This window comes from Schistocerca cancellata, chromosome 2, assembly GCF_023864275.1.
Source record: "Schistocerca cancellata isolate TAMUIC-IGC-003103 chromosome 2, iqSchCanc2.1, whole genome shotgun sequence".
NCBI lineage: Eukaryota > Metazoa > Arthropoda > Insecta > Orthoptera > Acrididae > Schistocerca > Schistocerca cancellata.
This window is the reverse complement of record NC_064627.1, coordinates 382,768,376-382,912,554: the sequence shown is the minus strand read 5'-3', so window position 1 is coordinate 382,912,554 and position 144,179 is coordinate 382,768,376. Positions and strand designations below refer to the sequence as shown.

The 144,179-nt window shown below is 39.3% G+C and overlaps 2 protein-coding genes across 2 annotated transcripts; both read right to left on the bottom strand.

The window, feature by feature from the left end:
* Nucleotides 1-3,225: 3,225 nt before the first annotated feature.
* LOC126154226 (uncharacterized) lies at nucleotides 3,226-4,332 on the bottom strand. The gene has a single exon (XM_049916123.1). The coding sequence runs from the start codon at nucleotides 4,330-4,332 to the stop codon at nucleotides 3,226-3,228; it is 1,107 nt and encodes a 368-aa protein (XP_049772080.1).
* A 50,749-nt stretch (nucleotides 4,333-55,081) lies between these two features.
* Nucleotides 55,082-134,567, bottom strand: LOC126154210 (uncharacterized). The gene is made up of 11 exons (XM_049916122.1): nucleotides 134,444-134,567; nucleotides 124,858-124,985; nucleotides 123,702-124,775; nucleotides 123,537-123,668; nucleotides 105,514-106,995; nucleotides 101,416-101,984; nucleotides 100,009-100,093; nucleotides 88,050-88,212; nucleotides 70,372-70,510; nucleotides 69,783-69,894; nucleotides 55,082-59,119 (listed from the first exon to the last, which is right to left on the bottom strand). Exons 1-11 carry the CDS (start codon nucleotides 134,565-134,567, stop codon nucleotides 55,898-55,900), a joined length of 7,230 nt encoding a protein of 2,409 aa, XP_049772079.1. The 3' UTR covers nucleotides 55,082-55,897.
* Nucleotides 134,568-144,179: the final 9,612 nt, after the last annotated feature.

Here is a 144,179-nt window from a genome sequence, read left to right as displayed (position 1 = left end):
TGCTAATTGCCTCTTTAATGTTCTATTTGTATTATCTCATCCAATGGTTTATCTAAGTGTATAAATACTTTAGGCTGCTGTAGTATTAGACTTTGGCACTAAATTAAGTGAGAGTAGTTCTACATCAATCCAATATAGTAAAATGAAAGCAGGTTTAAAGAACCAGGGAAACATGAGTCACTGACCATGCCTAGTCCAGACCAGGCTTGGTCACTTTCTGTTGACCAGGGCCTAACCCATACTAAAAAACAGCAAATAAATAGTTCAGCAGGCAGTATCTCCAAATCTAATAACATTATACATAACTATACTGTTAAGATTATGTTTCTTAACATACAGGGCTTATTAGATAAAACAGATGCATTGCATGTTCTGATCGAGGAAAAGCAAATAGAAGTCCTTGGTTTAGCTGAACATTGGATGAACCCTGATGGCATCAACTTGACCAGCATTCCAGATTTTAAAGTAGCCTCTTACTTTTGCCGTAAAGATAAGAAACGAGGTGGCTCTGCCATTTTAATTAAGAACCACCTTGTTTTTGAGCCACTACCTAGTGTAACAAATCTATCTGTGTAGGAAACATTTGAAATATCTACCTGTTACATTGTGACTTATGGAACAGCCTTTATCTTTATTTACAGAAACCCAGTATTGGAAAATAAGAGAGAATTTTTTGAAAGGTTGGACATCTTATTAAACACATTGTTTTTAATGAAAGTTAATGTAATTCTAATGGCTGATTTTAATATTAATTTCAACTCCAGTACTTCTGACAACTTGGAAATAAATAGCTTAGTTAAAAGCTATGGGATGAATATCATGATGTGGGTACTTGTATAGACAATAATGTTACAACTTTTCATTCTTCAAAATATGATACAAATGTGATTGACACTCTCCTTTCTGATCATCGTGGAATTATTATTCATGTAAACATGGATGCAATGATATTTAACGTCACCAAGCCTTCTGTGATTTATAAGACACAACGTACAATTAGTGACTGTAATATATCTGTTTTTTCTAAATGTCTCAGAGAAATTAATCAGTTGTGTGTGTATGGTAACACCAGAGCAGAAAACCAGTTCAACAACATTCTTGAATTATTCATGTGGGCAGTTAACATTGGCCTGCCAATAAAGAACAAATGTGTTAAAATGAGCAGGGTATCAACTATCAATAAAAATAAGTGGTACACACAGGAACTACGAAAATGTAAAGATCAATGAAACAATTTCTACTACGTAGCAAAGAATTCATCTTGTCTGTATGCCAAAGTATGATATAAAGAATGCAAATATCAGTACAGAATGGGTATTAAGAAAGCTAAATTAGAATATAATTGCAAATTGGTTGCACAAGCTATTAATAAACCAAAAGAAATGTGGAAAATCATTAATGAGAATCTAGCATTGGGTAGCACAGAATTTGTATCTAGATCCAAAATTAGTGCTGATAGTTTTAATAATTATTTGGCAGTCCGACTTGTGGCCTTGAACAGCAATGGCCAGGCCGCATCGTTGTTGTATATAGGTGTCAGTCACACAGAGCGCGACTCTGGCCAGCTCGCCACACTGGCTGACGTCGAATTTCAACACAGACAGATTCGCAGCAGCCCGGAGCGGCTGTTTGCATTTGCTGGTGCATTTGACAGCAACGGCATGAGGCAGATCTTTGATACCACGCTACACGTGCAGGCTGCTATGTGATGAGGTTCCATCCATTTCCACGGTATGACAGCTGACGCAACAGCAACCGCTTTTGCCTGTGCGGCGTTCCTTGCCCCGGTCATCCGCCGTGCCTGACCCGCACAGGCAGACTGCGGTGTTCTGTCTGATCAGGCCTTCAAGACGCTGAAAATCAGTTTTTATCTTTCCTGTATGTTTGGAAACTGGCATATCCAGAATATATTATAGGAACAAAGTCTAGAAATACATGTGGCCCTTGTGACTCATAAGGGATTGCGACCACTCATTTATAAGTCATTATCAAACTATCACCAACAAGCCATCGTTGTCTCATTAATCATCAGTCACTTATTAGTTACCATCTCTCTACAATATGCCATATCGATCAAATGCCTGGATGGTTAATGGCGTACCCTCGCTTGCAATACTGAAGTAAATGGCAACTGGCAAATGTTTCCAACTTGGTCCCAGTGTGGCGACTCCACATAGTCATAGAGAAGAGACAAATAAAACTGGAAAAGCATTTCCAAATAAAATTTGGCAGCTCTGCAAAGTTTAGATTCGTATGCTATGCTCTGTTCTTACAGGCAGATGCCCTAGTGTCAGACACATCGGTTTTAGATGAATTCGCTGTTTCTCACACATTTGCTGTTAAGGTGTCTTATTTTAAGAGTTAATGTTGTGGGAATATTCTGAATTGCTCTTGTAAATGCACATTTTGAGGCACAATGCCATGTCAGTAAGTGCACCACTGCTGAGAGATGTTAATAGGTGCTTAAAATAAACAATAACAATTTCAGATTGTTAAATAGGTAAAAATAAATTATTTTCTCTTTTTAAGTAAGAATAAATCGTTCATTTTCGCCTGCCTTAATACATTTTCTTGCTATTTACACTTTTCTCTGTAAGTCCCCTGAAAAGTGAAAAAAAAAAAAAAACAGGGCTTTACTTTCTATTTTGTAAAGTAGAAACTAAAGGTACACAATAATTTCCACAACCCATAACAGATTCATGTCTCAACAAATTTTGTGAACTTTGGTTGTAAGGATGGTGTGACTGTTTTATTGTTACCAACATATTAATGTAGTTTGAAATAATGTTGTAAATTTAATATAAAGAACAAAAGAAGGCATACGATTGTGGAAATCGGTTCTTTCACTGATAATGTGCAAAACTTGACTACTCACATACTTGCATTACTTAACCAGAAATTGAATTTGTCTCGGGTCCTTCCCATAACTATTTACCACTTTTTCGATACAGGACTCCTCCTCTGATTTTATCGTATCACGATGAACTGACACCATACACAAACAACTGAGTCAATTATCTGCCATGGTAGTTCTTAGCCACATTTTCACTTGCCTGAGAGTGCTGCAAATAAACATGACGTAGGCCTATACTAATTCATATAGTGTAAGCTTCTTCAATTCCTCTATTGTGATAATATTTCAAACAAGATTTAAAAATAATTAGAAGAAATGTTTCATCTGACTTAAGAAATTGTTTCAGAGTCTTTCTAATTAAGTAATTACAATCATAAAAATGTTACTGTGGTAATTAAGTACCTGAACGATCTTTCCACAGAGCAGGTGGTTGCCGGTAAGCTAAGGGCTATCTTCAAGGCTGAAGCTACGGCGGGCAAGAATTTGGCTTTGTCCAGTAGATCAGTCAGGCTTAATTCAGCAATATCTCCTTCAGTTACTTTATCGCGTTTCCACATACTGATCCATGTCCGTGCTTCTTCAGTGAAGTTATCTAAAAGATCGCCATAAAATCTTTTGATATTTTCAATTATCCTTTTCATATCTAGGTCGCTTTGGGATTTCATTACCTTTGGGTGCAAGCAGAAAATCTCAAAAGATGCCTTGTTTTCTTCTGTGAACCGTTCTTGCAAGGACTGGACTAGGGAATCCAAATATGGAATAAAGAGAGATTTTCTGTAGTACTCAGTGACAGAAACTGATGGATGATTTGAACGATGCATTTGTTGTGCAACAACTCGCAGTTGTCGAATACCAGTGACATCTATTCTAAGTGCACTATAGCTGCTTTCAGCACTTTTCATTAGCATTTCAAATTCGGCTTCCGCATTTTCTCTGTCATCCAATAACATTTTTACAATTCCTTGAATGTGTTCTGAATCTTCTAACAAGTTAATGTTTACTGATTGTAGGATGTTGGTGACAGGTTCTAGTTTGGCTGAATATTTTGCTATGACTTTTAATGTAACAATAAATGTTGGAGAAGTAAGTGTGCAGTAAAGTTGCCAGGCTTTCTGCCTAGTTTCACAATCTCCTTCTTTATGTAAAATTGCTAATGCTTCAACAATTTCTAAAAACATATCATTAAATTTCCGTATAAACTTATGCTTCTCAGACCAGCATGACTCACACAGTTTTTGAAGGTTCCCAACTAGGACTTTCCTTTGCGTGCTCCCCTGGAAAAAAGAAATTCCTTCTTTGGTAGTACCAAAAGCATTTATAACCTCTGATAAGGTGTTCAAATCATTCACAACTAAATTACGTCCATGGCTAGCACAATGATAGAAGTGAGCCTTGGGATATTTCTCAGCAATTATCTTATGTACACCGCCAATTTTACCGGCCATCGTACTGCACACGTCATAGCCTTGTCCTACCATTTTATCTAGATTTAAGCCCCAAGTAGATAAAGTAGATATTATTGTGTTGGAGATATGTTTTGCACCTAACCTTGCTAATGGTGTAAATCTAAGGAAGTCTTCTCTGACAACATTAGTTGCCACACAAAACTTGCAGAGGGCACCTTTAACTGCTTCAGAATAGACCAGCCACAGATATAATGACAGCCAGTCTGGTCAAAATGTTCTTTTTGTGCTGTCTATGTCATTCTTAAAATTACAACTTTTTTCAGGTTGCCACGGATTCAATAAAATCTTATACATTAAGCAATTGTCAATATCCTTTTTCTTTTTTCAGTGTAATTTCCAACATCAGGAATACTGACCAGGATACTACTACCCTTTTCATCAATGCACTCGAAGCCAGCAGAGGTACTTGCTTCGTCTTTATTTTCTCCATCAGCACAACTACTGGAATTTTTAACAGTGATGGTTGCGTTTGACTCGCCCTTTTCCTGTGATACCTCATCATAGACAGTATCTTCTTCGACACCTCCACTTTCATTTGTAGTTTTAATTCGCTTATGAGGTACAAAAAACTTAAGTATATCAGTCATTTTGCCACTGTATACACTGCGCTTTTACATTCACAATGCACAAACGTCCATGCAAACAAAAATCATGCACCACTGTCCACTTACAACTCACAATGAATTTACACAACCCTTAACGCGATATGATGCTGAACCGAGCTGAGCAATGACTAAGGAACAGAAGCTGAAATCGTTTTTGCGCAATCGTTTGGAGCGGTTTCTTGCGATGGATGTGGAAATATTTATGCGATATGTTCCTATTAGAACATAGCAAGACTCATCTATAACGTTCCGGAAATGAAGGTAGCTCACACCACACCCTGCTAGATCACGTTCGTTAACAGTAGTTCCAATGACGAATATTGCCTACTTCTACAGACAAGTAGCGATATTAGTGGCCACACAGTACCCTCAAACACTTCTACAACAAACGAAAAGGAACATAATACAATATGCTAATTTAAATTAGCGTCTGACAATTGTTAACCATTATTTGAAATTTGAAAGAATAAAATTTTGCTGAGTGTGTTTTGCTGTGCAACTGTATTGTGTTGCCAGTTGAGGTTTATAAAGAGGTTTGTACCTAGTGAGGTGGGAACAGAGAGGGTGACATTTTAGTACCCTATAAGTCAACATTTTCGAGATGGAACTCTCACCATGGGTGCCATTCTTAATGGGACCACGTACACATGTAGTAGTTTGTCGATTGGCAGATTCACTTTATTTTATTATAGCTTATTCGTAATGCCCAGAGTTTGTTAACATGTAAACAGTCTTTCCTTATCAGATATGTATTGTTTACAGATACTAAAATCTCGAATATTCCGGCTATAGATATCTATATTTAATTTTGTATTTTTCGTCATATAGATACTGTATCATAGATTATTTTTCAAGGAAGATATCATTTTTTTTATGTTTGTGTTTAATGTCCCTTTATGACACAACTGATTCTCTTAATATGTAAAGAAGAACAATGGGCATGCCTTCAGGAAAAATCCTTAAATGTTGCTCAAGAATGCATTTGTAAAAGTTAATAATAAACTGCTGGTTCATCTGATTATTCCCATTGTTGCCTCACTTGCTGTTGTTAATTTCTAATACTTCATAGGCAACAGCTGTAAGATGGATATATAACACTTTGCACGTCTTCAATGAATGAGATTTCTTAAAGAAAAACACACAATTTTTAAATTTATCATAATTTTTTAATTTTAGTTCGATTCTCCTTTAAAGTTTTTCATTGCTCTAGTTCACCCTGTAATTCTGTTTACATATGTTTTATATAATTTTTACCTCATTTTATCGATATTTTCCGGTTATTTTAGTAGTCATTTTACAGGTATTTTAAATCACACATAACTGAGCCCTAAAGTTACAGGTATTTTTTGTATTCGTAAACTGAATGAATTATCACTAGGGGCAACTGCCCCCACTGGCCCTCCCCTGTGGGTGCCCCTGCGTCCAGGTACACATAGCAGAAAGGCAGGGGTCGTAACACTGTATCTAAGAACCTCTGCCAGGTTTGGGCAGCGTTTTTCAATCCATAAGGCATGTAAACGTATTCAAAGAGGCCTAAGGGTGTGTTGATGGCCGTTTTAGGGATATCTTGTTCATACATTGGTGTTTGGTGATACGCTTTCTCACAGTCTACCACACTGAAAATTTTAGCGCCTGCCAACTGAGAAGTGAAGTCCTGAATGTTCGGTACTGGATGATTGTCCATGATTGTGTGGTCATTGAGTCGTCTATAGTCGCCACAGAGTCTGTAGGAACTATCCTTCTTCAGTGTGAGATGAATCGATGACGACCAGTCACTGCAGGATGGGTGTACAATGCCTCCTTTTAATAGGTCCAAGATGATTGCTTTCGCCGCTTTGAGTTTGTGTGGGGTCGTGGTCGGTGTCTGACCAGAGGGCCCTCAGTCGTATTGAGTTTCTGACATGCACCGCTCGTGATCGGTAACATGCTATGCGCGCGTTGTGCGTCATTAGCATTCGGACACTCGTGCAATGAGTCAATGATTTGAGCGCACGCCAGTTTGTGGGAAGAGCGAATACCTCGAAGTGAGGCGAGTTTTGATTTTGTGCTCTGTAATGTCTGTTCGGTATGCTCGATAAGGGAGGTGACCTTGGCCTGCGCTTGCTCGAGTTCACTGATTTCTTGTCATTGTAGTAGCATGTCGCAACTTTTACTAGTTAACTTGGCCGCAAGAAGAGCACATTTGGTCTGCAATAGTGAAATGTCAATGTTTGTTGACAGAATGGGTGATACAGACACAGTGGCCGTAAGGGCGATAGTCTTTTGTGATGGTTGGTGGACCAATGTATTCCGTGGAATGTCTAGCGAAAATTTGTGGTGTCACAGAAAGTCAATGCCTAAGACCGGATAAGTCACCTGTGTCACATGAAAAGTCCACGAAAACTTCAAGTCTTTTGACAATTTGAGCATTAAAGGTGCCGTACCTAACACTTGTGAAGGTGGCGGGCTGATCACAATGTCGCTAATCAAATCCAAATGGTCATGCAAATGTCCCACCAAACACACAAAGCATGATTCTTGTGAGTCAATGCCTGTGGTGGCGAATATAGAGTCGACTAACGCGAATCATGTGTTGGGCTGCGTTTTTGCAAAAGTTGGCAGTCTAGGTAACTTAGTTGGTTTTGAATCCATGAGCACTGGGTGTAGGAGCAGTCAATATGGCATCTGCCAATAAACTGTTACACACCTCGGATCAGTCGTTATTGCTGTCTGATGTCTAGCAAAAGTGGGCCAGGTACTAGGAGAGGTCACATTCACTATACACTGTTCAGTTCGATCAGAAAATTGAGGCTGTGCGTAGCCAGGCACAGAACCGATTTGCAGCGCGGATGATGTAGCAGCCGCATAGTGGCACTGCTCAGAAAGTTGGTGCAAAGTTCTGAGGGGGGTTGCGCACCCCTGAGCGTGTGACGTTAGCAGTGGAATATCCGGATCTCTTTTCACACTTTGTCCTGTATGATCGAAAGAACGATCTTGAGGCAAGATAGCGGGCGGTACGTATGCGTTGTCTGTGAGTGTTGTGGTACTGCAATCCACTCGCAGATTGGAGGGCCTCGAAATGTTCAATGTATAGAGTCCATGCATAGTGCAGGTGGGTGGCATGGTCAGATTCTGACCCTAGAAATCGTACGGCGGTACACCTCGTTGCTTAGGCCACATGACGATACAGGCGGTTCACTCGTACACAAACGATTGTTATTGTCATTGAACTCAGGCAAAACACGGGAAGAGCATCATAAACTGTCATTGGGGTCACCAATGTGGTAGTTTGGGTCCTTATCATTACAAATAACAACCAGTTGATCCACTTGTTAAAACAATGAGCACATTTATTGTCACACTTCAGATATACGTCCTGACACATCGAAAGTATCACATAGCCAGAACATAATGGCCGCCTTGGCCCAAAGAGTTTTTTGTGCACCAGAGATGTTATGGGACATCAGTGTTGGCACAAACACAATAGGTGGCTGATGGCAGTAATTTCTGGAAAGTTTTAAAATTTTTTGGCACCTGTCAGATTATATTAGTGGGAAAATAATAGAAAACTGTTGTGGCTATTGTTGAATGCTTTCGTAAACCTTTGGCAGACTTAGTGATAAAAACGATCATTATGTTTCCTTCTAAATTTTAATTAAAATAACCTCTTGGTTGATAGACAGCTATGGTGGCACAAGGATGTTCGTTATGTACATCATTCCATGTACTTAGAACGAGCAAAAGCTGCACATGCAATGCAAATAGAGCCAAACATATGTTCAGATTACTTTTGTTGTTGTCATTGTCAGCAGCAATGGGAAGTACATCAGTGGGGATGGTGGACAGGGCAACAGTTGGCTCTCCCCTTCCTGTGCATCATATTGTGCCTGAGAAAGCTGTGTGGTGCTTAAAAAATCAGTCATTATAGGGGGCACGTAGGTGTCAAGAAAGAACTGCACTTGGCTGAATCCTAGACACTGCCACAATCACAAAGTTATTTTAGTCAAGGTGTAGTGTGGTTGTGAAAAATCAGTTCAAGCTCAACTGTGATCTGCACTATCAATACGAGACAGAGATTTAACTTTTGTAAACTTTGCATCCTTACCTAGAATTTAACAAAGTTATGTACTATGGTATGAAGATATTTGAGAAGCTCCCATCTAACATACAGCAAGTAATTAGTTATCTCAGCAAATTCAAAGGAAAATTTAAAACATACCTCATTAGTGACTCCTTCCACTGATTATCTTGGTGCAAGGACTTGATTCCTTCTTTAGATGGATGGTAGGTAGTGTGTTGTAAACAGTCCTGTGTAATTACATATTTAGGTTACTGCTTACTTTGAAAAAATACTTGATTAATAAAGTAAACATTAAGTTTCTGATAAGACAGCCTGCAGCTACCTAATATAGTTGAAGTAGCAGCATCTTTCTTTCTAATTCACTAGAATGGCATAAACATAACTAGTATTAACCTGTAGTGTGATAGTTTCTTGTTAACATAGTGTACAGTTTAAGCAATGTTTGGTTGTTTTTTCATTAACGTGTACCTTCACTTGTTCCTTAGCCCTGTAGGTTCACCTTCTTGGTGGGATGTACAGAATACGATGAATGAGTAGAAGAAATATCTATTCTTTTGAAATTGTGATGGCTTATTTCTGTCAAGCCACATTAGTAAATGTATATAATATGATGGTGCTGTTAGAATGCTTAATGCCTTGAACATGCACCTACATAATGACTGTTGGTAAATCCTTAGCATCACTACCTTCTGCTGTCTACTTGCAATGTGAATGCAATACTTGATCAGATTAGCTGATTATATGTTTCACCATTTGGCAACATAATATGTTCCCAAATGTACGAGTTTTTACTCCTAGGTATTTCATTTGAGATTGATTTGCACCTCATTGGTGACAGAGTGGTGTATTCTACATACAAAATTCATGTTACTGATCAGTACATGCTTAATTCTTTTCTTATTTGACATGTAGTGATGTTATTCCAATTTGACATCTAGTGATGTTGTTCTACTTACATTTGTTCTTTCCATTACTGCCAGGTCTATAAAAATATTCAATAATTCATTCAATATACTTTTATTTTCAGAAACACATTGCAGATCCAGTACCACAACAGAATGACTACAGGATTGCGCAACCAAATGTTCTCTGCCACCGTCCTGTATTTTCTGGGATGGTTACTAGGAATAGGCCACAGCCAATACCCAAGATCATTATTTTTATTTTACCATCTGTGCCAAATTAATGTGTCTGGTGATATATTAATGTTATGTCACTTTCTATAATAGTATCACAGATACACTTTAAGAAAATGAAATGGTTTACATTCCACGGTGAAAACCCACTGTCATAAAATGTTTATTGAAGTGGATGACTCTTGTTGTATTGGAGTTACTGTTGCAATGAATGTGATTTTTTAGTATGACATGTTAAAAACAACTGAAGTAAAATAAATTTGTTTATTGCAAAAGGAGTTATTTCTCTATTTCTCTTACTTATGTTATATTGTCCCATGTTATATGTGTGTTGGTCACAATCCCTTCCCCCATCCCCACCCAGGGAAAGTAATTACAAAATTATTGCATAATGTTCCATCGTGTGTGTGTGTGTGTGTGTGTGTGTGTGTGTGTGTGTGAGAGAGAGAGAGAGAGAGAGAGAGAGAGAGAGAGAGAGAGAGAGAGATTTAATTGTCCATCCAGTAATGATTATATGTGCAATAATAATACTTTTTGGCTGAGTTGCTTACATTTCTTCAGAAGTAAAACTGTGAAAAGTATGAAATTAAAATAGTTTGTGATTGTTTCTGCATGGAATGTTGAATGTTTTGTTATAATATATCCAATTACTCAAAATTTGTTTGCTTACTGTGAACTATTAGACATCAGCTGCATTAGGTATAAATGTAACACCTATTAGTGACAAATAAAAATTAAAAATTTCTGCTGGACTGCAACTTTAACCTACACTTCTCTCGTGTTGCGAGGAAATATTCCATGATGTTCTGGGTTTGCAGCCAGATGTTACTGAACCAGTCTTTTGACTGCATAACTCCCAGCAATTTGAATGTGAATGGGGTGAAGAAATACTGAATATTCATCTGTCCTAGCAATCTCATCAAAGGTTCACTGTGTATATGTTTAGAATAAGGTATAATGAGCCACTTGTAACACATTCAGCCAATGATACACAGCTTCTTATTTGTCATGTATTCAGTTCTTCTTCCGTGATTCTTTCCACACATCACCTCTCCTCTGCTTGTAACTTCAGACTGATCAGTCTGTGAGATTATGTAATGGGCTATGAAAATGAACACTTATTTACAACAGTTTCTTGTAGATATGTTTAGTCCAGTTTGGCCTTTTCGATGCGACATGATCTTGAAGAAATAAAATAAGTAGAAGTAGTAACAGATATGACCAGGGCTTGATTTTTAAAAAAGAAGAAGTACCAGTGCTGTGACTTATCAGAGGTATTGATATGGAATACCATCACAAATTGAGCACTGGTTATAACAACAAAAGCAGTTGTTTGGTTTAAAATAGTGATGTCAGTAACTGTACCTGGATTGCTTTGTCATTTCACAGCAATAAAAAAAGGAAGATTTATGTTTGACAGTATTATGAAAAGAATAGTTCCTACTCACCCTGTAGTGGAGTGGCTGATTTGCAGGTAGGCCCAACAAAAAGACTGTCAAACACAACTTTTGACTAAACAGGTCTTCATTAGATTTAGACTGTCAGTTACATCCTTGCTCACCAGACACACAAAGAAACTGATGAACGAAATTGGTCTTATGAGTTTTTGTGAGGTGGAGGGTGAGGGGGGGAGGGGGGGGAGGCAGAGGGGAAAAGTTTTCCCTACTCAAATGTGGAGGCAGAGGGAAAGTTTCCACTGCTCACATGGAAAAACCTATCTTGTATGTGTTAATTAAGAAGTCCAGCCTAATCATGGGTCAGCCATTATAGATTTATCATTGAGTCAACATAGCAGAATTAAAAAATAATTTGAAAGTGATGAATGAAATCAAAATATTTTGTGACTGGCTCTGAATGGGATCTGAACCCTGTCACATTCATCTTTTCTTTTGTTGTAATACATTTAGTTACACTGATGCAAGACTTCAGAAAGAGTACATTAAATGAAAGCTCCATGTATAAGGGGCAGTCAAATGAAAACAAGGCTGATGGAAATAATAAGTAAGCTGTTTAGTATTTCAAAAGTAATCACCATAGCAGTAAATAAATTTATGCCACTGTGAGCCAAGATGGTCAACTGTTTCATGGAAAAATGTTTGCTGTTGTCTACAATACCATGATTGTACTCATGTGCGCACCTTTTGGTGTGAACCAGATTAATGGCCAAAAATGTTTCTTTAGGGCTCCAAAAATATGGAAAGCACATGAGGAGAGATTGGTACTGTATGGAGGTTGTGTGAAGCCTTCCCAGAAAAAAAACTCTGCAGCATAGTTTAAGCAACCTGCCAAAAAAAAACACCTGCCATGGTTGATTAGAGTATGCTGTAGAAATTTCGCTGGGAAACACACGTTCTCCATAAAGTCCGAATCTTTCCACACGTGATTTCCATAGTTTTAGAGCCCCGAAGAAAGACATTCATGGCTGTCCCTTTGCCTCAGATAAAGAGGTGCATGCCTGGCAACTGCAGTCATTTTTCCGCAAAGGCGTTGATGTTGTAAGGCAATTACAGTGGAATAAATGTGTTAACAACTATGGCAGGTACTTCTGTATTAATGAATAGTTTACTTTTTTTTCACCATTTTCGTATTAATTTGACTGCCCTTGTATGCCACTCTCTTAAGTTTGCTTTTTTAGAGCTGTGTACTATGTGCACAAGTGCTCTATTATTATTATTATTATTATTATTATTATTATTATTTTTTTTTTTTTTTTTTTTTTTTTTTGGGGCAGCAGAATAAATGCTTCTGTTGTACAGATAAGGAACTTGAAACTTAACAAGTTGGAGTAACTCCATTTGCTATAAATCTGCTCTTTAGATAACTTTCTTATCTCTTTTTTACATTATGCTGGTAGTAGATGTACCAAATTTACATAAAGCACCAAAATTCGTCTTTAGGTGATGTTTCAGTAAAATTCATTATTCATCAGTTTATCTGAGTCTGATAATGCCAATGGTTTAGTTAATTTTTCACTGTACATGTTCTTTTAAGAGAAATCTGTAATTTGCTTTATTCAGAAGCCACATGCTCTGGAACATATTGTGAGCTAATAAATGTTTACTTCCAGAATGACATAAATTATTTAAAAGCCCTTATTTCACTCTTATCAGTAAACATTTTATTATTTGTGAAAAGTCATTAACTAAAATGTTATTCATAATTAAAGTTTCCACCCCCAGAAACTGTGCAGAAATAATGGGCATCATTAGCTCTCTAAAACCCTCTAATTCAGCTGGGCATGATGGCCTAAATACTAATGTTTTAAAAGCCTGTAGCCAAAATGTCTCTGTACCTCTGTCTGCAGCAGTCAACAATATAATAGAATCAGGCACCTTTCCAGACAGACTAAAAATAGCACAGGTAACACCCATTTTTAAGAAAAGTGACAACAACAAAATAGAAAACTACAGACCAGTCTCAATCCTTCCTGTCTTTTCCAAAATAGTTGAGAAAGTTAAATACAACAGGATTATAAACTTTCTTAACAAACACAACCTGATGTTCGAAAATCAAAATGGATTCGTAAAAGGTAAATCAACTAGCACTGCAGCTGCTCAACTAATTGAAGAGGTGTTAGGGGGTATCGAAAGCAAGGAACATGTGGGAGGTGTATACCTAGACCTGAAAAAAGCCTTTGATTGTGTGAACGTTGACATCCTATTAGACAAGCTATGGAACATGGGCATTAGAGGCGCTGCTTATGACCTAATAAAGTGTTATATGAGCAATAGAAAGCAGTTTGTTCTACTTAAAACGGAAAGTGGTCTCTACAAATCAGAGATCACTTGCATAAAATATGGGGTGCCCCAGGGCTCGGTATTGGGCCCCCTTCTGTTCTTGATCTATGTAAATGATATTAAATACTGTACTATAAATTCCAAAATTGTTCTGTATGCCGATGACACATCCATTGTATGTAAAAAGGAATCATGTAACGAACTAGAGGCCGAGTGTAATAATGTGACAAAAGAAATTGTTCAGTTTTTTAATGAAAGCCACTTAAATGTATGCACCAGTAAAACATGTTTGATGGAGTTTAACAAAAGTAGTTTGAATAATGAAATTAAATTATACATGGGCAACGAATTGGTAAAGAAAGAGTCTAGTGTAAAATTCCTTGGCGTAACAATCCAAAGCAACCTGAAATGGGACACACATATTGACTCTCTAGCAACTAAGTTGTCAAAAAATATATTTGCAATTAGTACTATTAGCAAGTTCTGTAGAGACACCGTAGTCCTAAAGACTGCATACCATGCTCTTTTCTCCTCTCACTTGAACTACGGTATTGAAATTTGGGGGGCAACAAACAAAGCTAATCTAGATAAGCTACTCATTCTTCAAAAAAGGGGAGTGAGAATAATCTGTGAAGTGTAACAGTTACTACGGCTTCTGACATCAAATGTAACAGTTGTGGTTACTAAATGTGACACTTCTGTCACTCAATGTAACTGGGTTTTCTCTTTTGATGCTGTCAATTGTCAGGATGAGCATTCTCAAGCATTCTGTCAGGGTGAAAATATTAAATAAATAAACTTTTCTCTCTTACAAAATGTGGGCAGGGTGGGTTCTTCCTTGGCTCGGGTATGAGGTCGAATGAAACATCATTTTATACATAAGATAACTTTTATTGAAAGTTTCGTACAACTGTTATCTTACTGGACGTTCTGGTTCGGAGAGCGGCAGCCGTGTCGTTTGCGTAGCCTTCTGCTGCGGCAGCGGCGGCGGCGGCGGCGGCGGCGTCTGATTACGCGTAGCGGTGTGTATCTCGTGTCGCCGTCTCGCCCAGCTGACCGGAGACGCGCAGCGCGAGGTGGCCTGTTTAATTATTGCGAGCGACGTCGTGCATCGGGTGGTGATACCTTGAATGTGGCGTCCCAGTGTTTCTCTTCTCTAAGCGGCCGCGTGTGTTGTGCGTCGACCAGCGGAGCGGCGCGGCGGGGGGAGGCCAGTGTCCCGGACTCGAACCACGGACTCCCGCTTGCCAGTCTTCGGCTGTCAGGTCTTCATCCCAGATCACAGGTGACTGCTGATGTGAGGCCGTCTCCTTCCCGTCCTCACGAGTCACCCGGGTATGTAAAATCAGACTTCAAAATACCTTTTAACTTCTTCTTCTGGCACTGAGGCTGCTGCTTGCTATTCTATTACAGCGGCGGACTCGGTGCGTCTGTGCATGATGTAGTCTCTTCTTGCCTGACGATCTTCAGCACCGAAACTAACTTAAAACAACTGCTACGCTTCTTCTTCGTCTTCTTCGTCGCTCGTCTCCGTCTTCGTCTCCGTCTTCGCCTTCGTCTTCCTCTCGTCTTCATCTACATCTTCATCTACATCTGTCGGGCCCACTGCGTCTCGCGTATTTATTCACTTCAGTTTACTGGAGGTGAACGACTTCACGGCCATTGCCTCTTCTGTCACGTTGAAAAGATTCTCGAAGATTCTTCTTAACGTCGGTCATTGGCTCTTGGAATGTAGGCGAGGGGCCTTTGCTCACATACGACAACTGAGAAACACGTGAGCCGGTCATTGCCTCTTCTGTCACGTTGAAAAGCTTCTCGAAGAATCTTCTTAACGTCGGTCATTGGCTCTTGGGATGTAGGTGAGGGCCTTTGCTCACATGCGGCAACTGAGAAACACGTGAGCCGGTCGGGCGATGCCCTGACGGCTGAATCGACAGCGCCCGCTTATGTGGAACTTGCTGACTTCACGGTCATTGTCTCTGCTGTTCCGCTGTTCGGCTCGCTGAATGCCAGTATGTAACTCTCTAACTAAACCAAGTTTTCCATTTATATTCTAATTTCTAGTTCACTTTGATTTCACTAATTTATTTACTTAAGTACCACTCAACATTCCTCCACCCTTCGGAGAAATTCGCCCTCGAATTTACTACTCAACATTCCTCCACTCTTCACACGGAAAAAATACAAGCACTGAAAACTCTCGACTTACACATGCATCACATTAAGTATGTTGAAAATACTGTATCACTTTATAAAAGCCCTGTGCGCTCATGAATCACATAGTTTACACATAAATGGTTATAATAAGAGTAACAAATCTTGATGAGAATGAATAAACAAAAAATAGATTTTTCACTTAGAAAATTACATAGCAACAGCTGTTTAATCTACGCTATACTAATGCAAGAATATATATTCTACAGTATTGTTTATTTTAACAAGAGACTGTTTAATGAAGAATGAAGTACAATAAACAAAATTAATACACTAATGCTCAAAAGTAACTACTGAAGTACACCAGTTAAGAGTGTGGTATCCAGTTAACAGGGATTTGATGAAGTGGTATATTATTATTTGGCTTATTTTTTCGTCTTAAATAAAAGAAAACTGTACAAAGCAGAAACACCAACACAAAGGTTCCAGATATACCCGTTCCTAGCATTATAATTTTAGTTTTGTGTTCACCTTTTAATTTTAAGACATGTTGCATCATAATATTGGCATCAATTTTGTCTTGCTGTGAGTTTATGAACGTATCTAATGACTTCAGAAGGGAACTATCAAGGGAGTCATTGAGGTAGGACAGGTTTTGTGCAGGAAATGCTTGCATGGCGTTTTCTGGCCAATAAATTAGAGGGAAGGATGAATTAACATTAGTTGTACCAGTGATTGTTGCGGGTAAATGAAAATTCGCTCCTGAGATGGAACATAACGTGCCGTTAATTATTAGCCCGCTTCCATGAAGTTCAAAATGTTGTAATGTTGTAGCCACACCGTTCTCGTAACATTGTGCAAAAATATCAGTTGGCTTACTGACCGCATACAACCAGTGATTTTCGACTTGCTCGAAAAAACATGATGTGGAAGTTAATATATCGCGTGGGCAATTGATGGCGTCAGATTGTTCGAAAAATAATTGAGATTCACAACTAGTGGCATGTAATCGGATTGCGCGAGATGGACATATAATAACTTGTTCGGATGTGCAACTATTTAATTCAGAAGTTGTCATTACCGTGCTCGTATTGCTTGTTTGGGAGATTAAAAATACTTGGTGTGTTCTGAACTGTACAAATTTATTTATTTTGCCCCATTTTACCGGAAATGAGTGTACTCTATAACAGTCATACATACCCATTTTATCTGTAACCGGGAAAGATATACGAACTCGTATTCTTGCATTATCTGTGTCAACTAGTACTGTAGCTAAGTGGTAATACTGTGGTAAATGTTTCTTATCCGCAGGAAATATTAACTTTAGTGAATCTGGCAATTGTTTTTCAATTTTAGCTAATAATGAGATGAATGTAACCGGCGATAGTAACGTGGGTGACAAATGTCCCTGTACTGCATAGTGGATGGCTTCCTTTAATTCCTCCGCTGCTAGCCGTGCATCTATCACTTGATCAGTGAGTAGCCGAAGCGATCTTACTACTGCAAGTTTCTTATCCACAATATCGAGCCTTGTTTGTATGACTTTTAGGTCTTTATTCAGTGTAGCAGTAGTAGCTTGAAGATAATCGTTTAATTCTTGGGTGAGGTTCCTGATGACCTTGGTATTAGTAAAAACTGTTTGCTCCAATCCGTTTAATCTTGTCGTGTGCCATTCTATAGTACCTTTATTTAATTCCGCGGTACTCTCTATGTTCTGTAATGAATTATTTAGCTGAGTAATATCTTCGTTATCCGCTGTACCGAAAATGGTCTTTAGTAGTTTACCGCCTGCGTCCACCCATCCACGTTTAGCTCGTTTAACGGTCTGCGGAAGTATATCTTGTAACTGACGCAACTGTTCTCTCAACTGTTCGTATGAGTAGTGTAATGTTTTAAATTCACTGGATATTTCTTCAAAAATCTCTGGTGAACTTGCCCTTTCATGTAGCGTATCAAATTCTAATTCAAGGTTCTTAAGTTCATTACGTAAGGCCCATAAATTATACTCTAATGAAATAGTCCACTTGTGATTGGTCAAAATTACAGTACCCTGTTTTACAAAAATTACACCACTCATCAACTGGTTGATCTGTAATCCGTTGCTCGTATTAGTCAATAATGCAATATGATGAGTAGTACAGTCACAATGTAGTTGTCCATTATGCTAGAGGCGTTACCTGAAAAAGCAAACAACATGGTTATGGACCTACCAACCTAGTAAAAACAAAAATAAAGAAAAGAAGGAATACATTGTTAACTACAAGATCTACATGTTTCTACGTTCAACTTTTTTTTTCTTAAAAAATAAACCATTATCATTTATTAATTATTTACATATGTATACTATCCACAGTCTACTGAGATTCCACTAGGACATTCGCAGTCTTGGTCGAAGATTGTACTCGTATGGTGGCATGTCTGTATGTTGTGCTGGCGTGGCCACTCTTTTTCCTCTTCGTGAACTTCCTCCACCCTTCGGAAAAGCAGACACTACTGTTGAAGGAATTACATCTGGAGCGCCCTTAAAAGGTTTTAAACGACTTACATGCACAACAGTAGTTCTGGTGGGCAGTTGCAATTTAACGTTGACTGGTGACGTGATCTCAATAATTTGATAAGGACCTCTGTAGTTTGTTACAAATTTCTTTGTTTTTCCTTTCGCAACGTATGGAGCTGAAAGCATAACCCACTGACCGATTTTGTAATTTGGATATTTAGCTTGGGCATTACCTAATCTTTCCTGTCGTTCCAAAGCCTTTGTATTAGATTTTTGAACCTTTTTCCATACATCTTTCATCATTCGACTGAAATCTCTTACTGTTTCTCCGACTTTTCCGTTTTTCTGCCTGATTACATCAAAAGGGGACGGCATTTTTCTCCCATAAACCACTTCATAAGGTGACATGCCAGTTGCTTCATGCGTTTTGGCGTTGTATACCGACACGATTATTGGTAAATACGTATCCCAATTAGAATGTTGTTCGTTAATATAATAACTAAGCATCTTGCCAATTGTCCGATGAACTCTTTCTGTGCGTCCGTTGCACTGAGGGTGTAACGGAGTTGTGCGTAATTTGCGTATTTTTAGTAAGTGGCATAGCTGTTTCATTAGTTCAGACATAAAATTAGATCCCTGATCTGTGATAATAGCTTCAGGTACGCCAAATTTAAGTATCCAGTTGTTAACTAAAGCTTGGGCAACTGTATTTGCTTGCTGATCTGGGAGACTCACCATAGCTAGATAGCGTGAAAAGTGATCTATAATTGTAAGAACATACTTATTACCAGCAGGTGTTTTATGAAATGGCCCGTAGAGATCCACTCCGCAGATTTGAAATGGACATGAAGCCTCGGGGAGCCTCTGTAAGGGTATTTTTGAACGAGAAAGTTCAGCTCGTTGTGCGCACGCAATGCAATTGCGAACGTACTGCGCAACATCCTGCTTTCTGGTTTGCCACCAAAATCGCTCTGCTACACGTCTTTCGGTTGTCCGCTGTCCACCGTGTCCTGCAAGGATATGATCGTGGGCCTCTGCCATTATTTCTTGTCTAAGGTGTTGGGGAACAACAATTCGCGGTCCAAGTTTTGTTTTACGGCATAATACACCATCTTCAAAGCAAAATTGTTTTTGAGATGCGTATTTTTTGCAATCTGTATCCTCATCTTGTGCCTTTCTCCAGTCCTCAGTATCTCGGCCTGTTGCTTCCAAAAGTGCTATTTTCCGACTTAGACAATCTGCATTCGTGTGTTTTTTGCCTGGTTTATGGATAACTTCGAAATCCATTTCGGAAAGACATAGGGCCCAACGCGTGAGACGACTAGATGGATCCTTTAACCCAAGCAACCATTTTAAAGCTGCGTGGTCGGTAATAACCTTGAATTTCCTACCATACAAGTAGCATTTAAAGTATTTGATGCCATAAATAACACTTAACAATTCTTTCTCTGTTGTGGAATAATTTCTTTCTGCTGTTGTTAGTTGTCTCGAAGCGTAGGCTATGGGGTGTTCCGCGCCATTAATATTCTGACTCAAAACAACTCCTACTGAATGACCACTTGCGTCACAGGATAAAATAAATTCTTTGTTATAATCTGGGTAGGCTAATACTGGACTGTGTGTTAACTTATCTTTAAGGGTTTGAAATGCTGATTCACAATCTTCAGACCAATGAAATTTTGCACCCTTTTTCAATAATTGGGTTAAGGGTCGGGCAATTTCAGCAAAATTTTGAACATATTTTCGGTAATACGATGCGAGACCAATGAAACTTTGTACTTCCTTAACGCGTTGTGGTGTTGGGAAGTCCTTAACTGCCGAAATTAATCGAGGATCTGTTCTAATTCCTTTTTCACTAATGACATGCCCTAGGTATGTAACCTCTGTCAATGCAAAACTACATTTTTCCATATTTAATGTTAATTTAGCTTTTCTAAGTCTCTGAAAAACATTACGCAGACGCACAGCATGTTCATTAATGTCTTTGGAGAATACAATAATATCGTCTAGATATACACAACATTGCTGAGTTTTTAGTCCTCGCAATACTCCATCGAGTAGTCTTTGAAAAGTTGCTGGTGCATTTTTCAAACCGAAAGGCATTCTTTTAAATTGCCAGTGGCCTCCAGGGGTAGAAAATGCTGTTTTATGCCTATCTTCAGGTGCAACTTCCAATTGATGATATCCGCTACGTAAATCGATTGTTGAAAAGTATTTACTGTTACCTAAACTGTCAATGATATCTGTAATGTTTGGAAGAGGATAAACATCTGAGATAGTTTGTTTGTTAAGGTGTCTGTAGTCACAACAAAATCTATATCGTTTCGTACCGTCGGGAGACTTCTTTGGAATAATTACAATATTTGAATTATAAGGCGAATCAGAATATTCTATGATTCCATCTTTTAGATGCTGTTCTAAAAATTCATCCAGTACTGGTTGTAAGTGATGCGGAACTCTATAAGGCTTCCTATAAACTGGGGGGCTATTTCCTGTTGGGATCCTATGCTGTGTGATATCTGTTGCTGGCAGTGGACCTTCTGCATTAAATAAATCTTGAAACTCAACTAAAACTGCTTCTATCGTGTCTCTATCCTTTCCTTGCAAATGCTCAATCTTCTGGCGTAATGCGGTTTTATAGGCGTCTGGTTTCTGACCATCATTAATATCTGACCAAATGAAATCTTCTTCTTCAAAAGTACTGACTGTAGCTACTAATATTCCCTTATGCAACTCTTTGTCCTCCACTCCGAAATTGTCAATATGTACCGGTACTTTTCTTTCTCCTTCAACGTCTTGAACCCGTACAACACTTCTACGTACAAAACAATGTGATACATCTAATTCCTCATTTTCCTCTAGTGGCTCTATTAGACATATTGTGTCTATAGGTACCTCGGGGTCAACGGTCATCCAGAGAAGTTTTCCTGAGCCAGATGGTATCTGATCCCGCGAATCAACCTGCAAGGACGTTGCACGCAGTGTAGTTGATTTCGCCTTCCGGTTAGGGAAATCTTGCGGCAGAGGGCCCTTTGCAGCGGTGTCACCTAGCTGAAATACTATTCCGCTAAGTTCTACAGTTTGCTGTCTGAGGTCAATTTTAGCGTGATGTTTATTCAGGAAATCCAACCCTAGGATCGCGTCGTACCCGTCAGTTATCTTTGTTACCACTTCTACATCTTCTTGAAATTGTACACCGTGAATATAGAAAATCAATGATGTACATCCTAATGACTTCACTGTACCTCCTCCTACTCCACTCAATCTATACCTTGGAGGGTCATATTTCTTTTCTCCAATACATTCTTTACTCACTATTGATACGTTTGCGCCTGTATCCACCAGTATCCTTGCCTCTTTATCCCGTATGGTAGCAGATAACCAGCATTCCGCCTTCACATTCGCCTTAATGGCATGAAATTTTATTGGGAACGCCTGGCGGCGGTTCCGACATTCCCGTTTGAGTTTAACTGATTTCTATTTCCAAAAACTTTCTTAGACCTGCATTCCTTGAATGTGTGACCCATTCTTTGACAATTAGTGCATTGAGGTTGTCTGCAGTTTTTTGCTATATGGCCCTGTCGATCACACCTAAAACATCGTACTCCTGCTGAAAATACATTTCGCTTCTCCTTGTATCTGGTGGCAATGTCAATTTCTTCAAAAGCTGTCGCCACAGATACAGCTTCTGCTAAATTCTTAGGAAACTCTGCCCTGACACGACGGGACGTTTCAGGAGGTAACCCACGTAAAAATGTATCCAGAGCTCTATTTTCTGCCTCTTGTAAAATAACTTTATTTGCTTCATCACTAGTTGTCAACTGATAGGTGTTAATATTAACTTTTCTAATCCTATCTACAAAGCTTTCTAATGACTCGTTTTGCTTCTGAGTGATAGTGTGTAATTTTTCTCTATAAAATCTACAGCTGTTCTGTTTTTGAAAACGTTTAAGTAATCCTTTCTTCAATTCCTCAAATGTTGGAGCATTCCGTAATTCTTCATGGTATAAGACGTGTGCCTTAGCCTCTCCTAGCAATCTTAACTTTGTCATTTGTAAGAGCTGTTCATCTGACCATGATCCTAACTTTGCAGCTGCTACTAAATCATCAAAAAAGGCTGTTATGTCTTCGCCAGGTTTACCTGAAAAAGGAGTTACCAAGGCTGCTGCTGAGGAATCTAGGGTAGGAGGGACTGAACTGGTTTGCCTAACCTCACACAACTGTTTAAATAATGCATTATTATCATTTTTAAGCTGTGCTATTTGATTAACTAAGCTCTGAATAGCTTCCTCAGTAGAAACCGCTTGTGGTGCTGACTCTGACTTTGTACGATTTCGTGTCATCATTTTACAAACTGTTAGTTACACAATCTTACCACACTGAATGAAAAAGAAGTTTAAATATTTTCGACAAACTCTTAAAATTATGAGAGAGAATACACTTCTAAATAAAGAAAATATTACGACTGCTATGCAAACCTCTATCCTTTCACACATTAAACAATACTAACTGTGGATCTTTAGTGACTGTCATTCACACCTCATATTGAGCCAAGGGTTTTTTCTCTGACACCAAATGTAACAGTTACTACGGCTTCTGACATCAAATGTAACAGTTGTGGTTACTAAATGTGACACTTCTGTCACTCAATGTAACTGGGTTTTCTCTTTTGATGCTGTCAATTGTCAGGATGAGCATTCTCAAGCATTCTGTCAGGGTGAAAATATTAAATAAATAAACTTTTCTCTCTTACAAAATGTGGGCAGGGTGGGTTCTTCCTTGGCTCGGGTATGAGGTCGAATGAAACATCATTTTATACATAAGATAACTTTTATTGAAAGTTTCGTACAACTGTTATCTTACTGGACGTTCTGGTTCGGAGAGCGGCAGCCGTGTCGTTTGCGTAGCCTTCTGCTGCGGCAGCGGCGGCGGCGGCGGCGGCGGCGTCTGATTACGCGTAGCGGTGTGTATCTCGTGTCGCCGTCTCGCCCAGCTGACCGGAGACGCGCAGCGCGAGGTGGCCTGTTTAATTATTGCGAGCGACGTCGTGCATCGGGTGGTGATACCTTGAATGTGGCGTCCCAGTGTTTCTCTTCTCTAAGCGGCCGCGTGTGTTGTGCGTCGACCAGCGGAGCGGCGCGGCGGGGGGAGGCCAGTGTCCCGGACTCGAACCACGGACTCCCGCTTGCCAGTCTTCGGCTGTCAGGTCTTCATCCCAGATCACAGGTGACTGCTGATGTGAGGCCGTCTCCTTCCCGTCCTCACGAGTCACCCGGGTATGTAAAATCAGACTTCAAAATACCTTTTAACTTCTTCTTCTGGCACTGAGGCTGCTGCTTGCTATTCTATTACAGCGGCGGACTCGGTGCGTCTGTGCATGATGTAGTCTCTTCTTGCCTGACGATCTTCAGCACCGAAACTAACTTAAAACAACTGCTACGCTTCTTCTTCGTCTTCTTCGTCGCTCGTCTCCGTCTTCGTCTCCGTCTTCGCCTTCGTCTTCCTCTCGTCTTCATCTACATCTTCATCTACATCTGTCGGGCCCACTGCGTCTCGCGTATTTATTCACTTCAGTTTACTGGAGGTGAACGACTTCACGGCCATTGCCTCTTCTGTCACGTTGAAAAGATTCTCGAAGATTCTTCTTAACGTCGGTCATTGGCTCTTGGAATGTAGGCGAGGGGCCTTTGCTCACATACGACAACTGAGAAACACGTGAGCCGGTCATTGCCTCTTCTGTCACGTTGAAAAGCTTCTCGAAGAATCTTCTTAACGTCGGTCATTGGCTCTTGGGATGTAGGTGAGGGCCTTTGCTCACATGCGGCAACTGAGAAACACGTGAGCCGGTCGGGCGATGCCCTGACGGCTGAATCGACAGCGCCCGCTTATGTGGAACTTGCTGACTTCACGGTCATTGTCTCTGCTGTTCCGCTGTTCGGCTCGCTGAATGCCAGTATGTAACTCTCTAACTAAACCAAGTTTTCCATTTATATTCTAATTTCTAGTTCACTTTGATTTCACTAATTTATTTACTTAAGTACCACTCAACAGAAGCAAAATATAGGGAATCTTGTCGCAACTTGTTTCCAAAAACAGAGGTGTTAACTGTTATAAACACATCCATTCTAAAAGCCATATTGTTTGTGAAAAGACTGCACCCAAACACTTATTCAGATTTCCACCAGTACAATACTAGAAATAAAGAAAGATTTTACATTGGCAGCCACAGAACAGCACTTTACGAAAAGGGGCCTCAGTATACAGGTATAAAATTAGCTAATGCACTGCCTAGAGCAGTCATGGCTCTTCCTACAATTAAACTGAAACATCAGCTTAAGAAATTTTTAGTAAAACACCCTTTCTACACATTAGAAGAGTACCATACTTATATGAAGAACAACAAATGCTTTGTGAAATTATGTGAATAGAAATAAGTAAACACCTTATTGTAATTTTGTTGTAAATTAATGACGTATTCAGAAGAATGTGTCTTGTGTATTGTACAAATAACTTTAATCATTACTGTTTCTTTGTACATGTGCAGTGTACCATTCGATGTTGAATAAAGCTATTATTATTATTATTATTATATTATTATTTGGACCCTTAACTATGCTTATGAAATCGTAGGTGTAGTTATAATTTTCTTGCTGTAATTTTTCTGAACTAGATAACAGCTTTGGTTATCAGAGCAACTTGACAATTAAGAAATGAAGAAAACTACTATCCTGTTAAGTTTACAAGAGGCTCGGTAAATTCCCATTGCAGTGCACATGGTGTGAATAAAATAATCTGCCCAACTTTTTTTATTTCCCAGTCATCTATCACATAGATAAACCAAATCATTACTTGCTTCCCCATAATGTCATTGCTACTAATTTTGAAATTTTTCTCTTTGTATAGCAATAGGAATTTAGGTCTTAGTAATCGTTACAGTAACATCTCCATGGCAGTCATGATTGGCTATTTTGTAATATCTCAATGTAAAAATTAATATCTCAGTGTAAAAATTTGTAGAGTGCACTCATCCATTCCACATTTCATTGTCAAAGTCACTAATATGAGCAGATCTTACTGTTACAGTCACTCAGTGTGATTATTTAAATAACTTGTTTGGAAAATGTGTCTGTAGTTGTCCCCATAACTTCTCTGTGTTAAAGTGTTAGTAAAGCTTCACTGCCAAAGTTCCTCCAGATGCTATTTTCTGAAGATTTACTTGTTTGTAGACTTGGATGATGACTTTGCCATGGAAAGAACCTGCCACTGGTTAGAGTTCATCAAGTGTAGTAGCTGACTTGGTTTATTTGAACTACAAAAATAGTTGATAGCGGAAGTTAATCTTCATCATCGTGTGATTTAGCACTAAGAAATGTGAAGTAATCTCAAGTTTAAATCAATGATGTCCTGTCCATCACTGAAATATTAGATTAAATCATGATTTCAATTTCATATATCATTATGAGTGATTAACACTTAGAGTGAAAAACAAATTATGTGCATTTTATGTACTCATGCAGAACTGACAAAAATTGTTGGTGTAAACATTTTGAAATCCCACTTGTGAAATGTGAACAACAATATTTTAAAGTCACTGGCAAATCTAGAAAATGGAAAAGGAAACTGAGCAGACAAAAAAAGAGAGAGTTAGTGGGAGCATCCTGGGACATAATTGAAACAGGATAATGAACTGCTAGCTGCAGCATCTGCAGGCTGTGCGGGGGCTGTAGGGGAAGTGGACTAAAGTAGAGAAGGGAAAAGGATTCTGCCAATGCACTGGTGGGGTAGAAGGTTATATAGGGCTGGAGTGGGAGCATGGTATGTTGAGATCAGGGCGGTGGTGTGGATGGAAAGAATCCAGTCAGTGAAGCAGTCACTGAATTCAAGCATATAATGTTGGGTGGCATACTCAGCAAATGGGTGATCCAGTTGTCTCTTGGCCAGTTTGGCACTGGCCATTCATGTGGACTACAACTTGGCAGTGGTCATGACCATGTAGAATGACAGAAAGTGGTTACAGATAACTTGGTAGATCACATGACTGCTTTCACACTTGTCCCTGCCTTTGATGGGATGTGAGATGCCTGGGACAGGACTGGAGCGTGTTGTAGTACAGGTCAGGTTTTGCATCTATTACAGGATAAGCCCCATGGGAAAATTGGTTTGGAGCAGGGGTGGAATAGGGGCAGACAAGGATATCACGTGAGTTGGGTACGCAGCGGAATACCTCTGTGTATGTGTGTGTGTGGGGGGGATATTTTTCATTTCAGGACACAATGGGAGGTAGTCAAAACCCTGCCATTTTCTGAAGTATCATTAATGAACCCTGATGATGACAGGAAAATCATTATTTATGTCTCCAAGAATATATATCCTTGCCTTAGACCATTTTGCAAAAAATAAGTCAATTTTCTCCAATGTCTGCCCAAATGCTTCAATATTAGTGTCTGGCATACAGTACAAAAATATAGTTATGATTTTTAACATGGGCTGTAACAGTACAGCTGCTTTCATTGCATTTTCTAGGCTTGTATCATTGACACTAAGAAGGCTGTATTGCACAAGTACTGTAAGCCCACCAACCTGATTTATGCACTCTCTTCTACGATACCTCTTTGGTAGCACATCAGTAGGAAGTCATAAAGCTGAAAATCTTAATGATTTCAGCATGGTGTTTGCTCAAAAATGTACACAACATCACAATTTTGGTTTCACTTTTTCATATATTGTCTTCAAGGTCTTATTGTTGGATGATGACCAATTTCTTAACTGCATATGAAAAAAATACTACTGAGGATAGACTATAATTATTAATAATAATTTGGTTAATAAAAAGTGTAGTGATCTAGGACTTTGGAAAAGTATATGGAATCATTTTATGCATCTACATTGGCACTAATACATTTATGGGTACAAGCGCAATACTGAACATCGTGGGAGATTACGCAGTATTCATAACTAATGGCTCAAACAATTAATGACGTAAGCCACCTTGTCCATAAAAATTGGAGTAACAGAAGTACAGCAGTGAAAGATGAATTCTAATAAGCACAGAGTCAAAATCTGCAATGTAAAGTGTGTCTACTTCTGAACTTTAATTATAATTATCTCGTAAGTTAATGTTTTCCACAAAATTTTAATTATGTTGATGAAAAGTTGGAATGCTAGTCTTTACAATGAGTGGTATCATCCTTATCAAATCTATTGATTAGCTCAAAATATTTTCACTGCTATTCACTGTAGTAAAATTTTGAATTTGACATAACTTTTAATTAACATGGTTTTAAACAAAACTAACTGTATTTTTGCTGTCTGATACTGAGACTACAACTGAAACAATGAAATCAGACCTAAATAACAAATGGGCAGATTTATGCCTACAGCACATACAAACATTACCAAAAATCAGAACTAAAAGACGCCCAGAGACAGAAAAGAGAGGAAAAAATTATTGGTAGTAGTTGGGGTGTAATTAGAACAGGTGTCAAATGCCAGTTTGATCTGCCACAGTATGTGAGGACCATCTCCTGTGATATGTACAGTTGTAGCATATCTTCAATGAGCCAGTGTTTATTAACACATAATGTAGTCTTCTTGTTTACACCTGACAGAATACTAAGATAACCAATTTTATTTCTTAATGACCTGACATTTATATATAAAAATAATCATGAGTCATCACCACAAAGGGGTAAACGTGGATTGTCTTCACTTTATACATAGTCTTCTGTTATAAGGAGATATATGAAAAGATGACCAAATAATGTAATACTTAAATTTCAGTCATTGCATAGAATGTAAACAAATGGTTATATATTGAAGTCATGTAATAATACCAGTTAGATCTTCTCAACTATTTATCATGAAATAAACTAGAACTATTTATTGTATATGGTTAAAAGACAGTATGACATTCCTCCACTGCATCTTTTTACATTACAAACAGTATATGTCATGCACTCATGAGATACTTGTTTAATATCCCATATATGCTTTCTGAATTTACCTGGCAGTTCGTTTTTATAGCAAAAAGTACACTAAATATGGCATGAACATAGGCATCATGCTACTCTACAAATCAATATTTTACATCTAGCTCCAAATAGCTTGGTACCCACATGGCCCCAGGTGTCTGCCTTTCTGTTATGAAGGTTCAAAATGGCTCTGAGCACTATGGGACTTAACACCAGAGGTCATCAGTCCCCTAGAACTTAGAACTACTTAAACCTAACTAACCTAAGGACATCACACACATCCATGCCCGAGGCAGGATTCGAACCTGCGACCGTAGCAGTCATGCAGTTCCAGACTGAAGTGCCTAGAATCGCTCGGCCACACCGGCCAGCTGTTATGAAGGAGTGACCATCTTAGTCTGCAGTAATCTGCTGAGCATTGTGCTTGGTCCACTATCAGCAATTGCATTATTTGTTAATGGGGTGATTTTCTTATTAGGCCCTCCAGTCAGTTATATTATTAGTCATATTGGAATGAACTGTCCTTATGATCTTTTGCAGACTCACTACCTGTAGCTTAGGAGTTCTGCTTTTGAGTAGGCCTCATCCGTTGAACTGAATCCCCCCTACCAGATAGTGCTTGCATACAACAAAACCCCCACCGCTTCCACTGTACCCACCCATACAATAGCATGTGCACAGGTATGGGACAATACTTTACTCTTAACTCTCTGCTTCCCCAATCAGCTTGGCCACACGTAACCAAAATGTCACCTAGCCACCCTAACCTAATCCTCTGGTTACACTACAGATCAGTCATCACAACAAAATGCCTGTTCAATCTTGTTATGTCAGTGTTAATTTGGAGAGATAAAGTAGGTGTTTACACAACCTGAAAATTAATTTGCTTAATAATATAGCATCTGAAATGTAGTGTTACAGAATAATGGTGAAGATTATATGGGTATACCGGATAACTAAATAGGTGGTACTGAATAAATTTGGTAAGAACAGAAATTAATGTTACAACTAAAAAATGGGACTGACTGTTAGGACACAGCTCGAGGCATCAAGGAATCGTCAAGTCAATTTGGTACTGGAGGGAAGTGGATGGGGTAAAAATTACAGGCGCACCTAGGTTTTAGTACTGTAAGCATGTTCAAATGGGTGGAAGTTGTGCCTTATAACAAAATGTAATGGAAGCTGTGTCTTATAACAAAATGTACCCAAGCTTCGTGAGTAAATTAATTACAGTTACAGTTGATACTTTTAAGTGTGATATCCTGTTGGATTTGTGCACCAGTACAAATTTTCAGGATTGCTTCTAAAGGTTATCAAACATATGTCTGTATTGTTATTATTTTCAACTAACTATTCTCAGTTCCAATCTTTACTATCAACAAACATTTGACATAATAGTCAGTGGATGTAGACCCATTTATAACATTGTTCCAGCATGTAAACCAAAAAAACATTTGAACAGCCCATGAAGGCCCAATGGTACTGGCTGGCTGCCGTATCATCCTCAGCCCTTAGGCATCAGCGGTTGTGGATACAGAGGGGCATGTGGCCAGAACACCACTCTCCCAGCCATTGTCAGCTTTCGTGACCAGTGTAGCTACTTCTCAGTCAAGCAGCTTCTCAATAGGCCTCACTAGGACTCAGTGCACCTTCTTGCCAACAGCACTTGGCAGACCCAGATGGTGCCCATCCAAGTGCTAGCCGAGCCCAACACCTCTTAATATTGGTGATCTGATGGGAACTGGTGTTACCACTGTGGCAAGGCCATTGGCCAAGAAAAATATTGGTTTAATTTTTTATGGTGTTCTGACCACAGGAAACTAGGGTGCAATTGTCTTGCACATGTTCCTTGGTGTATTACATAACTCACAGACTTCAGCATGTTTACACAAAAAACATTAAATACAAAATAATTTTTAAGCATTATGGGCTCCAAGTGTTTAGGTTTTCTGTGTAAGATTATCACTCCTAGCAGATTTGTATGTTTGTGATATTTTTTATTTCAGTGTTACAAAATCACTGATTAAAAAATTGGCTATTTGGAAACTGTTTTCCCGCAAATAAAGAGTATTAGATATGTATTTCAACACAGGAAGCAAGCTGTATAGGATACTCCCTCAAGGCAAAATTCACATCCTTTGGCAGTACTTTGTCAGTGGTATGCCCTTGGTCCCTGTAAACCAAGCTGAACACTGAATAATAAATCTGTAGAAACATAATTGTAAAGATCACAGTATAGTGTGTAGAAATACTATTGATTCTGTACAAATTACAGTGAGTACTGTTTTAGCTGACAAGAATAGACACTACATAAACTATTGTTGATTAGCATGTTTATGACTTTAATTTAGAATAGAAGCAAATTCTACAGAGAATAGGGCATTAATACAAAGAAAAATCTTTATAGACACATCAAAATAAGAGTTTAAAACTGCATCATAATAATGCCCACAAAGGATGAAACTCAAGAAATGTACTAAGAACTGTTCTTCACTTGTTGATAGGAAAAATACAACTACCTTAAATGAGCACATTGTACGCTATTTATTTTACAACATTACTTACCATCCCATGAGGAATACAGTCATTTTTTGAGCACTTCCATAACATACTCTTCTTCCCCATGTATCTTAAATAAGCCAAAAATCTGTAATTATTCTTGAATAACTTAACAATGTCTTCTGCTATATTTTATGCACATTCCTCAAGCATGCAGCATCAGTATTTGGGCATAGTCGGACAGCGTTGAGGCAATACACAGTAGTTGAACTTCAGTGAACAATGTTACTTCCCACATTTTGGTGTGGGGACAGTCTTGGGTTAATTTTATAAAGTTCTGTTGAATCATAGTTAAAATAAGACACCTCTTTAAATTACATATTTCTAGTTTGTTAATGAAGTTACTATAGGTGAACATGGAGTCAACCTATGTATAACGAGAATCGTCACACTCATTGATGTACTTCATTGGGAATCCTATATAATTTCATTGTTGCTGAGTTGGAAGCAGCCTGACCCCTACTGAAGGAGGCCTGCCACCTACTGAGCAGCCCACTACCGGCAAGCACAAGCAGAGTCGTGGTTGATGCAGGTCAGTGCACAAATGGGTGTCGCAACAGCCTCCCAAATTAAAGATCACTCTCAACAACATGAGAGATGCTGATACCACAGGTGGCCATCCACAACGATCACCCTGAGATGAAAGGCAAAAAGGTGATGTTGGCTAACTGAAAAACATGCATCATAATGAGAGGATAGAGTCAGATCAACTCGAACAGCGAAGATTGACGAGACAGTGATAACTGATGAAGTAATCCACTACAAAGGGTGACTGGCACAGCAGGAAGAACTGAATCATAATATTAGAAACTTCAAAGAAGATAAAAGACACCAAAGACTGAGTCATCTGTGACACACCGTGGCAGACCATTTTGGCTAACATACTGGAAAGGAAAAGGTTAGTCCCAGCTAAGGCTGAAACCTGAGAAAAAACCTAAAGGCATAACATTATTTACTTGCCACTTTCTTATAATATTTTCTTTAGCTATACATGTACCACATATAAATTCAATGTTCTTGTCTTTTCTTTAGCTATATGTATTATTTATGAGTAAAATTTGTAACAGCAATCTAAAGAAATAACTTGAAATGCTAAGACTGAACAAAAGAAATTACCTGCTTTTTGCAAGAAAAAGGATATAAATGCAATAAAGATAAAAGTTTTTAAAACCTACGGCTGGAAAGGGCATCTAGCATGACCTCAAACAGCTTGCTCCTCCACCTGACAGAGGACACTTGGGGTGAGGGGGAGGATGATAATGTTCTTACCTTGAATTTTGAGGGGGGCTCGGATAGCAATGGAGCAATTTGCGCCTGCTAATATTAATAAAAATAAGATACAGTGGTAAGCCATGTTGTTAATGACATGCCATACCCATCAATCTAAATATGTGTTACTCAGGGAATATAGTTGATAGTTATTTATCTTTGTTATTTCTTTGTAAACAGTTAAGAATAATCAGTGGACAACCTGTAGCTTGACACCATTCTTATACCCAGACAAATCAAGAAAAATAGAAGAAATAATTTATAAGCTTTTGAAACTTTAGGAAAATACTCATACTGGATGTAGTAGTGAGAAACAGAAAAGTTCCCTCCCCTAGTGGGTGAGCATCTGCCTCCAATGTTCAAACTTTATTTTTCTGTTTTTATGAAAAACCATTCATCTTTTGAAGACATCTATTATGTCAAAAATATTTCTAGTGAAATTCTGCTCAAAGAAGTTCATATGCATGTTTTAACAAAGATAAACACTTTAGGATTACAGGACACCACTCATCGAAAAACAGAAGTATTGAGTTGTCGATAGGCGTGAACTTATCCTTTGATGAGCTAGACTAACAAAAACAATAAGAAACTCTCTCTCTCTCTCTCTCTCTCTCTCTCTTCCCCCCACCCCCCCCCCCCACCCCACCCCAATGCTTGCTGCCAGCTCAACTAGGCTGACATTGTCAGTGCTATTTTGATTTTGTGGCAGGTGGGCCGATCGTGGTGGGGTAGTGTCAATTGGGGTGGGTAGAGGGAAAGGAGATGGGAGGCAGGGAGATGAGCTAGCTAGATAGCTAGCAGCTCTGATGGAGATGGCCAGTTTGCTGGCTAGGAATGTGGGAGGGAGGGGTGGCAGGTATATGGGCTGGCACAACTGTAGTGGCCAGCGGGAAGGGGCACACGCTGAAAGCAACTTAACTTGGGAGGGGTGACAGGATGGAGGGGACAGAGATTATTGGGTTGAGGATGTGGGGACAGCAGGTTACTGTAGGTTGTGGCCGGGATAATTTCAGAAACAGAATATGTTGTAAGGATAACGCCAGTCTGTGTGGTTCAGTAAAGCTAGTGGTGGAGGGGAGGATCTATATAATCTAGGTTATGAACCAGCCATTAAAATCAATCATTTCATGTTCAGCTGCATGTTGTGCCACAAGTATGGTCTACTCTGCTTTTGGCCACAGTTTGGGGGTGGCCATTCATCCTGGTGGACAGCTGGTCAGTACTCATACAATGCAGAAAACTGTGCAGTGATTACACCTGAGCTGGTATATGATGGCTGCTTTCACAGGTGGCCCAGCCTCTGATGGTATATGATAAGCCAGTGACATGACTATAGTAGTAGGTGCTGGGTGAGTGGATTAGGCAGATCTTGTACTTTGGTCTGCCACATGTATATGATCTCTGTGATAAGTGGATGAGAGTGAGTGTGGCACAGAGATACACTATGATGATGTGTAGATTGGGCGGGCAGTGAAACACCACTTTAGGAGGAGTGCGAAGGATCTTGGGTAGGATGTCCCTCTTTCAGGGCAGGAAGAGACATAAAGCCCTGGTGAACAATATGTTTCACTTGTTCCAGTCTGGAGTGATACTGGGTGATGAGGGGGCACTCCTTTTAGCTGATTCTTGGGGATGTTTGGAGGATAGGGGGTGTGTGAGAATGAGGCATTGGAAATTTGTCTGTGGGCTAGATCGGGGGAATGTTGCTGTCTGCAAAGGTCTTTGCGAGCCCTTCAGCATACAGGGCAAGAGAGTTCTCCTCAGAGCAGATAAGTCATCCACAGGTGGCTAAGTTGTATGTGGAGGGATTTTTTTGTGTGGAAGGGATGGCAGCTGTCGAAATGCAAGTACTGTTGGTGGTTAGCGAGTTTCATGTTGACTAAGGTGCAGATGGAGCCATCAGAGAGGTGGAGGTCAACTTCCAGGAAGACGGCACATAGTGTAGAAGAGGACCAGGTGAAGCTGATAGGAGAAAGGGTGCTTGGATTCTGAATGAATATGGATAGGTTGCCTTGGCCCTGAGTCCAGATCATAAGATATATCGTCAATGAACTTTAACCAGACTGGGGGTTGGGAGATGTATCATTGAATATTTGTGGAATGTCTCCATATCTGTAATGTTGTGAATTTGTATTCTAAGCATTTTTATAGTAATTGTATCTTAGTCTGGGAGTCATTGATTGACTTTCTGCAATAAATCGTATAGTGAAAATTGGGATTTCTCTGAAAAATCTAGAAAACTGTGTACTTCTTGCAAAGTGGCATCAAACTTGGTACCAAGAGTGTGGCCCCTGTTTCAAACAGAGGAGGGGTTTGACACTAATTTAGCATAGCAGTCTTGATGATAATAGTCTTCTGCAGCTACTGAACCAAATTGGTCAAAAATTGGTTCAGTAAAACACTGGTTGTAGGTTGTACTTAAACAGAAGTTTGCACACTCAAATATTGGCATACACTACCTGATTATGAAAAATTAAATGTCAGTGTACTGTCTTTACTTTTGTGTTTATATAATTTTATAATCTTTATATTATTGAAAGCTAATAAGGACATGAAAGCTTTCTGATGGACAGTAATTACACAAAAGAGCCAAAGAAACTGATAAAACCTGGCTAATATCGTGTAGGGAGCCCGCGAGCATGCAGAAGTGCAGCAACAAGGCATGGCATGGACTCGACTAATGTCTGAAGTAGTGGCGGAGGGAACTGACACCATGAATCCTGCAGGGCTGTCCATAAATCCATATGAGTATGAAGAGGTGGAGATCTCTTCTGAACAGCATGCTGGGAGGTCCCAAATATGCTCAATAATGTTCATGGCTGTAGAGTATGATGGCAAGTGGAAGGGTTTAAACTCCGAAGAGTGTTCCTGGAGCCACTCTGAAGCAATTCTGGGGTGACGCATTGTCCTACTGGAACTGCCCAAGTCCGTTGGAATGCACAACGGACAAGAATGGACGCAGGTGATCAGGCAGGATGCTTACATATGTGTCACCCATCAGAGTCACATCTAGATGTATCAGGGGTGCCATGTCACTCCAACTGCACATGCTCCACATCATTACAGAGCCTCCACCAGCTTGAACAGTCCCCTGCTGACGTGCAGGGTCCATGGATTTATGAAGTTGTCTCCATACCCGTATGCATCCATCTGCTCGATACAATCTGAAACAAGACTCGTCCGACCAGACAACATGTTTCCAGTCATCAACAGTCCAATGTCGTTGTTGACGGGCCCAGTTGAGGCATAAAGCTTTGTGTCATGCAGTCATCAGAGGTACACAAGCGGGCCTTCGGCTCCAAAGCCCACATCGATGATGTTGAATTGAATGGTTCGCATGCTGACACTTGTTGATGGCCCAACACTGAAATCTGCAGCAATTTGCAGAAGGGTTGCACTTCTGTCACATTGAACGATTCTCTTCAGTCATCATTGGTTCCGTTCTTGTAGGATCTTTTTCCAGCTGCAGCGATGTTGGAGATTTGATGTTTTGTCAGATTCCTGATACTCATGGTCCTGTTCTTGCAGGATCTTTTTCCAGCTGCAGCGATGTTGGAGATTTAATGTTTTGTCAGATTCCTGATATTCACGGTACACTTGTGACATTGTCGTATGGGAAAATCCCCCATTTCATCGCTACCTCGGAGATGCTGTGCTCCATCGCTCATGCGCTGACTATAACACCACATTCAAACTCAATTAAATCTTGATAATCTGCCATTGTAGGAGCAGTAACTAGTCGAACAATTGCGCAAAACACTTGTCGTCTTATATAGGCATTGCCAACTGCACTGCCGTATTCTGCCTGTTTTCATATCTCTGTATTTGAACACACATGTCTATACCAGTTTCTTTAGCTCTTCAGTGTATATCCATGTTCGTGGCACCTATGTAATGAAAGATGACATTTTGAGAACAATTAAATAGTGGCTAATTTTTGATTTACTTTGATATTAAGTATATCCTGTGTAAAAATACTAAAAAAGCAACCAAACTTTTACAGAATACAGACTGATACATAATCTGTTGAAGTTTCTAGCTTCGAAAGTTACATATTTATAAAGTGTAAACATTTAGCTTCTAAAGTTACATATTTATAAAGTGTCATTACCTTTCAATAATTGTTGTTCATCAGTGATCTTAGAGGTTGGATTAAAAAGAATGCCCTTTAATTCATGTTCAAACACACTTAATTCTCACAAGGTATGACAATAATAGAAATGCCTGGCTGGAGCAATATCGAAAATAAGGGAAAGGCAACCACCCACCTATAGCAGACTGCTAGATACAACTGGTTTTGTTTCCTTCATTTTATATATTAATTCTCACAAATAATTATATTAACATCATAGATGGAATTTTGTAACACCGAAACATAAAACCTGGAAAGTCACTTTCAAAGAAAAGTCAAAATTAAAGTATAGTCTTGCCATAAGAGTATCAAAACACCTGCCAAGATCAAGCCCCTTCCACTGTTCAAATCAGGAATGCTACATCATACTTCCATAGTCCCCAATTCTGATCTCCGGGCGGGGACTACTCAAGAGGACGTCGTTATCAGGAAAAAGAAAACTGGCGTTCTACGGATCAGAGTGTGGAATGTCAGATCCCTTAATCGGGCAGGTAGGTTAGAAAATTTAAAAAGGGAAATGGATAGGTTAAAGTTAGATATAGTGGGAATTAGTGAAGTTCAGTGTCAGGAGGAACAACACTTTTGGTCAGGTGAATACAGGGTTATAAATACAAAAGCAAATAGGGGTAATGCAGGTGTAGGTTTAATAATGAATAAAAAAATAGGAATGTGGGTAATCTACTACAAACAGCATAGTGAACGCATTATTGTGGCCAAGATAGACACAAAGCCCACGCCTACTACAGTAGTACAAGTTTATATGCCAACTAGCTCTGCAGATGACGAAGAAATTGATGAAATGTATGATGAGATAAAAGAAATTATTCAGGTAGTGAAGGGAGACGAAAATTTAATAGTCATGGGTGACTGGAATTAATCAGTAGGAAAAGGGAGAGAAGTTTCCTTCTCTCCCATAGTAGGTGAATATGGATTGGGGCTAAGAAATGAAAGAGGAAGCCGTCTGGTAGAATTTTGCGCAGAGCATAACTTAATCATAGCTAACACTTGGTTCAAGAATCATGAAAGAAGGTTGTATACATGGAAGATCCCTGGAGATACTAAAAGGTATCAGATAGATTATATAGTGGTAAGAGAGAGATTTAGGAACCAGGTTTTAAATTGTTAGACATTTCCAGGGGCAGATGTGGACTCTGACCACAATCTATTGGTTATGAACTGTAGATTAAAACTGAAGAAACTGCAAAAAGGTGGGAATTTAAGGAGATGGGACCTGGATAAACTGTAAGAACCAGAGGTTGTACAGAGTTTCAGGGAGAGCATAAGGGAACAATTGACAGGAATGGGGGAAAGAAATACAGTAGAAGAAGAATGGGTAGCTTTGAGGGATGAAATAGTGAAGGCAGCAGAGGATCAAATAGGTATACAGACAAGGGCTAGCAGAAACCCTTGGGTAACAGAAGAAATATTGAATTTAATTGATGAAAGGAGAAAATATAAAAATGCAGTAAATGAAGCAGGCAAAAAGGGATACAAACGTCTCCAAAATGAGATCGACAGGAAGTGAAAAATGGCTAAGCAGGGATGGCTAGAGGACAAATGTAAGGATGTAGAGGCTTATCTCACTAGGGGTAAAATAGATACTGCTTACAGGAAAATTAAAGAGACCTTTGGAGAAAGGAGAACCACTTGCATGAGTATCAAGAGCTTTGATGGAAACCCAGTTCTAAGCAAAGAAGGGAAAGCAGAAAGGTGGAAGGAGTATATAGAGGGTCTATACAGAGGCGATGTTCTTGAGGACAATATTATGGAAATGGAAGAGGATGTAGATGAAGATGAAATGGGAGATATGATACTGTGTAAAGAGTTTGACAGAGCACTGAAAGACCTGAGTTGAAACAAGGCCCTCCGAGTAGACAACATTCCATTAGAACTACTGACAGCCTTGGGAGAGCCAGTCCTGACAAAACTCTACCATCTGGTAAGCAAGATGTATGAGACAGGCGGAATTCCCTCAGACTTCAAGAAGAATATAATAATTCCGATCCCAAAGAAAGCAGGTGTTGACAGATGTGAAAATTACCGAACTATCAGTTTAATAAGTCACAGCTGCAAATTACTAACGTGAATTCTTTACAGACGAATGGAAAAACTGATAGAAGCCGACCTCAGGGAAGATCAGTTTGGATTCCGTAGAAATGTTGGAACACGTGAGGCAATACTGACCCTATGACTTATCTTAGAAGAAAGATTAAGGAAAGGCAGACCTATGTTTATAGCATTTGTAGACTTAGAGAAAGCTTTCAACAATGTTGACTGGAATACTCTCTTTCAAATTCTGAAGGTGGCAGAGGTCAAATACAGGGAGCGAAAGGCTATTTACAATTTGTACAGAAAGTAGATGGCAGTTATAAGAGTCGAGGGGTATGAAAGGGAAGCAGTGGTTGGGAAGGGAGTGAGACAAGGTAGTAGCCTATCCCCGATGTTATTCAAACTGTATATTGAGCAACCAATAAAGGAAACAAAAGGAAAGTTCGGAGTAGGTATTAAAATCCATGGAGAAGAAATAAAAACTTTAAGGTTCACCGATGACATTGTAATTCTGTCAGAGACAGTAAAGGACTTGGAAGAGCAGTTGAACGGAATGGACAGTGTCTTGAAAGGAGGATATAAGATGAACATCAACAAAAGCAAAACTAGGATAACGGAATGTAGTTGAATTAAGTCGGGTGATGCTGAGGGAATTATATTAGGAAATGAGACACTTAAAGTAGTAAATGAGTTTTGCTATTTGGGGAGCAAAATAACTGATGATGGTCGAAGTAGAGAGGATATAAAATGTAGACTGGCAATGGGAAGGAAAGCGTTTCTGAAGAAGAGAAATTTGTTAACATCGAGTATAGATTTAAGTGTCAGGAAGTCGTTTCTGAAAGTATTTGTATGGAGTGTAGCCATGTATGGAAGTGAAACATGGACGATAAACAGTTTAGACAAGAAGAGAATAGAAGCTTTCAAAATGTGGTGCTACAGAAGAATGCTGAAGATTAGGTGGGTAGATCACATAACTAATGAGGTGGTGTTGAATAGTATTGGGGAGAAGAGAAGTTTGTGGCGCAACTTGACTAGAAGAAGGGATCAGTTGGTAGGACATGTTCTGAGGCATCAAGGGGTCACCAATTTAGTATTGGAGGGCAGCATGGAGGGTAAAAATTGTAGAAGGAGACCAAGAGATGAATACACTAAGCAGATTCAGAAGGATGTAGGCTGCAGTAGGTATTGGGAGATGAGGAAGCTTGCACAGGATAGAGTAGCATGGAGAGCTGCATCAAACCAGTCTCAGGACAACAACTTCCATAGTTATTGACCATTATAAAGAAGTGAGATGCCATGAAATCTACCAACATATGTCCATATTTGACCCAAATAATTACTGTCATTAGTGACCTGCATAAAGAGATTAAAATGTAGTATATGATGGCAGATAATTTTTGCTGCATCATTGATCAGAATAAAATTCTATAAAATTTGCTAAAATTGATAGAAGATAACAACCGTTATAACGTAACGTAAAACAATTCAGTACAATAACATGCAGTCACAAAGCATAAAATGACAAAATCCAGATGTCAGAGTAGTTTAATATTGATCGTCTCATAGCTAGGTTACACCCTAACATAAAAAAATCTAAGGACAAACATAGCAGTCAGAAGCATAAAAATGGCTGCTTACAAATTACAAAAGAGTGCTGTAGTTGTGAATTGAGTCACATAAACTTTAAGAAAATAGAAAAAAGAGATGGTGGTTTCAGACTAATTCGCCAATTTCCTGTAAAATCAGACTGTTCATTCAGTAAGGCTGAAGATGTACTAACTTTTGTACTTCTTCTAAGGCATTCAACAGAAGTCCCTTAGGGGCACTGTGAAGAAGTTTTACATTATTGTCAAGCTATCCTACAGAATGACTATTTTACATTCTGTGTTAGTCGAATAGTGATTTACTAAAGTCTGTACCTGATGTATGTTCTCTGAATCAAATTTGAAAGTTATGGCCAGTTAATTGTTGATCACAGTTGTTACAGAGGATTTTGTAACCCCCTGAATTTAAAAATTTGTTATCACACTTGCCATTGGTGTGTCTGAACTTTTTTGTAATACATTGTTGGTTGTGAAAGCTACAATCAGGTAAGTATTTTGGAATAATGTATTAATTTTTATGTCATTTTAGTTTTCACTAGGACCACATGTGAGTTTTGCCTTAGCAGTCTGTTTAAGAAGACTAATTCCTTTTCAAATGCTGTTTCTCAACCCAGTTTTAGAATTTTATAAATTGCTGATTGGGAAAATGCTTTTTTTTTTATTTTTTTATCTGAAAGAATGGTTGGAGCCGGCATTAATAACTATGTATGTAGCTGCTGACTTCCTATGAATTGGAAACTGATGTTTACTGTCACAACTGCTGACTGTAAGGTCCAAAAAGTTAATGCTTTTATCATTTTCATGTTCCACGGTCCTTGGAACCATTGTAAAGCATCAGAATGTCATCGACATACTTTACTAGTATAGGAACTAACTTGCAAATTTTTTTTTTAAATGTTCCCACTTAACTGAGGAAAAAGTCTGCCCTGGTACCAGCTAGTGAATTTCCCATGGCTAAACCATCTTTTCGGAACTTCGTTTTGGCATTAAACGAAAAGTAATTGAAAGCTAAAGCAGTCTCTAGTAGTTCAATAAATTCAAGTGTTTCTCCTGAGCTCATTGTTTTTTGTTTTAGCAAATTATTTTTAATAATACTAATTTTTTCAGCATAAAGATATATTAGTCTATAAACTTGTGATTTCTAGTGATACAAACCTCATATCATGTGGAATGATGATAAAAATTTGTTGTATCAGTTCATAACTGTTCTTAATATTTAAATTGTCCTCATAAATATGAAAAGATTTTGTTTTTCATTTAGTTGATAGAAAGGGCAACTCTTGTTATTCACTATAGGCAGTATAGGAATATCTTGTTTATGTAGCTTCAGTTGCCATCTTAATTTTGGTAATTGTGGATGTATGATTTTGATTGACATTTTCTTATAAGGCAAAATGGAAAACGGTTAATAAGTTTTTTAATTTTGGATTTAAATTTGAGTGTTTGGTCCTTAGTGACTTTAGTAACATCATTTTTGTCAAAAAAGTTTAAAGTTTTGGAAATACAATATTTTTTATTAACTATTACTAATGTATTTCCTTTGTCTGTTTTTGATTGATTTCTTGGCCCATAGTCAGTTTTTATTTATATTTTTACTTCTCTTAGATTCATACTTGCACTATATTTACTTTTTCCTCATATAATAAATTCTTTAGTTTTCAGTGCTATTTTGCAGGCTTCAGACTTACTGAACTTTGCATATTCCACAGAATCTTTAACATCTGCAATTGTGTGTTTGATATTGGTGTAATTAAGTGATGGTGTTAAAATATATTTCAAAAATTTACTCAATAATGCATTTTTGGCTGTAGAAAATTAAATACTTGTGAGGTATGTAACTCTGAGATAAAATTCATGTATATTGTTAGTGCTTGCTTGCCAAATAATAAATTAATCTTAAAACATGAGAATAAATCAAAGGCAGTGTGGTCAGCTGTAAAACATGAATTAGGTATCAAAGCCTTTAGACATGGAATTAGTACAATTAAGCTTGAAGATGAGATCATTGTAAATCTGGCTCAAATTTCAGAATGCTTCAATGAGTTCTTCATTAATGTAGTGAAACCAGAGGTTAATGTTGCAGATTATGGGAACAATGTATGTCCCTTTGGACTAAATCATAATTCTGAATGCCTCACAAAATTCAAAACAGTTTCAACAATAGATGTAGAAAAAATTATATTAAAACTAAAAAACAAAAATTCTGCAGGTTGGGATGGAATACCAGCAAAAGTCCTTAAATTTGTGTGTAAAATAATAGGAGACCCACTATCTAAAATAATAAACCAATCCTTTGAACAAGGAAGCTTCCCAGAGGTGCTGAAGTATGCGGAAGTAAAACCGTTGCTCAAAAAAGCGTCAAGAGAGGATATGGGGAATTATCGTCCCATCTCCCTCCTTCCAGTCCTTTCAAAAATCTTTGAAAATGCTGCTGCTATGCAGATTCGAAATTTTATCGAGAAATATGTTATTATTATGGAAAACCAATTTGGTTTCCAGCGTGGCAAAAGTACTACTGATGCAATTAACAAGTTTATCGACAAGATCAGCACATTATTAGACAACCATAATAAAGTTGCAGGAATCTTTTGTGATCTAACAAAAGCCTTTGACTCTGTAAATCATGTACTGCTTATCTATAAGCTTGACAAGTATGGGATCAAGGGTAATGTCCTAAATTGGCTTACTTCATACTTATCAAATAGGGAACAAAGAGTGATTGTCTCATCAAATTCAGCAAATTACTATTCAAAATGGAAAACAGTAGCCCAAGGTGTCCCTCAAGGCTCGATTCTAGGACCTATTTTGTTCTTGTTCTATGTCAATGATTTACCGAACAATATAAATGCTCCATCGATCTTATTTACAGATGACACATCTGTATTAATTGAAAACCAGGAGCCAGAAAACATCCCTCTCTACATAATAAACACAATGAACAAACTAGAAACATGGTTCCAACTGAATAGATTAAGATTGAACATCCCCAAAACCCACATGGTCTACTTCAGAACAAAACAGTCAAAGCCCCAAGAAATTAAAATAACTCATAAAAATCAGGATATAGAAGAAGTAGATTCTGTAAAGTTTTTAGGGTTAAACCTAGATAAAAATTTAAATTGGAATAAACATGTTGACTACCTGTTAAACAAATTATATAGCTTTGCATTTGCTATGCAAATATTAGCTGGTGCAACAGACATGAATACAAGGAAAATTGCATACCACAGCTAGTTTCAATCAGTTGTAAGGTATGGTATTATTTTTTGGGGAAATTCAAACAATATATTGCGCATACTAAAGCTACAGAAAAGAATAATAAGGAACATGTGTACCGCCCATCCAAGAACATCATGTAGCCCACTATTTGAAAAAAAAAGTTATTAACAGTTCCCTCCTTATACATCTATGATATTATCATCTTTCTACATAGCAATTTAGAGTTATTTGAGAAAAACTGTTTCAATCACTCATATAACACAAGAAACAAAGACAATTTTATGCTTCCCACTCATCGGTTAAACCTATATGCGCAGTCTCCTCAGTATATGGCAATGAAAATTCATAACAAGCTAAAAGGAAAGAATGTTCTGAGTATGAACTTAGAGACACTGAAAACAAAGCTATATGATATACTTGTCAAACGCTACTACACTGTTGAGGAGTTCATGAAGGATGAACTGAACATTTGAGCAGGACAAATTTACATATAGTCTTGTGTGTAAATGTAGCTGTCCTTCACAAAATGGAGGAAAGAAAAATAAAAGTTTATATTACTGTTAAAATTCTTTGTACCAATTAGGCCTAAGTTGTGTTATCCATTTTTTGACGTGTCTCCTGTATACTAATCATATGATTAGAAATTGTATGTTATGAGACGAATAAAACACTATTCACTATTCACCAAATAGGATGTTGTTGTTAAACTAAAGAGTCTTTTTTCTTACAATGCCTATCTGTAATAATTTCCCACAGATGACTAATTTTCTCATTTATAAATAAGAGCAATTTCAAAGAAAGTAAAGGTGAAACTTAAAATAACGTAAAACACAGGATGGAATCGTGAAACTATCTCGAAAAGGCTAGACTGCTACTCACCATATAGCAGAGATGTTGAATCGCAGGCAGACACAATAAAAAGACCAGTAAACATGTAAGCTTTTGGCCAGAAGACCTTTTTCTGAAATAGACAACTCGCACACACACATTCACGCAGCTGACACACACATGACCACTGTATGCTAAAATAAGAGAGAGTAGTCGTGTGTGTATGAGCTCTCTCTTACATGTTTAGTATTTATTTTTTTTTATTTATTTATTACTTGTCATTAGCCAACATTTGTTGAAATAGACAGTTTTGACATTACATTTGATAGTGAATCTAAAATTGGGAAACTATGTACATTCAGATTACATTACATGAGGATAAAGAGTTATTCTCTACATTATAATTCCATAACATCATAGTTACTCTCTACTACATTCCACTTCCTTGACATCATAGTTACTCTCACTCTCTACTACATTCTAATTCCTTTACATCATAGATACACTTATCAGCTAACAATTTGTGCAGCTGCTTCTTGAAGGCATCTCCTTGTAGGTCTTTCAGTGATTGTGGTAACTTGTTATATAATTTTAATCCTGTTTGCTGAAAGCTACTTTGGACCTTAGATAGCCTAGTAAAGTCTACATTAAGATTGTTTTTATATCTGGTATCATGTGAATGAACATCTGTTCTGGACGTTAAGGTATGTATTTGTTTTTTTATGGAAAGAAGACACGCTTTTATATACAGAGAAGGTAATGTTAAGATGTTAAGTTCCTTAAAGTGCTTTCTACATGATTCTTGGCTTTTAATACCTGTAATTGCTCTAATTGCTTTCTTCTGCCACATGAACACTGTCTGAGCACCAGTTGAGTTGCCCCATAATTTTATTCCGTACTGTAAGTGAGATTCAAAGAACGCATAATAAGAAGATAAAAGTTGTTTTCTGCTAACTAATGTTTTTAGTTTCCTTAACAAAAAGACTATTCTAGAAAGTCTGGTACATAACAGTTCCGTGTGGGTGTTCCATGTTAATTTCGGGTCCAGGTGGATTCCTAGAAGTCTTACAGAGTCAGACTCATTTAATTTTTCCTGTAGATTGTGCAAGAAGAAATACATAGTTTCTGTCTTGCTACTGTTGAGTATTAGCTTGTTACTGTGGAGCCATATGGCAGACTTTTCAAGCATTGCTTTTGTTTGTTTCTTCACTTCCTCCAATTTGTTATCTGAGGTAATCAGGGTTGTGTCGTCAGCATATATTATTGACTTGTGAAGCATGAAAGTAGGCAAGTCATTCATGTATACCAGGAAGAGAAAAGGTCCAAGCACTGAGCCTTGTGGCACGCCTCTTACAACTGGTAGGGCATTTGATTGCTGGCTATTTACTATAACTACCTGAGTTCTGTTTGTCAGGTATGATCTGATTAATGCCAGTTCGTTATTTTTTACACCATAGCACTCTAGTTTATTTATTAGTATTTCGTGGGATACAGTATCAAATGCTTTACTCAGATCTAGTAGTACAGCACAAGTGATAGAATTGTTCTCAAAGCCATCAAGTATGTCTGTCACAAGAGTTTCTACTGCATTTATTGTAGACAATCCTGGCCTAAAACCAAAGAGCGAGGAGGAAAAAAGATTTTGTTCAGCAAAGTAGTTGCAAAGTTGTGTTTTAATGCAGCATTCTATTATCTTGGATAATATAGGTATGAGGGATATTGGACGGTAACTTTCAGGTTTGTTTTTTTCTCCTTTTTTATAGATTGGGATAACAATAGTAGCCTTCAGGACCTCAGGAAATTTTCCAGCTGTAAAAGTACTATTGATCAGAAAGGTAAGAGGGGCAACAATAATGTCAATTATTTGTTTCAAGATGGTGTTGGAGATGCCATAGAGATCTTCACTGTATGAGCCATGTAGGTTTGTGACGACTTTGTATACAGTTTGGCAGGACACCTGTTTCCATTTAAAGGATAAGTTATTTAGGTCAGGAATGTTGTGGGTAAAACTTTCAGAAGTTGCATCATCTGGTGCAGAGGTAGCAGTAGCTTCCAACTTAGTACTGTTAACAAAAAATTCATTTAATTTTCCTGGCACTATTGGAATTTCTTGTCTGTTTTTATGCTTCCCTGCTATTTTGTTTATTACCTGCCAGGCTGCTTTGCATTTGTTGCTGGAGTAGTCTTTTTGTTGTGGCTGTCAGTGATGCAACATCTCCACTGTATGGTGAGTAGTAATCTGTCCTTTATAACGGTGAATCTTCATCACTTGATAAGAGGTGTAGATCATACATTTTATAGTTTAGAATAGCTTTTGTTTTAAAGCATCTTAATTTTGAACTTAATCCAAATGAGTCTGTTCTTCTGCTTTACAAAGGAAGTGGCTCTAGAATTGGCTTTAATATTAATTTTTACATATTTGGGGATTACATTTTGCACTAAACACTGTTTATGTTCATGTTCAGTTTCATTATCTTGATCTTTATCCCTCTAAACGTCTTGAAATTTTCCAGTACCTGCAGACAGAACGCATTGATATTCTACACATTGTCGCTTTGGTTACTAATGGCATCTCCTCGATTATCTTTTCTGGTCTTGTGACCCATATAATAACATCAATTCCCCTTAGAGAGCAGCCATTGTTTGTGGAGCCTTTTGCCATTCATTCACTTTATAATGTTAAATGTGGCAGTTCTGGTAAGTTACTTTATGCAATAGTAAATTCTGTTGTCATTATATAAAAAATTATACTACCTATACTCATATTTTGTATTATAACCATGTAGGTAGAGTTCATCTGTCATGCTATTCTGTACATTGTACCTCATTGGCCATTATCGACATTAAGCAGGATATGGGGTGGCCAGGGCATAGGGGGTCCCCTCTATTTACCCCATCATTTCTATGTATGAGCTCATACATATACATGACCACTATCTCATATAATTAATCATAACTAGTTATGCGACATGGTGCCAAAAGGCACAAATAGCTTTCTACAAGAAAATCAAACTAAATACTGTCTGCTTGTGTCTGTGTATGTGCGGATGGATATGTGTGTGTGTGCGAGTGTATACCTGTCCTTTTTTCCCCCTAAGGTAAGTCTTTCCGCTCCCGGGATTGGAATGACTCCTTACCCTCTCCCTTAAAACCCACATCCTTTCGTTTTTCCGTCTCCTTCCCTCTTTCCTTATGAGGCAACCGTTTGTTGCGAAAGCTTGAATTTTGTGTGTATGTTTGTGTTTGTTTGTGTGTCTATCGACCTGCCAGCACTGTCGTTTGGTAAGTCACATCAACTTTGTTTTTAGATATATAAACTAAATACTTTCATTGATAAGACAGCCTATGTGTCCACTGCTACACCTGAATGACATGTTCAGGTGTAGGTGGAAACATAGGCTGTCTTATCAATGAGAGTATTTATTGCTACAGTTCGACTTTCTTGTACATAGCTATTCATGCCTTTTGGCACCATGGTGTATAACTAGTTATGGTTAGTAACAAGGTGCGTGCTTTGAAAATGGATGAGTCAACCTGAAACCAGTAGCCACTGTAGCATAAATTCTATAGTCTTGCAACTGAGATGGACACACTAAAAATTTATCAAATTTTCCTCAGCCATACTCATACATAATTTGGATTGATTGTCACAACATTTTACATCAAAATTATTCACATGAGTTTTGTAGTGGTGATTTCTTAATTTTCAATTTTGTTATTGCATATTTTAAATAAACAATGACAGAATTTTAAGATAAGAAATTATAGCAAGCTGTATGCATTACAATAGTTTATTTTTTGGTGCATGAATCATTCAGCATGTGATGTACAAGCTTTTAAACAAGTTTATCTATGTAATACGATCATACTGTTAATTTATCTATGTAATATAAGCTACTGTACTTATATAAATTACTCTTACAAACTTCACACAGTTTTTAATATTTCTTTCAGTATCATATTTATGTTTGCTGTTATTTTGTGTACTGTATTAAGTATTTATGTTTCTTTTTTCATATGTTTGAGTTACAGTCCCATGTGTATATGAATAAAATATGTGTAACTGTAAAGCAAAAAATAAAAAAACAATAAAAAATTAAACAAAAGTAAGAAAAATATAAAAATATAGAACAAAACAACAAAAAATAAAAAAATATGAAAAAATCAAAAATAAGGTGAAAACATCCCATAGGCATGTCACTCTGACATGTTGGTGAGGTTTGTGTGTTCTGAGAACACAGTAGGCAGTACTGGACAGGTTCAGCCATATCAGGCAGGTAACCATAAAGGAGCCAGACTGATTGATGCCCAGCTCAAGCTACATGGTTCAAGAGGCAATAAAAAAAAAAAAAAAACCTATGTCAGAACAGTTGTCACCCAAGTCATCAAAAATCTGCAGGTTACAGTAGTCTAATGTCAAAATTATGGTAGAGTAAAATTTGGGAATCAGAATGAAAACTGCTCCTATCACAGCACAAAAAAGGTGTCCTGGGCAGAGTTTAGGGATTTAAAGGAGGGAATTAACTTTTCAACTTATTTGGCAGTTTCAAAAGCTTTTAAATCAAAACATCTTGACACATAAGCACTTCTTTATGAGTTAACCCTATTTCCCCAGCGCAGTGAGATCTCTTAGTTGCAAGACGTTAGCACACCTCCATCCTTCAATTTATATGCTAAATTCCCTGATCCTGTACCCAAACCCCATGAGATTCACCAGCCGTAGTAAACAATACATAATATCATATGGTTGAAGAGCTTACGTGCAATAGCTAAAAAGGGTTTTCTGGTAGGGGAGGGGTTGGACTTGTTTCTTGGGGTGAGGGTGGCACTAAAAGAATTCTTTGATTTCTAGGGGTGGGAGGGTTGATTTTTTTCCCTGAGGGACCATTTCTACCCCAAATCTGTCTCCTTTTACATGCATGGTGCAGGGTGTAAGAAGAAATTGACACAAATTTGCATGCTTCTAGAGAGTGGGATGCATCTACAATAGGAGGTATCCGAGAGTGAGAGTGGGGATGCATGTTTCCTAAATTTTAATGACACATGTCATATTGCATGACATGACAAATGCAATGTTGGATTATGTGATGGTACAGGTCATGTTATATGACATAACATCACGTATCATGGTACTTTTGCATGAGATGATGCATTATATTACTTGATGTGAAGTGCAAATACATCAAGATGTTTTGATTTAAATCTCTCTGAAGCTGCCAGGTAATGCCAAACTCTAGTTCTCTTCTTTTACATCCCGAACTCCACCCAGGACGTGTTTGGCATATATATAATAGAGGGAAACATTCCACGTGGGAAAAATATATCTAAAAACAGAGATGCTGTAACTTACCAAACGAAGGCGTTGGTATGTTGATAGAGACAATAACAAACTCAAACACACACACAAATTTCAAGCTTTCGCAATCCATGGTTGCTTCATCAGGAAAGAGGGGAGGAGAGGGAAAGATAAAAGGATGTGAGTTTTAAGGGCGAGGGTAAGGAGTCATTCCAGTCCTGGGAGCGGAAAGACTTACCTTAGGGGGAAAAGGGACAGGTATACACTCACACACACACACATATCCATCTGCACATATACAGGCATATGTCTGCTTGTGTCTGTATATGTGCGGAAAAATGACCAGTGTTGGGCAGGTAGCTGCTCAAATTTTAAATCTAAACTAAAATCATTCCCCTGGGTACCCATAAAATTTTGATTTAACTTGTTGACTATTGACAAGAAGTTTTAGTTAAATATTTTTCACAACACTGGTGTATCTCTGACAGTTTCATTCTCACATACAAGGGGTGTAACACATTGGCCTCCCATGTTCTGCTCTGATACCACTTTCATAATAGACTACATGGTTTTAATTTTGTTCTGAGAACTTTATGTTCTCTTGGTATAATGTTTCATTTTAGCCTATCTCACGAGGTACCTCAGCACTTTGAAATATTGCCTGCAGTAAAATTCTGTTACCAAGCTTTGCCTGTTTTTCATATTTGGATACAGCTCCCATTTCCTCCTATATGATATTTTAATGCCATTAGTTATCCTGATTGGTTGCTTTTTAGGACTGCATATGTGCCTGCAGTTTTTTAATGCAAAAGAGCTATTAAAGAAAGTTATAAAGATTTGAAGAAATGTATTATATTTGTCATACAAGTCAACTGTATTGTAGACTGCTTGCCAAGCTAACTCTTTGAGATTGTCTGTAGATGACTGCATTGCAAGTAGACTCTTATCTCTAAATCTTTTGTTTATTACTTTGGGGTATGACTACACCTTGATTCATTTTATTATTACTATGTGCACGTCATGGTCTTGGAGGCTGTTACTAATTTTTCTCACAATGTGCACATAATCTAGAGAACAATCTATGAAGATATTGTCTACGATTGTGCTGTTTTTTTTTGTTTTTTTTTTTTTTTTGTTTTTTTTTTTACTGAACTCTAGTGTGAAAGTATATTGTCCGTAGCAGGTTACAATATCCAAGTAAATCCATTAACATTCTTTTCTCTGAAGACACAGTCTGAAAGTTTATACTGAAACCCTACACAAAATCAACCTCATGTCTTTTGTAAGAACCAAACTTCTGAATGATAAATCAGCAGGTGCTTATGATGAAAAGCTTCTCCCTGAAAATCCAAACCCTCCTTTGGTCTTTACAGTGTTTTGGTATGTCAACTCCTTTGACTGAGACATTACATTTGACTTAAATGTCCACTTCTTTTTGCAACGAATTCCTTGCATAAGAAACTAAGTCTTAGTACACCTTTCTACGTAAATGATGCTTTAAGATACAGATAATGTCAGTGTTAAGATCTATTGGCAATTCATCTACTTTGCTTTTAATTCCCCTATTATTTTGATGAAATAAACTCACTGTATCTTCTTATGTGCATTCCCCATTTACTGAATTATCTTCCAGCACTAAAGGAACCATCCTCAAGCAGGGATACGTCTTACCAGATTTCATCCTAAAAACATTCTAGCCCTCCTACATGTTATTACTGTAATTTGGCCTTTAAGAGCCCACACACATCTATTCCACTGCATTTACAAGCTTCACCAACCATCCCTTCCAGTCGTATTTAGGTGTAGACCATGTCTGGTACAGACAGACCTGTGGATACTCCCAACTGGCACCATCAAAATGTTTGCCTTGTCACCAGTCATCAGTGCCCTCTCAAGCCCCATATTAACTTGCCTCACAACACTCAAGATAAGGTTGATTGTAGTGCCAGAACAGCTGTACAAAACAAAAATTGGTGATCTGAGTTTAAGCAGCAATCATGTCTCAGTCACTGCCAGTATCATAAGCCCAATCTTTACTAAGACTGTTCCCAGCCCCTTTCACTATCACTATCTGATCCTTTTTGGTAAAAACTTTACATGAATCCGTTAAATCTTTTGTCCCTTTAGTACCTAGTACCAGGTTTAAAAAAATGCTGGCGACTTGGTACTCGTTACCTAAAGGTGTCGGCCCATTAGCAAGTAAACGCCCACAAGACACTTACAGAAGCTACTTCTGCAAGTTCTTTGACATGGAAACACCCCAGCAAGTTAACTTCTTCAAGTTTTGTCAACTTCCAGAAGTAACTAATGCAAGTTAGTGGAAACAGTTTCTTGCACCTTGTCAAAGTTGCCAGTTGCTTGAAGTTGTTCTCAAACTTGCTTGAGTTTTGTGTGTTCAGTACCAGTACGAAAATGTCAGTGTCAAAGAGGAGAATGGCACAAAAACAGATATGCCGAAATAAATGTACCACTGGAAACCCTAAACATATATAATTGGCCACCATCACCCAAGGGAGCGTGAAATGAATTTACCGATTACTTTGTTTCACCAGAAGAGGATGCAGAGTGACAGTACAGACATCTCTAAATTTAGCTGATTTTTTAATGTTTGTATAAACATAAATGTATTATGTTTGTAACAAAAATAATAAATTCTGTTTGCAAAAATCGAAGAGAAATTAAAAGGTAATCTAGTGGTGAAATACCTTGTATTCTGTTTTTGAATATTTTATTCTACTGTAGATGAGATGTTCGAAGCTTGCATACAGCATTCTCAGAAAGTTTTTAATCTGAATGAAGTCTTCCAGTTTTAGTTTAGTCAACAGCATTTCTTGGCAATTTAAATATTTGTACCTCTCTACCAATTTCTTTACCAAACATTTCTTTTTTCTAACTTTTTGTTTTCTGTCACACTTTTTCCTCAATAATAATAATAATGCAACAATGGAGGCAGCTGCTCTGGTTTTTAAGCATGATGCTGTTAACTTCCATTTGCCCATCTCACTATTTTACTCTCATGGTAACACTTCCACAAATAATTGCAACCAGTTCCTGAAATTAACTTGCCCAAGTGACTTGTAGAACTAAACTTGAAAAAAATTTTGTTCTATTGTAAATACGGTATCTCAGCAAATGCTTGCAGGAGTTACCTGCAGAAGTTACTTGCTAGTGGACACATGCCTTAACGTCTCCCACAATTGTTGGCCTACACCACACCTTACATTTTCCTGTCTAACATCAGATTCCTAACAACTTTGGGGTCTGCTGCATATTACCTGCTCCTACAACTACTTGATGCTCCTTTCCACAACTGACAGCTGGCTAAACTTACTATCAACATGAAACTATCAGAGCATGTTCTCTTCCTAACAGTTTTACTGCCAACTGCCAGTTCCCACTTCTCCACCTTCTCTCCCCGTAGCCTCTCTAGATTCTTTCTAGCATCCTATAACTATGCCTGAAGGGTGCACATCCCTACTACATGTTCTGTGGCTCCAGGAGAGGGCCTCACTGAGTTCTCCACTGGATTCCCACTGCAATCACACCACTGAAACCACTTGCTACACATTTCACAACATACTCCATAACTCACTATCCTACAAGAATATTAGCACACTTCTCACTCATGGTCAAATTTTACCATATATTTAAACAAAAATAATGAAATAACCGGAGATTTCAACACAAAAAACCATACTATAAACAACCAGTAAATGTCTACCTTATCTTATTAAAAACACAAAAGCTTTAGAAGAGTACATAGCTCAGTCTTCTTCAATAATAGTGCAATAAATGTAAACTACCTTTCAACAGCTGCAGGATTGCTTGTGTTTTATAAATGCATCTTCTGCTAGTATAAACCATTCCAATTTCAAGTTCTTACATCTCTTAACTATGTGATCTTAACAGATAGTGTTACCAGTTGTGACACCAAGACCTAAGGAAGAATTATGTTCCTTTCATATTTTCCTGGTTTTTACTGGGAAAATGGATAAATTCAGTTTTTTTTAATAGAGAGAACTGAATACTATAACTGTCAAGATATTTAAGTTGAGTGAATAATGAGAAATATGGTTGGAAATGCTTAGAGTGATAATAGTACAGCAAACAATAAAAATCCATTATTATGAAGGGTGTTTTTAAATAATGTCTTATTTGCTGCTGTTGAGTAAATTTCATACACCTGTAGAACCACACATGCACACCAGCTTCCAGCATGCCTTTTACACACAAAAAAATCAGTTTACATTGATCTTGTCACTTAATGCTGTTTATATTGTGGTGTTAAAATATTTAGGGCAGGTAAACAACTCACCAACTGTAAAACAAAGCCTATACTTAGTGTTTTGACAGTAAGGAACATTTCAGCGGTGGACATTCACCACCAGATGTTTGAGGTGTATGGCCTGAATACAATGAGTGAGGGTAAAGTGGATAAACAGAGAAAGTTATTCAAGGATGGATCGGCCCATATTCATGGTGAACCACTATCAGGTGAATCTCCTCTAATCACAGACAGTTTGGTATGTGCAGTTAATGCAAAATATCACGAAGATCAACAGTTCACTTCCACTATTTCCACTGTGCACTGCAATTTTCACAACTTTCAGCCAGTCAACTAACCTCTGCACCAATTTGGTAAGTCACAGTTTATTAGCTTGACAAAATATTACTTAAGAATCTGTGTATCACTGGAGTAATTCAGTCTTAGTGTGATATATCTAATATGCTAACTACTATTTTTTAATAAATACTTCCAGACTAAGAAAATAAGGATTTTTCTGCTGAGGAACTCATCTGGCTTAAATAATTCACAGATGCACTAAATGTTCACATATTTTTTTCAATTTCCTCCTTGTTGTCAGTCATAGGCCAAAATTAATTATTTCGGCACAACTACAAAATTGTTCACTTCAAATGTTTGGTATGTTCTTTTACTCATTCAGATATACACACTAGTAACCACAAATTAACATAACACAGTTGTATGTCACAGAGTAAAATGAGTCTTTTAATTATAGATAATCTATCTAAAGCTTTTAAAGCTACATACGAGCCACATCAATCAAAAGCCATAAGGGAGCAACTTTCAGAATGTCCACTACATGTAACCACACTCATTGGTGTTACAAATATATTTGTATTCAATGTGAAAAAGAACTCGCTTAAGGAAACTGTAAAATTACATGGAGATGGACTGGCCAGACAGTTTTTACTTTCAGGAGGTGAAAGTCCAGTATTCCAGTAGATGTATTTAAAAATGAAAAAAACTGTTTCTAGCTTTTGAAACTATTAACTTCTTCTTTGTGAAGGAATCTAAAATACAAATGTTACTCAGAACACTGGTTGAGATGGACCCACTTGCTGTAATGTTGGTAATCATGCACCACATACGAAAAATACAGTAAAAATATTAATGCTCTACCTACCTTGTACATCATGAATGAAGGTTTTTTTTATTTCATTTACTCCAATTACAATATTTCATGCCATTATGGTAACTACATTCAGATGAGCTAATTTCTTAAACTGATTCATGACATAAAATCAAATGAGGAGCAGATACAGGAGTTGGGTGATTATTTAAATAATGTACAAATTAAAATTATTCATAAAATATAATTTATTATAAATTATTATTCTAATTTGGATATGACTAGATATCCAGTCTAGAAAACATTTGAAATGACTTCACGAAGCTTATAAACTTAAACAACAAATATTTGCACATGTATTACGAAAATTACAGTACGAGAGGCACAGAAAAAGAGCAGTCAGAATGTGAATAATCCTCTTTTCCCTCAAAGAAAGAAGGATTCTGTTTAACATGTTTACAGGTTTTTTGTACTCTATGATGGGTGTAAATTATTTTTGTGTGTGTATTTTTTAATAACAGCATTTACATTCATACATATAGTCTCACAATTGTAAAGTCATTTATTTATGATAACATAGTCCTTCATACTTCTTAGAGGGAAGACAAAAACTGCCAATTAATGCTTATTTCTGACGCACACAATCATGAGCAGAATAGCACATCACATAACAATGCAAAAGGAGGTAACTACGAAAACTGCTGAATTGTTCTGCAAAATCAGCTCATAACATGAAGAAAAATAAGCTACAGTGCTTTCTAAACAGTCTTTGTTGGTCAAATAGATGGTCCCTTGGACTTACGAGAGATGTATATCCCTCTGAACTGGAAAAAAGTCTTACTAACTTAACTTATGCACAAAACTCTACATATATACACTTATGAAAATATTAAAATCTTTGCTTTGGCTTTTTCTAATTCACAGACTCACTCTCTGTAAACTACATTATTCAGTAGCATATTAATGGTGTTACCACTGCAAACAGTGGCTAATTACATACACAAATTAACTTGTAAAATCTGTAAATCTGGCCAGTCTTTTCCTGTTCTGCAAATGTCTAGACTAATTGTTATTTTTAAACTGATGTCATGAAATACACACATCTTCGACAGTTTTCAAGTACTCTGTGGATTCTATTGTACCATCAACAATGCTCGAACTATCATCCTCAGCATATTCACTGTCTGGTAGTTCCTGCTTAATCACACACCTCAACTCATGAGGTATCTCAGTATCCATTTCAGCTTCTTCCATTTCAGCTTCTTCCATTTCAGCTTCTTCCATTTCAGCTTCTTCCATTTCAGCTTCTTTGGTTTCTAAGTTGAGTTCCTCTAAAAATTTCTCTTTGTCTGCAGAACTATCATTTGTATCACCACTTTCCTGGTAATCGGCTTCCATGTCAATTGGGTCACCAGTATCTAAATCAATTGTGACTTTCTTCTCTGCATTTATGTCCAGGTTTACACAAGCACTTTCCTCTTGTAAAATTGGTTCAAATCTGTCCTGAATTTCCACAGAAGTTCCCCTATCTTTAAATGCTAGATGTTTTCCTGATCTTTCACAGTCCTCAGAGGGCTGGTCTTTACCAGTTTCTACACTGTCTGTTTCACCAGTTTCTTGTCTCCATATCTGTATACATCTACTCTTCATGAAACATTCTGTTGCAAACCTCTTTTGAGCAAAGTGCAACTTATGATGTTCATGTAAAAAATGAGCAGATTGCACAGAGTAATCACAGTAATCACATAGGTAATTTGACTGTATACCAGATGCTGATGTGTGCTTCCTAATATGGATTTCTAGGTCATCATGTTGAGGAGTTGAATAGGGGCAATGGGGGCACCAGTAGCTTTTCTGCAACTGCTCCTTGAAAGTCTCTTGCGATGCTTTCAGACTTTCCGCATGTTTCATCTGCATCAATAACAGTATTTGCCGATCTGCTACAGTCATCTGAATTGGGCCAGGTTTAGAAGTAGATCCAATACTCTTCCTGGCACGAATTCCTGCTGGTTTACTAGTCTCTTCTGGCTGAAACTGCACCTCGGGCTCTGTTACTGTCACTGGTTCTGGTTCTGGTACTGGTATCGTTACTGATCCTGATTCTGGTTCTGGTACTGGTATCGATACTGGTCCTGATTCTGGTTCTGGTACTGGTTCCGATTCTTGTTCTGGTACTGGTACTGGTACTGCTACTAGTTCGGATTCTGGTTCTGGTACTTGTGGTTGTTCTGGTACTGGTACTTGTGCTGGTACTGGTCCTGGTACTGGTACTTGCTCTGACTCCGGCTCTGGCTCTGGCTCTGGCACTGGCTCTGGTTCTTTCTGCTGTTGTGATTGTAGTTCCACTTCTGACTCTGGTACTGATGCCGGTTCTGTTTCTGCTTCTGCTTCTGTTTCTGTAATTTCTTCTTTTATATCAAGTAACTCATGATCAAACTTTTTTTTTTCTATCAGTCGTGCTGCTTGGGCATCATCATTATCCTTGTGTTTACGCATATGCTGTATGTAGTTGGCATAGTATTTTACAGAGTAATCACATTTTTCACATCTGTATCTCTGCTTCGCACCATGAAGTGAAAGGTGTGTCCTGTATTGCTCACGTTTCTCAAATGCTGAAGGACATTTGTGACATTTATAACGTTTTTCTTTCAGTCTACCATTTTTTAAGTAAGTGGGATAAATGAAGTCGGGATTTCCATGCATAAGAATTCCAAACTGTGGATCTACATGCAGCTGTGGACGCTCTTTTGAGACAGATTGTAATATGCCACTTCTTTCTGGTGAAACCTTTTGTGAAATGATCTTTTGTTCAGATGCATCAGACTGTGGACAAGTTTTGCTGTCAGAAACACTCTCAGGTGATACTTTGTTTGTTGTGGATAGAAGAGAAGAGTCTAGAGGAAATATTCTATCTTGGTGAACATTTTCATGTTTAATTAGGTGACCAAATGTTTTAGCAGTGTAGTCACAGTATTTACACTTGTACTGTCCTTGACCTCCATGCATTGATATGTGATAATGTAAAGAATCACTTTTAAGGAATTTCGCAGGACAACGATCACAGGTATAATGCTTGTCAGTTCCACGTGGATCCATTCTGCTGTCCTTTTTTCCTGACTTGTCAATAACTACCCACATGACATTAGCAGCCTCAGAATTGTCAACAGCTATCTGTGGCCGAGGATATTCCTGACACAATCCATACATTTCAAGAAGCATGTCTGTTTTTTTCTGGTATTCATCTGTATGGACTTTCATATGAGCAAGAAGGTAGGATCGCTGCTTAGCAGTGTAGGAGCAAAACTCACATACGTGTGACAAATGGAAAATATGGTACCTACGGTGAATTTTCAATTCCTTTTCACACAAGAATCTTGCAGGACAGCGAGGACAAAAGTAAAGACTTCTCTTGGTACTGTCACTTATAGACACAGATTCCTCCAAAACTGAAGGGTCACATTTTGGATTTTCATCTTTTTTAGAAGTTTCTGTGCCATCAGCAGCTAATGAGATGTCTTTGTTTGAATCAGAAGTTCCTGTTTGTTCATTTTTAATATTATTTATAGGTTGCTTAGTACCTATACAACCACTCTCAATATTCACCATTGCAGAGAGCTCTTCAAGCTGCGCTTCATCTGTTCTAGAAGGATCTACCAGGGCATGAATCTGACCATAGAATCCTTGATGAACTTTAGCATGTGATGATAGTACTCCAGCATTATTACAAATGTAATTACATTCTGGACAATGGTGCTGAACTAGATTATTGCTTGACTGAGCTTTCCCTCCACTATCATTATGACTGTTAACATCTTTGGTTCTGTCAGTATGCATTTTCTCATGTTCCAGGATATTAGCTTTACGAAAATTTACATGTGGGCAGTATCGGCATTTGTACATTTTAAAAAATTTACTCTCTCGAGAAACCCAAACTAATGGCACCTGTGATAAACCACTAGTATCTAGAGATGTTAGTCGGTGGTCTACCATTGACGTTGGCCTCTTAATGTCCCCAGACACTGATGTTTGAACTTGTTCATCAGCACTTTCATCCTGGCTCTCTTTTCCAGACTTGGTGGGACTTTTCTGGGGTGGAATAAGAATGCCATGCACACGCAGATGCTGATGAAGTAGGTGGCGTTTGCTAACATTATACGAACAGATACCACATTTGAAAGGTGCTCCACGTGGCCTGTGAAACTGCTTGTGGTAAAGAAACTGGCTCTTACTGTTACTGAGATATGGACAATTTGCACATCTGTAGCGTTTGCACATACTTCCATCTGTGCCAGTCTGTTGCGGTGAACTCTGAAACAAAATGAGCACAGAAAGTGTACTATATTCCATCTGTCTAGACAATTCTGTCAAAAAATTTGAACATTAAATACACATGGAAATATTACCACTGAAAATTAATGTCTACTATTAATACAAATTAACACAGTACGACAGCCACTGAAAATAGAACTACAAGTATTAAAAAAATCCATGTAGAAATTAACCTCACATTTACATAAAGCTAAGCACATCACATACAAAGAAATAATGTGAAAAACATAGTCACAGAACATCATCAACATAAAAAAATATGTTACTATAAAGAAATCATCTTTCTATGAGATCTGACATTAGTTAAATCCACAATGGATATAATATTAATCCATTATTTCAGGGAAAAAAATTCACAATTTGAGTAAAAGGTCAAATATTAATTGTACAAATGATATGAATGCAACAGATCGTTATGGATATATATTCAAGCTGTCTTAGAATCGACTCAGATGTCTCCCATATCTGCATCAGCAACCCAATTATTTCAGTTTATTGTCATTTTTAAAACTGAATCATCTTTTCCTATGGTCCCTAATGAAATGTACCTATTTAAATTTTATTTCTGTAAACTCTTAGTAAGAGTACTGAGCTTCAAAAGGCACATTTGAAGTGCAAAACTGTGTCTTCCACCTCAAAATCACTCTCTATTTGTACACACTGTACATAAAGCACATAGTGTTAATAACATAACTTACTTTCATTTCCATCAATGAACACAAAACTTTCTAGTCCTTAGACTACCAATTCTGGTCAGTGATGACCATCTTCCCATCTGTTTTACATCCTAGTAATGAAGCCATAGTGGCAATGTCAAGAAATACACAAAAAACCAGCTTAGCTTTGTCACACATATTTAAAATATGGTTTAAACTAGGCCACAGTGGTGGCAAAGCCATTCTGTTGACAGCGCTACTTTTCAAAATAAACAGTTTACTTTGAACTGTAGCACTGTATGGCTCTGCCAGCACTGTCACCTAGTTTACACCATCTTTTAAACGTGTGCAACACAGCTAAGCTAATTTTGTATGTATTTTTGACAATGCCACTATGGCTTCATTATAGAAGGGGATACCCACAGAAAATGGGAACGTTGGCGTGGGCAGAGCTTGTGTAGTACGTATTTCTGCCGCTAGGCATGTATAGTGCAACTCGCTGCCAGTTCAGTGCTGCCTTTGTTGTTGACATGGCTTTTTCTGTTCATCTGCAGTGACCATTTTTGCTAGCACTGCTTTGTTCTTGTTTCATTTTTTATGATGGCAAGTTTAAGTGAACAATGTGCAGCTGTGAAATTTTGTTTTCTACTCAGTAAAAATGCTGCTGAACTGTTTTAATGTTGAAAACAGCTTATCAAGACGACGCTATGTGTAAAACTCAAGTATATACGTTCTTTGCTCAATTAAAAAGTGATGACATGTCGACTGATGATAAACTTCATTCTGGATGTCCATCAACTGCCAAATCAACAAAAATACTCAAAATATTTGAGAGCTTATGCTCATAGGCTGACGACAGACAACTGATCAACTGTCAGAGATTAGAAGGTTATCTTGGAGCTCCATTCAGCAAATTTGAACAGAAGATTTGGGCAGACAGGTGACTGTTCTTCCACCACAACAATGCACCTGCACACACAGCCATCTCTGTTAGTTTTCGGCTAAAAATGGCACAGTTTTGCTGTCCCACATGCCTTACTTGCCTGACCTGGCTCTGTGCAACTTTTTATTATTTCCTCACACGAAAAGCAGAATGAAACGACATCGATTTGACAACACTGAGAAGGTCAAGGAAAAAAACAAGGAAGGAACTGCCAGCCATTTCTAAAGATGACTACAAATCTGTTTTGAACACTGGGAGCACCAGTGGGACAACTATATTAGTTGTAATAGAGAGTATTTTGAAGAGAATAAGGTTGTTTTGTAAACAATTTGAAAATAAGTAACTTTTAAAAAGTAAATCTTTATTTTTTATTTTTTTGGCTATCCCCCCTTGTATTAGGACATGTTTTAAAATCAATCTGAAGATGGTGATCATGACCAAAATTGGTAGTCTAAGAACAAAAAAGTTTTGCAATCGCTGATAGAAATCAAATAAATTTATTCTACACTTCCTAGATCATGGTTTTAACCCATGAATGTGTTACAGTTTGTGAAACTGTAATGTCTCAGACAGAATTAACAGGACAGACGAGAATATCTAATTATCATTGGAGTACTTGAAGATTGTGCAGAATATTGGGCAAATTGTAGAATTTCAAAATACTTTAACTGAACGATAAAAGAAGGAAGTACCAAAAGGTTCAGAGAAATTGAGAAATACAGAAATACAAGTCTCTTAGGAATGAAATAAAATCAAGTTCAGGGAAGCCAAGGCAAAACAGCTGGAGAAAAAGAAATAAAAAATGAAATGTTATTGGAAATGCTGATTCAGTGTACAGAAAGGTCAAACCACCTTAGGTGAGAAGATTTAGATCAGATCAGATTTAGTTTTTGTTCCATAGACCCAAAAATGTGATAATTCTCATGGGTGTGGAACATGTCAGAAAGAATAATGTAAAAAACATAAAACATTTGAATACAATACCTACTACCCTGATCATTTGTCAGGATATTGTCAAAATAGGTGAATACATTACAGTGAACTGGAACTGCTAATATTTCCATAATTAATATGCTGTCAGAATGAAAAACTGTTACACACCTTTAATAAATTTTAAAAATTAAAAGCAAAGGTGTCATTATTTGTATTGCAATGGGAATTTCACTTTTAAATAAAAAGAAGAGTTTACATAGGTGGAAAGAGTACATTGAAGACCTCTACAAGGGGTAGGGTTTGTCAGATGATGCAGCTGAGGAAGAAATGGGAATCTATATGGAAAACAGGAATCCAGATTTAGTCATTGTTTGATAGAGCTTTGAAAATTCTGAAATCATTGTGCTTTGTGGCAGCCAAGTGACCATTCAAGTTGGTGTGTAGAATCTATGCATCTGGAGATATACCATCAGACTTTTGGAAAAGTATAATCCACACAATCCTGAAAATACAAAGGGCAGATAAGTGCAAGAACTATTGCACAATCAGTTTAACGGCTCATGCACTCAAGTTGCATATAGATGAATGGAAAAGAAAGCAGAGTGTCTGTTAGATGATCGGTTTGTCTTTTGAAAAGGTAAGGGCATTAGAGAGGCAATTATGATATTCCTATTGATGATGGAAGCAAGACTTTTAAAAAATCAACACAGATATTTGGCATTTGTCACCTGGAAGGAGAATTCAACAACGTAAAATCAAGCAAGATGTTCAAAATTCTGAGAAAAATATAAGTAAGCTATAAGGAAAGACAAGATACTATACATATGGACAAGAACCTAGACGTAACAATAGGAATGGAAGAACAAGAATGAAGTGCTTGGATTAAACAAGGTGTAAGAAATGGATGCAGTTGTTTGCTCCTACTGATGGAAATAAAAGAAATATCAAATAATTGGATTAAAATTCACAGTGAAAGAATATCAATGATAATATTTGCTGATGACATTGCTATTCTCAGTGAAAGTGAAAAAGAATTACAGGATGCATTGAATGGAATGAACTGTGTAGTAAGTACAGAATTGGGATTTAGAGTGATCGAAGGAGGACAAAAGGGTTGAGGAGTTGCAGAAACAAGGTTAGTGATAACCTTTGGTAATTAAGTAAAGGAATTCTGCTACATTGGAAACAAAATAGCTCACGAAAGATGACATAAATAGTAGGTTAACACAGGGAAAGAGGGAATTCCTGGCCTTAATCTGAGGAATAAATTTTTGAGACTTTACATCTGAAGCACAACATTGCACAGTAGTGAATTAAGGCCTACGGGTAAACAGGAAAAGAAGAGAACTGAAGTGTTGAAGACTGGTACTGTAGAAAAGTCTTGAAAATTAAGTTGACTGATAAGGTAAGAAATGAAGAAGTTTCCCACAGAATTGGTGCAGGAAGGAACATAAGAAAAACAATTGACAAGAAGAATGGACAGAATGACAGGCATGTGTTAAGACATGAGGAAACAACTTCCATAGTACTAGAGTGAGTTGTAAAGAGTAAAAACTGTAGAAAACAGAAATTAGAATACATCCAACAAATAATTTGTACGGTGCAAGTGCAACTCTGAGATGAAAAGGTTGGTGTAAGAGAGGACTTCATGATGGGCCACATCAACTAGTAAGAAGACAAAAAAGAAAAAAATACTGAAGCCTGAAGTTAACTCTATTAATGTATGTTAAGCAGTACACAAAGAGATACAACATGGCTAGAATCACATCAGGAAGTATTAAATAGTGTTTTAACTAAATTCTGCTAGCAAAAGAAGCAGAAGAAAGCAAGCTAGGGTTTAACACTCTGTCAACAATGAAACCATTAGAGATGGACTGTTAGCTCAACTGGATAGACTGATTCCAAAGAGGGGATTTATGGAAATCACAGGAAACTAAATCAGTGTGCCCACAGCAGAATTCGAACTTGCCTCCATCAGAATAAGACCTTGCACTGTAGCAGTGACAAAATGAATGGATAATAACAAAAAGAATGAAGATGAAAATGTGGAGAGACTTCTATTTGGTAAACTTATATTGGTAAGCAGAAATAGAGAAGCAGATGATTTAAAATTCCATTAATAGTTTCTCTTCTGCCTTTTTATGTTTCTTAATTATGATCTGACCCTTGTACATTTTTCCTTTGTTTAACATCAACCATATATTTTCTCTGGAACTGTTTGTTATTAGCCCTATTCCCAGAAAATTTTTCTTTGTATCAGCTCCATTCTGTATTTACTTCCCCCTGTCTTCCACAAATTTATTTAAAAACTGAATGGTTTCATCAATTGAAATAGTTTTCATTTTTTATCATCTCATTATCAATTATATTTAATGCACATTTCACTGTTTTACTACAACAGTTACATCAACTTAAAAAGAAATATTCAAAAATATAATTTTACCTGAACATGAAGTGCATCTTAATCACCTGCCTATTGAATTTTCAGCTTTCAAAGCAAATTTCCCTTTATGTCACATTCATCTCACTGCCAGTTTTCTTTGCATTAGACCTTAGTGACTGTGTAGAGGAATTTTTGCTGTGCAAATACTGGAGATTATTGGAAGAATGGTTGTTTATATGCCTCATAATATACTGCAACAAATGTATCTCAACAGCCCCCATGTGAGTAAAATGTAATGTGTCCCATAACTCATAAATTATTCAGTCAAAACTGTACCAGAAATTTGGTAATTTACTTCTCATGAGGTAATTTGTCATTTTGTCTTTGCATCTGTCAATTTGGATAGTTCTGCACCTAATCTGACCAAATTATCACTTATTCAGTTATACTACGTACGTATCAGTTATCTGCCATACACTAGAGCCTTATTTCAGGGTGAGCCGTATAAATATTTTGCATTAGAACTGTCACTCTCAGCATCCTGTCAATGAACAAAAGCCTGTCAATTGTATTTCTTAACTCACAAGTTAGTTTCTTATACTGGAACTTTGAACACTTACATCAAACTGTAGATATAATTATTACTGCAGGGGTGTGCTGAAAAGTAATGCCTCTGAATTTTTTATTCTGTTCTCAATGTCGGTTGAGGTATTACATGTCATGCATATTACTTGGCTGACTTTGTATATTGCAACCCTCTTCCACCAGAGGGCACTGCAATGTAGTGTGTAACTTGGCAGTGTGAAACTTAACTATGTCAGTCAACAAACAGTGTACTGTAATCACGTTTCTCACCACAGAAAACATGCCTCCAATTGAAATCCATCAAAGAACAAAAGCTGTGTATAGTGATGATTGTAATGACATCAGTAATGTGCAATGCTGGGCTCTGAATGCTCTTAATGAAGGAAATGCCTCGTGCTAAACTCATCAGGTGTGACAGAGCTCAGAGTGGACAACTGTGTACAGCAACTGACAAGACTCATAGGAATTGAGTTGATGGACTCATCAGACAAAATAAATGTATAATGCACACACAGCTCTTAGGTAAGAGGGGCATGTTGCTAGAGCATGTACAGACCATCACTACAGAACTGTTACAGAAAACTGTATGTATGCTGGGCGCCTCAAATGCTCACTACTAACACAAAACAGAGATGATAAGCACATTTGTCAACAATTTCTTTCGCATTTTGAGTGAGAGGGGGATGGATTCCTTAACAACATTGTGTTAGGTGATAAAACCTGGGTTCACCATTCTGACACCAAAAACAAGAGAGCATCAACAGAGAAACTTAAAAGAGCATCTTCAGGGACATAATTTTGATACTGATGAAGTGGTACAAGCAGAGCTGGCAATGTGGTTCCGTCAACAAAATCAAACATTTTACAGAGATTATATCAACAGACTGGTGACTCATTAGGAAAATGTGTTCATCACTAGGGTGCTATGTTAAGAAATAAATACGTAGACATGAAGAATAAAGATGTAGAATGTTAATAATGTTTTATTTAAAAAAAAGCTTTAAGAGCTTTCACATAAAATTCAGAGGCATTACTTTTCAGCATGCCCTCATATATTGTGTTTCTGAAGGTGTGTACAACCCTCCATCTACTTCACAACTGATGAGAAAATAATAGATTGGTCAGTCTGTTACTAAAAATAAGTTTTCAGGAAAGGACTCATTTTCAAAGCAGTTTAGTTAAAACTATGTGTGCCATTCTTGATGTAGAATTTTTATGATTTATTAATATCACTTCATGTAAATCCCAAGGTAGTTAATATGTACAGACATGATTCTTTCATTTTTTTCCCCACAACAAAATGGATGACATACGTTAACAGATGTCATTCAAATGCTTAAAATGTCCATAAACAGAAACTAATATCAGATTTGAACAATATGGTAATAAATGAAAAGTGACAGATAAAGAAGTTATAAGGAAGACAAAATATTATGTTCCAACAAAAGATTTGTACATGGAATTGCAAACACAAAAAATATCTACTTCTCAGATAGACAAAGTTTTAGTATTAAAACTTTTTTCCTCATGATTACATAATGACTGTGGATCTCCCATGAAATTCACTACACTCAGGGTGTTCTTTTCTCTTTAAGAGACCTTTCTTTCCATAGTCTTCTTATACTTTTTCTACTTTCCTTCCATTTTGAATGAGAAGCAGTATATGTTAGTGCAATAGCTTCATTTACAATATTTTTCAGTATATGATACTTAACATTGTTCAAATTCAGTTTCTTACCAGTTCATTCATATTCATTGTATCACAGGTCAGACTACCTTTACAGTGAAACAGAGGCAAATAATGGCAACACACATAATACCAGGAATAATGTTAATTTTGTGACATAAACAGAGGAAGAATATTCAGCAATTATAAACACAATTTAATGCTCAGCACTCACCTATGCTGATATAAGCTCATCAGATGAAATATTTGTCACTGCTTTTGGAATACAGTAGATGTGTGTAACTGGTACCAGATGGCCAGGTGACTCTCAAACACTGATGTAAGTCATGACAGTGAATTGGTGTGTAAGTGCCAGACAGTTGCAAGTAATCAGCACAGTGAGATGGGTCAATGCAGAGACGTGACAGATTGGGTTGACAGGAGCTATTGTGTCTGGATATGGCCCAGATACCATGGACTGTCCAATGTGTCTACAAGCAATGGTGCTATTTTTTTTTTTTTTACCAATGAGCTTCACTGGACTACTTGTGACCCACAGCATTATTCATTTGTTGACCTATAAACATGTGATGATTGGATGGTTGATACATGTTTTGCTGTACATATTTGACTGCAGATGCTTTCATCTTCCTAATATACTATATGTGTGTATTTTTATGTTCATAAATATACGATGGCAGTGGTTTTGCAACACCCAAAGTATAAAAATAGTCTGCAGATGTAGGAAAAGACAAATGTACATCACTTGTTTAAGTGGTATTTGCAACTGCTGCACCAGGATCACATCCTTATTTACACACTGAGGCTGGGATCTTTTACACTTTCTTCTTCTTTTTCTCAAAGCTCAATCAAATTAAGTCTTGGACTTTTTACTGCATCATATGCCTTCCGTACCTGGTATGTGAAATCTGTATAGTAACCTTTACCTGAAGCATTTCCTTCTTTTCTGTATAGATATGGTAATTCCTTATATGAAGTCACAGTTTTGAGTGGAGTTCTCAGTGAGGACCCCCTTGGAATCTTTAGGTTGTTGTGTTTGTCTCTGTGCTTGCTCATAGCCCACATGAATTGAAATGACTGGGAATTTCCACAGTAGAATCTTTACAATCAATCTTACACCCAGAAAGAGCTGCAGTCCTGCATCACTACCTGAGTTTAATACAACTGATACGTGGCAGTTACTCTGTGGCAGTTACTCTAGAGCATGCCTGATCAGGATTTGCACTCCTGGAGCACACTTGTGCTCCGTGAGTGCAGCCGAGTCTGCTCGGTACTCCAGCTTCCCCCAGCACTGCACTATTCCGAGCCAGTGTGTGAATGAGACAGTTATATGCTGAAAGCTGCACACATGACAAACTCAGGAAAATGTGTTTCCAATACAGAGCAACCACTTCCAAAACGCAAATATTGCAGCATGCTTTTATAAGCAGGAATTTTTTACATGTGTTTATTTTCAACTTTTTATTTTTCTGCCAAAGCAATAATTTTACTAGTAGATTAAATAATTACATTATATACAGTGAACAGAACACAAAAAGCTTTACAAATAGGTATTTAACATTAAGTTTTGATGTTTATAAATTTATACACATTTTTATTTTAGAATACACAATATATCTGTAAATATGGCTTGTGATACAGGCAAACAGATGGTGTTACGCAAATTAAAATCTGTTAAACCTGAACAATGACTGGAATTTGTCAATTTCATAACACAAAAGAAAACGGTCACATCATTGAGCTGGATGCCACACTGTAGGTGTATCAGCTCAAGTTTGAAGTAATGAGGTACATTAGCAGAAAAAACTGAGAATGACCTGACAAATAAATCTAAACAAGTCTTCAGCTGTGCAGAGTCTTGTAATCTTTTTCAGAACTTGTGATGAAATGTTTCAGTTACTGAAATGTAGTCAGTCATGTCTGGTCCATAAATGACTGCCTCGAGTTACAGGAAATGTCGCACGTCATGATCTTGAAGCTGATTTTTTCATAGCATCATTTTTCTTTCGACAGTTTCAATCTCGTCCATCATACCTGTTTCCAAATGATTCTCCCCTTGCATTAAGACACCTAATGATTTCAAATAACTGGTGATGCTGACCATAAAAGAATTTGTCACCACTCTACTTACCCTGAACTTAGTTTTTTCCCTAATGGCCACCTTCAGTTGAGCCAGCATACACTGTTGTTCAGCACAAGACAAGTGCCTCTTATCATCTGTGTGGCTGGCGTTGTAATGATGTTCCAGTAAGTGTTATTCAGCTCACAATAATGTGATGGCATAATACACATTTTGCAAGGACTTTAAATGATATGAAAAGTAGAGCAATTCCCATTCAGCATGGAACACCGTGGCTTCTCCATTTTATACTTTTTGGGCAAAGCACAGTTGCCATAGTATTCCTCTTGCAGAACACAAATCTAATTTAATGGAAGCAGTAGTATCAGAAAAGTGCCAGGCGTCTGACAAGGTGACAGCTCTGTTTGGCCAGGCCTGCTCTAGAGGTTTCACACCCACAAATGTACCATCTCAAAACCTAGTCATATAGTACTTGTCATGTTGGTTGCCACAGACTGAAGTATTTATGTATTTATCTCCCCTATTTAGAACAGTGATGATCTGCACAAAACTCACCACATTTGAATTAATTTTGTTACATTATGTTAGATTAAACTGTTTGTTCCATAGAGGCATAGTGAGGGGATGTGGAAGACAGCAGAATAGTTCCAACTGCGAGCTTTCTACACGGACTGTCCTGTGCATAGTGTGATAGGTTCATAAGATGAACTCTACAGTGAACCTTATTTAATTAGTTAGTTGCATGGTCTATAGATCATTAGAGCAACGTTTTTTATCAAATGATGTGGAATGAATAAGTTTACTTAAAACTAGGATTACAGACATAATGTTGCACTGTAATGTCAGGCACTCTGGCAATTATCTGTGGTGTCCCGAATTAACATCATCTGATATTAAGCACATATTAGATAAGGTGAATGAAAGAAGTGGAGTCTTTCCAACAAAGCAAAAGCACAGTGTTTACTGCTCCCGTGAAAGTAGCAACACGGTTCTCTGCTCGCTTAATACTGTGATAAGTATTGCTATTGAAATGATACTGCCTATGCAAATTAATCATTTAAACAATTTCAGTTTGCTTTTTAAGTTGTAAATCTCTGATTCAAAAAACCTTTAGTTTATCATGTAGGCAATGTAATGTAATCACAATGAAAAAAGTTAAAAGTATGACAATACCAGCAGTCACCTAATGCGTCAATAGTATTTACATGATGTGGAAGTTTTTAAAGGCAATACAGTACACAAATGTATTTAAGAGTTACAGAAGTTACAATAATTGACTGTCATCTCTCTCTCTCTCTCTCCCTCTCTCTCAGAATTGAAGAGAAAACAGTGCACAGTACCAGAACAGACTCATGTTTCAATAATGGGTATTTACCTCATTCTCTTCTTCCTCCGAGTTTTTGTCCACAGACATATCATGATGATAATTGTCATCACCTGGCTCTGCATCCATAACACCATGTAGCTTCATATGTTCTGATAACTCACTGCAAAAATCATCATCATAGTTTCAGTCTGGTCCTTTTTTTTAAATTAAATTTTTGAAAATCAAAAATTACAATGGAAAGCCTTTTAAGAAGAGAAATATCAAAACTGGGATGTTGACATGCAGACGTAATTTCCAAGTAGTTACCAACAACTTTAATTTTGAAATTGAGCATCAAGCTTTTAGAGCTCTGATAATCTCAATTTTTGTGAATTCCTAAAGAAATCCTGGAGTTGCTATCACACATGGTCCCATTGAAACATGATATTTTATTAGACCACTCAAAGCATGAAATAATAAAATACTTCAGTTTTTTTTTGAAATTCAAGGTACAATTACTTCTTTTAGAAAAATGAGTGAAAAGGTTAGTTTCTGTGTACGTAGTTCTTAACAGTACATCATTAAATACATAAACAGTTATCAAGAAATTTTTATTATTACTTTGCCATTTCAAAACACAATGTAATGTAAATTATACCTTTTGTCAACAACAGAGTATGAACACATTGTACATTTGAGGTCATTCACACTTTGGGAAGCATGGTTCTCAAGGTGTTCTTCTAATGCGTTCTCGAGATTTGTTATGAAAGGACATATGGTACATCTGAATGAATCATCTGAAATTAAAAAAGAAAGAACTAATCAAGTATGATTATAAATATATTAATACAGATTACGCTAGAATTTACACTGCATAAAATATACATATTGACGTACAAAGTGTGATCAAAAAGTAACTGAGACTCTTTAATTTCATGGGATTTATACAAGAGTCTATGAGCAGTATAAACATTCTAAAGGGGGTTGCGAAGATGTTAAAGATGACAACTGCCCTGGGCATCCTAGCACATCAATCACTGATGATAATGTGGAAGAAGTAAAGGAAATGGTTCTGGAAAATTACTGAATAATTATCAGGGAGGTTGCTGATGATGTCAGCATATCTTAGGATCATGCTAAGGAATTTTTTCAGATTTTTTGGTCATGAAACATGTATCAGCAAAGTTTGTTCCAAAACTGTTGAATTCCGACCAAAAATGACGACATGTAGACATCACTTCGGAATTGTTGGATGAAATTGACAACAATCCAGTACTTCCAAAGTAGAGTATGACAGGTGACAAAACTTGAGTATACAGGTATAACACTGAAAGCAAGGCCCAATCATCCCAATGAAAACTGCCTGAAGAGTCAAGACCGAAAAACAAATTCAACAAGTTCAACCACATGCGAAGGTTCTTCTCACTGTTTTCTTCGATTACAGTGGGATAGTGCATCATGAGTTCCTGCCTTATAGTCATATGATCCATGAGGAATACTACCTGGAAGTTATACGCTGTTTTCAGAAAGCAATACGAAGAAAACAACTACAACTGCGGTAAAACCACTTGTGGAAATTGCATCACAATAGTGCTCCCTCTCAGACCTCAATGCCTTTTCAATAAAAAACAAAACTGTTATGTTGCCTCAGCCACCATATTCATCGGACATGATTCCCTGTGACTACTTCCTATTCCTGAGGCTGAAGAGAACCATGAAAAGACATTGTTTTGCTACCACTGGTGAGGTAAGGATATAATAACTGAAGGAGCTGAACACCATACCAAAAAGTGAGTTCCAGAGCTTCCAAGATTGGAATAAGTGCTTATGCAAGTGATTATATTTGCAGGGGACTACTTTGAAGTGGACAAAGTTGATGTTGATAAGTAATGATTCTTTAAGAAAAACAAAATTTCACATACTTTCTGATCACACCTCATATGCCATGGTTGAGAGTAAACAATAACAATACTATACGAATAAAAGAATAAAACAATTTTTGATGTTATGGTGGAATGACAGATTGTTTTTAACACTATAACAGAACCACGGACCTTGCCGTTGGTGGGAAGGCTTGCGTGCCTCAGTGATACAGATAGCCATATCGTAGGTACAACCACAATGGAGGGTTATCTGTTGAGAGGCCAGACAAACATGTGGCTCCTGAAGAGGGGCAGCAGCCTTTTCAGTAGTTGCAGGGGCAACAGTCTGGATGATTGACTGATCTGACCTTGTAACACTAACCAAAACGGCCCTCCTATGCTGGTACTGCAAAAAGCTGAAAGCAAGGGGAAACTACAGCCATAATTTTTCCCGAGGGCATGCAGCTTTACTGTATGGTTAAATGATGATGGCGTCCTCTCGGGTAAAATATTCCAGATATAAAATAGTCCCCCATTCGGACTTCTGGGCAGAGACTACTCAGGAGGGCATCGTTATCAGCAGAAAGAAAACTGGCATTCTACGGACTGGATTGTGGAATGTCAGATCCCTTAATCGGGCTGGTAGGTTAGAAAATATAAAAAGGGAAATGGTTATAATAGAAGGAAACATTCCACGTAGGAAAAATATACCTAAAAACAAAGATGATGTGACTTACCAAATGAAAGTGCTGGCAGGTCGACAGACACACAAACGAACACAAACATACACACAAAATTCAAGCTTTCGCAACAAACTGTTGCCTCATCAGGAAAGAGGGAAGGAGAGGGAAAGACGAAAGGATGTGGGTTTTAAGGGAGAGGGTAAGGAGTCATTCCAGTCCCGGGAGCGGAAAGACTTACCTTAGGGGGAAAAAAGGACGAATATACACTCGCACACACACACATATCCATCCACACATATACAGACACAAGCAGACATATTTAAAAAATATTATATTTATAATATAATATATTATATAATATAATATATATATAATATACACTCCTGGAAATGGAAAAAAGAACACATTGACACCGGTGTGTCAGACCCACCATACTTGCTCCGGACACAGCGAGAGGGCTGTACAAGCAATGATCACACGCACGGCACAGCGGACACACCAGGAACCGCGGTGTTGGCCGTCGAATGGCGCTAGCTGCGCAGCATTTGTGCACCGCCGCCGTCAGTGTCAGCCAGTTTGCCGTGGCATACGGAGCTCCATCGCAGTCTTTAACACTGGTAGCATGCCGCGACAGCGTGGACGTGAACCGTATGGGCAGTTGACGGACTTTGAGCAAGGGCGTATAGTGGTCATGCGGGAGGCCGGGTGGACGTACCGCCGAATTGCTCAACACGTGGGGCGTGAGGTCTCCACAGTACATCGATGTTGTCGCCAGTGGTCGGCGGAAGGTGCACGTGCCCGTCGACCTGGGACCGGACCGCAGCGACGCACGGACGCACGCCAAGACTGTAGGATCCTATGCAGTGCCGTAGGGGACTGCACCGCCACTTCCCAGCAAATTAGGGACACTGTTGCTCCAGGGGTATCGGCGAGGACCATTCGCAACCGTCTCCATGAAGCTGGGCTACGGTCCCGCACACCGTTAGGCCATCTTCCACTCACGCCCCAACATCGTGCAGCCCGCCTCCAGTGGTGTCGCGACAGGTGTGAATGGAGGGACGAATGGAGACGTGTCGTCTTCAGCGATGAGAGTCGCTTCTGCCTTGGTGCCAATGATGGTCATATGCGTGTTTGGCACCGTGCAGGTGAGCGCCACAATCAGGACTGCATACGACCGAGGCACACAGGGCCAACACCCGGCATCATGGTGTGGGGAGCGATCTCCTACACTGGCCGTACACCACTGGTGATCGGCGAGGGGACACTGAATAGTGCACGGTACATCCAAACCGTCATCGAACCCATCGTTCTACCATTCCTAGATCGGCAAGGGAACTTGCTGTTCCAACAGGACAATGCACGTCCGCATGTATCCCGTGCCACCCAACGTGCTCTAGAAGGTGTAAGTCAACTACCCTGGCCAGTAAGATCTCCGGATCTGTCCCCCATTGAGCATGTTTGGGACTGGATGAAGCGTCGTCTCACGCTGTCTGCACGTCCAGCACGAACGCTGGTCCAACTGAGGCGCCAGATGGAAATGGCATGGCAAGCCATTCCACAGGACTACATCCAGCATCTCTACGATCGTCTCCATGGGAGAATAGCAGCCTGCAATGCTGCGAAAGGTGGATATACACTGTACTAGTGCCGACATTGTGCATGCTCTGTTGAATGTGTCTATGTGCCTGTGGTTCTGTCAGTGTGATCATGTGATGTATCTGACCCCAGGAATGTGTCAATAAAGTTTCCCCTTCCTGGGACAATGAATTCACGGTGTTCTTATTTCAATTTCCAGGAGTGTATATATTATATAATATAATATTTATAATATAATAATATTTATTAAATATGTCTGCTTGTGTCTGTATATGTGTGGATGGATATGTGTGTGTGTGCGAGTGTATACCCGTCCTTTTTTCCCCCTAAGGTAAGTCTTTCCGCTCCCGGGACTGGAATGACTCCTTACCCTCTCCCTTAAAACCCACATCCTTTTGTCTTTCCCTCTCCTTCCCTCTCTCCTGATGAGGCAACAGTTTGTTGCGAAAGCTTGAATTTTGTGTGTATGTTTGTGTTCGTTTGTGTGTCTGTTGACCTGCCAGCACTTTCATTTGGTAAGTCACATCATCTTTGTTTTTAGGTATAAAAAGGGAAATGGATAGATTAAAGGGTTATAAATACAAAATCAAATAGGGGTAATGCTGGAGCAGGTTTAATAATGAATAAAAAAAATAGGAGTGTGGGTAAGCTACTACAAGCAGCACAGTGAATTCATTATGGTGGCCAAGGTAGACACAAAGCCCCCGCCTACCACAGTAGTACAAGTTAATATGCCAACTAGCTCTGCAGATGATGAAGAAACTGATGAAATGTATGATGAGATAAAAGAAATTATTCAGATAGTGAAGGGAGATGAAAATTCAATAGTCGTGGGTGACTGGAACTCGATAGTAGGAAAAGGAAGAGAAGGAAACATAGTAGGTGAATATGGAACGGGGCTAAGAAATGAAAGAGGAAGCCGCCTGGTAGAATTTTGCACAGAGCATAACTTAATTATAGCTAACACTTGGTTCAAGAATCATGAAAGAAGGTTGTATACATGGAAGAGGCCTGGAGATACTGGAAGGTTTCAGATAGATTATATAATGGTAAGACAGAGATTTAGGAACCAGGTTTTAAATTGTAAGACATTTCCAGGTGCAGATGTGGACTCTGACCACAATCTAGTGATTATGAACTGTAGATTAAAACTGAAGAAACTATAAAAAGGTGGGAATTTAAGGAGATGGGACCTGGATAAACTGACAGAACCAGAGGTTGTACAGAGTTTCAGGGAGAGCAAAAGGGAATGATTGACAGGAATGGGGGAAAGAAAAACAGCAGAAGGAGAATGGGTAGCTTTGAGGGATGAAATAGTTAAGGCAGCAGAGGATCAAGTAGGTAAAAAGACAAGGGCTAGTAGAAATCCTTGGGTAACAGAAGAAATATTGAATTTAATCGATGAAAGGAGAAAATATAAAAATGCAATAAATGAAACAGGCAAAAAGGAATACAAACATTTCAAAAATGAGATCAAGAGGAAGTGCAAAATGGCTAAGCAGGAATGGCTAGAGGACAAATGTAAGGATGTAGAGGTATATCTCACTAGGGGTAAGATAGATACTTCCTACAGGAAAATTAGAGAGACCTTTGGAGAAAAGAGAACCACTTGTATGAAGAACAAGAGCTCAGATGGAAACCCATTTCTAAGCTAAGAAGGGAAAGCAGGAAAGTGGAAGGAGTATATAGAGGTTCTACACAAGGGTGATGTACGTGAAGACAATATTATGGAAATGGAAGAGGATGAAGATGAAATGGGAGAGTTTGACAGAGCACTGAAAAACCTAAGTCAAAACAAAGGCACCAGAAGTAGACAACATTACATTATAACCACTGACAGCCTTGAGAGAGCCAGCCCTGACAAAAATCTACCATCTGGAGAGAAAGATGTATGAGACAGGGGAAACACCCTCAGACTTCAAGAAGAATACGATAATTCCTATCCCAAAGAAAGCAGGTGTTGACAGATGTGAAAATTACCGAACTATCAGTTTAATAAGTCACAGCTGCAAAATACTAACATGAATTCTTTACAGACGAATGAAAAAACTGGTAGAAGCCGACCTTGGGGAAGACCAGTTTGGATTCTGTAGAAATATTAGAACACGTGAGGTAATTCTGACCCTATGACTTACCTTAGAAGATAGATTAAGGAAAGGCAAACCTACATTTCTAGAAATTGTAGACTTAGAGAAAGCTTTCGACAATGTTGACTGAAGTAGTCTCTTTCAAATTCTGAAGGCGGCAGGGGTAAAATACAGGGAGCAAAAGGCTATTTACAATTTGTACAGAAACCAGATGGCAGTTATAAGAGTCAAGGGGCATGAAAGGGAAGCAGTGGTTGGAAATGGAGTGTAGCCTATCCCTGAAGTTATTCAATCTGTATATTGAGCAAGCAGAAAAGGAAACAAAAGAAAATTCGGAGTAGGTATTAAAATAAAAAAATAAAAACTTCGAGGTTCACCGATGACATTGTAATTCTGTTAGAAACAGCAAAGGACTTGGAAGAGCAGTTGAACAGAATGGACAGTGTCTTGAAAGGAGACAGTAAGATGAACATCAACGAAAGCAAAACGAGGATAATGGAATGTGGTTGAGTAAGTCGGGTGATGCTGAGGGAATTAGATTAGGAAATGAGACACTTAAAGTAGTAAATGAGTTTTGCTATTTGGGGAGCAAAATAACTTATGATGGTCAAAGTAGAGAGGATATCAAATGTAGACTGGCAATGGCAATGAAAGCGTTTCTGAAGAAGAGAAATTTGTTAACATCGACTACAGATTTAAGTGTCAGGAAGTCGTTTCTGAAAATATTTGTATGGAGTGTAGCCATATATGGAAGTGAAACACGGATGATAAATAGTTTGGACAAGAAGAGAATAGAAGCTTTCTAAATGTGGTGCTACAGAAGAATGCTGAAGATTAGATGGGTAGATCACATAGCTAATGAGGAGGTATTGAATAGAATTGGGAAGAAGAGAAATTTGTGGCACAGCCTGACTAGAAGAAGGGATATGTTGGTAGGACATGTTCTGAGGCATCAAGGGATCACCAATTTAGTATTGGAGGGCAGCGTGGAGGGTAAAAATCATAGAGGGAGACCAAGAGATGAATACAGTAAGCAGATTCATAAGGCTGTAGGTTGCAGTAGGTACTGGGAGATAGAGTAGCATGGAGAGCTGCATCAAACCAGTCTCTGGACTGAAGACCACAACAACAACAGAAAAAGGCAGTCCAGATCACAATAATTTCTGATTTGTTAATTTCAGTAACTGGTATCTGCTATACTTAAAAAGAATAAAAATTGTATGTGAGGATAGGGGGAGTGGAGAGAACAGATCTTCATATGAATGGCTGTCAAATAGTTTCTGTTCTTTGTATTGCTGCAGTGCATATGAAATACAGCATAACTCCAATGTGGGTATAGAGACACTGACAAGTAGGCAAGGGATCAATATGCATTCATGTCTTTCCAACATGTGTGCGATAAATGCAGATACATAAACTACAGCGACATTATTAGAAAATTAATCTGAACAGGACCAATGTTCTGTTCGTTTTTTTTTTTTTTTTTTTTTTTCCCCCCCCCTCAGCTGCTGAAGGACAAATACCGGTAGACATCCACTGGAGAATACAGAATATGTATGGGGCAGTACATATGTTGAAGACCACCATTGTGAAATGGTGCCCAACAACATGTGCTGCTGCTTCATGATAATACACGTCCCAATACCGCAAATGTCGTAATGCGGAGGTTACAGCATCTCAGGTGGGAGACACTCTGTAGTTGTCATCTCCCCCCCCCCCCCACCTCCCCCTCCCCTTCCCCCATGTGACTATCACTATCACACCTTCAGTCCCTTAAAAAAAGTCTTGAAGGGTCAACGATTCCTGTGGGGTGAATATGTGCAGCAGGTACAATTAGTTATGCACTTCTTCATGCAGGAGGACACAGTATTTTATGAAAGAGGTTATCTTCCATCTTGTGTGTCGATGGGATGATCTCCTCAATGCTCATGGTGATTTTGCCTGACTGGCATACCAATTCTGGACTGTACATCCTTCAAACGAAAACTTTTTGATCATCCCTCACATGTACATCTGTGACTTGAGAGTTACAGTACAGCATGTGATTGATAGCAGATTGACTTTTCTTAGTTGGCCCCTTTAAACTTGTTATGAACAATAAAGCCACTTAAAATACTGGAGAAGACGTCATGACACAATGTTAACTGTGTAAAGGAAAATATAATTCATAAAAGTGTCAAATTCACAGTGACAGATGGCCAGAACTTGTCTCCATGAGATACAACTCGCAACAAAATTGACAGAAGCATAAAAATTGATAACAATCCTAGCACCTGGAATCTAAGGTTCCTTGTTCAGGCAGGAAAGGGAAACTGATTTACTTTACTGTTTGAGAAAAATGTAGGTCAGGGTGAAAATGACATTCAGTAATGGACAGTGTGTGGAGGATGAAATAGATGAGCAATCTCGTTTCATTCTATGACTTGATAAGGCCATAGCCCTGAAGACCAAATTACTGAAGCAGTCAAGCATAGGTGGTACTTGGTAATAAGAAGGGGATGGTGGTGTCCTTCTGGTGTGTTTTGGAAATAGAAGCTACAGCTTTAGGACTAAGAGAGGAGATCTGTCTGTGGGCCTGGTCAGTAGGATAGTTGCAAGAGTGGAAAGCATTGGAAACCACACACATAACCATGTTAAGTAAACAATCATATATTTTGCTCTTCATGGAAAATGCATTTTTTTTAAATAACAGTGACATTTCTATGTGTTCAAGCAATACATTTATCCTACTGTTTTTAATTTAAGTCAATCTTTGATTTTAATTTCTAATTGGAAGCTTTATTAATTCAAAAAAGTTTTTCCCTATAGAGAATCATGGCAGCGTAGTTTTATCATGTAAGTGTGATGGAGCCTTCTGAACACTGACAAAATATTTAAAAATGTCATTTATTTAGTGGTTAACAGCTGTTACAAAAAATTTGTCTTTGCCATATAACTGCAGAATCTGCATACCATGTGCTGAGAAAACACCTCTGGCTCTATACTGGACAGTTCTTTTGTTCACAAACATTTTGAACTGTGTTATATGATTGCAGAAGAAGAAATAATTCATTGCATCAACTTTCACCAAACACTGTGCATGGTACATCAAACATATGACAGAATTACTAATGAGTACATATTTTGTACAGAAAATTATGTTTGAGCTTTCATGTCTGTTATTATTGTTGTAGAATTACTGTTGAAGTAGTACATGAACCTCAGGTCCATTTAAATAATGTTAATAAGAGCTTGGAAAGTGAAAAATCTGAATTTCCTTTAGCAGTCATTATTTTTCACTTCAGACTTACAATTGATTATTTTTACAACAATATAATTACACCACGAAATTAGAGATTCAAAGAAAACCAACCTTTAAGCCGTGGCTTTGCCCACATACATGCATGGTACATATATTGCACACACCTCCTCCTCCCTCCCCTCTCTGTCCACCTTCCTCTCTTTCACCTCCTCGCCCCTCCTCTTTTTGCCCATCTCCTCCTCTCCCTCTTCCTTTTCTATCTGCCTATTAGCCCTCTTCATCTTCCAACTGCCTCCTACACCTCCCTCTCTCTCTGTCCAAATTGTCCTCACCCTCTCTCTGTCTCTTCCTTTCCCTCTCTCTCTCTGTCTCTTTCTTTCCCCTCTTCTGTACATCTCCTCCTCCCCCTCTCTCTGTTCATTTCCTCCTCCTTCTCTCTCTATCCATTTGCTCCTCACCCTTTCTCTATCCATCTCATCCTCCCCTCCCCTCTTGATTATCCCTTGCCCATGCCCATTCACACGTATAACCCCCGGAGTGCATTCCGATACTATCCACTCAATGTGCCAGTTGTGCAGGGCAACCTACATGTCAGGGGTTACCAACATTTTTTCACTCCAACCCCACCCATATGAGAGATTGATGGTACTTCTTTCCAGACAGTTAGCAGTGAGTGTAGCACATTTGCTTGGAAACAACCCAGTGGTTGATGAGATATGAAACATACATACATATCATCTGTTCATTTTGTAAAGAGCCAAAGTTTATTCACAGCCTATGCTACAAAGTCAGCTTTGGCTCAGTGTGTGTCAAGAGTCGTTATTTTGATATAAGTCTAAAGACCATATATGACTTTGGAATGATATTCACTTGTTTTCAGTCACTACCAACCTTAGCTACTAGTCTAATATTCTCATAGCCATATTATTTCCAGGTTTATTTTACCCATTTGTGACTTGCATTTCAGTTTTTTACTTTCAAAGTGAGTTAGTCTGATGCTGCTTCATGGGGGTTGATACCTTCAACTCCTTCCACTCCTGTTTGTGGGAAGAAAGCCGTGATTCAGAGACAAGCTCATAAAATGATGATGAATGATGTAAAATTCTGTGACATGGAAAAACAGCATAACAAACTGCTACACTTATTTGCTCAGTCTAGAAAGTGAGCTGCTGTCTGCACTGGAAAAAGTGTGTCCATCCTAAAGAGACTCCTGAAGTTTACTAATAGTTATTCTGGTGAATCTCCAGTAATTCCAGGAAAGAAGAGGAGGTTAGTTTCAGTAATTCTTTTACTTGACAGTCCTAGTCCTAGTCAATTATTTTCATATGGCATTCAATTACTGCTAAATCACAACTAAGTATTACATAAATTATATGATATACTTTTACCTTGTATAGTGTAAAATGCTTGCAAAGTTTTTACAGAACATCTTTATTTTCTTTACATTCCATGAATTTGGAGAAATGGTTTCAGGAATTAGTTTTGCTGAACCTTCCTCCGCAGTCAGTGATTGTCATAGATAATGCATCACATTGTAACAGACAGCTTGACAAGACACCAATGAGAAGCAACACGAAAGCGATAATGATGGAATGGCTGCAGAAGAAGAATGAGAAATCGAGTTCTCTTCTCTCTGATTGAATTACACAAATCAGCAAATAAAATTTTTGCCATCAACAAAATGCCTTTAAGTCTAAGTCATAAAGTCATTCGCTTACTGCTGTACAACTGCAATCTAAATACAGTTTAACTCACTTTGGCAAATGTTATAAGGGGTTTCAGAGAATACAGGGTAACTGGGGACACATCCAGCAAAACCCTATAAAAGCTTGCACATGCATCTCTTCAAGGTGTCGCTGCAGACAATTTGAGAGCATAGTGCAATACAGTGTCAAAATTAGAAACTGAGTACTGGAGAAACAATGGTATAATGGAAGTTGCCATCAATGATATAATTATTAATGTGCACACAGCTCACTTGAGTGGCCATGAATCAGAACAGTCCAGGATGGACAAATGTGTTAGTGTCAGTCTGAATGAAACTGATAGCCTGGAGTGAATCCATATGTAATGTTTAGGTAATTGAATGTACTACGTTCAACACAAGCAAAAGTAAAAGAGGTCATTGGTAATGTATTCAATGTTAGTAAATTTTACCTCCATCTGTCCAAAGTAGATTTGATGTAATTTCACATGGCCACAGTGTTCATAATTGCTTTACAGTTATTAAAAGTGATGAAATCCATATAAAACATATAACAATTTTGTGGTCTCAAACTCCATGTAATGATGCATCTGTAAAACACTGTTGTTGGCTATGATAGGTTAGCTACGACAAAACAGGTTATGACTACCTGCTTAATAGCTTGTTTGTTTGTCTTTGGAATGAAACATACTACTAATTCTGCATATCAGGGATCCAACAATTAGTAGCTCTGTGGTGGTATGTGGCATTAGATGTCTACACAGAGTTCATGTAACTCATGTAACTAATGGACCGTTGATTTGCATACGTGGTGATGGCATCTGATAGTGAGTCAGATTGGTTCCATGGGATTTACACTATGTGATCAAAAGTATCCGGACACCCCAAAAAACATACGTTTTTCATATTAGGTGCATTGTGCTGCCACCTACTACTGCCAGGCACTCCATATCAGCGACCTCAGTAATCATTAGATATCGTGAGAGAGCAGAATGGGGCGCTCCGTGGAACTCATGGACTTCGAATGTGGTCAGGTGATTGGTTGCCACTTAGACGATTGGGTGTCACTTGTGTCATATGTCTGTAAGCAAGATTTCCACACTCCTAAACATCACTAGGTCCACTTTTCCTGATGTGACAGTGAAGTGGATACTTTTGATCACATAGTGTACATCAGGTTAAACTTGGTCTCTGAAACATCAATGTGAGTTCACTGTAATGCTTCTCAAACCGCTGTCTGGCTCTGAGACATGGACATTTATACTGCTGAAAGATGACATGAAGAGATGCAGATGGTTCACAGCAAATGCAGGAGACTGTCTCCCAAAGCATAATACTTCTCCCACCATCCTGCATCCATGGCGCACTGCACGTTTCTAGCCACCATTCACCTCAATGACAGCGTTTTTGGAGACAGTCATCAAACTAGTGCAGCAAAAATGTGATTCACCCAATGAGCCGACATGTTTCCGTTTATCGACAGTAGAATCCTCATGGTCCCATGCCCACTGCTATCATAATTGATGATGTTGTTGGGTCAACATGTGAACACAAAGAGGTGGCCTGGGGTGGAGCTCCATGTTCAACAATGCACAATGAACAGTGTGCTCTGAAACACTTGTGCATGCACCAACACTGTGTTCTCTCAACAGAGATGCCACAGATCACCATCTATCTTATTTTACAGAGCAGAAAAGCTCTGAACCCCACATTCTGTCAAGAGACATGGATCTCCAACCATTTAGCACCTACTGATAGTTTCACTGTCCTTCTACCTCTTTCTGTAATGCTCAAGACAGTAGCATGTGAACATTTGACCAGCTTCACCATTTTAGAGATAATCATTCACAGGTTCTGTGCAGTAATGATCTGTCATTTTTCAAAGTCACTTATCTCAATGGATTTCCCCAAGCTTCCTCAGACTTTTATTGTCAGCCACTAAGATGTTTTGAAAAGCATTAAAAATATATTTTCTTGGTCTGTAAATAGGCTGGCACAGAGATATACATATGATGATTTAGTGTCTTATTTTTTAAATAACAAGTGGTAAATGAACCTGCTGTCCACAAGAAGAAGGAAATGTTTCAGCCTCTTCTCTTGTATGTAATCCACAAACAAAAAGAAAGATTATACAAAAAGTCTAACATCAATAGATTACAGTTTGACCTTTCTGATCCAAGCCTGTAGATTGTGCTGTTGTATATGACCATGAATGGCTCCTGTGCTATGTCCTCAATATGTTTCAAGTGTCAGTCATGTTTAGAATGGTGTTCTGTGTAGTTGTGAATGATTATGTTTGAGCTAAGTGACTTTGCATGTGGGCAAATTGTTGGTGCTGATACATTGGATGCTTCCATAACCACACTGATCAGAACTGGATTGGAAATCACAATTAATGATTTTCTCAAATGCTTACGTTCAGCAAAATTTTGTGTGTGTATGTGCTGATTTTTGAGACAAAAACATAAAAAGTAGGACTACTTCACACACTTCTATTCTGTAATATCATATGGAATAATTCTCTGGGGAAATTCTATAATTAGACATAAATTATTCATATCTGGTGTCCATCCTTCATCTACATATAGGTAATTGTTCAAAAGCTAGATCTTACTAACAACAGCATTATTACACAATTACTCTCTTATAAAATTTACTGTAAGAATCAGTCATAATTTGAAAATGATGAAAGCGATCATAAAAATAGCTCTAGGACAATAAAATAGCCTGCAGTATCAACTTCTTAGCCCCACTTGGTGCACAAAGCGGCAAAGTATGCACCCTAAAAAGGGGTGCTTGTAGACAATGAAAACAGTTTTAAAACCAAACTGAAAATATTTCTCCTTAAAAACTCCTTCTCAATAGATAAATTTCTGAATAAATAATATTTGTGTGGAACAGGATTACAGTTCCATAGACCAGAGTGATTGGACGGCTGAGTTCACACAGAGACCCAATCTCATGGGGTATAGCACAGAACCCACGTCCAGGGTTATGGATGATGATCTCAATGGTAGCAGTGGCCCTGAAGGAAACTTCAGTACACCAAAGCTGGAAGATGAGGCGACCCTCCTTTCTGGGTATGAAATGAGACTGGAACCGCTGCCCTGTGGTGGAATGGGAACTCCAAAGGTTAAGGGAGATAATCCTTACACATAAATCTTCAGAAGTGATAGGCCTAGTAAGTGGACTTCAGAACAAATGAAAGTGTTTTCACACCTCAATGAGGCCTTGGATGGAAACACTAATTTTCAAAATAATGACTCTAGCACTCCCTTTGGCAATGATACTAGTGATGGTGCAACACCTGATACTACATCACAACCAAAGAGGAGAACACACAAAACTCCATATGAGACTAAGATCAGATCTTTCACACTTAATATTCTGACACTAACTGGCAAAACCGAGAATGCCTAGACTTGATGAAAATTATGAAAATCAACATACTTGGATTCAGCAAAACCACAAGGAAGGGGCAAGGATCAAAAGAACTTAGAGATGGATATCATCTATTCTGGTCAAGAGGAGTCCGAGCAAAAAACCTCTCCATATTGGGCTAAAATTAAATCCTTTACAGAACATCAATAATGTTCAGTGCTATGCACCACCTAGACTGGTTGTGAAGAAGAAGAAAATGATTATTTTAAAAAAGGTCTTGGTGAAAGAGTAAAAGGGGAAGGAACATTATCACAGTGATATGAATGCCCAGGTGGTGACTGCATTAGATGAATATGAGAGTATTCTGAGGTCACATGGATGATGTCCACAAAACCAACCAAAATAAGGAACTATACAGAACTGATTCAACTTGCAAGTCACTGAAGTGGCGACAAATTGAAAGACTTGCACCAGGCAGCTGAACAACCCCAGACAGAGTCTCCCAGCCAATAATGCCATAAAACCATTTACGCACTGAATCACTAAAAAATAGGAACGATTAGTTGCTACAGAAGAAAGAGGGAAGTGGCTGAACAAGTGGAGTAATGAAATGAAAGACGTTAATGGCAATAATAAAATGCTACATGGGATAAATAAAAATAGAAAAAGATATAAGGAACAGACCACCATGTGGCACAACATGCAGTTGAACATAACATGCTTGATTTCAATGGCTGCTGCACCACTCAGATCATCTGGATCCTTCTCTCCACCAATAGCTTTTCTGAACTGTGGAGAGGGGAGTTATCCTTACAAGACATTCTTCGACCCTGAAATTATACTGGCCTTAACCTACAATAGCCTACTGTCCTCAAAACCTCCATTCAACAGTTTCCAGCCCTCTGTCCTATCACCTCCTCCCAACTCACATCCTCTTACCCTAACTGTGTGCAGCTCTCTGCCAACACAGCTATCACTCTTTCCCTCTGTCTGCTCCTTTGCTTTTTTCCACCCACTGCCTCCCTTCCCTCACAACCTCCTGATGCTGCACCTGGCAGCCCTGTCCTGCTGCCTTCTAGTCCCTGCATGCTCTACCAGATAGCACTCTTCTCTCCCCCCACCCATATCCAGTTATCCCTCCCACTTCCCTGCCCCTCTCCAGGTTGCTGCTTTCGTTCACTGCAACAGTTTGAGTCTGGCCTGAGCAGCTAGAGATAGTGGTCACATGTGCGTGAGATGTTCCCTGCTTGAGTGGATGTGTGTGTGTTTTCCTTTCTTTCCTGAAGAAGGCTTTGGCCGATAGCTCAGTGTGTAACTGTCTTTTCACTGTGCCTGTCTATAGCTCCACATCATCTTTACAGTGAGTGGCAATCAATCATTTTCATATTTGTTGACTCATCTAATGGGACAGATATTACTTGAAATGATGTATAATATGCCTGGAGATACATCAAAACTGGAATATTTGCCAGTTTTAATGAAATAACTACTGGAGATAAGATCAAAGACATAGGAGCTGCTGGGAAGCAGCCAATCTATGGACTCTTTTGTAAGACCTGGAAAAAAAAGGAAGGTACCTGCTGATCAGAAAATAGGCAACATAATCACAGTTTTCAAGAGAAGTGAAAGAAAGAGATGTTGTGGCTACAGAGGTATCACCTGAATATCTCCAGTGGGTAAACATTGTGAAAGAATAATAGAGCATAAGATAAAACCCTTCATTCTTGGAATATTGGAATAATAGTACAGATTCAGGAAAGGGAGTTCAACAACTGATTAAATTTTTGCTCTCCACCAATTAATGGAAAAATACTATAAATACAACAAGGACCCATGTTATCCTTTCTGGATATAAAGGAAGCATTTGATACTATGAACAGGTATAAGACGGGGGAAACAGTTAAGAAAATTCAAATACAAGAGGACATGGTTCACGGGACCAAGAATATGCATGAAGATAAACTAAAACTAAACACAAAACACTCATAGGAATGGCTGCAACTTTGGCATATGATTTGGGTTAAGGCAAGGTGAAGTTCTGCCTCATCTTCTTTTCATTACTATAATGAATAAGACCCACAGAAGAGTATACCAAACCATTGGAGATGAATAAATGAAAACAAAGTTGCCTGGTGATGAAACCTGTCTATGAGACAACTGTAAAAAAAGACCCAATAAAAACTAGGTGGAAGCTGCAAAGTATATAGTCACATCTTCAGCCAGGAGAAAAGTGAGGTGATGATCATGAAAAGATAGGGCAACCAAAGACACATGTTGAAATGGAGTGGAAACAGCTACAGGTGACCCATCATATCAAAAATCTTGGTGGCATTGACTCTGATACTTGTTGAAAAGAGAATGAAATTACTCACAGAATTCAAACAAGTAGTAACTTCTATCAAACACTTAGAGAACACAAAAGCACCACAAAATGTAAGAGAGTCATCAACAAAACCAGTGGCATAGGTGTGTGAAGCATGGGCCATGAGAAAAAAAGACCTCAGCAGAATTCAGGCAACTGAGATAAGGTTTGTTCTTAGCCCCATTGCAAAAACATAGCTGGATAGAATCTGGAATGAGGACATCAAAAACAGGAAAAAGTTGTAAGATTACAAGACAAAATAACATCACAGTGACTCTCAGTAAGATGGTAACAGGCTATCAAGACATGGTCTGAAACTCAGAAATGAAAGACCAAGACAAGGATCACATCTCGGGTACAAAGATATGGTGAAGTCCAACACTGCAGAGAATGTACCTGGGACAACATCAAAGAAGGAGAGAAGTTCAAAGACTGTAATTAGTGAAGGGGCCTTCAGGGAAGGGAAAAATGTGATTTGTCTGCCAGTTCACATGTTTCCACCCCCCCCCCCCAATACCCACTGCTAATATATCTTCACTCATTGCAGCAGACAACTTCATGGATACAAAGAAGCAAGAGTTGCCTGTATGCAACACCAATCCAAATATTCCTAAACTGTAAGTGTTAATTCAAAAATGGGTCATAAAGGATAAGCACTGACATCCAGTAGCAACTGCTGCCTCATATAAAAGCAGCTTTCCTGTGACCATGTGTATATACCACTGCTATTACCATCATTCAGCACTGCTGGAAGTTATAATTTAAAATCCATGCTTCAACTAGAAAATTATCTCTGGAGTTGTTGATTTTGACACTTTTTTGTATATCTTCTTTGTGTTTTACAGTTTTGTTATGGTTCATGTTGAATATTACACACATTCTGTGTTACATTCATTCTGCGTGACAGGTAGATTACTTTACTTAATTTCATACCATAACCACTTTTTATTTATGATCAGATTACAATAATCAGTAGTTCTGCTGTGGATCTGTTACAGTTTGCTATAGCAGGTAGTACATAATGTTACATTTGCAAAATCCTCTACTTTGCAGAATGACCTCTAGTATACCTGGAAGCTATCACTTAACCTTACAATATCACATAGATATTGTGTCCCAAGCTGCACATAATTGATGGAACAGTCACTCTGACTACTCTAAACATTAGTCTACACTCACCACAGAGTTGTACCCACTTTACTTTCTTAACATGATAAATAGAAGCCTAAAGTTAATTTTAGTTCTGATACAACTTATGAGTAATGTTTTGTTGAGTGAGCCTATAAAGATACAAAGACCACAAAAGAGAAACATATAACTCTCCTCACCAGTACATATAATTAACAATTTTCTCAGTTTTTGGGCACTGATCATATTCTTTTAAATATTGGAGCAGACACAAGAAAAATACCTTCTTACCTTCCTTTTCCTGCTTCACTGTAGTTTCTCCTGTAGCACTTAGACTTGTTTCTGTCATACTCATATTGACATCCTCATTTTGTGTTTCATTTTTTATTATTTGATGAGTGCTTTCATTTCTAGGTGACAGTGAGTTGTCTTTATTGTTTTTCAAAACTGGAGTCTAAAAGTAAAACCATTATTTCAGTAAATTAGAAAATACATGCGAGCGCGCGTGCACGCCCACACACACACACACACACACACACACACACACACATATATATATGGTTATAATAGAAGGAAACATTCGACGATTCCACGTAGGAAAAATATACCTAAAAACAAAGATGATGTGACTTACCAAATGAAGGTGCTGGCAGGTCGACAGACACACAAACGAACACAAGCAGACATATATGTCTGCTTGTGTCTGTATATGTGTGGATGGATATGTGTGTGTGTGCGAGTGTATACCCGTCCTTTTTTCCCCCTAAGGTAAGTCTTTCCGCTCCCGGGATTGGAATGACTCCTTACCCTCTCCCTTAAAACCCATATCCTTTTGTCTTTCCCTCTCCTTCCCTCTTTCCTGACGAGGCAACCATTGGTTGCGAAAGCTAGAATTTTGTGTGTATGTTTGTGTGTCTATCGACCTGCCAGCGCTTTTGTTTGGTAAGTCTCATCATCTTTCTTTTTATATATATATTCACTGTGTTCAAGAAGGAGAACCTTCAGGGATGTGGAACAAGACACAGTATATATACATATAACACAGGCATTGTAGAAACTTTTTCTGTATGCTGTATTAACAATAAACTATCATTACACTGCCTAATTCTACCCATACTGATGTCATATAAATTTAATTGGGTATATTAGTAAGGAACCTGCTACTATGAAAAAAAGTGACCATCTCCTCAGTTTTACTATATAGCTGTTGTTTATTTGTCATTAGAAGCTTAATATTTACTCAATTACAATGGTATTTTTCAAAGAAAATAGTTACCTACATCTGGAAATATTCAGTCCTATTGACAGCACATCACTACTTGTCAAGCTTAGAATGAACACTATCCAGGACACTGAAGTTGCCAAAGTGGCATCTAACTGAAAGACTTGCACCAGGTCATTGAGCCATATGACATAACTATTTTTATTATTATTTACTTGACATGTTACTAGCTCTTGAATCTAGATATTCACATAAATTATTCAGAGGGTAGCTTATGGGGTATGTTTTTAGTTTTCTTTTCAGTTGGTAGGGGTTTCAGATTTCTTGGTTTATGTTAGGTGGGATCTTGCTGAATACTTACACACGGAGGTACTTAACTCCACTCTGAAACTTTAGGCAAGGAGGTGAAGTCTATATGAAAAATAGTTTTGTCTTGTATTATGAATGCATATTACAGTTTAGTTGAAACCAGTTTTTATTATCTGCAACAGAAACCATTAAGGAGAACACACCATGGTTCAGGTCGAAAAAAAATCAATTTTCAGTTTTCATCATATTTCGATAGATTAAAGTATTATTTAAGTACTCTGAAAAGGATTTCACTGAAAAAAATTATTTAAAGAGCATTTTCCTAACACGTGTGTTTATGTGCCACGCCCACTTTTCTGTCACCCTCTTTTCTGCATGTATTTTAGATCTTTATATCCCCCTACATTGCAAGTTTGTGATTTATTCTTACTCCTGAGTGTGTTGGCTATCCTTGGAATCCAATAGTCGGTATTCTTTTGTTTCTGGTGTTTCTAAAAAACACGTTTTCAAACACGGGGTTAGTTTTGTTCAAGTGTGATTGTGAGTAATTGTTATACTTACGTTTTCAGTGCTTTTTTACGTGTGTTTTGTTGTGTTTATTGAAGATGATGAAACATAAAGGCATTTTCAAGAAATGACAATTTAGAGGAAACAAGTTTAGAAAGCTTTCTGTACAAGAGGTGGTGCAAATACTTTAGGAATCAGGCAACTGGAGAATCTTATTCTCACCAGCATTCTCTCCTTGCTGCTGTTATTACAGCAATTAAAGCTATTTTCAGAGACTTGGCTCATCCTGACCTAAGGAAATGTCTGCATGGGCAGACACAGAACCCAAATGAATGTTTCAACAGTATAATTTGGAACAGCCTTCCTAAAATTGTATTTGTAGGCATGCATACAATGAAACTAGGAGTTCATGGTGCTGTTATTACATTCAACTGTGGTAATATTGGAAATTGTTGGGTACTGAAAAAGCTGGGAATTAATCCTGGTGAAAATATGATCACTAGGCTGAAACACTGCCATAAAATAAGGATAGCCGATGCAGACAGGTCTGCATCTAATATGGCCAAGAAAGCAAGACAAACATCCAGGAAGGTGAAAAAGAAGCTGGAAGACCTGCTAGAGGCCAAAGAAGTGCCATCGTATGCAGCAGGACAGTTTTAATTAACTGTAAATAACAAATTTCAAAAGTTTTTTCTTTAGATTCAATTTTCCGCAAACTCAAATTTTCAGTACATATGCCCCATTATATCAGAAACTATCACAGATAAATGAATGAAATTTTCAGAGACTCTGCATAACATAAAAATCCACCTCTGGTACTACATTCATTAATATTCCCCTATTAGGAAGTTTACAAAAAATATTTTCTGCAGAAAAAACTTAATATTTTTTGTTAATAAATTTAAAAAAGTATTTCTTAAAAACTATTAAATGGATAAAGTAGATTTTAGCACAGTTGACTCTATTAGCATCATGTAACATACAGTAAAAATACACTCCTGGAAATTGAAATAAGAACACCGTGAATTCATTGTCCCAGGAAGGGGAAACTTTGATGACACATTCCTGGGGTCAGATACATCACATGATCACACTGACAGAACCACAGGCACATAGACACAGGCAACAGAGCATGCACAATGTCGGCACTAGTACAGTGTATATCCACCTTTCGCAGCAATACAGGCTGCTATTCTCCAATGGAGACGATCGTAGAGATGCTGGATGTAGTCCTGTGGAACGGCTTGCCATGCCATTTCCACCTGGCGCCTCAGTTGGACCAGCGTTCGTGCTGGACGTGCAGACCGCGTGAGACGACGCTTCATCCAGTCCCAAACATGCTCAATGGGGGACAGATCCGGAAATCTTGCTGGCCAGGGTAGTTGACTTACACCTTCTAGAGCACGTTGGGTGGCACGGGATACATGCGGACGTGCATTGTCCTGTTGGAACAGCAAGTTCCCTTGCCGGTCTAGGAATGGTAGAACGATGGGTTCGATGACGGTCTGGATGTACCGTGCACTATTCAGTGTCCCCTAGACGATCACCAGTGGTGTACGGCCAGTGTAGGAGATCGCTCCCCACACCATGATGCCGGGTGTTGGCCCTGTGTGCCTCGGTCGTATGCAGTCCTGATTGTGGCGCTCACCTGCACGGCGCCAAACACGCATACGACCATCATTGGCACCAAGGCAGAAGCGACTCTCATCGCTGAAGACGACACGTCTCCATTCGTCCCTTCATTCACGCCTGTCGCGACACCACTGGAGGCGGGCTGCACGATGTTGGGGCGTGAGCGGAAGACGGCCTAACGGTGTGCGGGACCGTGGCCCAGCTTCATGGAGACGGTTGCGAATGGTCCTCGCTGATACCCCAGTAGCAACAGTGTCCCTAATTTGCTGGGAAGTGGCGGTGCGGTCCCCTACGGCACTGCGTAGGAGCCTACGGTCTTGGCGTGCATCCGTGCGTCGCTGCTGTAGGTGTCCTGCCCCAAAAGATAATTCCATAAGTCAACAAGCAGCAAAAATATGCTAATTAAGTCAGCACAATGAGAGATATTTCTAAGGGCATAGCACATTGAACTGAGCTTTTTGGTTCATTTATCCATTTGTTGACTCCATTTTAACTTGTTATCCAGCTGAACCATCAGGAATTTTACACACTGTGCTTCATTCAGTGTGTGGCCATTAATGTGTGGCAGTACTTGTTAAGTGCCTCTCTGGCTTTCACAAAGGAATGCAAGATGGACATTATTGCTTGCTCGAAACTACACAATATGAGTCTTTGTGAGATTAAGCCTTCAACTGTTAGCTGTGTCTGCAAGAGCTGAGTTTGGATCCTTGATTAATACGTTGTCACATCAAGAAAGATTACAGTTTTTGAGCTAGTTGTCCCTTAAAGTTATTGGAATATCATTTTTACAGATCAGAAACAACAGTTACCCCAGTACCAATCCCTGTGGCACTCCACATGTTATGTTCCCCCCATTCTGAAGTTATTTTTATGCCTGAGGTACCACCTGTTAACAAGACACTCTGTTTTTTCTTATGGAAGTAATATCCCACTCATACCTTATGAATGTCATTAATGCCGCAATACTTCAGTTTGCTAAGTACAATTTTGTGATCCATACTGTCAATGGCTTTACAGAATATATTAGTAGGATAACCGTTCTTGTGCTAGCACTTCATTAGTAGTCTATGTGAAAGCAGAAAGGTGGAAGGAGTATACAGAGGGTCTATACATGGGTGATGTACTTGAGGGCAATGTTATAGAAATGGAAGAGGATGTAGATGAAGATGAAATGGGAGATATGATACTGCGTATAGAGTTTGATAGAGCACTGAAAGACCTAAGTCGAAACAAGGCCCCTGGAGTAGATAACATTCCATTAGAACTACTGACAGCTTTGGGAGAGCCAGTCCTGACAAACCTCTACCATCTGGTGAGCAAAATGTATGAGACAGGTGAAATACCCTCAGACTTCAAGAAGAATATAATAATTCCAATCCCAAAGAAATGTAGACTGGCACTGGCAAGGAAAGCATTTCTGAAGAAGAGATATTTGTTAACATCGAGTATAGATTTAAGTGTCAGGAAGTCATTTCTGAAAGTATTTGTATGGAGTGTAGCAATGTATGGAAGTGAAACATGGACGGTAAATAGTTTGGACAAGAAGAAAATAGAAGCTTTCGAAATGTGGTGCTACAGAAGAATGCTGAAGATTAGATGGGTAGATCACATAACTAATGAGGAAGTATTGAATAGGATTGGGGAGAAGAGAAGTTTGTGGCACAACTTGACCAGAAGAAGGGATGGGTTGGTAGGGCATATTCTGAGGCATCAAGGGATCACCAATTTAGTATTGGAGGGCAGCGTGGAGGGTAAAAATCGTAGGGGGAGACCAAGAGATGAATACACTAAGCAGATTCAGAAGGATGTAGGTTGCAGTAGGTACTGGGAGATGAAGAAGCTTGCACAGGATAGAGTAGCATGGAGAGCTGCATCAAACCAGTCTCAGGACTGAAGACCACAACAACAACAAGAAAGCAGGCACTGACAGATGTGAAAATTACCGAACTATCAGTTTAATAAGTCACAGCTGCAAATACTAATGCGAATTCTTTACAGACTAATGGAAAAACTGGTAGAAGCCAACCTCGGGGAAGATCAGTTTGGATTCTGTAGAAATATGGGAACACATGAGGTAAAACTGACCCAACGACTTATTTTAGAAGCTACATTAAGAAAAGGCAAACCTATGTTTCTAGAATTTGTAGACTTAGAGAAAGCTTTTGACAATGTTGACTGGAATACTCTCTTTCAAATTCTGAACGTGGCAGGGGTAAAATACAGGGAGCGAAAGGCTATTTACAATTTGTACAGAAGCCAGATGGCAGTTATAAGAATCGAGGGATATGAAACGGAAGCAGTGGTTGGGAAGGGAGTGAGACAGGGTTGTAGCCTCTCCCCAATGTTATTCAATCCGTATATTGAGTAAGCAGTAAAGAAAACAATAGAAAAATTCAGAGTAGGTATTAAAATCCATGGAGAAGAAATAAAAACTTTAAGGTTCGCCGATGACATTGTAATTCTGTCAGAGACAGCAAAGGACTTGGAAGAGCAGTTGAACGGAATGGACAGTGTCTTGTAAGGAGGATATAATATGAACATCAACAAAAGCAAAATGAGGATAATGGAATGTAGTCAAATTAAGTCGGGTGATGCTGAGGGAATTAGATTAGGAAATGAGACACTTAAAGTAGTAAAGGAGTTCTGCTATTTGGGGAGCAAAATAACTGATGATGGCCAAAGTAGAGAGGATATAAAATGTAGACTGGCAATGGCAAGGAAAGCATTTCTGAAGAAGAGAAATTTGTTAACATCGAGTATAGATTTAAATGTCAGGAAGTCGTTCCTGAAAGTATTTGTATGGAGTGTAGCAATGTATGGAAGTGAAACAGGGACGATAAACAGTTTGGACAAGAAGGAAATAGAAGCTTTCGAAATGTGGTGCTACAGAAGAATGCTGAAGATTAGATGGGTAGATCACATAACTAATGAGGAGGTACTGAATAGGATTGGGGAGAAGAGGAGTTTGTTGCACAACTTGACTAGAAGAAGGGATCGGTTGGTAGGACATGTTCTGAGGCATCAAGGGATTACCAATTTAGTATTGGAGGGCAGTGTGGAGGGAAAAAATCGTAGAGGGAGTCCAAGAGATGAATACAGTAAGCAGATTCAGAAGGATGTAGGCTGCAGTACATACTGGGAGATGAAGAAGCTTGCACAGGATAGAATAGCATGGAGAGCTGCGTTAAACCGGTAACAGGATTGAAGACCACATCAACAACAACAACAACATTAGTAGGATCTTGTATTGTTTTCTTTTATATTGTTTCATTCCTTTGTGAAATCCAAATAGACAGGCACTTAACAAATACTGCTCAGCATTCTATCATAGGCCACTTTTTCAAACATTTCTGAAAATGCAGGAAAAAGTGATGTAGACCTGTAATTAGAGGTGGTTTGCTTGTCACCAGTTTTATAGAGGGTGCTGCTACAGCATATTTAAGTCAGACAGGAAATATGTCCTGAGTCAATTTTGATTATGAAGATAACTTATGGGTAATATCCCATCAAGTCAGCACAAGATTTAATATTCTGCTAGCAGAATTACTAACTTGTAACACCCTGATGTATTCTGTTATCTACTTACGGACTCTGTTTTTAAAACTAATTCATTTTTATGGGGCATGCAGTGTCAGCACAATTAAATCTAATAACAGTATTTGTAAATAGTTTTGGATTAAAGGACGCCCCTCATCAAAAAGCAGAAGCATTTATTTGTCGATAGGCAAACACCAAAAGAAAGAAAACTTGCTAGCTTTCAGAGTAATCCTTTTACAAGCTATAGAAAAACACACACTCATATTTGCACACATGCGCTGCCTGCCTCCCCCCCCCCCCCCACCCACACACACACACAAACATACACACATGCGCAGGAGGTGGCTGGTTTGCCAGGAATGTAGGGAGGGAGTGGCGGCAGGTATATATGATGTGCAAGTGATGCACAATTGTAGGAGCCGGAGGGGACCTGTGCATGGCAAAGGTGATGTGGGAACACATGTTGTAAGGATGAGTATTGTATTGTAAGGATGAGTCTTACCTGTGTAGTTCAGAGAAGGTGGTGGTGGTGGAGGGAGGGATCCAGGGGCCCTGGTTTGTGAAGCAGTCATTGAAATTGAGCATGTTATGCTCAGCTGCATGTTGTGCCACTGGGTGGTCAAATTTATTCTTGGCAGACGTTTGGCAGTGGCCATTCATCTTTGTCAACAGCTGGTTGATAGTCACATCAACATAAAAAGCTGTGCAGTGTTTGCAGCGGAGATGGCATATGACATGGCTGCTTTCACAGTTAGTCCAGCCTCTGGTGGGGTAGAATAAGCCCATGACAGGACTGGAGAAGGAAGTGCTGTTTCAGTGAACTGGGCAGGTTTTTCACTATGGTATGCCACAGGGATCATATCCCTGTGGCATAGAGTTGGGATTGGGAATGACATAGGGATGGACTAGGATGTTGTGTAGGTTGGATGGGCAATGGAACACCACTTCAGGAGCAGTGGGAAGGATCTTTGGTAGGATGTTCCTCATTCCAGGGCATTATGAAAGATAATCACAGCCCTGAAAAGGATATGGTTCTGTTGTCCCAGTCCAGGGTGATACTGGGTGTCAAGAGGGTACTCCTTTTGATTCTTGGGGGTGGTGAAATGATTAGGGGCATGTGAGGATATGGCACAGGAAATCTCTTTGTGGTCTAGATTTGGGAGGTATTGCCTGTCTGTGAAGGCCTTTCAAGGGAGTTCTCATACTGCATGTCATCCATGGGTCACTGTGCAGTATGGGAGTAATTTTTTGGTGTGAAAGGGATGGCAGCTGTTAAAATGTTGGTACTGTTGATGGTTAGCAGCTTTTATGTGGACAGAGATGCAGACGGAGCCATCAGAGAGCTTGAGATCACTGTCCAGGAAAACGGCACATTATGACCAGGTGAATGGTTGGGTGACGTGTTGCTCTTGTTGACCAACACCTCCAACCAATTACCTGAAACCTAGCCTCCCACATCAAACATAGGAACCACTTCTTTCTCTAACTCTCCACCCACTGCTTTATCTCCTAGATCCCTACTCATCACTGCTGATATAAACTATATCCCTCATGCCCATGGCCTTATTGCTATCGAACACTACCTCTCCCAACAACCTTCACACTCCAAACCCACCATCTCATTCCTTATACACCTTACCAGCTATATCCTGACCCACAGTGCTTTTCCTTTGAAGGGGAGATATTCAAACAAATCTGTGGCACAGCCATGAGCATCTGCGTGGCACCCTCCTATGTCAACCTGTTTATGCGCCATCTGGGGGAAACCTTTCTAACTCCCAACCCCTAGTCTAGTTCAGGTTCATTGATGATACCTTCATGATCTGGACCCAAGGCTAAGACACCCTATTGCATTCCTACACAACCTCAATACCTTCTCTCTGAGCCACTTCACCTGATCCTCCTCTACCCAACTATCTCAAAGGCTGAAACTAATTGTACACCGCACCAAAACTGAGGTTTTGCACATTGTTAAAACTTGCAGCAATAGATTCCACTGACTGCAACTGTCTTGCATCTTTCTTGAAAATGAAATGATGGATTTTTTAATGAGTCCTATGACTGGTTTTGTGTGTCCGCACTGAATTCTTGTCTTGTGCCAGTCTCTTCATGTTAGAATAGCACTTGCAACCAACCTCCTAAATTATTTGTGCTATCTTCCCCTAAAGCTTTTACCCACTACAAATCCCTCAAGTGCAATGGAAGTTAGTCCTTGATGTCTTAACACATGTTCTATCATCCTGTCCCTGTCAATGTTTTCCATGAGTATCTCTTCTGATGAGAATTTCCACATTTCTTATCAGTCCACTTAATCTTTAACATCCTTCTACAGCACCACATCTCAGGTCATACTTCAATTCTCTTGTTTTCTGGATATCCCACAGTCCCCGATTCATTTCCATACAATTATGTGTTCCAAATGTTCATTCTCAGAAATTACTTCCTAAAATTAGGCCCTATATTTGATACTTCCAGTGAGAAATTCCCTCTTTGCCTGTACTAACCTGCTCTTTATGCTATTCCATTCAACACATCCTACAATTCTTTTTCAGTGTCGCTGAGGATGGCAACGTCATCAGCAAATCTTATCTCTGATATCTTTTCACCCTGAATTTTAATCCCACTCCTTGACCTTTCTTTTATTTCTGTCATTGCTCCTTTGATATATAGGTTGAACAGTAGGAGCAAAAGGCTGCATCAATTTCTTACACCCTATTTAACCCAAATACTTCAATCCTAGTCTTCTATTCTTATTGTTCCGTCTTGGTTCTTGTCTGTATTGTATATTATCTGTCTTTCCCTATTGTTTACTTCCATTTTTCTCAGAATTTTGAACCTTGTATGATTTTACATTGTCAAATGCTTTTTCCAAGTGACAAATACTATGAGCCCTTCTTGATTTCTTTTAAAGTCTTGCTTCCACCATCAATAGCAAGATCAGAACTGACTCTCCAATGCCCCTGTCTTTTCAAAATACAAACTGATAATCTAATAGTCTCAGACTTAACTTTATGTTGAGCAATGTGTAACTGTTATTTTCCTGAAAATCTAATGCTGTGTTTCTAGGTACATAAATTCTTTACATCAACTTGAACAGTCGTTTGGTTGTCACTTCCCCCTATGAAGTAGAAATTCTGAATTAATGTTATCCCTACCTTGCACCACATCTGACTGCTTGCTTTCCAAAGCTCTCTTGGATCCCATATGTCTTCCATATTGACTCGCATTCTTCTATCATGCTATCAGACAATTCCTTTTCCTTGTAAAGACATTCAGTATACTTTTTTCAACATCTGCTCTCTTTCCTTCGCATTTAACACAGAATTCCTGTTATTCTCTTAACACTGATGTCTTTTCTTTCAATTTCACCAAAGGTTGTTTGGACTTTTCTGCATGCTGAAGCATTCCTTCCAACAACCTTTTCCTTAATTGATTTCTTAGAATTTTTCCTTTGGCTCTTTTACCTTGACTTCCCCGCATTTTCTATTTATTTCATTCCCATGTGACATATGTCTTCTCCTGAACATTTCCTAACTTCCTTCATCTGTTGATCAATAGAAGTTATTTCTTCTATTACCCAAGGTTTCTTCACAGTTACCTTCCTTGTGCCAATATTTGTCCATCCAGCTTCCGAAATTGCCCTTTTGAAATGTTTCCATTCCTCTTCAACTGAACTGGCTATTCAGAAATCAATTACTGTAGTATCTACATCCCCAGAGAACTTCAAATATATCTCAGCCTTCCTCACCACTACAGTATCCCATTTCTTTCCTCACTATTCTCCCAGGCAGTTCTCTTAAACTTCAATCCAGTCTTCATAGTTACTAAATTTTGGTCTGGTCCTGGGTACACCTTACAATCCACTCACTGATTTTGGAATCTCTGTTTGACAGTAATTTAATCCAGCTGGAATCTTCCCCTGTCACAAGGCCTTTTCCAAATATGCTTGAACCCCTTTAAATTTTGAGCATTGTATTCGCTATTACTAACTGAAATTTATTGCAAAACTCGATTAGTCTTTCTCTTCTCACATTCCAACTACCGAGTCCATATCCTCCCCTAACTCTGTCTTCTATTCCTTCCCCTTCTATAGTATTTCAGCCCCCTATGATTACTAGATTTTCGTCTCTCTTTACATACTAAATTACACATTGAATGTGCTTCATATTCTGCTTGTGATGTCGGCACGTATATCTAAACTGTATTTGTTGGTGCTGGTTTCCTGTTGATTCTGATGAGAGTAATATTGTCACTGAACAGTTCACAGTAATCTACTCTTTGCCCTACCTTCCTACCAAAGCTTCTTTACCACATCTGGATTTATTTCACTCTCTGACTCACACAATGTTACCCTTTCCTTAGTTACTCAATCTTTTTATCATGATCACCTCCCCCTTGTCAGTTCCCTCCCAAAGATCTGAATAGGGGGCTATTGCAGAGATCACCATGACATATTATCCAGAGTTATCTCTCCCCCAGGGAATGAATAATACCTCCAAAAGCTAGGATAGTTTCTTGTACTTTTATGTGTATCTATTGGCAGTACTAAGAATTTCACCTCCTGAAGGTAAGCTCTGGCGAACTATCCTCATTCAAAATTTTATAGTTTTCTCAAATGAATGTTAGTTTTGATAAACTAATTAACTCAGATTATAATAGAAGGGCTACCATGTGAATTAAAGACTAATAAGATTCAAAAGACGTCTATAATGCTATGTGATGCGATCAGCAACATCCGATCACCACATGTATTTGCAGAAATAATTACTGATTTTTTGTGTCACAGACATTTATCAGTTTAAACTGTCACTCATTTTTCTCTAAAAATAATGACTACTTTTACTGTTAAATATTTTGTAGACACAGGTGACTGAGTGAGCGCAAGATTTTTGTTAACATCTGTATCCTCCAAAAATTCACAGAACTGCTTTTTCACATGACTGTTGACTAAAATGAAACAAACTGCAAAATTTATGCTGCCTGGTTATAAAATAACAAAATAATAAAAATACTACATTTGAGATACAAAAGGTCAATACTTACATCACCTGAAGCTCCACCCTGCGAAAGAAGACGTTCCTGGTAGTGTCCCTTGACATGACTAAGCACTAGTTCACGGCTTGCATCACTGTAAGAAATAAATATTTTAGATCAAATCCTTCAATACACTATGATGAAGTAACTTAAGAAACTATGAGGGTCATTCAATATGTGCTTAGAAAATCCAAGAGATGGCGCTCGTAGTATCAAAATAGTTTGCTGGCAATAAGTGCCATCTGTTGTTAGAAGGCAGATAAAGTTGCAGGTGTTCAGGACATCTGGTGGAATTGACCAGTCCCAAATGATTGACAAAATCCATGATTGATGAATCAAAGTAAACAAAATAATTGAGGCCACAGGGTTATCACAAGATCCACTGTTTTCAATTTTGCACAAAAAATTTGGTGTAACAAAATCTCAGAAAAATGGGTGCTGCATTTTCACTCAAAGGAGAATAAAGAAAACAATGTGGTGAATGTTGATGCTGTATTGGCATTTTCCGTCGAAGTCCTGCCTGCTTACTGCATTGCCACATAAAATGGTGAAACGTGGGTACACTACTACACTCCAGAGACTAAGGAACAATCAAAACAGTGGGTTTTTGAAGGCAAATTGGCTCCAGAGAAAGAAAAGAAGGTGAAACTGACCGCCAAGATGATGACCATAGTGTTTTGGGATGCATGCAGAATCACACCCACATTGGTTACTTAGTAAAGGGAGAAACAATAACAGATGAGTATTATGCATCATTATTTTTCTGGTTGGTGACAAAATCCAGGAAAAACATACTCATTTGAAAATAGAAAAGATCCTCTTTCATTACAACAATGCACAGGTGCCCACCCACGCAGTTTCAATGGCCAAAATTATGAAATTAAAGGTTAAATTACTGCACTAACCACCATATTCACCACATGTGGTGCCCATTGACTTTTTTTCCTCCCCCAAACTTGAAAAAAGAAAAAAAAAAAAAAAAGGCTCGGCAGATGATGGTTCACATTTGAACGAACAAGGGTGTCATCAATAGATGCCTATTTTACAGACCTCCCAAAACTCTATTTTTTGAATGGCTTAAAAATTTGGAGCAACAATTCAAAAAGTATGTGGAGTTGAAAGGCGATTACGTTGGAAAGTAAAAATAATTTTTCCTGGAATAATTCGCTTTTCTATCTTTCTCTAAGGACTTGTTGAACGACCCTTGTAGCATTATGTTAACATAAGTAGACTGAAATTCTAACAATTATCAGGCTCTTCACTGGTTACTGAAAATTTGTGAGGAATGGCCTTCTAAAAAAAAAAAAAAAAAACAATATGCGGAGGTGCTTTACAGAACACTTATCCATTTTATTGCACCAGCAATAATTAAAGTCTACAGCTTTATAACATGCTCATAACAAAATGCAGTCTTACCGGAAATTGCATTTCTTGCACTTCCACAATGTTCTCTTGACTTCAACTGGGGGCTTATCTGTAAGAGCAGCATCAGATGCTGATCTTTTTTGGCCAGATATTGTTTTCTGTACCACTTGTTCTTGAGACTGTACTTGTGATTGTACTGACGAGATCATAGAATGTGCAGCACGGAGGGGTGGAGGTGGGCGAAGTGGACCAGGAGGGACACCACATACCCCATCTGCTGGTGGTGTAGGAGCACGCGTGAGACGAGGTGGTGTTGGCAGCAGTCTTTGTTGATCGGTGGTAATTGGAAGATATTCACGCATTCTCAGTGCTGTTAGATACTTGTTATACTTGCTATAATTCCGTCGACCTGTTTCATCTGTCATCAAGACTTTTGCGTCTGCATGATTCTTGTCACGGACTACTTTCAGTCTAATATGTTTTGTAATATCCCACCTCCAGTTTGAGCGATAAGCACACAGTGAGCATTCAAATGGTTTCTTGTTGAGATGTCCAACAATATGAACGTGGAATCGAGATGCTGTGGATGCCCAGAAAGTGCAGTGTGGGCACTTGAATACCTGTTTGAGAAAGCAAAGGCTTTGATTACATTTTTGTTGCTGTAATATAAGTACGATTCTGATCCTAAATTATTTTTCAGATCATCAAAGATGATTGGTTTATGTATGATTTTATATAAATATCCTGTCATTTTGAAATATTACAAGAACAGATATAATTTACCACAGAAGAATAGATATAATTTAACACAGAACACCTACAAAACGCATATTTCCAGAACTGATTCCTTTCCAGTAGTTTACAAACTACAATTAGTATTTGGATCACTAATAAGAACAGAACATCTGATCTAGTGCTGCGCTGGTTCTTTGTCTATTGTAATCAAGCACTGTTATTTCTGTGGTTCCTTTGAAATGGAGATATTGGAAATTTTGATTCCATGATTTAATCCTCGAAAAGGAAGGAAGGACTATTACAGTTTAACATCCTATTGGCAATGAGGTCATTAGAGATGAAGCACAAGCTCAGGTTAATGAATTATGGGGAAGGAAATTGGCCGTGCCTGTCAAGCGAACTTACAGATGAACAGCTAATCAAGGTACCGTATTTTTATACCACCCTAAGTAACAACTTCATTATTTCAAAATTTAATGTAAATGTTTTTCTCAAAATAAAATGCACACACCTACAAATATAGGTCTGAAACAAATATATGAATAAATATATAATGAAGATATAAATCCTTGTCAATTAGAAGCTAAACATTTTTAGTACCAGCACATAATCAACTATAAAAGCTAGGAGAGATTTTTCATTAGATTAAAAACCACAAGGGTGTTTATAACAAAATTATGTTACCCTTAAACTAATCTTCTTATTTCTCTTGTAAAAAGGATCTCATGGCTATGAAAATAAACGTAGTTCTGAAGTACAGGGTGTCCAAAACCAAAGTTTCATTTCAAAACACTGTAGAAAGAGAACCACTGTTCAGAATGATGTCAAAGTTGAACAGCGTATTATTGATGCTGGGGGGAAATGTCATGGGGGAAAAATTAAAATAAATTTGACCAATAGATTCTGCTGTAAGCGTTAGGATATGAGCACAAACACACGCACGGCACACAACTGTTCCTCAGTTTGTGTCCGTGATGCCCAACTAAACTGTTCTATAAGGATTGCAGACTGCTGGTAAAGTTCTTTTAAAAGAATGGTGACTGTGTGCCAGTAGCCCTACAAAAGTTCTGGACAGTCAAGGGTATGAAATAAGGCATTGGTTTGATGTCTGCTATCGGTTTGGAGAAAATTATTATTAAAAAAAAAAACAGGTTCCTTTCAAGTGCAATCTGGCAGAGGGAGAAAAGCAGTTGATCTGATGTCTGTTGAAGGTCTGACTACAGTATTGCAGATAGGACTGATCAGTGGCATGCATGCATGGAGAAATGCCTGAACATTGGACATGTCGGCAAGCACAGTGTATAAAATCCTACGTAACATCCTCCATTGCTATCCATACAAAATTACTCATGTTCAGGAGTTTCTCCCTGCTGACCTGACAGCAAAACAAATTTTCACTCTGGAATTTCTTACTTACATGGGAGTGAAGAATGAATGACCATGGAACATTCTCTGGAGACACAAAGCCCATTTCCATCTCAAAGGACAAGTCAAAACACAGAATTGCAGAATGTGGGCAACGGAAAACATGCATGCACATCAACTGGTACCACTTCATTCTGGAAAGGTGACGGCATATTTTTCAAGACATACATGGATACTTAAGTGCATGGCAAAGGGTTCATTGAACCAACTTCGCAATAATTCCCTATTCTTTCAATCTCCAACAGCACGCAGAAAAAAAGAACACCTATAGCTTTCCGTGCAAGCTCAGATTTCCCTTATTTCACTATGATGATCATTTCTGCGCATGTAGGTTGGCATCAGCAACATATTTTCGCATTCAAAGGAGAAAGTTGGTCATTGAAATTTCGTGAAAAGATTCAACCGAAACAAAATACACCTTTATTTTAATGATCTTCAACCCAAATCTTGCATCATGTCAGTGACACTCTCTCCCCTTTTTCTCAATAATACAAAACATGCTGCCCTTCTTTGGACTTTCTCCCTGTACCCCATTAATGCTACCTGGTAAGGATCCCACAACACGCAGCAGTACTCCGAAAAAGGACAGACATTTGCAGTGTAGGCCTTCCCCACAACACTTTCTATGCATCCTTTCCAATTTAAGTTGTTTGTACTTGTAATTTTTAGGAATTTTGTTGAATTTACAGCCTTTAAATCTGACTTATTTATTGTGGAACTGCAAATTAATGGATTGCTTTTAGCACTCGTGTGGGTGACATCACACATTGCACACCAATGTCATTCCATCCCTTCCACAGTGTTGATGTGTGGGTGGGATCTTTTTTATGCAAGATGGCACTCCTCTACACACGGCACAGCCAATGCTACAGAGGCCTTTTGGAAAGGCTAGAATTATCAGCCATCATTTTGCTACTGATATTAACCTGTATGACTTCTGGCTGTGGGGCTATATGAAAAATGTTGTCTTCAATGCTCCAATTACAAATGTAGCTGAGTCGAAGGTATGATTTGCACATCAAACTCTGAACATGACCCTCGAGACACTCGGATCTCTTGTGGAACAGGCTGTTACTTGATTTCGACTTGTGACACAGAAGGGTGGATAGCATACTGAAGATTCCTTGTTCCAGTCTCACAACAATTAGAAAATTACGTCATTTTGCTTTGTATTTGGTTTCTGGCCCCAGTACAATTACAAACCAACAGTGCTACACCTGTTGCCTGCCAAACTTATGCAGTCATGCACACTGAACAGTATGGATGGTGTAATGCACAACTCAAATCACAGCCATCCTATTGTGATTCTGCTGTCACTTGTAGCTGACTACATTTACTTTAAGACTCTTAAAGTGCCATTTATTGGTAAAATTTTCATTAATATTTTTTTGTTCCATGACATTTCTCCCTGTATCAATAATATGCTGTTCAAATTTCATGTCATTCTGATCAGTGATTCTCTTTCTATAGCGTTTTGAAACTGAGACTCTATTATGGACACCCTGTACCATTAATAACTGGATATATACTATTTCTTTATAGTTTTCTGCCTTAGTTGTGCTCACATTTGAGTTAATAATGACCAGCTTTTAATGCATTTGCCCATTTTCAAACCATTACTCAAGCCATTTTCATTTGATTAACGAAATAATTTCATAAATAATATAATGTTTATACATTTTGAGGAGTTCAGTAAAATTGTAACAAATAGCAAATGGGAGGTTTAATGACTGTAAAATTCACAAAATGAATATTACAATGCAATAAACTTCAAGGTCTCCTCTCTCTCTCTCTCTCTCTCTCTCTCTCTCTCTCTCTCTCTCACTCTCTCTCTGTGTGTGTGTGTGTGTGTGTGTGTGTGTGTGTGTGCGCGTCAATTTTCATATTCATTAAAGAAACATTTTTATTGAAATGCAGAAAATCTTGGCAAATTAAAACCATACACTCACAAGATTCATAATAATAGTACAAAGCATATAAACAACATACCCTTTTAACAACAGTATATGTACCAGGAGTCACAGCTGAGTCACTGTTGCTTGCTGGAGTCCCATCATCACTTGTGTTACTTACAGCCCCATAACCAGGAGCGGTCTCAAACCCAACAAGGCCTACTTCATTGTCAGATGGTTTGCAGCCTCCATTAAGTTGTAGACAGCTCTCAGTTTCATTGTCAACTGTCATATGTTCTTGTTCCTGCATTTCATCTGATGGGAGCTGACTATTCTGGTCACTCTCCATATCTTGACCAAATTCATTCCATACAAATACTTTGTTTACCATGGGATGTGCTGTTTCTTGTTTGTCAACGTACGGTTCATTCAGCGTAAGTTCTCCATTCGTTTCACACACATCATCAGATGTTTCAAGATTTATATCATTGGACCCTTTTGTGTATCTGTTTGCTTCTGTACATGATTGCAGATGAATGACCAAGTCAGCACTTGTTTTGCAGCGCTGTCTGCAATGCTGGCATCTAGTTGACGAGAGCTCTGTACCACTCAGCATAGTGGATGAATTGCCTCCCACACACAATGTTCTGTTACTTCCTAAGTTGTGTTGTTTCTCATGTCTAACAAATTCTGAAAGACATTTGCATTCATAGTTGCAGAATGTGCACACTAAACTAGAGGAATCACCTGGACCAATTAATAATTTCTCTTTAATTTGATCCAAAAATGAAGAACTTTTCTTTTTCATTGTACCCACAGGTGACGATTCAAATTTCAGGTCATTAAGTGACTCCGAAAAACAGTTATTATTTCTTAATTCTATACTGTGTGGTTCACTCCACATAGTATTGTGTGACTCATCCATCCATGACTTACTTTTTTCTTCTCCTGAAACTGTGAATGCGTTTTCATCACCTATTACAGATGCAAAATCTCTAAGAGAGCTATTTGCACATGATTTTGCACATATTTCATTTAAATCCTTTTCACTCAGTGAATTTTCTGATAAAGGTGACACTCCAGGTTTAAAGCTTGTGCTAAAGTCTCTAGCACGGATGGTTGGTATTTTCAGAATGGGTACTGGCTTTGATGCACTTGGCACTGATGCCCTTGGCTGTATAGGTATCAAGTTAGGTATTGGTCGAGGAAATTTTTTGGGTGGTGTCAATTTTGTGAGAACTCCATGGACTTTGCTTTCATGGCGAGCCATTTCACTGCCCCAGGCAGCTTTGAAATTACAGCTCTTACATTTCAATGTTTTTATGTACACATTGCCATTTTTATGATGAATTATATCATCTGGGTGTACAAAATCAGCCTGAAAATCATGGCGTTCACTGTGTTCTTGGGTTGATATGACTTTACTTTTCTTTGCGGTAACTTTAATTTTTGGTGATCTTTTTATTATTCCACTTGAGGGAACTTTACTGCTGCCTATGCATTTGTCACTGATGCTGTGATCAAAAGATGAATGCAGTTCTGGAGTACTCGTACCAAGGACTGGGTTGAATAGTGAAACCTGTAGAAGGAACATAATGGTAAAAATAATGTAATAGTTTTATATTATAAAATTAAAACTATACATATACACAACTGTCTACTCATAAAATTATAAACTAGTGAATTTAACTAACAATTGGATTGACTAATAAAATGTTATTTTGATTAATGGCAGAGAATATTTTAACAACAACAAATACTCGTAAAGTATGTAAATTTAAAAAAATGTCTTAGTCTACAAAGTGCATAAAGAAAATGAGATAGGATGGTATCACTGCATCATATGAGGATATGGCAAAAGGTGATTACCTCTGATAGTAATTAACAGCATACAACACAAAAAAGCCAAATAAATGTAAATGACACTCACAGTAACTCCGAAAACCATTTCCAACACATATATGACACAAGAAGCAAAGAAATTTCATTTTGCCATCTCATAGAATAGAAGCTCTACTCCCACGTGCTCAATACACAGCAATGAAAATGAATAATATATTAAAAATGAAAATTTTCACATTAGGGAACTAGGTTTACTGGGGACAAAATTATGCACCATCCTAGTGCAAAAATTTTGTCACACTCAAGGAATTTTTAAATGATGATGAAGATTTCTTTGTGAAATAATGAAACAAATTTGTAATGATTTTTGTAAATTAAGATTAATTTTTTGTCACATTGCATGTAACTCTGTCACATTATTTATACTGATGAGTCTCCGGTATTTTAAATCAATGATATATGTATATACATTGTGAGATAGTAAAATTTTGATTCTGCCTTTTTTTGGTTATTTGTACAATTTTTTCATTGCAACTAATATTAATACAAATACTAAGGTGATGCTACCCTTCTTCAAGCTGTTGCAGTTCACCTTTTCCTTCCCCATCTGACTTTTTCCCTCTGTACCATTTATGTCCCTCCGTCATTCGATGTCAGCAGGTCAGACTTCCTTCAGCTTATTGGGCAGCTAACTCCCCCATTTTTGCTGCTCAGTGACTTTAATGCGCATCATCCCCTTTCAGTTTCTCCCAGGACCTGTCAGAGTGGTGCCCTCATTCACTTCCTAAGAACACTACTCCAGCCTCACTCTATCGCCTTCAGTACATCCGGTGACACAGCTTTTTCAATTGTGTCCTCTGCTCAGATTCTCTCAGCACCCTTCAAAGTGTATGTGTGCTGTACACTGTCCATCCCTTAGTGCAGCGGGTCCAGGAAAACTGTCACTTGCTCACTCTTGGTGGAGACAGTGTGATGTTTTTGTGGGTTCCTGGTCATGTCGGTCTGCCAGGAAACAAGGCTGCTGACGCTGCTGCCAAGGCTGCAGTCCCTCAGCCCGCTAGTTCCTATATTCCCTCTGATGATCTCTGTGTTGCCATCTGTCAGGGGGTTGTGTTCCTTTGGCATCACCAATGGTCCTCCCTTCATGGTAATAATCTCTGGCTTATTAAGCCTCTCCCAGTGGCTTGAACGACCTCCTCTCGGCCCTCCTGCCGGTACGAGGTCATTTTAACTAGGCTGCGTATTGGGCACTGCCTATTTGGCCATTGTCATTTCATAAGTGGCGCTACCCCACCACTTTGTTCACATTGCGCCCAAGTTTTAATTGTCCACCACTTCCTGATGGAATGCCCTCTTTTTTAACCATTTACGTTCCTGCTTGGGTTTGTTGTATAAGTTATTGGCCATTATAGCAAATGAAGCACAGGCTGTCGACCACGTTTTACTTTTTATCCACCCAAGCAATATGGAGAAGGTCATTTAATTTTTAGTTTTGGACCTCCGTTTCTGTATGGTGTCTTTTTTAGCCCTTTTTCCATGTGCCTGTTTTTAGCTGTCTTCTATTATGTCAATTGGGACTGATGTATAGTCGTTTTTTAACTCCTCTCTGTCTTGGTGTTCTATAGTTTTGACTTGGGCGCGTATGACCCCAGTTGTTTTTTGCGACCTAAAGCAAAACAAAACCAAAACTAAGGTGATGCCCCTATAAATCCCAGTATTCATCCAAACAATGTGGAAAATGGCCAATAAATTCTGTCCAAATTAATAACTGTGTCAGGCTATTTTGACCTGATTGAAAAATCACAACATTTTTCAGCAGTTCACCTAAAAACTACACTTAATATTGGTTATTAATTTATTTTTATTCTCATTAAAATTGAATTTTATGTTGCATTAACTGATGTAAAGGCATCATAGTTTTATTTAGACCCACTTTTTTTGTGTCCATAATAGCTTTACAAGGTGAAACAAATTTCGTTCAGTCTGTATATAACAATTATCAAGAATATGCAGCAAATAAATTTTGTAACAAAGCTCAAAGGAATCTAAAAATATCTGAAGATAAGGCAACAATGAGTTTTGAAGGAAGGTGGACCTTGGCGCTCCAATCTTCCCAGATGTTACCAGATGGTGCTAATGTACTGGGCAGCACAGACTTACTACCAGAGAGCTAGCACACAGTGTCAATTTACAGACAAGTACTATCCATTAAGATCATAAGTGTTAATTAAACTGCAACTCTGCAAAAGCCCAGGATATCATTAACTAATTGTAGCATTGTCACCAAAAGTTATCAGTGATCTGAGAACATTCAAACTATTTTATTCCCAGTTTTTGTCACAATGTGTTACAAGTCTAGATAATTAAATATGTTTAGTGAAGAATTTCTTTTAACCTATGCAATAAAAGTAAAAGTGATGATGTGTTTATGACTCATACGTGTCTTATATGTTTATTGGCAGTAGTAAACTAGAGGTAAGTACTGGCCAGCAAACCTGTCTTATAATCTATTATAAGTCATAAATAGGCAGACAACTGTGCCACAAAAGAGTAACCACAGTACTTCAGTTGTCTGCTTCTCTGTGACATCTACATGTTACTATGACATCTACACATTACTACAAAGGGCTGAAGAAAAAATTTAATTCTCTAGACTTTTAAAAAAGTGTGACCAAAAACTGTAACTAAAGTATTTTCAATTAACTAAGTGTATGGGCCAGGCATATTGAAAGGACAAACTGTGCAACAATGTCATTTAAATAATAAAAAAGATCTTTTTTATTATTTAATTTATTTGTATTATATTATTTTAATTTATTTTCTGCTGGTCTGTAGAACAGCTACATTCTGAAGTGACAACAGATCACATCCTGAGAACTGCTGGTAATATTAATCACTATACATTACTGAAAAGAAATGGAACAATGGACTTACAAGGATTAAGCAATATCCTTTGTAGACAGATTGCATATTCCCAGTTCTTGTCAATGAACTAATAGCCAACAGCTATACGTATGATTATGCCTATGTGATCACTCCATTCCATGTCCCAACAAGTTGTCACAGCCAGATATTTGTATGAACTGAATGATTCCAACTATGCCTCACTGATACTAAAGTTTTAGGATACGACATTTCCATGTTTTGTGACGTTCACAATTTTACATTTAAGAACATTTAAAATAAATTGCCAATCTTAGGACCACTTGGAAATCTTATTAAGACCTGTCTGGATACTTGTGAAGCCTCTTTCAGATACTACTTCATTATAGATAACTGCATCGTGTGCAAAAATGTCTGAGGTTAATCCTAAGATTGTCTGCCATGTCATAAAAATAGGAACCCAACACACTTCCCTGGGGCACAACTGTTGGAATCTATGCTGATTTGCATGAAGAAGGTCATTCTGTTGAAGATACCTCATTATGTTTCAGCTCAGACTACGTTCTATAGCAACTGATATAAATTATATTGAATGATAGTTTTGTGGATCACTTCTGCTAACCTTCTTGTAGATAGGTGTGACCTATGTCTTCTTCCAATGATTGTTTGAAGGATCTACAGCAAAGGAAGAAATACATACAAATTCTTGTTTAAGTATCCAACATTGGAAAACAGTGAGCAAGGAAGTGTAGTCATATTTGGGAGCAGCAAGATTCAAGACACCACCTGTGCACCCTGCTTTAGGTTTTACTTGTTCTAACCAGATTATTTAAGGTGAATACCTTGATTTCAGGGTAAGGCGTATTTAATCAGTTGAACTAATGTTCCATATCTAATGCCATCATTGTCAAAAGACCTTTAATCTTCCTAAGTCATATTGTGAATCGACCAATCAGGCCAGGCTTTCGTGCGCATTTATCTTTGGCTAGAGAGCATCCACAGGTAGCTTACAAGAGGTCTCTGGTGAGCTAGCTCTCTCACAGACTGTTCGCCAACAAGGCATGTGGTGCCTAACAGGAAAACTTGGGGTCTTGAGGAGCATCGGGGAGTGTCAAGTTGGCAACTGTGCTTCCGACTACGGGCGTGCAGGCCGCTTTCACTGTAGTGGGTGATATAGCAGGAAAAGGGGTCTTTTCCACTGCAGCCTAAGGACTGGTGATGCAGCAAACCAGTGTCTGTGCCCACGTTCTACTCCACAGACTGCCATGGGACCGTAAGCTGCATGTTTACATCTCTCCATTAATATCCAGTGAGAAGCTTCTGAAGTAGTTGTTTTCATTTAGCAGCACAGCAGCACTGTTCTAAGTGCAATTATGATAGGTTATGCCAGTCGAGTGACTTGAATGGGTGCTAACGTGGGTAATACTCCTCTACTGGGTGCCCCTCAGAGAGAATCCAATATCCGCTAAATATCATCTTACTATTTTAATCACTTGATTTGTTTGACGAGGTTCAGCCTCCCATGGCAAGGTTTCCTTTTAATTACATGTTTGCTGTTTATTACATTGGTCCTTTGGTGAGAAAAGTGAATAAGAACATATGACCTTACATTCAGCAAATTTTGCTATGTGGACAGCATAAAGTTTTGATGTGACTTTTAAAGCTTCACCAGTGTTCTTTGTGGGCGCTCCTCACAGATTTGGCCCAGCCTTGGACCCCTGAGCTATTAATGGGATTGTTTTATTAAGTACAGTTGTGTGGGTTTTGCAACCAAAAATAAAGTTTCTTGCAAATGCAGCAAAACTGTGTAAATTTATTGCAGTTCTCTGTTCTATCATCTGGTAACAGGAATTTTTTACTTGTCATTTCTTATACTGTAAAAAAGAGTGGTATTGAAGAAAGGGGGGGGGGGGGGTATCTAATCCTTAAATCCAATCCCCAGAGTGTGAGCTTCAGCTATTTGTTGCCATGCTATATTGCACACGTTAATGTGTTGAGTTTGTAATAAAATCTTTGTATATGCTTTAGAACCAGTTAATTTGGGCCACTTGGCTGTGTTCTTGTGGTGTCTCAAAGGTTCTACCACCTAGCATGTACTGTGTGCAAAGCAGGAGACTGCTCAGAGTGTTTTGTAAAAGTTTAACCTTCAAATTTCTTATTACAGCTGTCATATATATCTTTCCTTAGAACAGTCTTTAATGTGATTTAAATGCCACTGGATGTGCCAAGTTAAGGTTTAGTTGGATGTTCTGTGAGTTTATGTAAATTATTTTATGCACTGCTAAAAGGTTTTAAGTGTTGTTTGGTTTTAATTAAAGTCCTACAATGTTAACACTAAGTAATTTTACTCTTAAATGCTCACTGGTGTAAAGTATATTTGGAAAATTTCATCATATCAAAATATTTTCTTTACAGTGGTCTCAATTTGAAAATTGGTAAATTGAGTAATTTCATGAATTTTGTTACTGAGCTCAAGTGCCCTAGTTTGGCTCAGAAGATGTCGGTTGAAGTCAACACACTGCATGCTAGAGATAGGTCAACTTGAGTTACCAAACCAATTACGTCAGGTTGAGGGGATTCCAAGTCAACCCGAGCTAGACTATTACTAACTTGTGTTTTGTTTGCACACTGTACAGCGGCCACCACTATCAATGATGGTTTCATGCGACAATGGAGTTTCACGCTGACTGAACATGTGTTGAACCAAGTTCAGTCTATGACTACAGAACACATCATCATTCAGTGTGATCTTTAAAGTGCAGTAGCTTATTACGATTTATTTTGTTACAGAACAATGAATCATTCCCAAGCAGTTGTATTTGGCTACCTCAGGATCGTCTGATCAACATAAAAACCCTTACAGCAAATTCCGGGTGGCTCATTAGTGTATTTTTGAATTGTGACCTATAGCATAGCAACCGTTCATGCACATGACAAGGTATCTGGCTACTTTAAAAATGCCCAATTTCCAACCAAATCTTACAGCAAATTCAAAGTGACTCATGAGCATATTTTCAAATTTCAGTCTGTAAAGTGGCATCCATTAATCTTGTGATGAGACATTTGACTACCTTACCACTACAGCAAATTACGGGAGTATCACCATCTTCAAAATTTCATGTCCAAAGACTCAAAATTGTATTCTGTAGTACAGTTCACAGTCATGCTCCTGAAAAGAAATTTAGCTATGTTACGATCACCAATAGCCATTGAAATCTATACTGCATGTTTCAAGTTTTTCACAAGTCCATCTTCAAAATTTGAAGGCGAAAGACCAGAAATTGTGCCCTATGTAGTTGAATTGAATTGAATTGAATTTTATTTGATCCTGTAAGATTACATTGTGTACAGTAAATGTACGTGTAATATAGGACATGTCTAAGTATTAACATTCTTTATCACTTATTTTTCTACACCTTTAGCTTACATTTTTACATCACTGATAATGAGTAACAATATATACAAATTTAATGGCATAAGTATTCTGCAACACTGTAAAACTCTTTTTTCAATTAGATAGTCTTTAAGTTTCTTTGGAAAGTCATTATGAAGTACACTATCTTGCAGGGTTTTGGGCAGACTTCTTAGTAGTCTGATACCAGAGTACTGGGGTCCTTTTTCTAGCATTGCCAGTCGGTGGGGTATGCTCCATACTTCATTCTTCCTTCTTGTATTGTGGGTGTGTACACTAGCATTTGTAATCCAGTCCTCACTACCTTTTGTGATGTACATTATTGTTTTGTATATATACAATGATGAAAAAGTTAAGATACCTAAATTTTTGAAACAGTTTCTGCACGTTTCAGAGGTCTTTCTTCTTAAAATGGTCCTAACTGCTTTTTTTTTTGTAATTTGGACACTCATTTTGTCTCTTGTTTGTTTGAGTTGTCCCACACAGTCACTCCATACTGTAAGTATGGTTCAAAAAGTCCATGATACACTGTACACAGAAGGTTCTTGTCTGAATACTGTGATAGCTGCATCACTAAGAATAGGACAGAGCTCAGTTTCTTACAGACATTATTAATATGTTTTTTCAATTTCAGTTCATTATCCACAAGAATACCTAAGAATCTAGCAGATTCTACTTCTTCCAGCCTTGTTCCATCAACCTCTAAATCCATGTCTACTGCCTTTTCCTTGTTTTTAAACACTGCATACATAGTCTTTTTTAGATTTATAACCAGTTCATTTTCCAACAGCCATTGAGCTGTGACATTTGCAGATATGTGTGCTCTTCTCTCAAGCTGTTCCATATTTTGGTCATTATTTAGTATTGTCATGTCATCATCATACAATATTTTCTTTTCTTCCTCCTCAACACCTATATCATTAACAAACACATTAAATAACAATGGCCCCATTACCGAACCCTGCGGCACTCCATATTTGATGGATTTGGTTTCCGATTGGTACAAGTTTCCTGATGATACATACTGCTTGCAGCTGCACAAGTATGATTTTATCCATTCACCTGGTTGCCCCCGAATGCCATAGTTGCTTAATTTTTGTATCAGCATTTCATGGTCAATGGTGTCAAATGCCTTTGAAAGATCCAGAAACTTTGCAGAGAAAACCTTTTTCTCATCTAAGGACTGTAAAATGTATACTGTTAGACTGGCAATTGCTGATTCTGTAGATTTACCCTTTCTGAAACCATGTTGTGAGGGTATGAGAATGTTAAGTTTGTCCAAATAGTTAACTAATCTGGTATACATAAGCATTTCTAGGATTTTTGAGAAACCTGATATCAGTGAAACTGGTCTGTAGTTGTTGGGATCATCCTTACTCCCTTTCTTGCACACTGGCACTACCTTCGTTATCTTCAGTTTTTCTGGAAAAATTGCATTTCTGAAAGAACAGTTTTCTATGTTCAGCAGTGGTGTTATTATCTCCTCACATACCAGCTTTATTACATGATTTGATATTTCATCATCACCAGCTGATTTCTTGGACTTCAGTTTCTGTATAGTTTTCCGCAATTCATCTTGTGACTATACATATAATCACTAATTAGGTAACTGCAAAACTCAGGTTGGTTACCTAAACTCAATGGTAAGCCATGCAGACATGAAAGAGAGAATGGCATTGAATGTTATCTCAGTTTTTTTGTCCCAACTCAGTTTAGCTCGGTTTGAACTCAGCTTACACAAACTTGCAACTCTGTTAACTCGGTTTGCTGTAAACCCGAGTTGGCCTATTGCTACTTGTGCCTTCCCTCACTGCTGCCAATCCTTGCAATCTACGGTGAGTGGCACAGGTTACTGTACGTGAACTATGGAATTGCTGTACATAAGGTATGCAGCGAAAGTATTCTGTCAGCACTGAATGAGACGTCAGACTCGCCTTACCTTCCAACCGCAGTCACTTCCGAAGTTGGCACAATATGATATTTACAGACTGTACACCAATTATATTTTGGATGTGAAAAATTAAAGAAATTGTGAGCTGGATGTTCTTGCTTCATAGAAATGTGTGTAAAGTACAGCAATGACATGTCATTAAATCATTTCCTTCCAACATTTGTATTACAAAGTTGGTCGACAAAACAACACTTTTTACTGTCACTGACAAAGAAAAGCAGCTGAATTCCATACCGCTTGGAATCTAATGAATGAGGATACCTCGTACATTTGTGAAATTTAACTATGACTCCTGATTTTGTCCGAAGTTCCTTCCCTGATGTATGCCTTTGTCACTTGTGGAAACATCATTTTATGTGTACAAAAATGTTTTATCAGATAACCGCATGAGCCTAAGTCAAGAAAGTTAGGAGAAATTGATTGTCTTGTGCTGTTTTAGAAGAAAATAGAAATACAGAATTGAATCTTGATACTGCACATTTTTATTGTTTTTCTGCCTCACTGTGGATGTTGAAAATCTGAGATCTAGTTATCAGGCTAGGACTGAACCAAGGCAGTCCTCGTCTCCCTGGTTTCACGCATTACTGTGCAGCCATGTCAGTTGGGCAGCTGAATTGATAATTATATGAATGCACGTTGCACAATCGTACACCACACGGAGTTCGAGAAGGTCCTGATTCCTCGAGTTGAGATCATTTTGACTTTGAAGTTTCACACTTTTTCCCTCTCTTCTAATGCACAAATATATTTTCTGTTTTCCATTGAAGCATTTGAGACCACAGATAAAGTACAGCAAGACCATGTTCTTTAGAGTGTACCAGTACTAGCAATTATAAAAGTGAATGTGGGCACATCAAGCCTTGACAGAACTACTTCGAACTGCTGAGATATGGTAAAGTACAGCTGCGGTTAAGATCTGTATCAGGAGGAAGGGGTATCCTTGTGGGAACTTTGGACTGGTGTTAGCAAGAGTAACTGCAATAATATTTATTTTGTGCTGGAAACAGAACCCAGAATCCGCAGGCCAGTGCGTTGGAATGGTCCCCTCCTGCAGCTTGACGAAGGCTGTATGAGTAAGGGAGAGAGAACAGACTGAAGACTCTACTTTGGCAATGTTCTGGGTATCCACACATTCGTCTTCACTGCAGCACTCAGCCAAAACTATCAACAGGCCAAAAAAAAGACATAATTTCCTGTGCTTTTCTCACATGACAGCCTGAGAGGCTAGGAACACAGCAGTCAGGTACTTGCAGGATTTCCTGACTTCGGAAAATCTTTTCCCTCTGTAACACACCAATGCTAATTAATGAAATTACGATTGTATGGTGTATTGAATGAAATTTGTGACTAGGTTGAGAATTTATTGCTAGGGAGAACACAGCATGTTATTTTGAACAGTCAGCAACATATGTAGAAGTAACTTCGGGCATGTCCTATGGAAGTGTGTTGGAACCCTTGATTTTCATGTTGTATATTAATCACATGATATTCAATATTAATAGCAACCTGAGACTTTTTCCAGGTGACTCAGTTATCTGTAATGATGTACTGATTGAAAAAAAAGAGAAACTGTACAAGTCTTCATTCAGATCTTGATAATATTTCAAAGTGGTGCAAAAATATACAATTAGTTTTAAATGTACAGAAATGTAAAACTGTGAACCTCACACAAATCATCGATGACAGGGGTGAACAGAACCTGCAGAGATGTGAACGCAACTGTTGAGCATCTGATCCCTAGATGAAACAAGGGGCTACCAACAGCGTCTCCTCGATGACGATTCAGTGAACATTGCTGTGTACGGGCCTCTACAGCACGTCATTCTGAAAGGTGCAATGCATCCGTCCCTGGGGACCGTGTCCAGCCCTACATGCAGTCTGTTTTTCTCCATATGATGGCAGCTACCACTAGGACGATGCAACATGTCACACAGCTCACAGTATAATTTTGTGGCACAAAGAGCACAAGGATGAGTTTACCGTAATCCCCTGGCCAACAAACTCCCTGGATTAAAACCCAGTCAGGAAACTATGGAACCATTTCAATCGGACTGTTCGTGCCACAGAGCCTCAACCGTGAAACCTAGCACAGATCACTGAGGCGCTGGAGTCAGCAGGACTTCACATCCCTCTCAGTACCATTCAGAACCGCGCACACTCTCTTCCTGCACGTCCGCACTGCAAAAGATAGTCTTCCAGGCTTTTGATAGGTGGTAACATTAATGTGACAGGGCTGTGTATGTAGAGCAGGCATTAATTCATGTATGACCGTTGTTTCATTTATTTTCAAAAAGTGGCTCAAATGGCTCTGAGCACTATGGGACTTAACTTCTGAGGTCATCAGTCCCCTAGAACTTAGAACTACTTAAACCTAACTAACCTAAGGAGATCACACACATCCATGCCCGAGGCAGGATTCGAACCTGCGACTGTAGCGGTCGCGCAGTTCCAGACTGTAGCGCCTAGAACCACTCTGCCACTCCAGCCGGCTCATTTATTTTCAAAAGTCATTAGTGAATAATATCAGCAACAATTTTCAGAATGTGATCTAATGTCACTTTAGAACTTACCTGTTCTGCAGACCAGCAAAAATTATGTTTAGGGGCCATAGAGAATGCTATACTTTAAAAGCAGTATGTTATTTGTTGTGGAATGAACTCATAAGAAAGTCCAGTTATTCCAGATCAACAATAAAACTAAGAATGGAGGGGGACGTACACTCAGCATTTACGTTACACGTCTACCATTTAATGAGACCATATTCCCCTGGTGTTCACAATTTATAATTGTCATTTAATGCCAATATGCACTGATGACAATGCCCACCGCGAAACTTAATGTCGCCTGATGATGCAGTAATGAAAGTGTACGCACAGAGCACACAGGAAAAGGAAATTATTATAGCGACAATGCTGCCCAAAATGGTGAAATCCGCAGACGGACAACTTTGACAAAGGGATAACCATTATGGCTTGTACCTTGTAATGAGCACCTCGGAAACAGTGAGGCCGGTTGGCTGTTTGTGTGCTACTTCCCTGATTATCTATGGAAATTGGCTGAAAGGCAGTAAAGCCACGAGTAGGTGACAAGGTGTCAGACGTTGATGCCTTGTCACAGAAAGTGGACGTCAAAAGCTCGTCCAATCTGTAAAGCAGGATAAGTGACAACTGGCATAACGACGACATCAGTTACAATTGCAGCGGACTTGGGATCATTGAGAACGGGCAATGAACCGGTGGAAAAGTATCGGATAAATCACGTTCCTTGTTACACCAGATCGATGCTCGTGCCTGAATATGTATTCATCCAGGCAAATTGCTGCTCAAAACATTCACCACAACACAGTGAAAGGCGGTGGGAGCAATATTATACTACGGGGTCTGTGATAGTAATTGAAGGCACCATGACAGCTGTGGACCACACGAGTATTATTACAGACCACCTGCAACCCTTCACACTTGGTATCTTCCCAGGATAACAGTCTATCTCACAAGCCCAGTATCAAGATGTAAATTGTTTGTGGAGAGTTGTGGTGCACTAACTTGGAATGTCTTGGCCATCAAATTCGCCTGATCGGAACCCTACAGAATACTTGTGGGGCAAATCACCAGCACGTAATTTGCATCTTCACCTTCATCCTTTTTGCAAGAATTACTTGACCTGTATATAGACATCTGGTGACACATAACTTCCGAACTTGTCAGACCCTTGCTGTGTCAAAACACTCATACTTGACTGCAACTACAGCTCCCTCACTTGATGAAAATTTCTGCCAGAAAGCGAAAGTTCCACGTTAGGAAATTGGGAAAATCGTTTGTGGGTAAGTCTGGTGAATACGGTGGATGAGGAACCAATTCAAATTCCAGTTCACGCACTTTCGCTACTGTTATCACTGTTGTGTGACATGGTGCAATATCCTGTTGAAAGAGCATATTTTTGCATGCCAACCTTGGTCTTTTTTCAGCCAACGTAAGTATCAAAAGATCCAACAATGAAGCACAGTAGGGTCCAGTTATGGGTCTGTCCTTTTCCAAGTAATTTATAAGGCTCCTTCCTTGGGAATCTCAAAAAACGGTGGCCATCACCTTACCAATTAAAATATGGTCCTTGCCTTCTTCGGTGCTATATCACCAGCACTTGTCCATTGTTTTGACTGCCGTTTTGAGTCTGGTGTGTGATGATGGATCCAAGTTTCATCAACAGTTACAAACCGGCGCAAAACGTCTCGAGGATTCCGATTAAACATCGGCAGGTATTTTGTTGAAATGTTGTGCTGGACGCACTTTTGGTCGACTATGAGCAATCGCGGCATTCACTTCTCACACAGCTTCTTCGTAACCTTTTCTCCAAGCAGAATATTATGCATTTTTCTTTGTGGTGACATGAACTGGACGGGTGGAGTTTGCTCCGTCTTCGGCGCTTGTCCGACAATATTTGAATTCACTAACCCAAAAGAAAATGGTCTTTAGTGATGGTGCAGTGACCGCGTGAATTTCATCTGGGTATGTTCTGCCCTGGGCGAGGGTCCAACCATTCAAATGAAAATGTTTGATAACAGCAGGAAACTCGGTTTTCTGTCAACAATGAAGTGTGCCCTGTACATTGAAATTATTTGTACGATCCTTGGAATAATCAAGTTTACTAACCACGAAGATGCAACAAAAATATTCCATTCTTTCATGGAAATTTACCAGACTTATCAAATAGGTGAATGAGTGTGAAATCTTATGGGACTTAACTGCTAAGCTTATCAGTCCCTAAGCTTACACACTACTTAACCTAAATCATCCTAAGGACAAACACACACACCCATGCCCGAGGGAGGACTCGAACCTCCGCCGGGATCAGCCGCACAGTCCACTCTGCTAATCCCGCACGGTGACTTATCAAACCATCCTCGTAGTGCAGGATCTATAGTTCACAATACTACGGCGTGTTTGTTTTTTGCAATGAAGCTTCCGTGTGAAAAACAATGACGAAACTTACTTTCGAAACGCCCCTTTTAGAAATATGTGAGAATTCTGTAACGAATGAAAAGTCAGTAGAGAGTGGCCATAGGTGAAGTTGCCCGTGATTCGTTGATTAGCTTTGGCGCCATTTTCTTGCCAAACGTCTCTCGCGCTTCCTATGTTCGCCGTGCTTTTGAGTTGAATTGAAGTTCAGAGGACCTTTGTAAACGATTAAAAGGTATTTGAATTATTGAGATTTTGTTATGCGTTGTGCATGTATGTTCGATTTAGTTGTATATCGTTTTTAAGCTCTTATTTCTTTAACAGTTCGTGCATACTGGTAGCATCACAAGCTTTTCTGAAGCCAATATCTGACAGTCCTTGCCGGAAACGGAAAGTTCCTGTAATTGTTGTGCCATGCTCATTCGACTATATAGCGTCAAACTTAATTTCGTTCCGAATCACAACACTAGGCATTATTTTGGTTTCAGTATTATTGCCTGACTGTTGACGCAGGCAAGTTGTAAGCACGTTTTCCGCAGTTGTGGTTGCTGAAACATTATTCGTAGTAAATAATTGTAGGTACTCTTGAAGACAGGTTTTAATAGGCCTACTTACTGTGGGGTGGAAGGGATACGGTAGTTTTCTTGTTATATTTGGTCGTTATTACAGTAGCCTACATTTAACATTACCTGATTTTTGTAATCTTTTTCGTTTGTTATCTACGAGAGGTATTCATATATACAGGGTGATTCAAAAATGCATGTAAATATTTTAAGGGTGTATTTGTGAGGTAAATATAAGACAAAAATGTTCTATAAATGTTTTTCCATGAACGTTTAATTCCAGAGTTATCGTTAAATACGAAAGTCATGTCCGTATCAAAACGACGGCAGTGCAAGCAGCAGGATGCCATATTCTGGTACGTAATTCACATACGTATCTCCCAACAGTTGATTCGAAACTGCATGAATAGTGTTTGTTTTTGTTTGCACGTGATGTTTACTCCTACTGTACGGAAGATGGCGCTGATGTTGTTGGTAACGGAAAAGTACGTCCTGTCGTTCATTCATCGTCGGAAGGCCAAAGGTTTCGTGCACATGATGTACTCAAACAGTGAGTATGCTGATATGCACCTTGTGTATGGTGCAGCAGATGGAAATGCACTTGCAGCAAGACGAAGGTACAGTGAGCTGTTTCCAGGAAGACGGTTACCAAGTCATCAGACGTTTGTATCTGTGGACAGACGTATGCGGGAGTATGGCATTCGTCCTGGGCCGCATTCAGGTCGACCACTTGAGCATGCAGTGAACGTCTAGGAACATGTTTTGGACCTGGTAGACCAAGATCCATCTATCAGTACGAGACAAATTAGTGCAGCTGTACGACTTCCACAATCTACTGTATGGCGGCTGCTTCGGAGACAACAGTTGCATCCATTTCACCTGCAAAAAGTGCATAAATTGACACCTGAAGACTATCCTCGCCATCAGCAATTCTGCCAGTGGTTACAAGAGCGTCATTTGAATGATCCAATGTTCATTCGGCGGATATTATTCACAGATGAGGCCATGTTTACTCGTGCGGGTGTAATCAATTCGCATAATATGCACCAGTGGGCTGTCGAGAATCCTGGCGCGAGAATTGTGCTTGGATATCAACATCAATTCTCCATAAACATTTGGTGTGGTATTGTGGGGAATTACTTACTCGGACCTCATGTTCTGCCTCCAAGGCTGAATGGGCACGCGTACTGCGAATTTGTGGAGGGAGAATTGCCTGGATTGTTACAGGATGTCCCTCTTGCAACACGAGCCACCATGTGGTTTATGCACGATGGTGCTCCCGCCCATTACAGCCGCAACGTAAGGGCGTACCTCAATTCTGCGTATCCACATCGATGGATAGGTCGCGGAGGACCAATTGCTTGGCCAGCCAGATCACCTGACCTGAACCCTTTAGACTTTTATTTATGGGGCCGACTAAAGACATTGGTGTATTCTTCTGCAGTACCGAACAGAGAAGTGCTACAACAAAGAATTGAAGGTGGTTGTGAAATTATTCGTGGAGAGTTGAACGGACTGTGTAATGTGCAGAGATCATTGATGCGACGAGCACGGGTCTGTCTGCAAGTTCAGGGACAGCATTTTGAACATGCATTGCATTAAGATTTGTGCAAATACAGTACAGTACAGTACAGTCTGTAAAATGCTTCAATTTTCCTTAGTTATTGTGCATTGCTGTAGTTCAATCAACAGGACCTAAATTAATACAGTGTTCGCGAGGAATTGTTTCAGTTTGTTACGTCACGTTTATTTATCAGTTTGCGTTGTTAGTCCAAATGCACTGTAATTAAACTGTGAACTCTGGGAATTAAATACCTTACGTTGTATTGAATGTATTATCCTGTTTTGTTCATAACTCTGTAATAAGCCAAGTATGGAAAAAATTGTATAGAACATTTTTGTCTTATATTTACCTCACAAATACACCCTTGAAATATTTACATGCATTTTTGAATCACCCTGTATATGAAAGAAAGTCGTAAGCAGTTGCTTACTTGTGACATGCAAAAAGTTTGAAGACGTGACAAGACGTCTCACACTTTTTGCATGTCACAAGTAAACAACTGCTTATGACTTTCATTCATCTGACGTAATACAGATACGTTAAATCTTTAGCGTTATGCACTTCCGATACAAAAGAAATGCTATACACTATATTTTTTTATTTACGTTACTTTCATTGCAATATGTCTAGTAAACGATCTTTAAAGGAGGTAAATGCAAGTAACGAATAATTTTTACAGCCACTGTATCAAATTTTCCTGTGCTGTACGTAGCAGTCTACTATGAGTATATTATAGCTGTAAAGAAAGGCATTTAACGAATGATTTCGCCATATTTTCTTGTGCTTTTGATTCGGTGAGTGTGTACTCCACTACTGGCCATTCAAAGGTCCCGCCCGCAGTTTGGCAGAAAAATGGGCGCCGTATTGTCCGGTTGGCCACTCTCTCCCTATACAGGCTCTCTACAGTGAAGGGGCAAGTGTTTCCCCCTGTGGACGTGTAGGTGCAATGTTACCTCGAAAGAAGTTTGAGACGAGTGCAGCTGGGAGCGGAAGTCGGACACGAGGGTCGGAATATGCTGCAAGGGCGGCGGGGGCGGCAGGCGCGTGGGCGTGGCCGGCGACGCCTGTAGGTGCGGGGGCGGCACCTGGAGCGGCGGCGGCGGCGGCGGTGGAAGTGCCTCTGCGGGGGCGGGGGCGGGCGCCGAGTCGCTGGCGCCCACCTTGTTGCGGCGGCGCGGCACGGGCGCCCCCGCACTCGCCGGCGGCACGTGGTGGTTCATCTCGTGCACCGTCAGGCTCTGCTTGATGTCCGCCGTGAAGTTGCACAGCGAGCAGCGGAACGCGCCGTCGCCCGTGTGGTTCTTGTAGTGCCTGTCCAGGTTCCACTTGTACGGCGTACGGAAGTCGCACATGTCGCACTTGATCATCGGCATCGAGTGGTACTTGACGTGCTTCGTGAACCTGGCGCGCATGTGCGTCACGTAATTGCACTTGCTGCAGCGGAAGAACTTCTTACGGAGGTGCACCGCCTGTTGGTGCCGCGCCACTAGCGCCTTGTTCTGGTCGGAGAACGGGCACTGCGAGCACGTGTACGTCTCCTTGCTGCCGTCTTCGGTTATTTCGTCGGCCTTTTCGCACTTCTCGTCTTCGGCAGCCTCCTTCGGAGCGGAGCCGGCAGGTTCCTGCTTCACGACTACGTCCGAGCAGGGGAGCAGGGGCGGCGGCGCCTTCGCGCCCTTGTCCCTGTCCGGCGGCGCCTTCTTCGCCTTGGCCGACGGCGTCTTGGGCGAGCGCGCGGAGCTCTTCCGCTTGCCCCTGCCCATGACGTGCACCATGTGCACGTGCCGCTGCAGCTTCTGGCTGTGCTTGGACGCGTACAGGCAGTTGGGGCACTCGTACACCCTGATCTTCTCCTTGTGCTCGTCCTTGAGGTGGTACAGGTACGAGCGCGGGTTCTGCGTGAAGTAGGTGCAGTGGCTGCACGAGTAGTTGCGCTTTATCTTACACTCGGGCAGGTTGGCGTCCTCTTCCGCCGTCGCGCCCGGCTCGCCGACCTCGCCGGAGTCGGCGCTGTCGTGGCCGTCGCAGTCCTCTTTCGAAGTGGACTCGCCGACCGCGTCCGCGGAGGAGGCGGCGTCCGCGGCGGGGGCGTCGCCAGCGGGGGCGGCTGCGGTTTCGCCCGCCGGCGGGGCTTCGGCGGCCTCGGGAGACGTCATCGGCGCGTCAGTGGCCGCGTCGGCGGTGACCTCGTCCTGCAAAAGAAGACTCGGTGAGCGCGGCCAGCGGCGAGCGAGCGCCAGCGGCCGCCGGCAATCGATAGCGGCGGAGCGCCACATCCGACGGGCTGCTTCCAATTTTATCCCTCGGCGCGCGGAGCGGCTGCCAGCCTGGCTGCGCCCACGCCCTCTGCGCCTCCGGGAGAGAGCGCAGGCCGCTCTGGAAGGCGCGCCACAGTGCGCCAGCTGCGTCACAAACCGGTGGTCGAGCATCGCCGAACATCTAGCAATCTGTCACTGGCAATCACGAGAAGAATACCACGCCACAAGAACACAGTTGATCACAAGAAACTTTAATATCTGTAAACACTTTAAATCTTTTTGTAATGCCAATATAGCCCGATGAAATATCATCTCGATACACGTCGCTAAATAAATAATTGAATGAGCAACAAATTTTGTGACTAGTTATCTTAAACTTTTGTAGTCCTGTCTTCCTCAGTTGCGTGTAATATTACGGTATATTGATAATTTTTACTTATGGACCCTCTGACAGCAACTGAATAAAACACAATTTTAGTGCCGTACGCGTTTCACTTTTATTTTCTGCAAGGCATCATCAGTGGCAGGTTGCGTGGACAATTTCTTACATATTACGCTCCTGTTGCATTTTTGGTGGTGTTCTTGCTCTTCTGAATGCAAATTTGCGGTTTTTTCCCACCTTCCACAGCACTATGAACTGAACGCTTGTTTTAATGCAGTGTTTTGGTTTTTGTTGCCGACTGTCAAATGTGACTAGTAGCGGTATCTGAAAAACTTTTCATATTTTTGAAACAGTCACGGTCGATTATTCCGGATAGAGGATTGGACCTCACATACTAGACTTCTCCCTGTGGGGTTTTGTAAAGGATCTGGTGAACAGAACCGAGGTTAGAGACCTACATACTTGAAGGCACGCATTTGCAATGCGTTTGAACATGTCATCGTGAAGATCTTGTATCGTATGTGGAGAGAAATGGCATTCCGACTAGACAGTATACGTGCGACTAACGGTGCGCGAACTGATGTGTACGACTGAGGAACAAAACTTTATGAATTATCATATCAAATGTTGAAAACCAATTGTCAATATCTACTACAGTTCTAAAGGTACTAAAGTCTTCAGTTGGAAAGATAATATATGGACACACTGTATTTTTGGGCCATGTAATAGTGTTATTCTATACTAGATATTTCATTTGTAAAGACCCCCTTCAGCATACAGATTTTACAGTTAATAATTACCGGTTTCGGCTACTTGCCATCTTCAGATCTGTTACAAATAGAAAAACAGTGTCGTAATCAACTAAGTTCAATTGGCTAAAGCAAAATCTGAAACAGGCCTACTGATAATTAAGAAAAGTAAAAAAATATTTACATGCTTAACAACCATACATACCAGCCAAGCGCACGATAAAATATTCTGATGTAGGTTCAAATGGCTCTGAGCACTATAGGACTTAACAAAAAATGGTTCAAATGGCTCTGAGCACTATGGGACTCAACTGCTGTGGTCATAAGTCCCCTAGAACTTAGAACTACTTAAACCTAACTAACCTAAGGACATCACACACATCCATGCCCGAGGCAGGATTCGAACCTGCGACCGTAGCGGTCGTGCGGTTCCAGACTGTAGCGCCTTTAACCGCTCGGCCACTCCGGCCGGCAGGACTTAACATCTGAGGTCATCAGTCCCCTAGAACTTAGAACTACTTAAACCCATCTAACGTAAAGGCATCACACACATCCATGCCAGAGGCAGGATTCGAACCTGCGATCGTAGCAGTCACGCGGTTCCGGACTGAAGCGCCTAGAACCGCTCGGCCACCGCGGCCGGCTCTGACGTAGGTATCAACGTCAAAAATTATACATATAGGTAAGTGCTAGTGACGGCCTGGGTGCGTCTAGTATTTATACAAATAACTGAGGTCAGCAGAGGGCATTGTAGTTAGGGTACACTACTAACTAGTATCGTAAATTGAATAGTTAAAATGTAATTTGCGTAGTCACTAATTAAAATAAACTCATATGGAAAAATGAGCATCTGACAATAGATATTACTACATAATAAAAAATGTTTTTCTACTTATAACTCAAAAAGCTTTTTTTTATCTTCCAGGTGACGCAGTTCTGATGCAAAATTGAACTTGAAAACCTGATAAAATGTCGACGCCACATGAGAAAGCCTGATTCATACAGATAACGTCCTACACCCAAGTGCAACGAAGCCAGTCGGTGTGGCCGAGCGGTTCTGGGCGCTACAGTCTGGAACCGCGTGGAGGCTACGGTCGCAGGTTCGAATCCTGCCTCGGGCATGGATGTGTGTGATGTCCTTCGGTTAGTTAAGTTTAAGTAGTTCTAAGTTCTAGGGGACTGATGACCTCAGTAGTTAAGTCCCATAGTGCTCAGAGCCAAGTGCAACGAAACTTTCGAACACGGTATGGAAGGCAACAATCGCCTCGACCAACTATTCGGCCTTGGCATACGTCATTTATAGAAACAGGTAGTGTTCTCCATAAAAAGGAGGCAAGAGTCGCCCATTTGTTTCTGACGCCAACGTGGACAAGATACGGCAGGCGCTTTTAAGGAGTCCGACAACATCGGTGCGTACAACGGCCAGAGAGATGGAGCTGACACGAGCAACAATGCACAATGTCCTGCGTAAGAGGTTATGGCTATTTTCCTACGACGAGCAGCTGCTACAGGGATTAAATCCTATGGACAAACCTTAGCGCGAACAGTTTGCAGCTGCTATGCTAGGCATGATTGACACAAAGACTTTTTGGAAAAGATTTGTTTCTCCGATGGGGCAACGTTTCATGTATCCGGCAAACTGAACAGTCATAACCTTCGTATATGGGGTTCACAGCATCTTCATGTTACACGTGAAATGGAAAGAAACAGTCCCAATGTCAATGTTCGGTGCGGACTGAAGCACAATTGCATCACTGGTCCTTTTTTTTCCATCGAGTCTCCCGTCAACGGTGGTATTTACCTCGACATGTTACAAGAGTTTGCCGTGCCACAACTGGAAGACGTGTAACCTGGTACCATATTCCAGCACTATCAGGCTCCATCCCACTTGTCCGTAAATTTTCGTCAATTTCTAGATGAAAAGTTTCCGAATAGGTGGATTGCACGAGATGATCCAATCCAGCGGCCGTCACAGTCCCCTGACCTCACACCCTCGACTTCTCCCTGTGGAGTTTTGTAAAGGATCTGGTGTACAGAACCAAGGTTAGAGACCTACAGGATTCGAAGGCACGCATTTGCAATGCGTCTGAATATATCACCGTGAAGATCTTGTACCGTTTGTGGACACAAATTGATGTGTACAACTGAGGAACAAAACTTTATGATTTATCTTATCACATGTTGAAAACCAATTGTTAATATCTAGTACAGTTCTAAAGGTACTAAAGTCTTAGGTTGTAAAGATAATCTATGAACACGCTGCATTTTTGGACCATAGTCATGTAATAATGCCTGAAAAGATATGTCCGCCGTTTGACTGTACAAACTTCTTTATTTTATATCAAGTTCCCGCCTGAAACCATTATGAAGTACAATATTGTTAGATATAATCAGACTTTGTTAAGTGAAGTCACGGCCAAGATCCATTGAACTGGGTGTCTCAACGTATAGATAAGTACAAAATCAAGGAAATGTGTGTAGACAAATAGCAAACCTGTTTTCCAGCCGTAAAACAAATGAGCCACAAGATGGACGTCAACACTGTCGTTACTTGTGCGGTGATTCTGAACATATGCTCTGGAAATTATTGGTTGACTGGTCGTCAAAGATGCTCATCTGTGTTAATCTTCGACCACCAGTCAACTAGTAACTTCCATAGTTTATTTTCAGACCATATTCACTGGACATGTAACGATTGTATTGATGTTCATTTTATGGCTCACTTGTTCTACGGTTGGAAAACAAGTTTGCTGCCTGTCTCCATACATTTCTTTGATGTACTTATCTACACGTTGCGACACCCAGTTCAATAGATCCTGACCAAGACTTCACTTAAAGTCTAATTGTATCCAACATTGTTGAACTTCAAAACGGTGTATGGGCGAAATCGTGATAGTAACATGAAATAAGGACGTTTGAACGGTTAAATGGCGAAAATATTATTCAAACAAAACTCACGTCATTTCGGCTTTGAAGCCATCATCTAATGTAAAAATGAGAAAATTTAAACAAAAAACATATCTCATAACTGACGCCATGACTAGGAACGGTGATCTTGTTTGCAACAGTAACGTAAAACTAACGTCATATACGATAGTCTTACATCACTGTTGACAAACTGCACTTTACGACGCCAGACCTGAATATGATCTGCACCGAGATTGTAAGCGATAGTCGGTGAAAAAGAAGTTTTGATCCAGACGATGTTTGTTTATTTGTAATTAAAAACACATTAATAGCTTTATAATACACCTAACAAGTACCATTTACTTTCTCTTTAAATATACACTCTCCGCTCTTACGTACCTGACTACACGCCTACGTGTACTCGGTGAATCTGTTCACTTTTTTCCGCACATTTAGTAAGCTTGTTTCTTGCTTTATAACTCCAGTGACATGTTTTTTCTTTTTAATTGCTTATTTTCAGATCTGATTGTGGCTGGAAAGCCGAAACCACTTCTGAATTTTAATAAACTAATTTATAACTAAGAAATTGATTTCCACATTACATTAGCAACAGATTTTCCAACTCTCTGACAAACTGATAGAACCGAAATACAATGAATGTTTGACGACAGCAATCGCTGACGACCTTAATGAATTTAACGAAACACATTCCGGAAATCAACACCATACGTTGTACACATGAAATTCTTTCATTCCATCGAACTTCTTGGTCGTTATCAAGTACCTGAATGCAGAAAAATATGTCAAATTACAGAGTACAGGACAGTATGTGATTTTCTGCATATGGCGCTCCCAATCCCCCTCCCCCCCTCTCTCTCTCTGTCCCTCTCTCTTCTCCGTCGTGATTCGTGCATATTAAGGCACGATATCGTTTCCAAGAGCCAATAATTTTAACTCGTGAAGATGATGGGTGCGGTGACTATAGAAAGCTCAAGAAGTACAATCTAGGCGTCCTCAAAACCGAGGAGCCATTAATTGTGAAATATATTTCCTGGTTTCTTCCAGTAAATTTAATTCGTCCATTTATTCTCCTTGTAGCTGATGGTATCTCCAGCGACCAATGACCCCTGCGTTGACACTAAGTTGGGAAGGGTATCAATAATCAAAACAACTGCGCCCGTTGTTATACATTAGTGATTCACAAAACAACGACATGAGGGGAGACGGTGGTGCAGTCTGTACATAATGCACAACTACACAGTCGAGAAAGAGCAGTAGTTGATGATGTAAAAGTAACGGGAGGCAAGTAACTTGGTTGAATCACGCATTGGCACCATCTATCGACCGATCGGAGATGGAGGGCCGATGCTGAACATAACCGCATTAAACTCAGACATGGGGTCAACAGGTTTATCGAGAGTGGAGCAAGATCTTGTTAACTGCCTATGGCAGCCGGTCTCCAGATTTTTTTTTTCTTGGAAGTTGTACCAAAGATGAGGAAGAATAATTAACCCACAAAGGAGATGCAAAACCCTTGTTCGACCAATTCTTGAGTAATGTACCCCTGTATAGCCCGCCTCACTTCAAACAGAGACGTCTTATTAGCGCCACTTTAGCAGAGATATAGCACAAAATGGAATTACCAATATGTATAAACGCGTTGAACACAGCACTGATGTGGAATGTATAGGTAATTCCAGGAGTACCCCAAGGGAATGTTATAAACCGTAACTGTTTACAGTATATACAAATGATCTAGTGCATAACATTGGAAGCACCATGAGTCTGTCCGCTGACGATGGTGTTGTCCAGAAGTAGGTTGCAACGTCAGAAAGCTGTAACGAGACAGGAATACCTGCGGAGAATCGTTGATTGTGCACGGACTAGCAAGTAATATTGAACGTAAATAAAAGTTAAGATGTTGCGCATAAACATCCGAGGAGATCCGTTAGCTATTGTTCGATTATGCCGTTGACGAAAAATCACTAGATATACTCGTAACAAAACAACCGTAAAATATCAGAGTAATCGTCTGAAACAGTCTACAATGGAATGATCAGGTAAAACGAACTGAAGGAAAAGCACACGCCAGGGTGAGATTCATTAGGTGAACTTAAGCAAACGTAATTCATCCACGAAAGAAGTGGCTTACGAAGCACCTGTACGACCGATTCTTGAAAAATCCTCATTAGTCTGAACAAACCAGCTGCTACGTCACATCTATAGCCTATGTGGCTAATTTCCAATTAATAATAAGCAGTGTAAGTAATAACCAAACTACCTGACCGTCTCACATGCTGCTGTACGAAATCGCCAATGCTTACCAGTAAGAACAACCACGTAAAATATGTCTTACACCTGATGGTGCAGTTAAGTTTTGAAACATATACTGTATTTGAACATTGTGAAGTACCGCGAAGAAAACGATTTATTGACATATAGCCAGCACGGATTCAGAAAATATCGTTCTTTTGAAACACAACTAGCTCTTTATACTCATGAAGTAATGAATGCTATCGACAGGGGATGTCAAACTGATTCTATATTTTTAGATTTCCAGATGGCTTTCGACACCGTTACTCACAAGCGTCTTCTAACCAATCTGCGTGCCTACGTAGTATCGCCTCAGATGTGCGAGTGGATTCGTGATTTCCTGTCAGAAAGGTCACAGTTCGTAGTAATAGACGGAAAGTCATCGAGTGAAACAGAAGTAACATGCGGCGTTCCCCAAGGAAGTGTTATAGGCCCTCTATTGTTCCTGATCTATATTAACGACATAGCAGGCAATCTGAATAGCCGTCTTAGATTGTTTGCAGATGATGCTGTCATCTACCGTCTTGTAAAGTCATCCGATGATTAAAACGACTTGCAAAATGATTTAGATAAGATATCTGTATGGTGCTAAAAGTGGCAATCGACCCTGAATAAAGGAAAGTGTGAAGTTATTCACATGAGTACTAAAAGAAATCAGCTAAATTTCGATTACGCGATAAGTCACACAGATCTGAAGGCTGTAAATTGAGCTAAATACTTAGGAATTACAATTACAAATAACCTAAATTGGAACGATCACATAGATAATATCGTGGGTAGAGCAAACCAAAGACTTCGATTCATTGTTAGAACACTTAGAAGGTGCAAAAGGTCTACTAAAGAGACTGCTTACACCACGCTTGTCCGCCCTATTCTGGAGTATTGCTGTGCGGTGTGGCATCCGCATCAGGTGGTCCTGACAAAGTACAAAGAAGCGCAGCTCTTTTTGTATTATCGCGAAATAGGGGAGATAGTGTCACAGACATGATACGTAAATTGGAGTGGCAATCATTAAAACAAAGGCGTTTTTCGTTGCGACGGGATCTTCTCATGAAATTTCAATCACCAATTTTCTTCTCCGATTGCGAAAACGTTCTGTTGTCACCCACTTACATAGGGAGAAATGACCGTCACGATAAAATAAGAGAAATCAGGGCTCGCACAGACAAATTTAAGTGCTCATTTTTCCCACGTGCCGTTCGAGAGTGGAACGGTAGAGAGACAGCTTGAAGGTGGTTCATTGAACCCTCTGCCAGGCACTTTATTGTGAATAGCAGAGTAATCACGTAGATGTAGATGATGATGACGATTAAGCATCGAAACTCGTAGTGAATAGTATAAAATTTCGTGACTGGCGCAGAATTATATATTTTGTTTCATTAAACCCTATCCTGCAAAATTACTTAGACATAGCACGGTAGTTGCTTCCAGAATGAAACTGTCATTCTGAAATGGGGCATCCGCCAAATGAAGAAGAAAGAAGATTAGAGTTCAACGTCGCGGTCGTTAGGGACAGGGCACAGGCTCGGATTACGAAAGGATAGGAAATGAAATCGGCCGTGACCTTTCCGAAGCAACCATCCCGGCATTTACGGAAATTACGGAAAACCTAAATCTGGATGGACATTAGCGAGTCCAGTGCGCTAACCACTGCGCCACCTTCCTCGGTCCCGCCGAAATGAATGTTCCTCACACATTAAAATGATTTTCGGACATTTACGATCGTTTTCAGTGAAAGATAATGCTCCGGGGTGGATTTCCGGATGGCTTTTAACACTGTACCACGCAAAGTTTGTAGTGAAATTGCTTGCTTATGGAATATCGTCCCAGTTTTGTGACTGAATTCGTGATTTCCTGTCAGAGAGGTCACAGTTCGTAGTAATTGATGGAAAGTCCTCGAGTATAGCAGAAGTGATTTCTGGCGTTCTCCAAGGTAGTGTTATAGGCCCTATGCTGTTCCTTATCTATATAAACGATTTGGGAGACAATCTGAGCAGTCGTCTTAGTTGTTTGCAGATGATGCTGTCGTTTATTGTCTAGTCAGGTCTTCAGAAGATCAGAACAAATTGCAAAACGGTTTAGAAAAGATATCAGTACAGTGCGAAAATTGGCTGTTGACCCTAAATAATGAAAAGTGTGATGTCGTTCACAAAGAAAAAAAACGGCTCTGAGCACTATGCGACTTAACTTCTGAGGTCATCAGTCGCCTAGAACTTAGAACTAATTAAACCTAACTAACCTAAGGACATCACACACATCCATGCCCGAGGCAGCATTCGAACCTGCGGCCGTAGCGGTCGCTCGACTCCAGACTGTAGCGCCTAGAACCGCACGGCCACTCCGGCCGGCGGTCGTTCACATGAATGCTAAAAGGAATCCGTTAAACTTCGGTTACATGATAAATCAGTCAAACCTAAAGGCCGCAAATTCAACTAAATACCTAGGAATTATAATTACGAACAACTTAAATTGGAAGGAACACATAGAAAATGTTGTGGGGAAGGCTAACCAAACACTGCGTTTTATTGGCAGGACACTTAGAAAATATAACAGATCTACTAAAGAGACTGCCTACACTACGCTTGTCCGTCCTCTTTTAGAATACTGCGGCACGGTGTGGGATCCTTACCAGATTGGATTGACAGACTACATCGAAAAAGATCAAAGAAGGGCAGCACGTTTTGTGTTATTGCAAAATAGGGGAGAGAGTGCCACTGAAATGATACAGGATATGGGATGGACAACATTAAAACAAAGGTGTTTTTTGCTGCGGAGGAATATTGTCACGAAATTCCAATCACCAGCTTTCTCTTCTGAATAAGAAAATATTTTTTTGACGCCGATCTACATACGGAGAAACGATCACCATGATAAAATAAGGAAAATCAGAGCTCGCACTGAAAGTTACAGGTGTTCGTTCTTTTCGCACGCTATACGAGATTGGAATAATAGATAATTGTGAAGGTGGTTCGATGAACCTTCTGCCAGGCACTTAAATGTGATTTGCAGAGTATCCATGTAGATGTAGAGCTAGAGCCAGCGCAAGGTGTTAATGACCCAGGAAGGTTAATTTCATTACAATTTATCCAATTCACTCTATTAGGAAAGGGGAGATGTGTTGTAGGCCAAAAATACGCGCCTTACAGCTGCAAAGACAAGGAGTAGCGTCTGCGGAACGAGGACACAGTACTGCCGGTGTTCTCGAATGTTTCGGCGACGGCGCGGATGGGCAGACGGCTTCCAGAGTGTACCTGCGCGCCGCCGCCGCCTGAAATAGCCGTGGCTGGACCCCACGGCCTCCGTCTGCAACCGACGTCCCAGCAGCTCTGGCGCCAAACACTTGGCACCCACGTACTTGTCTGCCCGTTTCCTCATTCCCCGACTGCGCCATCGTGTACAGGTAACACAGCCGTCGTTTAAATTTTACTACACCGTAAGTCTGCTATCACGTTCAGTATGAACCAAAGACCGTTAAAGAACATCCAGGAGTGCGCCAAATCGTGAGGCATCGGCACTAGTTAGGCTCACTTACAGCAACCGCGGAATAAAGTCGGCACCTTGGACTTAGTTTAATGTTTACGCGCAGTCATTAGTATCGACTAAATTTCTGTACTTCTTTCCGCCTTTGCGAGAGCTAGGTGTGTGATCTCGTTCATCTATATATATTATAAAGTGCGCGCTTACGGTCTATCCAGTGACATATGCGGTTGGATAGAAAGTTTTCTAACAGACAGGGAGCAGTATGTTGTCCTGAACGGGGTAACTTCAACAGAAACAAGAGTAACTTCAGGTGTGCCATAGGGCAGCGTAATAGGTCCTCTGCTTTTTACGATTTACATAAACGATCTGGTTGATGGTGTTGACAGCGGCCTGAGACTGTTTGCCGATGATGCTGTAGTCTACAGGAAAGTAGTATCACACGAAAGTTGTGAACAAATCAAAGAGGATTTGCAGAAAATAAAGGCGTGGGGTAATGACTGGCAGCTATCTCTCAATATTAGTAAGTGTAACCTACTGCGTATAGCAAGGCGAAAATCCCCATTAATGTACGAGTACAAAATAAATGATCAGTCTTTGGAAGCGGTAACATCAGTCAAGTATCTGGGTGTGACTATTCGAAATGATCTCAAATGGAATGATCAGATTACAGAAGTAGCGGGTAAGGCGAACTCTAGATTGCGTTTCATTGGTGGAATCCTGAAGCAAATGGTTCAAATGGCTCTGAGCAAAAAATGGTTCAAATGGCTCTGAGCACTATGGGACTTAACATCTATGGTCATCAGTCCCCTAGAACTTAGAACTACCTAAACCTAACCAACCTAAGGACATCACACACATCCATGCCCGAGGCACGATTCGAACCTGCGACCGTAGTGGTCGCGCGGTTCCAGACTGTAGCGCCTAGAACCGCTCGGCCACACATGCCGGCAATCCTGAAGCGATGCAGTCCTTCAACAAAGGAAATAGCTTACAATACGTTAGTTCGTCCAGTCTTAGAGTATTGTTCGTCTGTATGGAACCCTTACCAGTTGGGTCTGATTCAAGAAATTGAGAAGGTCCAAAGAAGAGCGGCAAGATTCGTGACTGGTACATTTAACCATCGCGAGAGCGTTACAAATCTCATAGAAAGTTTGAAGTGGGACACACTTGCAGATAGACGACGCGCTAAACAGAAGGGGCTGCTCACTAAATTCCGAAATCCAATCTTCACCGAGGATGTAGAGCATATATTATTACCACCAACTTTCAAATCGCGTATTGATCATCATTCCAAGATAAGGGAAATAAGAGCTCGTACTGAGACGTTTAGATAGTCGTTTTTCCCTCGTGCGCTTCGCGAGTGGAACAGAGGGGGGGGAATCACTTTGGCGCAAAAAGTGCCCTCCGCCACACACCGCTTGGTGGCTAGCGCAGTATACATGTAGATCTAGATTATAGAAATGGTTGTATGTATGTGTATATGTTGGTGTTTATGTTCCACATCTCCTCCTAAACCGCTCGACTGAACTGAACCAAACCATGTACACATATCCCTTCGTGTCAGACAATAATCGCTGCGGGGTAAGAATCACCTACCTGCCATTGTTCAGGACATATGACGTCACAAACTATTGGATGAGTGAAAAACTGCCGCATCTTGCATCGCGTTTAGATGTATTACTTCTGTGCTGCCATCTGTATTCGCAATGAATTTCGCAGACATTATCCACAGATGCTGCTAAATTTAGCTACAAGAGTATATCATTTTACCAAAAACAGTTCAGGGGATATGACTCCATAAACACTGAGATACGTGAAAAGCTGCTGCATCATGCATGACGTTTAAATTTATTACTTCTTTGCGACTAACTCTATTCGCGACATATTTCCCAGACAGGATCCAGAAACGCCGCTGAATGTGCCTATACAAATATATACTACTGGCCATTAAAATTGCTACGGCACGAAGATGACGTGCTACAGACGCGAAATTTAACCGACAGGAAGAAGATGCTGTGATATGCAAATGATTAGCTTTTCAGAGCATTCACACAAGGTGGCGACACTTACAACGTGCTGACAGGAGGAAAGTTTCCAATCGATTTCTCATACAGAAACAGCAGTTGACCGGCGTTGCCTGGTGAAACATTGTTGTGATGCTTCGTGTAAGGAGGAGAAATGCATACCATCATGTTTCAGACTTTGATAAAGGTCGGATTGTAGCCTATCGCGATTGCAGTTTATCGTATCGCGACATTGCTGATCGCATTGGTCGAGATCGAATGACTGTTAGCAGAATATGGAACCGGTGGGTTAAGGAGGGTAATACGGAACGCCGTGCTGGATCCCAACGGCCTCGTATCACTAGCAGTCGAGATGACAGGCATCTTATCCGCATGGCTGTAACGGATCGTGCAGCCACGTCTCGATCCCTGAGTCAACAGATGGGGACGTTTGCAAGACAACAACCATCTGCACGAACAGTTCGACGACGTTTGCAGCAGCATGGACTATCAGCTCGGAGACCATGGCTGCGGTTACCCTTGACGCTGCATCACAGACAGGAGCGCCTGCGATGGTGTACTCAACGACGAACATGGGTGCATGAATGGCAAAACGTCATTTTTTCGCATGAATCCAGGTTCTGTTCACAGCATCATGATGGTCGCATCTATGTTCGGCGACATCGTGGTGAACGCACATTGGAAGCGTGTATTCGCCATCGCCATACTGGTGTATCACCCGGCGTGATGGTACGGGGTGCCATTGGTTACACGTCTCAGTCACCTCTTGTTCGTACTGACGGCACTTTGAACAGAGGACTTTACATTTCAGATGTGTTACGACCCGTGGCTCTACCCTTCTTTCGATCCCTGCGAAACCCTACATTTCAGCAGGATAATGAACGACCGCATGTTGCAGGTCCTGTACGGGCCTTTCTAGATACAGGAAATGTTCGACTGCTGCCCTGGCCAGCACATTCTCCGGATCTCTCACCAACTGAAAAGTCTGGTCAATGGTTTCCGAGCAACTGGCTCGTCACAATACGCCAGTCACTACTCTTGATGAACTGTGGTATCGTGTTGAAGCTGCATGGGCAGCTGTACCTGTACACGCCATCCAAGCTCTGTTTGACTCAATGCGCAGACCTCTCAAGGCCGTTATTACGGCAACAGGTGGTTGTTCTGGGTACTGATTTCTCAGGTTTTATGCACCCAAATTGCGTGAAAATGTAATCACATGTCAGTTCTAGTATAATATATTTGTCCAATGAATACCCGTGTATCATCCGGATTTCTTTTTGGTGTAGCAATTCTAATTGCCAGTAGTGTATCATTGTAAGTCAAATAATCCAAGACATATGTCATAAACACTGAGATACATGAAAAAATTCCGTATCTTGCATGAAGTTTTAATACATTTATTCTTTGCTCCAAAGAAACTCCTACATGGTCCAGTCAGCTTAAGGAAATCCCTGACGCCTGGTAGTGCTTTTGACAGCTTTCAACTGCGAAGCGCAAACGGCTGTAGGCGAAAAGGATAGCCGTCTACAGAGGCAAGAAGAGATGAGGCCATAGAAACGTTTACAAAATCGCAATGTAGACACTCGAAGCAGCTTTCCCCGAGGTACAGGAACTGTCTGGGACCCTGTTTTTTTATATTGGATACAGTACTTACACATTTTTAAATTACGAATATTTATCTGTACAACTGATTCACAATTTCAAAGGTGTTTTCACGAATACGACATTTTTTCGATAATTCACTACAAACACAGTTAATTTTTTTGTTTTCGTTTCTAATAGAAAATTGGCAAAATGAATACCTCGGCAATGCCAGGTTTGTCAGCTAGTGAGTAAATAAGCTAACGATCTTGATGGAGGAGTCGGTTGCTGTCCGTGAAAGGTTGAAAGCTTCGTTGGCAGCTGTCGACCGGCTTTATACGGCCGCTGCGAAATGCGCCGGTGATGGAGTGGCAGGACGGTCTCCTGACGTAAACGCGTCCCGGAGCTTGTCAGTTACACCTGTTGCCAACGTGGCCCACAAAGAACCCCGATCTAGCGCTTAGCAGGCATCTGGTAGTAACTAGCAAGCTTAGATCTGGAGCTGAAGAGGGGAAGAGGTTGCATATTGTAAATGTAACTGTATATTTCTAACGAGCAGAGTTGAGTCACTGCCTTAATGACGCGGAGCCAGCGTGCCAACGCCCTCCTGCTCGGGCAGCAATCTCTCCTCTGACCAAGCCCTGGTGGCCACAGGGGAAAAGAAAGGGAGCTGTTAACTATAGGTAGTTCGAACATTACGTGCACGATAGTGCCGCTCAAATATACACTCGGTGAGATCGAGACAGGAAAGGTCTGCCAGGTGGAAGAACACATCATAGGAGCAAGGGAGAACATAGGTTTTCAGCCCTGTTCCGGGCACCCACTGCAGCAATCATTGTTTGGATCTGGGATTTTGGGAAGTTTCAAGAAGCTGTGATCGATTATGCAATGTACTGGTAACTGTGAAAGACATCTCAAATATAATTCTAGAATCTGCAAAAAGGCAAAATGTGTATGCAGATGTTGTGCTAACATCTGGTGTCGATGAGACAAATCCAAACCCAAAAGCTCAATGACTGATTCCAATGTGTCCCACCCAATGGGCTGTAAGAATAAAATCTTTGACATGTTTCAGGTAACACTATGAGCAGGTCCAGAAAATGGTGACCTAAATATTGAATGTACCGAGCTCAGATAGAGACAAAAGAATGTCAGTCCTGTGGGGCTATGCAAAGTGGCTTGAAAAGTTTGATACTATTTTTTGTACAACAGTAGCAAGTGAAGTATTTGGATTGTGTGGGAAACTGGCCAGATCCCTACAGAATCCAAATTTTAATGCAGCCGGAGTGTAACATTCTGTAGAGGCTCTAAAAGTAGCTCTTGCATATCTTAGGACTACGGAAGAATTTGATATGCTGCTAGAGAAATCCAGAGATTATTCTAAAAACCCAAATATGAAAGACCCAAATATCTTCTCGGAGATTACCGGACTTGACGAAGACAGCTAGACTCCCTTGTAGCACAGCCGTGGATTCGCAACATCATTCCGAGGACTGATTGGGATCCTCTGGTCTGAAGTCGCGCGTGGATGATTAAACCAAAGGTTCAGTCAGTTTTTATATTCCTCAACCTGTGCTACGGAATGGAGACATGTAAAACGTCCTGAATAGGTCAGGGGTACATCGGTCACCGAAAACGGCAAGTCAAGTGGCAGGGTGGGTGTGGAATCCGCATTATTTCTATTTCATTTTTAGACTTGGCGAATCTTCGAAATCCCCCGCAGAAAAACCAATGTCGAATAAACAAATTGCTACAATATACCGTGCACCAGGTAGCAATTATGTATGTTGAGAATCTTAAAATATATGTTGTTATCTGCTGGAGAATTCGTAACGATTTTTTTGTTCCAAGAAGGAACTCATCGCGATATTAAGAAGTGGGAATTGAAAGAAAACGAAGGAAAAGTATAGGCAACACACGAAACTTAGAGCGGGAAGATAGACAGATTTCACAGGAGTTGGAGATTTTATAGTAACTAGCGGAAACAATAGGTCTAGCGAGATGCAAGATGAATCCAGCTGTGGGATGAAATAGACAAGAGTAAGCGAAGTCTGTGGGTTTGGATTCATAAGTATCAAGACTTTCAAGTTGTGGTGGCATCCTTGTACAAAGTAGTATCTGATATGGTAAAAGGGCATGTCAAAAGGAAAAGAATTTTTTAAAAAGAAACTGTTTATTGGGAAAAGAAAATTACAAATAACACAATTCCTTTACATATTTCCCTGAACCTATATGCACGTGATTCATCTTTTGACAAGCATCCTAATTCCGTCCTGGAAGAAGCTTTGTGGCATCGTGCATATGCACGCTTATATTCGCGCAGATTCTCCTTCTTAGGATCAAAAAGATGAAAACGACACGGAGCTAAGTCAGGACAGTGTGATGGGTGATTCTGAATACAATACATTGTTCTGCCACCTGTATGAGAGTGGGCATTATGTGACGCAAAACCACTCCTTTTGAATTTTATCATCTCATCTTCATTTTTATTTTGTGCTTCAGATCCTGCAGTAGCTCACAACAGTTGTCACTGTACAGTATTTGAGCTTCAGTAGTGTAATGAATCTTTCGTTTTCAAAACGCCTTAACTGTGATTTAGAAATTTACGAATATCCCCATTTGTGTCTGTCAGTGGACGAGGTACACAAGAAGAGCACAAAAATGTGATAGTTGAGAGACTCATAGACGACTGTAAAAGCTGAATCGTGTCTGATGTTCAACTTCTGGTCAATATCATCAATTCTGGTAAGATCATTCGCTCTGCTGTCTCGATGTTCCTGTCCGTTTTGTAAATGGAAGGTTTACCCGAAGGCTCTTCATCGCAGACAGATACACATCCCTTTTAAAAATGATTTATGCACTCGTACATTTTTTCGAGCACTAAGACAGTTCTCGCCATACTGTAGCTGTATTCTGCGAATAATCTTCGCAGCTTTAGTCTACTCAGAGCACAGAAAAGGAATCACTCCGCTTATTTCTTCCTTTGTGCTACAGACAATGGGGTACTGACAAAAAAATGCTCTGAAATCACTACGACTAGATGAATCAACGTAACTGCCACAGAAGAAGAAGAGTCACGTTACGGCATGCCGCTGTTTTGTCACATACAGACTAGTTACAAGATGCGTTTACTTATAGACTTGGCACCGTACGTCAACAGAATTGACATCTTCAGACAGGAAAGCCTCCACACTGTGAAGATATCATTATATTATTGATGATGACGATAATATTCGTTTCAGGGCGTTCAACAGCATGGTCGTCAGTGCCCTTTCAAAATATGAACTAACTGCTTACTGAGGATAACGTTTTTCGTCTTAAGCAATCTTCCTGGGACAATGGCCCGCTGACATCTATTAGAGACTTTAAGGACTGTCTCTTAATGACCACTCACATACAGAGGTTCCTTTTCAAGGGTGCGTGTCTTCACACAAGTCCACGCCCTTACCTCGCGCTTAAATAAAACTATAACATAGTAATGGTATAAATGTTAAATAAAACGCCAATTAGCAGTAGAAAGGGCTAAAACTTATTTCTTGTTACATGCGGCCGGCTGACAACTAATAAAAACGGCGGAAAAGTCAGCCACTGCGAGAACAAATAAATGTTGGATAAGGTTCCACAAATGGACGTTAAAAATGCATAAATAAAATCCTGAGTCTCAGTTTAAAAATATATATTAAAAGACAAATGGACGTGTAGTCAAAACTGAACTGATTAAGAAAACCGTGGCCGGGTTGACCACTGACTAAAATTAGGATGAACCAGCCGCTGCGAGTTACATTAAAATAATCCACCCAACTATTTGAGCAAGCGTTCTGACAATACAAAAACTGGCGACGTGCGAGTAGGACTCGCGCAATGAGGCTTCCGTACAAACTTAATTATGTGTACAGACAGTTCATCCATCACGGGAATCTAGAACCTTGACGACTTCTGCCTGCTATCGACATTGATACTAGCAAGATATCGTTCCAGGGACTCCTAGACTTTCGAGAGCGTTTTAATTTCAGGTTTGAAATCGGACAATAAATTACAAAAGAAATATTTTTTGCAGTAATATAATTGAAAAACGACAATTTTCTTATTTTTTTCCTTTACTTGTACTGTGAAACCCTTCTTCTTGCCAGATTTTATAATTCTACATCAACGGGAAGTAGCGTATACTTTTAATGAGTGAGTTTGCGAGTATCAAAAAATTTGTGACAGAAATGGCTGTACGTTTTGTCTGCACTGACTTAAAAGCTAACGTTTATTATACAGCCAAGGCACCATAGATGTGACTCGTAGTATGTGACATGAATCCCAGTTTGATCTGTATTCCCCTTCCTGAGAGAAAGGTTTCTTAACAGGCGCACGGACAGACATACAGTCTGATAACAAATGACAAAAAAATTTTTTCGTGTGATATAATTACAAATTCACAATTTCCGATTTTTTTTTAAGTTTGTGCTAATTTCCTATGGGACCAAACTGCCGAGGTGGTCGGTCCCTACGATTACACCTACTTAATCTAACTTAAACCAACTTACGATAAGGAGAACACACACACCCATGGCCGAGGGAGGACTCTAACCTCCGACAGCGAGAGCCGCGCGAACCGTATCAAGGCGCCCAAGACCGTGCGGCTACCCCGCGCGGCTCCGTTGGTTGTACTGTGAAAACTTGCTTCTTGCCAAATTCCAAGATTCTAGGTCAACGGGAGTATCTTACAGGTTTTGATGAGTGAGTTTGCGAATATCAAAACATATGAAATAAATGACAGTATCTTTTGATTGAGTTAGAAGCTTAGCTTTATTTACGTCGCCAGGGAACCGTAGACCTATGTATGTTACATAAATGTCAACTTGATACATCTACCCGTTGCCGAGAGAAAGGGTTTTTAACAGCCGGACAGATAGACAGGCGGACAACAATGTGATCCTATAAGTGTTCCGTTATTATCGACTGAAATACGGAAGCCTAAAAATATTATAATTTTTTCCACACTCACCTCTGTTGTTGTTATGGTCTTCAGTCCTGAGACTGTTTTTGATGCCGCTCTCCATGCTACCCTATCCTGTGCAAGCTTCATCATCTCCCAGTACCTGCTACAACCTACATCCTTCTGAATCTGTTTAGTGTATTCATCTCTTGGTCTCCCTCTACGATTTTTACCCTCCACGCTGTCCTCCAATGCCAAATTGGTGATCCCTTGATGCCTCAGAACATGTCCTACCAACCGATCCCTTATTCTAGTCAAGTTGTGCCACAAATTTTTCTTCTCTCCAATTCTATTGAATACCTCCTCATTAGTTATGTGATCTACCCATCTAATCTTCAGCACTCTCCTGTAGCACCACATTTCGAAAGCTTCTATTCTCTTCTTGTCCAAACTATATATCGTCCATGTTTCACTTCCATACCTGGCTACACTCCACAAAAATACTTTCAGAAACGACATCCTGAAACTTAAATCTATACTCGATGTTAACAAATTTCTCTTCTTCAGAAACGCTTTCCTTGCCATTGCCAGTCTATATTTTATATCGTCTCTACTACGACCATCAACACTTATTTTGCTCCCCAAATAGCAAAACTCATTTACTACTTTAAGCGTTTCATTTCCTAATCTAATTCCCGCAGAATCACCCGATTTAATTCGACTGCATTCCAATATCCTCGTTTTGCTTTTGTTGATATTCCTCTTATATCCTTTTTTCAAGACACTGTTCATTCCGTTCAACTGCTCTTCCAGGTCCTTTGCTGTCTCTGACAGAATTACAATGTCATCGGCGCTCCTCAAAGTTTTTATTTCTTCTCCATGGATTTTAATTCCTACTCCGAATTTTTCTTTTGTTTCCTTTACTGCTTGCTCAATATACAGATTGAATAACGTCGGGGATAGCCTACAACCCTGTCC

Coding starts and splice junctions, on each gene's coding strand:
- LOC126154226 (XM_049916123.1), bottom strand. CDS start 4,332: ATGGTAGGACAAGGCTATGACGTGTGCAGTACGATGGCCGGTAAAATT.
- LOC126154210 (XM_049916122.1), bottom strand. CDS start 134,567: ATGAGGAAACGGGCAGACAAGTACGTGGGTGCCAAGTGTTTGGCGCCA. Junction 124,986..134,443: donor CAGGCGGCGGCGGCGCGCAG/GTACACTCTGGA, acceptor TTTGTGACGCAG/CTGGCGCACTGTGGCGCGCC. Junction 59,120..69,782: donor CGGAGGAAGAAGAGAATGAG/GTAAATACCCAT, acceptor ATTTTGTTTCAG/AGTTCACCGCAACAGACTGG.